The sequence below is a fragment of the Rhopilema esculentum genome, chromosome 7 (genome assembly GCF_057945365.1).
Source record: "Rhopilema esculentum isolate cy_ngs chromosome 7, ASM5794536v1, whole genome shotgun sequence".
Classification (NCBI taxonomy): Eukaryota; Metazoa; Cnidaria; class Scyphozoa; order Rhizostomeae; family Rhizostomatidae; genus Rhopilema; species Rhopilema esculentum.
Window position 1 is genome coordinate 9,260,154 of NC_142821.1, and position 110,628 is coordinate 9,370,781.

The window sequence follows — 110,628 nt, forward strand, 5'->3', positions numbered from 1 at the left end:
AAGGCAATCTTTCTTTAAAATCCTTGAGACCTGCTTTTTCGTCAGGTTTGTTGCATAAAGATTTGTAGGTAGCCACTTTGTTAAGCTGAACCAAACCACTCAATTAGATTCACCAATCAATTAGATACTTAATTTAAGGTTATGCCTTATGAGATAATGATAAACTACACCATGTATGACAATATTTGAAAGTTGCATAAGATGAAATAACTATTATAAGGTTTGAATAAAATTCCAATTGAAAAGCAGCATCAAATTAATCATTGAAAAACAGATCATGACAATTTATGAATAAACAGGGCAGCATACACAAATGAAGAATGTTCAATAAATTTCTTCAGTGTCCAGCTAGGTGGAAATACTGAGATCAGATGACTGGGGTCAAAAATTTAATACAGAATAATCATGAGCCTGAGAGCTATTGCAGACAACAGTGTTTCTTGAGCAAAAAATTAAGGGGGGTATGTGTAATAGCTTAAAGATTATTTCACCCTGCATATTTAAGACAAACTGACTAATTCATGGAGAAAGTTACCTATATTAAGGAAAATATATGCACACCCAAGGAAACTGCACACAACCAAATTACATGGAAAGCAAGGGAAAAAATCAGAAAATCACTAGGCTGAGCTTGAAAACATATCATTAGAAACATAAACAAAATCATCAACAGGTTGATCAATGCTATTTCATTTTGCCCTTTCACGTGTTTTAAGGAGGGTAACACTCCAGTAGAGCTAATTTGCAAAGAGGTTTTCTACTATAAATACTTTCAAAATTCAGAACTTTCTACTGGGAAGATTCTAGTCCAAAAATACATCAAACACCTCGTAACTTATGTAAAATGAATAGATATTTATGTACATTTTGCCCCAAATGTTCATAATACTTTCGTCTTGAACACCTAAGTATACTGTTGTCAAAATAATTATTGATTATTTTATTGATTGATTGATTGAGTCTATCCCGTTCAGTGTGCGTCTCTCTGGTACAAATCCGAGCGAAAAACTGCCATATTTTCCATTCTGATCACGTTAAAAACATCCAGATGATATTCAAATTATTGTCCATTTTCTAGATAGCATAGCATCTTGCACATTTGAAGATCTTGATTCTGTTTATGTGAATGAGAACTTGTTCGCCCGCCAAAGAGATCCATTGGATTGATTCCGTATAGGCTGAGTCAAAATAACTATGAAACAATCCCTCCACAGTCGTTAACCAGTTTCTTGATAAATTACAACGGTTTATTGGACTGGAACATTTACATGCACCATTTAAATCACCCTGATATCACACCAACATCCACAAACGCCTGCAGTATTGACAAGTAGGCCCCAACAGGGTGCAGATAGTCTTGCCTTCAGAAACGGGCACGACCTCGTGATTGATTTCCTCCAGCTTCAGCCAATCAAACGCTGGAAATCGTACCTCAACTATTATTATTATTATGACGAGGTCGTGCTCATTTCTGAGGGCACGACTAGCATTGTTTTTCTCTATTGTTGGGCACGACCAAACATAGGCTGTCCAATTGAAGCTTCTATTGTTGGGCACGACCAAATCACAAGGTACCAGATTTTGGGCACGACCAATATGAAACCCTGTGGATTTCTACTCCGCTCCTGAAATAATTCCAGGGGCCCTGGGCGATTCGAGTAGAATTCACTTATGTCTGCGCGATAAGCTTTGTCGATTTGTCGATTATACGACTAATTTTTGTCTATATTTCAAAACTTTTCGCGGAGCAAAATAAATTTTTGCCAATATGTGAAAACCTTACTTTTGGAAGTTTATGGTCGTGCCGGGCACGAAAGGCACGACCTTTGGCTTCGCCACTGCAGTTTTTGCAATGTGTTCTTGCTCCACAGCAGTTTTGTCATAGGAATTTATGATAAGGACTCAAGGACATTAACAAATAACAGGGGGAGTTTAGCATAAACTCGTTTTTTATAAGAAGCGTTGAGAATTTTTAGTACTGAAAGATTCTTAATCTTTTATTGAATTAACTACTCGTAGTTTCTAAAAAAATTCCCACTCTAATATTTTCTGATCAATGCGGGTATTATTATTCCAAACTGTAAGTTTCAAGTTTCTTATCCGTAAGTTCACCTTGCCTGATCGTAATTTGATTCAACTCACGTCAGAAAGAAAGAAAAAGAAAACGGGGCAAGTGTGCAATTTGGATCCAGTGGAGACGGGATTCACAATAGAAAACGATTGGATGGGTCAGCTTCAGCCTGTGAATTTTAATGTTTAGAATTTTTATATTTAAAATAAAAAAACTTCTTAAAATATAAAATTCACAAGTGTGGTCTTAAGAAAAAAATTCCAAGTCAACCGTTACGTTTTCCAACTGTAACTGGATTTTCCAAACTTTGGGGGGCGTTACGCCCCCCACGCCCCCCTATTATTTACGTGCCTGTATAGAAGTCTCAATTACACCCTATGTTTGATGCTGATAAGCATTTTACACCCGATTTGGTTGCTCATAGTATGAATTTATGTACGAGCGATAAATACTTTCAGACATGTCAGACAACTTTGAAATTTCTACAAATATCATGCGTACAGCAGAGACTTTATACACAAGAGGAGTTGATTTCAATAATTGGACTCCGGTTTTAATTTTCTGTAAAGGAATTCAGCACAGATTGGGCATACTTGTCGTGTGCTCCAATTTATGATTGACCTATTTCAATTCTTGTATAGGTATCTTTTCTTAAACTTCACATTTCGTGATGTATTTACTATCAGAATTGTCAGAAAAAGAAGAAATCAGTACACGAGGATTATTCCATCATCCTTGATATGATCAGCAATGTTAACGAATAATTAAGGAGACATGACGCATCGTTGCCTTAAGCTAAGATTTGCGTGTTTATGATACAGTTTTAACTAGAAAGAGTATCAGAAAGACGTTAACAGTCTAGAGGTGTTGAATGAACTGCTCTAAGATTTTAGTCTGCTCATTCCTGGGCCCTTCTTCCTGTGATATGGTTGAGAACCTGGTAAATTGTGTTATTCCATTCCGGAGTCAACCACTGTCGTTTTCTTACGGGCTTGGCTAACTTCCTTATGGTCTGAACAGGTATGGTTCGCGTTTTCCAAAGTTTTCGAATCTTCTTCAGCAATGAATAATGGTTCAGAAGTTTTTGTATTCAAAAGTGGTACCTTGGTAAAGCAAACTTCATTTACTTTTCCATTTGACGCAGAAAATTGCTCGTCTAGTCGCACAGCATCAAAAGAACTGGGTGTCTTTTTGTCACACTTTGGAACATCTTTTTTTTGCAGGTGATCCACATGCACCATTGTTATCTTCATCGAGCTCACTTTCATTATCAGCATCATATTCGTAAGTTAGGAAGTCTTTCTCATCTCTTAATAAATGCTCTTTTACTGCCGTGCCATTTTCAGATTTTTCGGTACTACGAGACTCTCTTGTATTTGTCTGGTCTACAACTACACCGCAAAACTCTTCCAGAAATATTTCCGGCACATCTTCTGACGTTTCACTTTCATCATCGGCATCATATTCTCTAGTTAGGTAGTCTTTCTCTTCTCTTGATAAATGCTCTAATGCTGCCTTGCCATTCTCAGCTTTTTCTGTACTACAAGACACGCTTGATGTTCTCTGGTCCACTTTTACACCATAAAACTCTTCCAAAAATATCTGTGGCACATCTCCTGGTATTTCTTCATGTATCAACGGTGGCACTTTTGTCCCATTTTCAGCTGATTCTTTTCCACTGTCATCTTTATAATTGCCACTTGCATCTTCATTTAAATTGCTGTCATTTCTCAACAAAAACTGTTGTGGTTTTATATCATTTCGAGTTGCTTTCTTTCCAATATCCTGATCATTTTCAGTATGGACAATTTCATCTTTGTCACGGAATGGTTTCGGCTCAGTAAGTGACGGATTGATTATTTCGAAAGATTTAAACCCTGAGGCTCTTTTTTCACTTCTTTGTTCTTCTGTTCTAATGAAACATCTGCTAAGATCTTGCTGAGGATTCGTGTTTTCGTGATTTTCAAGGTGTGTTTGTTGTGCAGTTAAGGATTCATGTCTATCTATAAATAAATATTGCGATATTCTTGTTTCATGCCCTTGTTCTTTTGCTCTAGCAGACTTTGACCGATCATCGCCAGCGTCTTTAAATACGTATGGTATACTTGCACCAATTCCTGTTATGTCGGGACTTCTGTTTTGAAAATTTGGCTTTTTCATTACTTTTGAAACAGTGGGATTACAATTGATTGATCTTAACGGACTAGAGGCATTTTCTATTTCCTGTGCAAAATGTTTTCCTTGTTTTGTGTCATTTCTATCAATATTTGTACTAATTCTCTGAGCATTTCGCTTTTTGGAATATTCAAGGTCAAAGTCATTGGAATATGTCTTATGTGTTGTTAAATTCATGTTGCTAGCTTGTATACTTAATTTTTTGTTTACACATAGCTCTGTACCAGCAGAATTATGTCCCACTTTTACGTAACGATATTTATCGCGAATTGATTTTCGTGCGGTTATTGGCACACCGTTTGATTCCGAAACAGATTGTGAAAATACCTTGAAGTGTGCTCTAAGTTCTTCTGCTTCAGCAGCAGGACCGTTTTCTGTTTGGAGTTTCGTTTCGTGGTTGCGTTTTCCATGGATCATATCACGTGCCACTCCTTGCGAAAAAGAAGGAGTACTTGTGTCAACTTTCTCCACCTCCATCCTAGGATTCTGTCCATTTTGAATTTGGGGTGCAACTGCCTTGCCAAATGTATTAAGAGCACGTTCACGTGCTATAGAAAAGCTATTTCCTTGATCGAAATACTTCCCAGTAATGATTTGATTCATGTTTAAAGGAACTGTTCGACCGTTAACTGTTCCAAACGTAGGTAGCAGTTTCCCAAAAGCTTGAGGCGTTCCTGTGTTATAAACATTTGATTGACTGTACTGACAAGAGTTTATAGATCCAGGCACAAATCCATTACTGACTATTGTTCCCGTTGATGGTAATGAAACTTTGACGAGATCAGGTGAAACCTGCGAGTCAGACACGAGGGATCTTTTGGCTAAGCTTTCTTGTTTTCTAAGCCTTTGCATGTTTTCTTGCATCTTCCAAAGCGGCACACTTTTACCTGTTTTTCTCGGTTTTCCAGTTTTTATAAATACATTTGGAGCTCTAGTAATACCATTTTCAAGCTTGTCTGTGTCTACAGATGGCTCATGTGTTGTACAGTTAGCATCATCATCTGGCTTTTTTGGCTCTCCCGTCCCTTTTGGTTGACAGTTGTCATCATCTTCGGCTTTGTCTGCCTGTGCTGAATCTACTGGCTGAGATTCATCTTCAGACAACGAATTATCGATCTGAACAGGAATACCATTAGCTAAATTCCTTAGATGAGTTTCTAAAGTGTCTTCCCCTTCTCTAAATATGCAACGTGATGCAAGTAAAAGAGCTATATCTTCATCAAAAGTTGGTAGTCCTCTTGCCTGTGACTTTTGCTCAAATAGGAAAAGTCTTTGGAGTTTGAAATAGCACTTTTCTTTAGGTAGTGGCTGTTTGGAACGTTTCACTACAGCGTTGTAAAATGGTAAAATAATTTGTAGATCGTCAATTTCTAGAGGTATTTCTGATACCTCTTTCTCTTGGAAGACAATCATCTTCTTTATCATGTCGCGAATTTTTGTGTCATAACGCTTTCTCTCATTTTTTAGAAAGCTTGAGCGGTTAGTAGCCAAAGCTTTTCTTTCTTTTCTAGCTCTGTTATGCATTCTTTGTTGCTCCCTTTTCCGTCTCGGATCAAATCTAATCCTAATCTTTCTTGGCATTTTGTATCCTCCCTTGCTCCAATTTACAATTGCTGCAATGGTAGTAATTTCCAAACCTACGAAGGTGACAGGATTCAATATATGAACAAATAATGATGCTCACAACAGCTACCTTGGATGCGAGAGTCTACATAAGTTAATCTTAGAAATATAGTTTAAATCTAGTTTCAGAAATATTTATACTTATACTCATTCTTTGCCACTGCAGGCCCATGGATACTCAAAATGGACCACTAGGCAGCTTATGCAAGACAGGTTCTATTTTAATTTGATGTTGTAAAATTATAATTAAAAAAAGAGTCCTTATTTCTATTTCAAATCCCACTAATAACAAAATATAAGGTATGTAAATTGTTTTATTCAAAGTAGATTTAGCCATGGTAAGTACATGGAAATTTTTTTTGTTCCAAAAAATTTGCATTCTGTTCTTTAAGAAAATTGTAGCCATAAGGTTATTAGTTGTGTTTTCCTGTTTCTAACTTTGCAAGTCTTTATTCTGAATTACTGAATGAAGAGAATTCCACCACGAGATAAACAAGTTGTGTAATTGATAAGAATTAGGAGAAACAAACATAAATTTAAGGTAAAGGTTTTCAGATGGGAAAACTTTTGGATATTAAACTTCTAAAAAATATTTTAAGACCTTCTGTATTTATTTTGAACAAGCAAAGTTTTGGTCAAAAACTCATCAGTTGTCTTGCCTCACATTACAGCCTTTAAAATTAAAATGATTTTCTGAGAGGGAACTGTGAGTATCTTGAACAAGTTCTTTGTGTACTTGGAGACATATCTAGATCTACTATAATTTTATCATAAACTCTCTTGAAATATTTTCTTCAAGAATGTATGTTATACTCTTAAAAATAGTGCTTTTCATTTCAACAGGGATTTTAGTGATGATACGGTAACACTCCCAAAGAAACATATGATGTTGGAAACATTTGAAATGACTTGTGTGATGTTTTGATAGGAAATCATACATGAGGATGATTGATGTCCCTTGACAATTGCTTAAGAGTGTTCTGTAATGCAATCAAAACAAAATTTATTTGAATTTAAGATGCTGCTTATGAACTTTTTGCACATTTTACTGTGGTTTAAAATCAAGGGTGGCTTATAAATGGGTTACATTGTTTTATCCCCATGGTAATTGAACCATAATAACACCTCAATTGAGGGAATATAAAGGCACCCAGCTTTTTATGGCAGATTCGGTAGGGGGAGGCTCAAGCATGGAGCAAGTACTAAAATGACAGGTGATCAAGTCATTCTGTTGCATAACTTAGGCAGAGGGTGATCATGCAGAAGATGAGGCAGAAATATTTAGAGTAGCTTTATACACAAGTTTTTTGACACAAGCTTCTTGAAAACCTCAATTGTCTTTATGAAGGCCGAGATCAAACACAAAGAGACACTGACAAAGTAACACTTCACCAAACAACATTTAAATTGATCTTTGTTAGTGACCAAAATTCTAATTTCAAGGGCCAGACCACAGCTTAAATGTTTTTCTAAAATGCACCTACCAGGGGTAAAGGGTGTGGCATCCTATCGCTTAGGGAAAATGAAGTAATAAACTTCCTCAAAATTGACACAATCTTGCACTGGTTTGCTAACAAAATAACTATAAATCATGCGCATTTTCTTATTTTCGTTCATTTTTGCTTCCTAATTGAGATCCTTTGGCTCTAGTATAATAATTGTACGCATGGCACTAAGGTGCACAATTGAATCGCACACTTATACCAAAGTGAACACTTGCACGCTGAAATTTTGCTCTCTCGTTGGAAACTGCCGGGAAGGGAGTAACCCATTCAACTCAAAAAGAAGAATAAGCAGTGTGATACACCATTGAGTGCATTAATCTTCAGTAAAAATTTGACAGAAATAACATTTTTGGTGACAGGAGAAATCCAAAATTTGATTCGATAGCAATTAGCAATTAACATAATGATTAACACAATACATACCGCTACATACAGTCTAGAAAATTAGTATTAGCTTGATGAAGGTGTTCGGAAACCCTGCCAATAATGTCAAATTCTACTACAGAAATCAGTTGACTGCTTCAAAGCAGGAAGATCTTTTCTCTTAGAAGCGGTTTTTGCTACTTTCCTGAATGTAAAGCCGTTACCCTTCAAATCTTCCTCTTTTCTCCCTCTCCAAAACAACGTCTTATTGTTATTGTTGTTGTAGAGTTGTTGTTGCTGCTGTTGCCGTAAACAAAGAAGAAAAATTAAATACAAAAACACACAAGAGAAAAATCTTCTTGATACAATGATATCCCTGCTATAGAAGTATAGGCTTCTTAAGTGTTTCGACCTTCTACATTAAGAGCAGGGGTACAGTCCTAAATAGTTCGGAAGGGGGGATGGCTGTGCACTAGGAAACTTCCAGAAGTCACACCCAAGAACACACCCATAATCACACCCTTAATGCTTAATTTGTGTTAGCGTTTCTCTCTTGTCTATTTAAATGATTAAAATCATTTACTGACTGTAAAAGGCAAATAAAAATTGCTCATTCATGAAAAATCTATAGCGGTTATAGCACGATAAAGGATTAATTCACGTTGCCAGGTAGGAAATTTGCCTAACCAAGCATGTACTGGCTTGTTAAGGCTAAAATCTACGTTGAATTTAGCAAGGAGGGCTGAGCCCCCATGGCACCACTGATTTACAATAGTTTTCTTATACAGTGTTTTTTGTAAAACACTTGTAACCTGTGTAAACAGTCAAATTCAAAAGCAATGGTTGAAATTCATAAGTCAAAATCATAAGAAGTTAATAAAAATCGTAATTTGTACAAGATACTCTGGCAAAGATAGATTTCATCAAGCCAATTTTAGACAAAACGACTAATCTTTACTATTATCAAACTTCTAAACTTGATCTTTTAATCAAAAACTTCTAAACTAAATTTTTTAGTTGATCAGTCGAAACTTTTGCTGACAAAATGCTGAGTCTCTTGCCCCAGTCCACTTTTTGGCGCGTAATTCAGTCTCTCGTCAGCTGTGCTAAGAACATCTTTTTTAGGCCAAAACAACTAAGAAGAAAATGATATCAAAAATTTTTGCGACACCGTCAGAGCCGATGTTTAATCATGAAGAATTTAGTTTATCCAGAGAAGTGCTTGAAGAATCTCTTAACATACTGGCGCAAGAAAACGATCACCTGATCGAGACGGCAACGGAATGTTCTGGTTTTTTTAAAGAAGGGAGTCCAGTTGGTAAAAAAGTTTAATAGATCTTCGCAAAGTCATGTTTACTGTCGCACAAAGAAAATGAATAAATTTCTTTGCTTTTAACCCTTAAATATCAAACAATTGCATAGTATGATATGAATTTCTGTTAAATATTTGAGGTGTGAAGCAATTTTTATAGTGATTTGATTTTTAACATCAAAAACTATATTTTCGTGCATGATAAGTCTTAATGAAAAAAAATAAAGCATCCTGAAAAATGGCTTAGGAGTGCTGTAGGTTAAGTTTTACTTTTGAGAAGAGCTTTCAGCCTCTCGGCGTCCTTTCAATGTTCTGTGAAGGTCATTTAGTAATTTGCTGTTTATAGAAAGTTAGTGCTCTGAGATGAAAAACTACTGCTCTTCATTATTATTATTATTATTATCCTGTTTATGCTGATTCCCAAGTAACTCATTATCAGAGTATCGTATATTTAATTTTGAAGTCACTGTATTTTGTAGTAAATGATCTAAGGACACATAAAATGTTTTGAAAATAGCAGGTAAGCGCAATAATTACAGGACCTAACAAGAACCTCCGACGAAGGGGGGCCGGAGCAGCATGGAGCTTTTTTCAAAATATTTTGTCATGGATGTTAAATTTTCCCTTATCTCACCATTTTCCAATGTTTTTCGGAGCCCATGATAATTGCAAAAGATTATGCAGTCGATTTTTTTAGTCTTGAGACTTGGCCTGGTACTCTGTAATGTAATTCTAACATTCTAACGTTCTATTCTTTCATAATAAATGACATTAAATTGCAGAATTCATACTTCGACTTTGTCAGCAGCTCCGATTTCCACCAGTAACAAGATTCGTGGCAGTTGAATTGTTTGACAGGTAAACGTGTGTTATATATTTTGCTACCAAAGCTATTTGGCTAGCTACTTTATTACTGAACTGAATCATGATTTCATTCAGTGCGCATTAAAACAACAGGGACGCCAGATCACATTTTAGAGTGGGGGGGGGGGGGGCTCTAGAAAAGTGGGGAGGGCTCCTTACATAGTTTGCCACCAGTATGTTTGATGCCACAATGCCACAACCTTGATATCATACTTTAACGAAAAGTAGGGGGGCTACAGCCTACCCAGCCACCCCCCGGATTTATTCTATAACTGAACCGCCTAGGAACAATAAGCGGGAAAGCTGCGTCAATAAACATACTCCAGCCTCCAGCTAAACCCGTATAAGTTCTTTTGGAAAATAATTAAATTGATGACTGCCACAAACCCAGATTTTGAATATGGTCACATTCTGCTTTCGATTATTTATTGTTAAAAAATGGCTTGATATTACCCTAGAATTCTTTCATTTGCCTAAAAGTGTGATTGATGGGTGCTGATTTTAGGTTCATGGGAAAGCATGTATCAGAATTATACGAGACTGTCAAAAACTCATCAGGCAAAGATAGACGAACTGACTGGAACAATGTGGAGCAACGAGTAAAGGAACAATTACCCCTGAGAGCTGTCACATGCATTCAAGTATCTAGCAAGTTGGCTTCACATTACAAGGTGTCGTTAAGATGTTTGATTTTTTTGTATTATAGCTGTAGATAGCATAGTCTTGTTTTCATTTAGCATATTCGTCGTATTTCTTGACTCAAGATTTAGTCAAGGTCTTATTGTAGCAACAAATCTTGTTTCATCTGAATGCATTGAATCCCGTCTTTGGAAACATCTTTTCATTTCCTATGATGAAGTGAGGATAAAATAAAGCGAAAGATGATGGAGTCCGACGAACTACAATATACGAAGGCCCTTCTTTAAGTTGATGCTTCTATACAGCAGCTGTCTATAAATTGGCTACGAAATCAGGCGGGGGGCTTATTATACCTTACACGTAACAACACCCCATGTTTGCTCAAAATCTCAACATGTGGCACTTGGATCTTATTGTATCTGTTTGCTATAGAAGATGTATTATAATATACATCTGTGCACGTATTCCAAGGAGATCTCTTTTCCAGCTTCTTTGCATGTGATTTTGCATTTTTAAGTAATTGTCTCTATTATTGTATTATACAAACTTGTTTTGGCGAATACCATAAATCCTCGAATTGGCCCCCCCCTCGAAAAAGCCCCCAGGGGGCTAATTCGAGGATTTACGGTAAATGTATATCATAGGGTCCATAATTATGGAATGTGTTCACTACACGCTTATTTTTTTCCATCATTCTGTGTTGCTTAAGGGTCACCTGAAAAGAATTCCAAAAAGCACATTAAACGAGACTCTCTTAGGAAACTATTCTTCCTCTCTTTTCTCGTGGGGATATAATATGCTCATTTTTAGACATCCAAAGCGTCTTTTCGCACAACTTTCACGCTTCTTCTCCCTGTCACAGGCTTTGAGCCCATCAAAGGCAAAGAGGATTTTGGCATCTCTTGGGTACCATTATACAACTGCAAGCGTTATCAAATCTGAAATAAGATTGCTGAAGACTCTTGAATTTCGCATATCTGTGCCAACACCGCTGGTTTTCCTCGAAACACTTTTAGAGGTGTTAGGTAAGTATGGGTCCTTTCCATAAAAGTAAAGTTGAAAATTAAAGAAAAATTTCTTCTTATTACCGGTCTGTCATAAAGTGCTCGATACTGTTTATGCAGAGCTGTACACGCTTTTAGTGTTTAGAACAGGACGGTTCTAAGTTGCTACTCCCAGTTTCATGCTTAATGCGATCATAAGGCACACATATTTTCCCTTTACGTTCCTAAACAGAATCTCGTAATATTAAGACTTCTTCACCAGGTAGTTGCCTGCATTAAGTGAGGCATATTTAGAAATGTTTACCAAAATTCAGTTTTGCAGGGCTGTAGCTACTATTGTTCTTGGGCTGAGGGAGGGGACACAAACCTATTTTAGCAGTGAACAATCTCTTTTGTGCCTATTGCTCTCGGGCGCCCCCGGTCATTCCATCCATCCTGCAGTACTGTACTGTATTAAAGCGCTAATCAAGCTGCTCTAAGGAACTGCAATAAAAATACATTCTCCAATTGCTCGTCGTTTTTTTTCTACATTACCTTCCAGTTCAAACGTAGTTTATCTAACGAACACCTTTTCTGCCTTTTCTCAAAAGCACACAATTCTGTACTCAAAAACACTTCATAGTGTATTATCATAACTTACTTTGAACATACCGTATTCTCACAGGTCTCAATGATGCAAACATAAAAGTCAAACTAATTCACGAGGTTGCCTTGAAATTACTGGACACATTCTACTTAAAGAGAAGGCAGATGCTGGAAAAGTTGTGCAAATTAACAGTGAATGAGGTCAGTGGGCATGATGTCTCGGTACTTGGTGCAGACTATCTGCTGCTTGCCACATCCATCATTCTTTCTGCCGCTGATATTTTGAATACGGACTGCTCTGGTGTGGTAAGATATTATATTTTGAATTCAATAAGATATCAAGCTCGAAGTGACAGTGAGATGGTAACCCCCTAATGGAAATAACCTTTTTGCCTCTGCAAGCGCAGAATGTTTTAGAATCTGTTTTCCATAGCTAGGTATTGAAAAGTAATTTTTTATAAATGGAGACATATTTTACAACAGAGTATTTTTAAACAGCTTAGGCTATTTTATATGCTTTGAAATACAGTCAGATCTGCTAAATAAAAGGATATTGTTTTGAACCATTCTTTTATTAATAACTTTTCGGAATTTGGCATTTCTTTCGTGCTGGAGCTGGCTCGCTTGTTACATACAAATTTTTGGATGTCAAAGCATTTTTTTCGTCAAATTTTCAGCATGCCTTCAAAGAGCTTTAAATAATTTTGAGAAATCATCAGTATGACAAAAATTATTTTCCAGGACGAACAAAGAATTATCTACCTATCCCAACCGGTTCCGTGATAATGTAACATTTATGATTAGATAAAACTTTTATGCAACAAGCTAAATATATAAATTTGAACTTGTACGTGAACTAGTCTCTGTTTTGAATGTATCTGGATAAAGGTTTATATTGATTTATTTTTTTCATGCAAGTAGAAGCGAAATTCAGTTTCATTTCTCATTTCTATCATTTTTATATTTTACGCCCATGGTTACCTTAGAAGGGAAAAACTGAAGAGAATAGAGTCAAAATCTCGAAAAACAAGTAAATTTGCCGACAACTGACAAAATGTACCGATCAAAGTGTTAAAAACTGTGTTTAAACTGCGAAAGCTAGGGGCTCTCTTCCCACACCCACGTAATTCCCGTCCCTGGGTTTAGCGCGGTTTAAACCCGATTTTAAGCAAGTTAAATCCATCATTCATAATTGTTGTAGGTTTTCTACGATAATTTTTCTTGTCAGTGGATAGATATTTTCTCGACTTATTTTTTGCATCGAATATATTTTATACAAGTAATGACATTCACCAATCTTCAAGCAATTATGATATCTATAATCTCAATAGGGTAACGAACAATTACGGAAATAATAGCAATGCTTACCCCTCTAGAATACCCTTATATATTTGCTTACCCCTCTAGAATACCCTTATATATTCGATCAAATTTTCTTTCACACATCACAAGACATTATCCAAAAAAGCACAAAATACGAAATAATAAGAGATGAAATTGTACAATCATCCTTAAAAACCAATACTAAAGAAAAAACTATAACATATTTGACTCCATGATTATTTTGTTTTTATGAAATGGCAATCCGTTGCTTTTTCTTTGAGGGGATAAAACAAGTATTTGTTGTTTGATTGAGCTATAGTATTATTTGGTTTTACTTTTGTCCACTTCACAAAAAGTTCCAAAATTAAGAACTATGTGAGTTGTTTAGACAGCACATTTTTTTTGAAGGTGGCAAATCAGTTATTCAACATTACTAAAATCCCAGAAAAAGACATTGCTGATTTCTCCAAAATTATTACAAGGGAAGCTCTGGAGGATGAAGATTAAAATGAACAGGAAATTACAAACAGAGGTAATTACTGACCTACAATTTCATGCATAAACTTATCATAGCCATTATGAAATTACGATGTTCTGGCAGACAGGGTACTGTCTCTTGTCATATGCAGTTCAATTTATTTCACAACAGATTTTTATCTTTTGTGGCATAGGTGGAGTCTAATATAACTTTTGATAGAGTAGCAGCAAGGGGGTTCTCCTGGGAATACCCAGGTGAGGTATAGATGAATACGAATAGAAAAAAGGGGCATTGATTTCAAGGAGACCACTTTGCTTTTCAAACAGTTCAGGAGAGCAATCTGCAGTATTTAAGAGGAGCCTTGAGGGGAGCAAGAGCTATGGCTCTCCCCAAATGGCCAGGCCGGATTATGCTAAAAAAGTATTGCAACACCTGCAAAAATTCGAAGACTTCATAGATATTGACAGTGGTGCTGCTGTATGTTCTTTTGCTGACTCAGAGAAACTGTATTCCAAGAAAATTGTTTGCACTTTAACTGTGGCTCTTGCACCTTGCCAAAAAGACAAAAATGTCGCCTGGTCATAAGACAACACACAAAAAGCTACTGATGCAATTTCTGTCACTACAACCTCCAAGATTTGATTAATTTATCATTAATGCTCAACAGAAATTGCCTGTACCCATGAAGAATATTTCCCAAAACTTTTCAATTTAAAGAGAAAAACAGCCCTTATTAAAGGTTCACTGCTAATGCACAGCACTGCTAATGCACAGCACTGCTAATAATGGTTTATTAAAGGTTCTTCTAAGGAAAAATATTTCTCATTAAGCTTAGCATCATTTCATTGTCAACGAGGATTTCAGGGTTGAAAAGAAAATTTCAAGATAAAAGACAAACACATGATGCCAATAAAACGATTTTTATGTTGCTATAACATGCAAAAATGGGCAAATGTAACTACAAAAGGTATTTAGATTAATCAGTTTACAGTTAAGTTTAAAATAATTATCCGTAACAATATTACAGCTTGTGACCAACCAATGACTGGAAACTGTCCTTGTTTCTGTATGCAATGTACCATAAAAGTTTCATCCCTACAAAGTAATTGAACTGTATTGTTTAAATGTTCAAATTTCATAACAAATTCTGCCAAATATCAATATTGTTCCATGGTAATTGTCTTCACAACAAGTTCAATATATTTTACTTTTGTAGCTTCAATTTTGCTTACATTTTTCTCTGTTCTATTGATGCTGTATTCTGAGACCTTTTTCAAATAGTTTTTCAAATAAAAACCCTCCTTTAAAAAATTCTATGCAAAAAAGAATGATAGACTATTTTCCATAAAGTTTTTCCTTTTTCAAGCTTTCTTCAAATTTTTTGGTACCAAAAACTTATTTGGTTAATTGCCATATGCAAAAAACTTATACATGGAAAATGTCATGCAAGTAAATCATATAAAACTGAACATACAGACGAAAAAGAGATTTCAAATGTAGCATATACTGATTTACAATCAAGAAAAAATCCACACCTTGCTGTAAACAGGTATCAATTTATTTGCCTGGTGCTGAAAGTGATTTATCCATGAACTTCCTTTTAATAAAACACATCCACCACTGCAAGAAAGAGATAAATCTTCATTTAGAAGTCCATATATCAGTATATCCATGCTTACATACATAAAAATCTTGAGCTAGATATGAAAAGAGCTTCAGTTAAATAAGAAAATAAGTAGTTTTCCTCAGCTATGAGTCACTAAAACTTACAAAGGTGCACTTACAAAACTTACAACGGTGAGCTGACTAACAAAAAGACAGAAAGATTTTAGTAAATTATTCTTGTCATTTTCACAATGATTTAATTACCTTGCTTGGCTTGTCTGTTTGGGGATCGAAAACTTTTTCGATGAGACGCTGCCCAAGTTCTTGTCTCAGCTGCACCAAGTATCCTCGACACATGTCTGCAGTATGAAAAAAATCAAAATTTCCATTATCTCTAGAGAATTTGATCCTGCCATTGTGATCAAAATAAGTATCAATGCATGGTAAAAATATTGTGATGTAGAAGTTTATTATATATATACTACTTGTGGACTGTGAGCTCTTCACAGATATCATATCTTTCCTTACCTTCTTCGTTTTTATTCTCTGGTTTTCCATACATTGCGTTTAAAGGAAATCCAGGACTTCCAGGTAGAGGGAAGTCAAGAATTGCAAATGTCTGCATTTCCTTCACAGCAACATTTTTAGACCCAATCTGCAAATATTTTACTGTATTACTTTATAGAAAACAAACTCAGTAACATCTATCAGAAGAAAACAGGTATCAAACACATTGAAAGAAACAAAACTAAAAAAACATCAAATACTTTGCTATGTTTAGGTATACTTTGCATATACCTGTTCAAAAAATATACACTTTAAAAATCTTACTCAAAAATTTACAATGATTTTATGTTGCAAAAATCTCCTTTGATTAGTGATTCCAAAATTTAATTATTTTTAATTTATGCAAAGCAACTTTCACAGCAAATTGAATGGCTGTGGAAACGAAAAACATCATTTGCATCCATTTTAGCCTTATTACATGCAGTCCTTGAAAAAGATGGCAATGATTTAATTAAATTAGAAGAAGTATTCCATTTCTTAAATTACATGCAATCACTATGCAGACTAGAATATGTTACAAAAAGAAAATACTTGATTCAAAGCTTCAACTTAGCTAAAAATTTAACTTTGGTCAATTACATAAAATTTTCAGCTTTGCTTTGCCAGTCATTGGTAGGTGTGAGAAGAACAAAAACTTCTAAAACTTGCTCTTTTAACTGCCAGAAAATGCCCTTTTACCAATAGCAACCAATATGTTATAAACAGGAAATGCCCATGACAAATTTTTTATTACATTTCAAAGCAAAGGAATAAAGCCATGAAAAGCTTAGCTTATTATCCTCCCCAAACATTTTTCTCTCAGATTCAATGTGACACCACCAGTAATAGGAGTAATTATACAGAAAATGTTGAAAATATTTGGTTATTATCATATCCATAAGTGGACAATTTTTGGTGTGCTACAGAATATCATTGCCAAAATGATATTTCCTTCCTTAGTTAAGATTAAATTTTGAAAAGAAAATGAAGCTTTCAAAAAAAGATTTTTGAATCATTTGAAAGATAGGGACAAAACGCAAGAAAATTTAAAACTGAATCACCTTTTGCAGCTTTTTTAAGCATTCAGTGACATAAAGAGTAAGATATATCAAAACTCTGTCAGCTTCACTCTACAACAAAGTTAATGAAAATTGATATAAATAATGAATTGTTAAATTTACAGTCTCATGCATAATTATTACTGATATATTTCACATTTATTGTTATTGCTAATTTCAATATTTCACATAGGGGCATCATATTTCACCCACCATCAGACAGAATGATAAAAAACAACTCATACAGGATATGAAAATTAATGTTTATCGATCTCTCATTGTCAGTTTGGCATAGCTGTACACACTTTTGGTGTATAAAACAGGATGGTTCTAAGTGGCTACTCTCAGTTCTACCCTTAATGCAATACTGCTAAGCCTAAAAGGTAATAATTTACCATTTCAAATTACTACACTGGTATTGCCTTGCAACAAAAAGTGTGCAATTTATATGGAACAAATAATAAAACATTATTTTACAAAGATTGGCAGGATATCACGAAAGAAAGAAAAGTTCAACACAACATAATTTTACCTTGATTTCATAATTCTTAAAAAAGACATTTGCTTTGAAGTAATTCAGAGTCTCATCTATGACGTCAAATGCCATGTCTAAAAAGAGAAACAAATATTTCAACACTTTTATTCTCATATTAAGTAGAGGCAAAATATTTCTTTAAAGTCCTTTTTCAATTTAGATATCAATAATGAAATAATAGTTTTACTGTCTGTCATAATTGCCTGAAATTAACAAATTTCTTATCACAGAAAGTAAACAACAAACAACAATCATAAAACCCTTCCTCAAAGCATTCCCATGATTCATAACACTTATGGTACTATATGCTTGCAAATTTTATTGCTAAACAGGATCATTGAGAATTGATATAAGGAATTGAAAACTAAAGTGCTAAATCCGTCAAACCCCCTAAATGATTTCCAGTTGGGACGCTACTGCAAAGCTTTGGTTTAATGACTGCAAAAAAGTTGCTTTGAGCAATGATGAAGAATTCAATATATGCTTCATGCTTTTTTCACGATTGAGATTCATGAAAAATATGCTTGATAATCTTATTCAATATACCAAACAATAAAAGCACATCTTGATCAGGGGTGTTCTGACTAGGTGGGACACCGGGAATTTCCCGTAGTGAGTTCATAAAACCCAGGACAAACAGGCCTCTGTGTAAGAGATGCATGGAATATGAATAGAGCTGCCAAGAGGGGGGCAAGGAAGGGGCAAACTGTCCCAGGGCCTCAAGGTCTAGGGGGCCTCTTAAAGCAAGGAATTCCAATTTAAGAACAGATTTTTAAAGAAATGCAGCAAAATATGCCTAGAAAAAGTCAAACTAGGTAAACGATTGCAAAAAAACACTCTGAAATGTACTTGATGTTAACTTAAAGGGGTTGGCCAAAAAAAATTTTCTGCTCACTTTGCTCGCAGTGCAGGGACCTACCATCCACAATTTTTGCAGTCTTAAAGAGACTAGGGTTGGAGAAAAGGGGATACACCCCAACAAATACAGCCAATGAACCTTTAAGATGATAAAAACTGGTATTTTTTTAAATTTTTCATAGGTGCAAAGTTTGCAGGTACGTACCATTTTTGGCGACCTGTGGTTTGTGATTGGAGATGTCATACAAATGAGCGGCCCCCTAATGATCACTTTCTCCAGGCCCTTTTCTGGGAGCCACAACTCCCTTGATATTGATATCATGCCATATGATACTCATTCTTTTATTTATGTTGAAACACCATTACCATCAGGTAACAAATTCCAAAAGAAATACATTTCTAGAAGTTACCTTTTGGGGCTGGTGGTGCTGGTCCTTTGAACTTTGTATTGATAGGTAACAAGGCCATCTTACATATAGAGGTAGTCCCAGACAGCGATGAATGATAGGCCTAAAATTCAACAGAAAATGGTCAACATACATTGATCTTCTGATACAGTACAGCTTAGCAATGAGTTAAAAAGAATCATTGTATAGATAGACAGCATCTTCTTTTGCATTTATTGACATTTACAACCTAGAGCTAGATCAAGCCCAATATTAACAGCATTGTGAATAATGAAAGAGGAATGGTTCACTTTTCTTTGGATGAAACAAAGAAATTGCTTGCCATTCCCTGGAAATATTGATACTAAATTTATGATATTAGAAACAAAAGCTGTAGGTACACAGATTTTTTTATAACTAAAACAGTGGTTAAAATATGCATTTGGCATGCTAAATGTAGTTGGCATAACAAAATCAACCAAGATATGCCAAGATTAGCATTCCAATATAGTTTTACATTTTTTAGTTTTACGTTTTGCATAAATTTACAAAGTTCATTGGAATATAATTTGCTGCTTCAATGATGGTGAGGAGGCAATTTGCCTTACCAAACTCTAGCCATATTATTCACCAAAAGCCAATAATTTTTTCTTGAAATTGTTTAATTGATGTCATGTTTAATGGCCAAAACAAAGAATCAACAAAATAGAATTGAACAGAAATACAATCTATTGAGTTTGGGACTTGCAACACACAGTAAAATTGAAGGAAACATGACATTTTTAAGAGAAATTTACAGATTAATGACTAAATTTCTGAAAAACTAATTATCAACAAGGCTTTTAGATGACAATATCTAGGCTTATATTATATAAAGAGTAAAATGCAGGGAATTGACAGCGATCACTTGTAATGTCAACAGAAAAAGTATTTCATAGTTCTAAAAGCTTTCCTATAACGAAACCTTCCTTGTACACTTGTTACAATTCCTAGAGAATGATTTATTTAATAAGAACTTATTCATTGGCAATTTACTGTTGACAGCATATAGCCCTGAATCGGGATCGAACGGAGCTCAATATTGTGTCACCCCAAAACACAGTGTTCATCAGGGAGTTTACGGAGCATTGTTTTGAAATTGGTTAGGCTGAAAATAGTTAAAAAAATAAAACTTAACTCACAGGCATTTTGTGGCTGTTTCGAAGTGCTATAGACCTTTCTTCCTTCGTTTGACCAAGCCCTGCCACCAAAATTGTACAGGAGGAAGTTGGAAGCAGCAAAGCAACAACAGCAACAAATTGGCGGCCAAGCTGAAGTCGAGGCTTCTGCGCAAGAGATAGCCTTAGCAGGGGTTTAAAAGGCTAAACTCCCCAAAAAAGTATCATGCAAGCCTGTTGGCCTGAGAAAAATCTCTTTTGTTTTACCAACGTAGGTTTGAACTGTTACCAAACTCTATGTACAAACCTTGCAGCCCTTTTAGCACCCCTTATTTAAAACTTTCAGCCCCTCTGTTCGAGAATGTTTAGTGTCACCCCTCTTTCAGAATTTCGTAATGAGTTTTGATATTATTTTGCCCACTTTTGCAAATCCAAACTTAAAATGCAAACTGTCATCGAGAACAAAACGGCCCAAATTCAAATGTACCGCATGCATGTCATCAGAGAAAATTTCATCGAATGTCGCTATATGAAAGTCAGAGAACCTCAGCAATGAGGGCACCATGAAATACACAAATTTTTCAATACCAAAAATTCTAACGATTTTGAAAAAGTACAAACAATGTTGAAACCTGAAATTTGCCAAAGAGTCTTTACAAAAGGCACAACATATTCTGAATTTAAGCCAGCCCCCATTTCTGAAGCCTTATATAGCGATTCTTGTTGTCTTGCCTAAAAACCTTTTGAAAATAGATTTTCACATTTGACAGCAACTTGGTTAGTAACTGATGTCTCGTTTATTTCTCGCTAAAACTCGTAAAAACTCGTTAAAACACGTAAAAACTCGTAAAACCCGTAAAAGTTCGTCAAATACTAACGATGATTAATCGAGTCAAGGACAATAAAAACAATCGAATCTGTTATTAATTTCATATCAAATAAAACATTTTAAAATTTTGTACTTTTTACAGTAATTAGCTATACTCTAATTCGTTGTTATAAAAATCCACTGCATTGTATGTTTCAACGTTTCGATCGGTAGGCTCACTTAATAGTTTCAACCAGCCATTTGTCAAACAACACATTTTATAGTAAAAGAAACGATACATTCTCAAAACATACAAAATTTGCATACACTGCGCTGAAACATAGAAATAAAAGAAAGGTAAAATAATTCAATTTCCTTTCTGCAGCTCTAGTAATGCTAGAGCACAAGAAAAGCGTTCGTGGAAATCAAACTCTCTGTCTGTTTCTTTCCTTTTTGCAAATGAGCCCTTGCTCTGCTCTTTATAATATTCTTCAATGTTGTAAATCCCATTGTGGTTCAGTCCATTTATTGAAAAAGTGGAATTCCAGTTTGAAGTCTCCAAATATTTACCTGGAAAGGCTGAAAAAATCTTTGAATTTTTTGAAATATCATACACAGCATTATCCTTTAGTCTCATCTGATTTTTGGCTTGCTCAAACTGAAGATCGTCCCGCATTTGACATATATGTCTTCCAGCACCTTTCAACCGTTTCGCATTCGAGTCGCATTGCACAAGAGAATGCTTTTTTGATCGCCAGTCTCTGATTTGTTTCTCATTGACGCCAAGATAGCGCGCTGTTGCTCTGTTACCATACATCTCAGCATAATGAACGGCTGCAAGCTTGAACATAACACTGTACGACAAACGATGCTTTTTCACGCCAATCTTTAAGCTAGCCATGTTTATATGTAGTGTCTTCGAAGCGATTGCGGTTACAGCTTGCGACTGACATAATATCTAGGCTAATCAATGATCATGAGCCCTGCAATTGAGCGTAACAATTTTTATTCCGTAATGCTATCAGATTCATTGAGCACTCACGGAAAACAACATCCCCGGTTCATCTATAATTCATAAACCCATGAAGATTGCAAGTGTATTCCGGTTTTTGAATTATAAAGCTGCGTTATAGATCTACAGATCATCAATACAGGCTTGATATCATGCCTTGCTCGTCTTGCCTAAGATTGTGCAATTCCTTGCATCAAAGATTTCATATCAAGTATCTTAGGCTTTTCGCATAATCAGCAAAACCTTACAAGTACAATCTTTATAATTATCTTTCATAAGCCGCTTTTATTCTCAAAACGATTTTAGATAGCAAATTTTTAGTTTTATCAAATTTTTAAAGCATATCAGCCTTTGAAGCTTTTAGTCAAGTCTCATGATTGATCTAAACAAATACTTTCTTCTCTATTTATTATATAGATCATACAATGGAATAATTAAGTTAAAAAACTGAAGAATTCTAGAACGATGCAAAATCTGAAGCTGCATTCTTTGAAATTAGTTCTTGATGTGGAGCGGACTAAAATTACCAGAGAGACCCCGAAAGGCTCTTTATATTTGAGCAATAAATTAAAATTCGAACGACGGTGTTCTTCCGTAGAGGGTAAAGCAATTTCAGTTGCAACTTGCAAAATATCTGGATAAGCTCTATGGCTTGAAGGCAGCAGCACAAAGGAGTAATAGTAGCCGCGAACTCAGTTGACCCGTTTGCGGCTTTGCGTAATCAAGCGTGCGGAACTCGCAAGTAATCAATGATGAAGCAACGAACAGGGCTAATTCAACATTCGGTTAAACAATGTCAGAAAATACCTATCTAGGTCATCCAAATGGACTCTTGGTACGATTTCAATTGTCTCAGGGCGAGTTTGTTTTATGATTAGCCGCGGAGGAGGAAAGGTGGCAGAAGCCAGTGCTAAAACATAATAATTGCAAAATTGATGCTACCATTGTTGCAAATTCGCATAAGGATTATTTTTTTCTATTTTATCTTCTATCTATTATATTAAAGAAAATCCCTTTGCTATGCTGTAAAAAGGCTCTAATAGCCCCGCTATTTGGTCTTCTCCAAGGAAGCTGGCGCTATGAAGTTTCTCTATACAAATAAGGTTCAAGGTTGAAGACGAATTGAAGAATCCAAATCAGAAGTCTTTATTTTCGAAAGAAAGAAACATCGATATGAGCATTGCCAAAATTTTGTATATGCTTTTCATTTCGCTTTGCAAAATGTGAAGTGTTTGAAAGGTTAGGCTATCGCTTAGTACTTGCAGCTTTAAGCTCATCCGCCTGGACTAGTTAAACGGTTGAAAATTGAATAATATCACTGTTAATTTGTTGATTCATGCAACTCAATACTTTAAATCAGAGGAAAATTTTATAGCCAATGGATCCATGCATCTAAAGAACATGGTGAATATATCGCCTCCAGAAAGCAGAATACTGAAAACTGGCGACAACGACCTTTATCAAAATGATACCTTGATAAGAACTTGACGCCAAATAGTATCTTTACTGGTGAGCTTATAGCTACAACTGTTGCGCGATTTTCTACGGAAATGGTGGCCTATTCAAAGAGTTTCCAACAATGAATCTATTTACTGTTATTTGTTCGATATATCAGTGCTATAGAGAGGTTTTGCATAATCTGTTGAAGGTAGCTATTCAGTGCTATCCCGGACCTTGGATGATTCCTGCAGACGAGATTTCTTAAACACCCACAGGCAATTACTGGAAATCACTGAGCATGCATTTAATGAGTAAACACGACTTGATGAATTGGGCAAGTTTGTCTAGGTTATTTTACCCAAAACTAATGTAATTATTCAAAATAGAATGAAATTTTGAGTATTTGGAAACTGATAAACGGAACGCAAGACTGGGGCAGTTATATATAAGACATATCAGAAGAGAAGAACGGCATGCTAACTTCACAGTCTTGCTTGCACCTGCTTATAAGCTTCTTACGTGTTGACTCACAACGATGAAGTAGCTCCTAGTTCCTTATAAATTTGCAAAAATGGTCTTATGGATTCTTCAACAATTAATCAAGTTCTGAGTGATAGAATGTTATGGCCACAAAGTCAGTTTTATTTTGGAAGCAATCTACTTTTTTGAAATCTTCTGTACACATGGGTGCTTGTTTGTTCCTAAGCAGTCATAACTCATTAATTGTAATTGGCCAGTGAGCGCCAAACCATTACAGAATCTTTGCTATCACGCTTTACTGCGCGGCTTATCATTACAGATCTAGCTGGGCATTATGTCAGTTGCAATTGCAGGCCAGTGCTGTTGAGGAGCGATGAGTACGGCAACTAGTCCCAAGAAAAAATGCCGGTTATCCTACAGCATAACATTTAAATTGGCTGCTGTAAGACACGCAGAGATAAATGGCAACAGAGCAACTGCAAGGTACTTGGGAATCAATGAAAAACAAATCAGGGACTGGAGGTCAAAGAAGCTCAGTCTGATGAACACAAATTGCAATGCAAAGCGGTTGAAAGGAGCTGGAAGGCAGTTAAATGAAGTGAACAGGATAAAAAATGTCAACAGTCCAGATGATATAGTGAAGAAAGAGGCTAATATTCAAACACATCATATGTCTTTATTTGAGAATCTTGAAAACATTGCCCGAGAAAAGACTTTCCATATGAGAAACGAGTGGATGCATGGATGGAAAATGTGTCAACCCATGATGATGCCTAGATCTGAGAAGTTTGATATAATTAGAGCATTTGGACACCAAGGCATGTTCATGCACGGCCCAAGGTATGATCAAGGAATAACTAAAAACATGGAGAAGGAGAGAGAGTTTCACGAGAAGATTAATTGTGCCCTTGCCCTCTTAGATCTAAAAACGAACTTCGTTATACATAAATATGCCAAAAAATAGATCCAATGATTTCAAATGATATTGCATCTTTAACAAGAAAGATATTGATGATATTGCATCTTAAACTGAATTTCGCCTTAACCGTTGAAAATTGAACTAACTACAAATGCATATACCTTTTTAATAGAGTGTGCAATCACAACTTTTGACATAGGTTGATTTTGTGAATGGAAATGCATTTTAAGTAACAGGCAGTACTTAGGTTTTCAAAATGCAAGTGATCAAAGGAAAAGATTTGTCCACTTTCATTGAATCTGAAAATTCGATGTCAATAAGAAAAGGCTATAGGCTCGTACTGTCAAAGGTTGCAACGACTTTTTGAAATATCATTGTTCTGAAAGTATTTTGAATTATCATCATCTCAACGAAACAGACGCTTTTAAAGTTGGAACTGCAGCCATCTTTTATGGGGAAAAGTACCAAAATATAATATATCGAGGGGCAAATCACTCTATGAAAACCTCGCTCATCTTTGATGGAAATCCATTTTCTAATCTGATAAGCCCTGGATATCGTGTCCGCTATTTGCAAGAATGAATTGCCCCTCGACACCCTAGTGATATGAGACACTGATGCAAGAATTGGCTATCACTTTTAGGGAAGTGGTTTTATTGTTCATTACGGTTATTTTGCGGAAGTGGCCCTAAGCAGAATCTCGATCTTGTATACAATAAAATAAGACAAGGGAAATATTAAATTCATCATTACCATTTGTCAAAGTAGAATATTTCTTCGTTTTCCTACTCTAAGTGGTAGTAGTATTGTCATGTAGTTTACTTAAATTGAAAAGAATCGTTGCAAACAGCGAAATAGTGAATTTTTTGCTTCTCCTGCAATATATCAACTACAGCTTATTAAGCATCGGGATACTTGATTGCTTTATCGATTTAAGGGTCTCTAAAATTGAATTCATTTCAATTAACTACAATAAACATCACTATTTGCTGGAACCATCTATCTCTCGAATCGCAGACGTACGCGTTTGCGGCTTCATGCACAAAGGTAAGGGCATTCGAAATACACTGATAAAATGGAAGCTACGTCAGCAAATCGAAAAATTCCTTTCCTCGTAACACAGTCCAATTGTCGAAATGCAGTTGTTTGTAACTGCAAATTGTACGAACTACTTAAAAATTGAAATCAGTATTCTACAAAGCATAAGATAAGCTACTAAAAGAGGATTGGGTGTATTGCCTGGCGTGACCCTAAGCAAATTTCTCATTTGCAAAATGTGTTTCAACGCTATAGAGGTAAATTGTAGCTAAGGTGGTAAAGCGCCAAAAAATGTGCAGAACTATAGGAAAATGAAAAACATTCCTAAATTTAAAGAGAGCAAGGAAGGCAATGGCCCTCAAGGGAGGCAGGCGTCTTTGAAAAGTGCGGTTTTTGTGTTATAAAAACCCGAATTTCTGATAATATGGCTTGCAATCTAAAGAAAAACCTATGTTTTTTCATTTTTCAAAATCATCTTCAAATTCAGTATAGGAGCGCTCTTGCAGCCATGAACGTTTAGCATACCCAAAATAAAGCTTTTTCGCTTAAACACTGGTGTTAAAATGATAAAAACTGACATGCAGAAAACAAGCAAGTTGCAGTGAAAGTAAATGTTGCGAAGATAATAAGCGGTATGGTTAATCATTTTAATGGGTTAAGCAATTTACAGAGTTTTAAAAAAAATTATCACACACGCATATACAATTGTTAATATTATAGGGTTCAATTAGTTCTTTAACAAAATAGTACATAATTGACAAAAAGCTCGGGATTTTTACAAGAGCATTGCTCGCACTATCAACATGTTTCGTATTGAGACGATTTTTTAATTAAATCGAACGGGCATTACCTAGCCCTGGACAATTGCTAAAATCATATTTACACTCATCTCAAAGCTATTAACCTCAGTTACCAAGAATATTGAATTACTGCTAAAAAAGGCTTACACCAATTTAATGAGAAGCTCAAGGGTAGAGAACACATTAGACTGCAGGACTAAACTAGGTTAATTTCGGCAATGGAAACTTTAGTCTCTGTCAAGATCATTGGCGCGATTAATCACGGTTATCAGGGTCAATATCATCAATCATCAGCCATCAACAACAATCACGATCACCATCACCAATCACAATCAACGACCACGATCACGGTTATCAGGGTCAATACCATCAATCATCAGCCATCAACAACAATCACCAATCACCATCACCAATCACGATCACAAATCACGATCACGGTTATCAGGGTCAATATAATTAATCATCAGCCATCAACAACAATCACGATCACCAATCATCATGACCTTCTTAATCATTATCAATTCATTCAGCATACAAACAAAGTGGCTAAAATTACAGTTACTACTGCCTATTTTATGCCTGTTGGTGAATAAATCTTAAAACAAAACGATCAACAAGATGATTCCTTAACCTGACGCATATTGTCAATTTTGGTGGAAAACGTCCGTAAAAAAGAAAGGTGTGTTCTTGAATTGAAAGTTAAACTACCTCAAAATAAAGGTTGTAGACATTGTAAGAAAATTAAAATTATACTCAATTAAAGAGTTTATTTAAATACAATATGAACTTTTAGATATAGCACAGATGGTATATTACAGTTGGTATAATACACTTCCTCTGCACTGGCGGTATGAAACTGCTGCTAAATGATCCAATAAATTCTACAGTGTGATAATGTTCTGAAGCGGTTGCATCTCTGTCTTTTTTATTTCAGACTAATGCTAATATAAATTTGTAATTTACAGGTTCTTTGGAATAAGAAAACGCATCGACTACTTGAAGGGCATATGTCGCATTAGCAGTTGGCTAATGAAATAAAAGCGTTTAGAGTGGAATTCCATTGTTTCATGACTTTTCATTTCTTTTTAAATTAATTTCTACTGCCGTAAAAATTCACCCTCGATTCCCTCCTTTGTACTAAACAGAAGAGATAATTGTATTGCATTAGGCAATCATGTTCACGACACATGCCCTTTAATGTTTTATGAAATAGGTCCAATTTGGTGGTGCTTGAAATGCAATGATTAAAAGCTAAAAAACCGGCACGTGTTACTAGATTAAAAAATTATAGCAATGTTTTCAAAGAATACAACGCTGTAGAATTCAAAATGGTAGCTTCAACTTCAAGGAGCTACCAGATTTAAAGATTTAAAGCCGTAACCTTTTAGATTATAAATGAAAAAGTACCTTAAGAAAATGCCCCAGCTTTCTTTACTGAAATATTCAAAGGATTATACCATTAACATCGAGGATTTTCAATCGAAAATACTTCCATCCTGTATTACAATTTGGACAGAATTCCAAACGCATTTAAAAGCGAAACGCTTAGGTATACAAAGTAAAAAATAATGAGAGATACACCAACTACTTTTGAGGTATTGAATTTTAAAATTGGCATCAGGACCAACGCAGCTATGAGACTGATACCAAGAAACGATGCGGACAGAATGTACTGTAAGTGGCCATGAATGAGCTGTATGTGAAGAAAAATGATACAAATGAATAAATAAATAAAAAAATAGAAAATAAATTACAAATTAAACAATTATATTCTAGCAGTTAGCGCATTAAGCGTGAAACTCGGAATAGCAACTTAGAACCATCAAAAGCGTGTTGCCCTGTTGTGATGGTAGTTTCTTAGAAAGTAGAAGTAGCTTTAAGTACTGTTCGTATGAAGTTTTGCTCAGAAATCAACTTTGGCAGATTTAGAGGACTGAGTTTTTCATGTTGAGGCAGAAAAGACCTAACTTATTGCCATTAGAAGCAAAGCATCAACTTTACTGCACATTTGAAAATTTCTAAAAAAATACCGTTACGTGTCCGTGATGAGTCAGCGATGAAAATGTGCACGATATACCAACGCCCAACACCATGTCTGTGAATGTCTTAAGGTACAATAGTAGAATAAGGAGGTACCCAAAATACTTTTAAAAAGACTGGATATGCCAGTTTGCACGTAAAAATAATATAAATGAATCCGAAACAGGGTGAAGTGGGTGTTAGCGGCAATTACGGTGAAAAAGTACCATGCATTAGAGGGAAACACTCTTTTGAGTATCTTTTTTCAACTTTTGAGCATAGCCTTATGGCCTAAAGGCTCTTGCGCAACCAGCATGCTTAGCGGCAGCTGACTTTTCACGCGAGGAAAAATTTGACTGTTTTGTATTTTCAGGCAGTACGATATTAGGCTGGTTTTGAATCAAAGTTGCAAAGCATGCCGGTTGCATAAGAGCATTTAACAACAGCTTGAGGCATAAGGATATGATATACCATGGTTGAATCATGTCATCAGAAAAAGCATATCAAATCAGAATGCGTTTTGTAATTGATAGAAAAGAGGTCACATCGGTATCCTTTTCCTTGACCAGAAAACAAAATACTACAATAAACAAACATCATTTATCTGGAGGAATGACAAGGAAAGGATTTATCAATAAAGATGGCGACTGGAATGGATAAATGAGGATAAGTTCAATTTTACGATGACAAAGGATACTGAGCAGTGGCCCACCATAACAAGCTGCTATCGCCATACGTGGAGCTCCATTCTTGGCCATTGCCATATTAGAAATAAAATCTGAAAATCGGGAAGCATAAACTTATTTAAAAAATCAAAAGATTTTTGTTTAGACTTCTAATTAGCAAAAAGCTTGCCCTCCAAACATGGAGTTGCCAGATATCATTCGTATAGTGACCGGGTTTTCCTAAATCAAATTGTGCTCTGTTTTGAAAAGGCTACTTCAAGGTACTCTACTAGCAAAATATGTGCTTTAATGTCAAATTGAATTTCATATACTAAAACGCTATCATCGTAAACAGCACCATTTTATTTCTGAGCTAACTTTATCATATCTAGTAGGTTGGGTCTGTTCTAGCATTCCTAAGTAGAGTAAGCGCCTAGAAGAAGGGATACTTGCAATATATCAAAGGCATGAAAATTTTGATGGGAGGTTTAATTGTGAATATGCTCCTGTTTATTGCTGAATCGAAGCGAGGCGGGGACATAAACGTGGGCAAAAGCGTCAGGTCGCGAAACAACTGAAAAAGTAGATGGTAACAACATACCTCCTATACTATTGCCCCATGCCAAAAGCGTCAGTCCCAAGACAGCATTGCTGATGCCCAGTGAAATACCTAGAGTCTATTTAGAGATTCAAGCAGCAAAAAATGAGACTTCTGAATAGGTAAATGGATTAAGAGGCCTTCAATACATGGTGTGAGACAACTGTAATTCAGATCACTCAATTAAAAGTTAATGAGGACGATTGCAAATTTAGAGTAGTAAAAAAAGCCATGCAAATTCTTGGTTAAACTGGAGCCTTGATCTGCCTCTGACAGCATTCACATTGGGACCAAGATGGGAGGGGGTATGTAGCCCACTGCCAAAGCCATATCTAGGGTGAACTCCCATCCCGGCATATCGGGTAATATTTATTTACAGGTTTTGCGTCTTATTATTGCATCCTCTCCTCGTCAGATAAACACTCTACATCAGATCAAACAAGGTTAACCAAAGTACCTTTTAGGCTAACATCAGTCTCTTCTTACAAATAAAGTACCGTTATAAATGAAATTGGGCTCGATGGTATGTGGGGGTCTTATAACAGACGAGACTTCAGTCTTTCCCAAGTATATCTAGGCCCTGTTCCACTGCGGCTTTTAAGCCTATTACACATGAAATCATGACCGGCAAAGAAAATCTCGGTTACCTTCAGCAGATTCACGATCTCTTGTGCTAATGCATAAATCCAAATAACGGACACAATAAATCCGGCCATCGCAAATATCTAGAACAGAAACAAATTAAAATTATTTTTGAAAATTGCTGATGAAAAGGTGGTTTGACATTGCAGCTGCAAAATAAACAAAAAGAATTAAAAGAAAAAGGGTAGAATCAACAGATTTTATCATGCCTATGGATCTGTATTCACTGGCCATTGGGCCATTTCGGTAAGAAACATATTTACATATTTACACTGCAAGGAAAATACTGAAAATAGGCATTTTAACATTATACTTAACTACAAGTATGCAAGCATTAAACATCTAAAGCTGATTTGTGCTCGAGGTAAAACAAAGTAAGCGAAGAGAGTAAGATACATGGTCCTTTTTATGTGAATTTTGTCCCTTCTAACAAAGTAAGGTATGAGCTCTGTTGTTGGCTCTGTTTATATGATAAAAATTTGAAGAAAAATGTTAAAATGAACAATTAGAGAAGGGATGCTTTCATAATATCGAGAGGAATATTGATTAAAACCTTACGAAGTGAAACCTTGGCGGTTTAAGGGCTGTTGTTGTCAGCATCACCAGGAGTGCTAAAACAGCTCCAATCATCAAAAGTACTTGCCATACAACGATCCCTTTAATAACATTCGTAAACGCCTCTACAAAATTAATGGGTCATAAAAATAAATAAAAAAGGAACATGAATAACACTGCAATCTGTGTGACACTGTATGAAAATAGGGTAAGATAAAAATGATGATTTGCTACTTATGATAGAGAAACAGCAACATAGGTTCCTAGTGGAGGGGTTGGGGTTAAATAGGAAAGGAATTCCAGTGAATCGCAAGAGGTGATTCACAAAAACCTTACTCGATGGGTTCCGGTTCGTTGAGAAAATGACAAAAATGTCTAAAAAAAATTCTATAAATGTGCTGATATAGAAATAGTTCAGGTATGAAAATTTTATTCAGAAAAACTGCTAATTAAACGAAGAATAAATACCTTCGGTAATAAAGGCGCAGGCAACCGGACTTATAAAGCATTGTAGCATGATCAAATATTTGTTCCATCTGTAGCCTTTAATGTCAATATCTATCACAGGGTTCGTGATATTGAGAACAATCTCCAACGGAATCTGTGAAAAAAGAAGATAACGCGACGATTTTTATCATATCACTAAAAATGCTTTTTGATTTTAGTGGCAAGCATTCGCGTAGTGGATGCTAAACTATTACGGGGTCTAAGTATGGATCTTCCCAGAACATTATTGCTCTATTGAGAAAGAACTGCCGGAAAAAGGACAAATGTGAAAATATCACTCAAGTCTGTGTTACAAAGTTGGGCAGAGTTCTGTCAAATTTCATAAGGCAATGTACCTTGATGATGTCAAAAAACTTCCAGAATAGTGCCTTTGCTTTCCATTCCTTATAAGCAAACCCTGTCAGTCTTTCCACAACACCCTCTTCTGGAATATCATCGTCATCAGTGTCTTGAAATTGATCTGCCAATGAAAATTGACACATGAAAACACAAATAAAGAACTAGAGTGAGTTCACCTTATACCGTAGATTTATGTGAGGCAGCAATGGAGAAAAATGCTTACTGGTCTGTAATTTAGTGCTAGATAAGGCATTGACGGAGCTGTACACACTGGAGTATGCAGAGCAGGCCAGCAAAAAGCGGCGTACGATCGAAGTAAGCGTTACATTCAGAGCTGAAACTTGGAGCTGTTTTGTACATCAAAGCATATCGACGGAGTATATGAGGAAATACTTAAATAAATTGGAGCAGAAAGTTTTTAATCAGGATGTATCTAACTAACTTTGAGAAATCCTTCCTAAAATAAATGCTGAAAACTGTTACCTAAGCAGAGGGTGAAACTCTATTTGGTGAAACCCTATTATGCTTGAATGTGAGCAGAATCACGTCCCTTGTTATACAGTGGTTCATCCTGTGGCCCTTTACATAACCGATGGCTCACCCTATTGCCTTCTGTATATCAAAATGGTCATCTATTGGCTTGTGCATATCTGATGCCTACCTGAACGTATTTAAGACAAAAACCTTTTGAGCACACAAAGTGATCAGAGAACTTGCTCAAGTTGCTACCAGCTGGCTTATGGGTACCATAAAGACACAACGTGGGTACCATAAAGGCTCTTGTGCAACCGGTATGCGCTTTGCGGCTATATTTTCAAAATCGGCCTAATATCGAACTGCATGAAAATACAAAACACAATCGATTTCTCAAGACAACTGCCGCTAAGCATGCCGGTTGCGCAAGAGCCTATAAATAGCACGAGTACTTACTTTCATTTTCTCCAGCCACTGAATCATTGTCGGCAGCTGATGGTAAATAGCGGTGATGCTGCGAGCCAATCACGAGTGCTCGGTCGTTAGGGTCAAAGTCAGTGAAATCTGCGCTAGCGTGAAGGTCCTCGATCCAAGCCCGTCTTTTTCGGAACCGTGTAGGTTTGTATATGTCTAGGGAGAGGAGCAATTGAAAATGCATTCAAAGAACAGATTTCTGAACAAAGTCTGCCATTTTTCACCATTTTATCAACCATATTTCTGTTTAATCCCTTTTATTCAGCATGATTCTGTAGCTACAGTCAATTGCCTCCTAGATAGGTAATAAAGAGCCGAAAGGGCTAAGCAACGTTTATCGAGGACCTCTCAAAAGCATTAGAGCCACGGAAGGTCTGGTTTGAAGTAGCTAGATCTTATAAGTTTCTGCAAATGTTTCTAAACTCCCAGCGCAAAGAAAACACGTTTTAAATATTCAATTGGCTTTTATCAACAAACATTCTGGCCAAATACTTACTTTCATTTCCTGGATTTATGATATGGTCGTTTGATATTGAGGAGGGCCGCCTCGCTCTCATGCTTCTATTGACAGCTTGGCCCGCAATAACGAGTGTCACGTAAATAACATAGAGAACAATGAAACCTTTGAACAAAAAAAGACCGAGATACAGTACAAAAAAGTTAAATTCCAGAGAATGATTTCTTTTACATCAGTAGACAACATGAAACTAAATATTATTCAATGTGAATCCAATAAAGTTAATGTTGGCAATAGATTTCTTAGGTGTGACATCAAAATTTGTTCCTAGAAATTTTGAATTTTGACCATATAACCTTTAAGAAAACCATAAAATACATCTGAATATGTAAAACCAATTAACTATGTCAAAAATCGGTTGAGATATGGCCATTGAAAGATTTAAATTCCGCTAACAGAAAGTTTGATGGGGAAAAGAGCCTCTCCCCTTGTGGCCAAATCTCAGCAAATTCGCAACATATTTAGCTGATTTTGCATATGTAGAGGTTTTTCATGATGCTTTTTCGGGTTATGCGATCCAAATTCAACAATTCTAGAAATAGATTTTGATGATGTCATCACATGAGAACTCTGCAACAAACTTGCACTAAAAATGTTAAATAAAGAATTAAATTTATTATCATCTATATATAATTTGAAGAACTAAATTTTCATACCAATGGCTTCTGCTGTTTGAATGCTTTTTCGATACATAACTGCAAATGTCCAGCTGATGGCACTGAGATAGAAGACCAGATCACGAATGAATGGTCTCCTTGCTAGTTTGAAGGAATTCCGCAATTGGATACTTCCAGCAACTACTGTAGTCACAAAGATACCTGCCCCTGAAAAAGAATTTTCAGTGTCAAAGTATTTGCTTGTTTTCTAATTTCTACATTATTTTCAGTGCAAAGGTTTTACTTCAATTTTTGGCACCTTAAAGGGTTTTAAATAGATTCTAAGAGGTTCTCAGAGGAATATTATTTGAACTGAAGGTTTTCGCCCCCTCAAAAGTTTGCAAAAATGAAGCATTATTTTGTTATAGAGACTACATCAGCACGGCAACTAGAGCATCCAATCTCTTGCTAAAATTTCACCTCGGTCATTGACTTATAACAGATCTGTTCGAAACAGTACAAAATGTATTCACCAAAGAGCTCCTGAAAAGCAAGAGGTGCAGTGTCTTGTCCTTCTGATGTCAGTGCAGCCAACACACTAAAAATATCTGGTGCTCCATTACCAAGGGCCAGAAGTGTAACTCCCTGACATTTGTCAAGTGAAAACATGGAATGTAAAACACAGGGCAGTGGCATGCTCCGACAGGACATGAATGGGGAATTAAGGCGTCCCTTCCCTCCATTAGCTTACAGGTCCAGCCTGACCAGCCTGACTGGTACCACCTGGCAGGATTCCCTAGCTCAGGGCTACGAGCGATGGCCAACGACTAACTCAACAGGAGAACGGCAAGGAGGGCTCCAGGGGTCAACAGCTTTGGGCGGAAGAACTCCTGGTAAGAGGGATGGTGTCTCTTTAAAAACACTGTAGAGGTGGTTCTGGGGGCCCATCTCTACTATTAGCCCCTTAGTTTTATCTATGACCATGACAACAAACCAAAACTCAGTTTTTGGGATAGTTGGAGGGTCATGGTAGCCAACCTTCTGATAGAAGATGGTACCTGCTGATGATGATGATGAAAACACAATGAGTAACGTAAATACAACCTAAGACAAACCTAAGATAAACCTAAGAAAAAGGATAACAATATAGGTAGAACTGACTGATAATGTTGATGCTTGATGATGATGATAACTGATTATAATTGGTGTCTGGACTAAAAGTATCTGGTACCATGAGCATAACAGAGGAAACCAATAGGGAATATTTGTTAAGACCCTACAGTTAGTTTTGATACATAGCTGCACATTAGAAAATTTGGACACTATGTGGTCAAAAGAAATGGACTGTGAAAAGGATACTGCAACACTGTCACTCATATGTAGAGCTTTAGAGAATGTTTTCAAGCAAGGACAGAAGCTGAAAATGAATGGAATAGTAAAGAAGTGTTGAAGCTAAATTTTAAGATTGTATGTATAATATACTGAGGGCACATGTCACATGATTAAAAATTTAAAAAAGAAATAAAATTTTAAAGGGAAGAAAATACTGATTAATTCTAATACTCCCTACACTGATGTTTATTAAAGTAAATTCTATTTTGTTAAAGCCGTTAGCAAAGACTAAAATGTGGCCAATACAAGATAGCATTGTATCAGTTATTTCCCTGTAAGTAAAGTTAACAACAAAATTAATATCTCTATTCATAATACAAGGCCAAGGAAAGAAACTTACAATTCTTCTGCAGTGATACCAAGAGCAACGAAAAGATAAATTAATAGAAGAAGCTAAAATAGAAGAATTTTCTTAGAATTTTAATTTCTACAGAATTGAACAAGACTTTGAAACAGCAATGTTTGTAGAAAACAAGGAAGAGTGAAAACAGCACAATTAAGTACTTTTTAAGTATAAAAATAACAAATAACAATCAAAGGTAATCATAAATCTATATACAGATTGTTTTAAAGTAATGTGGGAGCAAAAAAAACCTTTTTGACATGATAGGTAGAGAGCTAAATATAACAAATGTTTGAGAGGTTTTGAGAAAGTACTTTATCCAGGAAGATTTTGGAAAAAGCACTGAAGAAGTACTTTTAAATACATTATTTGATTTTTAACTGCAAATGAACACAGTGCAACTGGTTGTTATTAAGCAGCTGCATACAAAGAATAAATGGCTCAAAGAAATTCAAAATTTTTTTGCAGACCGTGCTAGCAATATTATAGATCATGTGATGATGTACTGAGCTGCTTTAGCCTTCTTGACATGCAATTTGTTGTAAAGCCTTTATTGACTAATGATCTATAATTTTGGCTAAATATATTTGTACACAAGAGTTACATGTTACCTGCAATTTCATCACTGGATGAATGAGTAAATATATCTCAACAATATTTAAAAATGTAAAAATAAACCTACCAGAACTACCAACCCCCATGATGAATTGCCTCTAAATTGACAGTAAACAAAACTGTTATATTGCAGGAATCCAGTGGAATATCTGCAGTCACCAGTGTCTTTCACAAAACTGCATTGGTAGGAGGAGTTCAAGCCTCTGACATCAGAACAGTCAGCCTTAACAAAAAGATTAGAAAAATTTTATTTTGGTTTGATTTAATAGTTTCATTTGGAGACATTTTTTGGGTCTCATGGAAATGGAAGGCCTGATCATACATATGTCAGTAAATATATCCTGACAGAAGCGTTTCTGGAGTTCTCCTTTGGTAACCTTAGGTCAGTTTCTAAAATCCCTACCCAGACTGGAAACTCTGTTGCAGGCCAAAATATATTGCCCGCACACATTTGTGCATGATTTAATATACTGGCCATGAAAAATCCCTTGATAATAACATTTAACATCAATAACTCTAAAAAATAACTGACAGTGTATGATTTCAGGCATGCAGTCTCAAATTTTTAAAGTAAACTTGTCCCTGCAAGAGGCAAATTTTCCAGTCTGGATCCCTACAAGTAGGACAAACATGTACCATCCAGTATTTATTCCTTGACAGTGGACTACTGAGAAAATTTTTGTAAATTGATGGGTGCACTCTTGCATACCCAAAAGATGGGCATGGTTTGGGCATGCTTTTGGATGTGGCTAAAATTAAAAAGTTTTTTCAAATATGGCAAAGTGACTTTCTAAATTTGTTCGCAACTGAGATTGGAAAAAGTCATTCTAAATTGAGTGATCCACTTGAGATCAGGGCTGCCTAAAAGTTTCAGAGAGGCCTGGGGCAAAACTGATAAAGAAAGCCCCTTGCAAGCAGAAAATGTTCTAAATAGTTTATACATCATTCATAGCATGATTTCTCCAGAAAACCATACTTCATCAACAGTTTTTGTGGAATCAAAAAATACTGAAACTTGCGAGCGAAGCAAGCAAAAAAATTTTGTGACCCTATTTTTTAGATTAGCTTAAAATACACTTCAAAATATTCTGCAGTCATTTTCTTGCAATTATTTCAATATCACCTCATTTCAATTGTTTTATTGTCACATTTTACTATTATTTCCATTCTATAAACCATACTATATATAAACTGATTACTATAATTTAACAATAAACGAATTAATTCTATTCTTAAAATGGAATTCTTTTCTTTATGGTGAGGTTCCCTAGACATTGAGGCCCTTAGGCAATTTGCCTCTTTGTTCCCCTCTCAGTGGCCCTGCTCGACATCACCCTTTAGATCTTAGCAGATCTTGTTTTTGTCCTTTCTAAACATTATTTTCAAATCGTCTCTTTACTTGCCAAATTTTTTGGAATTTGAATAACAGCCACTGATGGTAGTCGTTTGTAAGCATAGTTCAACTCTCAATCATGAAATTCCCTGAGATGTAAAATTGATGTAAACAGGAAAAGTGCCTTACAAGATATGCACACGTTCAAGAATCACTGAGAAATTTGATGCATACTCAAATGTGCACACTTATCACAAATGTACCCTTACACTCACTGATAATATCTTGTGCCCTCCCTGGATCCCATGGAAAACTGCCATGAAATTCAGACTGGTGTTTTAATTATGATGAGATTTGAAGCCCATGATATTTGAAACAGTAGTACTTAGCTCATCTATGCATCTCCTGCCAAGAAAAATGAAGTCCAACTTTTACTTTCAATAGAGAAATGATCTCATTGGCTTCAACAAACCTCCTGTTTTTCTTTTGAATTGTCATCAAATACTTTGATAGTGTTAGATTTTCCAATCGTTAATCTTGCCCCCACTGATAGACATCTGCTACCAACGATTACTAACAAAATTAAAAGTGTTGTTAGACAACAGCTTCTTGTCTTTTGTACTTTGAGCATGATCCCAATATAAGCCTAAACTTTGTCAACTTATATTCAGCTCATTGTCACTGAACATATTAATGTTCTATACAATAAAGACAGTAGCTTAATTAAATATGACAGCCTCAAAATTACGAAAAACAGGAAACAGAATCACGTGATATCTCCGATTCTACAATTGATTCATTGATTAAGCCTCAGTTTGAAAAAACTGTCTGCACTGAAACGAAACATAGCTGACCTATCCCACAATCCCTTAGCTATCCCAGAGTTCTCTAGTGCTATAAAAAGCTTCCCACCATGAGGTGATTTCTTTTCCTTCGGCCATGTGATGCATCTGGAACAGCAAAGGATGTAAAAGGATAAGTACGTGAAATTAACCACCTTTCTGTGTTTTATCGCTGTAGCCGGATTGGGTCCCTTCATCTAAAAGCTCATCTCTTTTATTTTCAATTTACCTAATTATCAATGAATTTTTGAAAGTATTTTCGTGTGTGAAAACCATGCGTGCTGAAACGTGGTCTAGGTTGGATGAGCTTAGATAGAAATTCCCACTTTTCTAAAAGTCAGACGATTGTAGTGGTATTATGTTTCGATGACCTTAGCTAGAGACGTGTCTTTGCATTAGCCCCTAAAAAGTTCAGGCTCTAGCCAAGATAGATCTCTAGAGTATTCCTTTAAATTACCTAGGCCTACTTGTCACCAGACCAGATTTTTTGAGTGCTATGATGATTAAACCATAGGGACATATGAGAGTTGCAAAGCTCTCTGATTTTAAACGAGGAATTTGATAGTTACAGAATCTGAGCACTCAGTTGACTTGACTTGATGTAGATGAAGCTTGGTCGGGCAATTTGGGACATCTTGGGGGCTAACAAGGGACAATTCAGGCGCCATTAGAAAGAAGTAGGACACTTCATCAACCTATGATCTTGGTTATACATTTAAACATTCATTTGTGTACATCTAAGTTTGCAGTGCTATTTTTGTTTTAATATTAGCTTTTTTCTACTTACATTTACAGCAAGAAGACTCAAGAATATGACGTTCCTGCAACCAGTCATGAAGAATATAAAATGCAATGACCCTGCCTTCACTCTCCTCATTTGGAACTCTGGTATTCCATGATGTTTGCAGGATCCATAGTTTAAGCAAAGGTAGCTATTCTAATAACAAAACTATTTTGTATAATATATGTTTGGAGAATGTGGATTTCATGTATTTTACAAGTGCTATGATGATTACTCATAGGGACATATGAGAGGAAACTCCTTGATTTTAAAAGAGGAATTGATAGTGGCAGAATCTGAGCACTTGAATTAAAAGATTCTGTAATCCATTTACTTTTTACTCTGATCACATCATAAAAGAGTTGTATAAGAGTTTGTTTGAATTATGTGAATATGAAAATAAAGTTAACATTGTCATTTATATATATGTCTTATATAAAAAACTTGGGTAAAATTTTTGTCTATATGTTCCCTGTGGTATACCTTTTGCAAGTTTAGAGGATAAAATATCAAAGGATTCTTCAAAATTTTCAGGTGGATATTTTTACTTGGTTATGCAGCTGCTGGTTGCTTAGACTAACTGAGGAAACATGCAAAAGCAATGAGCATTTAAATCAGGATTGTCAAGTATTGATCAGGTACAGTGGTTAGCAGTTATGAACATATTGCAACTTTCAACAAGACCAGTTCCTCTAAATATTCTCAGTTATTTCAACACTCAAAGCATGAGAGTGGCATATATTTTTTGTAGCTGTTTGTAAAAGAACAAGTTTCAGTATTTTTTGATTCCATAAAGACTGTTGATGAAGTACGGTTTTCTGGAGAAATCAAACTTATGATTGCTGTATAAATTGTTTAGATCTAGAAAATAGTTTCTGCAGGCTCCTTAGAGTCTCATCAGTGCACGAAAGATCACCACTGTTGCTACCATGTCAATGCTGCCAATGATGAAACTATTTGCTACTACTGATACCCTGTGATTAGACTGACCACCAAGATCTCTGAGGCAGCTTGAAAAGAAAACAAAAATTATGGTATTAATTAATGCAGTATCAAATTTATGATGGGTTGTGTTTTTTGCAGATTGAAAATAGTGTGATCAAATTTTCTCAGGTAAGTCTTTCCTTATTGAAATGTTTTATATTTTAGTGTTATATTTGTTTGGGATCCCAAAAACTTATTAACAAGGCTTCACTGTCCATTATGTTATCTATAGTTTATCTTTCTTTTGTATATATATGTTTAGTTGTGAATTCTTTTATGTCTCTATTTTAGACAAGTTTGATTATTTGATCTCTTTAGCTCTGACCATACTTGTTTCTCAAGTGAAATGGTTTTCTAAATTTATTGTGAAGTAGTTTGATGGCATCAGATGATGAGTTCATAGTTCAGCTGATTTCATGATTTATACATAAATATTCTTTCGCTCCTAACTGATGATGCCAAATGAATTTCCCATACAAAATCTTTTGCAACTTGACAATAAGTTGTTCAGAATATTTAAAATTTTCATTCAATCCTTGTATTCTATATATATAATCTTTTTTTGATATTTGCAATTAAGAAGATTTATTTTCTTCTTCAACCTGTGAATATTCATTTCTATTCTTTACTTGGCAGATACCAAGCCCAGGTGGTTATGCAAAAAATTTTGATCTGGCAAAGTTTACCTTCTAGCTATGGGTATGTTTGTCCAATCTTCTTTACAAAATCTTAATAATGGCATCAGATGATGAGTTCATAGTTCAGCTGATTTCATGATTTTATGTATATTCTTTCGCTCCTAACTGATGATGCCTCATGAATTTTCATATATATTCTTTTGCTCCACACAAATGCTTTCTACCTTGACAATAGCTGATCGTTATGAATATCTATGAAATTCTTTATTTGACAGATATCAAGCTTAACTGAGCGTCCTCTCTGGCTTGAACTGGCAAAGTCTACTTCCTAACTGTTGGTATGTTCAGTCAATGTTACTTCACATCTCTATGGTGGCATCAGATGATGAGTTCATAGTTCAGCTGATTTCATGATTTATACATAAATATTCTTTCGCTCCTAACTGATGATGCCTAATGAATTTTTACACAAATTCTTTATACTAAAAAAAGTTTTGCTTCAAAACTCCAAACAATTTTGACAGTTTGAAATTTTCAATAGATTGGTGGTTCTGCAACTAGTGATAAATGAGACCTAAAGCCCAGTTGGAGAAGGTTGGAGCTGGCCAGGGTGATTCATGGTATGTTAGCTTGATTTTACTGCAGGTCTTTTATGATAGTAGCAAGACTGTTGGTATGATGACAGTTTTATCTTGACTCCACCATGGAGGAATATTTGACTACAATTCTCTGAGCAACAGTCTATTATGTACAAGTTTGTAGTTTAGGTTTATAAAATGGTGCCGAGTAATTAAACCCTCCATTAATAACATGCAGACCTGTAAAGACATCCTTAAGTTGATTTATCAATTACTTTAGACACAAAGTATATACCTAAAATAAGGCAGATTGCTGTCTTTGTTTTATATGAGACATTGGGCTACAATTGATATTTTGTATTAGATATGTAATTGAACTGTATGTGAAACTTACTTTTTTAAATGTTATCAAATTTTTTAATATTTTGCTAATTTACTCCTTAGTTACGACAAAATCCACTAGATTGAACTATTCCCTTACAAAAGCAATCCCTTGTCTCCATATTTTCAGGTAATGTCCCTGTAATGTTACATTCTTTACCTGCTTCTATTACCTTGCAAATTTTTGTTTCATTCCCCAGGCCTTGCAGAGAAATTCACTGCTGTGCTGTCAATAAAAACAAAAAGAACATGAGATGCAAGACAGAGGATTAACTAGAATTTTTATCATGTAGTTTTACAAGCAAAATTTCTACAATAACTACATTTGTCTGTCTTTTTTTGGATCTCTATTCTTTAGTGCAGCCAAAGTTCATTCTGAGTTGAAGAAAGAGCATTATTATTTGCTGAATACTCTTGTAGTCTTTTCTTTGGTGCAGTGGAACTTATTTTCCAGAAACAGGGTGGTGTTTCAGCCATTCTTTGTCCAGCTGAAGCAACCTGCTTCTAAATTTTGTATGCAAAATTGAAGTAATTGCCTGTTATTTATTCGACAAATTAAATTCTTTTAGACCTGGGGCAATATGTGGGAGCCTATAAAAATTATCTACTAGCTTTGTTAACTCTCATATACAATCTAGGAATACATCAAACCTGAAAGTATTTTTTACTTTATAATGGTTTATCTTTCTGTAGTATATCAGTCAAGCCCCCAAAAATTTGTGTGTTAGTGTTAAGACTTTCAGGATTATTTGACAGTATCCCAAAAGAAGACCCAGATGCAATGTAATTATAGTTCTATCATTGCAATTGACAGAAACAGATTTGTGAAAATTGTTGAAGTTATAGAGTATAAGAGTTCAAAATCAATCGATGGAGGAATGCCGTAAATCCTTGAATAAATCCCCGCTGCTACGGTAAATTCCCGAATTGGCATATGTCACACGATGCAGGTCACGAAAGCACCTCTCCCCATAGAATCACGCTGGTCACCAATGTTTAAGGGGCATTAAATAAGTCTGATCGGTTTTATTAGCAGTAGATATTTATTATAAGCCTTTTTTATACCACTTGCAATGAAGCTATCGATTACCACCAAGCAGTATCTAGACAGGATTGTTCTCGGTTCAAGTAGTATTCTTGGTTCAATTAAAAGAACCTCAATAAAGGGTTGTGTTCACAACTGAAGTTTCAAGCCTGGTTCCCATAAAATTGTGAGAGGGTCAGCGACAGTCTGCGTTGGTCTCTCGATTTTATGGGAACACTTTCTTCCGATCGTTACGACTGCGCCGACTGTGAATCGTAAAGGTCGGGAGACAAATTTAAAAGGGAGCACGGGTCGCCGATCAACTATTGTTAAGAAACAATCACCTGATGTAACTAACCAATCAAAGGAAAATGATTTGGCGCCTTTATAGGAAATATTGGACGTTACGGGGGTGCATCCGGGACTTTTAGAGACACGAGGAGGATGTGGAAGAGGAAAACTGAACCACGGACGAACTTTTGGTACTTTGTAAATTAAATATGATATGTTTTGTTTTCTTCAACGAAAATTCGAAAAACATCAGACGAAGAGTTTGATTTATGGTAGATTCTTCACACGGCCAGGAAAGAATTTACTATACCTTATTGCTTGCAGTTGTTTTGTTGTCATGGGAACACTTTATCTTTGATCGTTATGGACGATGGAAGAAGGGATCGGTGATACGTTCCCGACTCTTACGATTTTATGGGAACTTGGCTTTAAAGTACTAAAATATTGATTTAGCAAGCCGTAACAGGCCGTCAGTGGCATTGATGGCATGGCAAAAATCTTTTTTTTTAAATTTATAAATTTTGATAACATAAGCACAAAGAATACATTGAAATACGACTTAATATACAAAATCAGTTAATTATACTAAGATTTCTTGAGATATAGCTATGAAATTTGCTAACGGATTGTGTTGGTCGGATTCATAAGGCGCAATAACTGTCGTTTAATTAGAAAAAAGCTTATATTAGTGTGGCCATGGCAATTTGTATCGGATCTGCCTGTTTCTGCACATCAAGAGCTCTTTTATGGTGCTCTTTTAGACAATATGTCCAAATACATACAATTTAAGAATATATTCTTATGACGTCATCTCTTTGGCACACTATATTGGCAGGGCAAAATGAGTCTTCTGCTTTGTTATATGACTGATAACATTTTTTCCTTTTCATAGCTTGAATTTCATCGAGGGAGCGTTTTCATTTTCGTCTCTCATCAACATTAGCCAAACAATGAAGATATCTGGCATGTGATAGACTATATCTCAATTGTTTTGAATCATCCCGAAAGCTTATCACTGGAAAACAGGTATGAAACTGAACTTGTAGAGTGCATTTTGTTCAAATATTCACAGAGTGGCTGGAAGGGAATGGAACTAGCCGCTAGTTCCATTCCAGCCATTCTGTGAATATTACTCCTTTTCTAAACAGAATCTTCAACAGAATCAGATGAGCAAGAGCTAGATAAATTCAGACATATAGCAAGAATGCTTGATTTATAGAAAACTCAATGATGTACAGGATTTTCTATCTAATCTGTGTATCGTGTAAATTGAATCGTGTAAGCCTTGGCTTATTAGACAGAAATTTTCTAATGTATCGAGCAATATTGTGGTTTGTTTAAAGCCGTCTTTCAACGCCAGACTGTGAATGTTGTTGTTTTTCCGATTCTTATTCCTTTGGCAGCAGTTCTACTTTCAATTCCATATGTCATTGCTTTTCTTCACCACGTCCTCATTCTGCTTGAGTTTGAGACAGACAAGACAATATTTAAAAAACATTCAGAAAAAGAGCATTTCAATTTACAAATAATGGAAACAACGCAGCAGAATGTAGGGTCTAGACATTTAGTCATACCATCAAAACATGTTTTCTATTTACGAATAGTCTTGTGATTTATTTATTGAATTTCTCTCAATCCTTGCAAAACAATAAACAACCATATTACCGAATAGAAATAAAATCACGCAAGGAATTTTAAATTGAATCCTCGTTGCTAACAGAAAACGTTTGCTCCTGTCTTTCGCGAAGAAATGCAACGTGTCATTTCAAAACCTTTTCAATGCTCGTTTCTAGAACCTCTTTCCAACGAGAGGAAGGGACAGCTACAATGAGATCGGTTTTATGACGATGGAAAGCAGCAAGGAATGCGATTACCACGCAACTTTCTTATGAAATTATCTCAAGTTACCATGCCGCCTATTTTTGCTTTGTATGAGAGTAACTCTGACGAACAATATATGGGAAGCACTCTTCAAGGCTATTGCTATGTAGCAGTTTATTAAGCAAAAATGGTTTCATATAGAATTGTTGCTAACTGTGTCATAATCTGCATTTTTTTCTCAATGCTGCGTTTATTAGTCTGAGATAAAGTGAAACTGTTTTATATTGTTACACTTGGCGAGAGAAACCTGCTGCCATAGAACTCTTTTTCTATTTTCTATCACCTTTCTCTCCAACTATTCTTTTATTTTTGGGTAAAGAGTGAACAGTGTTTGAGCAAACTGTGACACTTGAACAAAACTTTTACTAAAGCCTGGTTCCCATAAAATCGTAAGAGTCGGGAACGTGTCGCCGATCCCTTCTTCCATCTTCCATAACGATCAAAGAAAAAGTGTTCCCATGACAACAAAACAACAGCAAGCAAAATGCGACAAATCACTTTCATTTGATTGGTTAATTACATACATGTGATTGTTTGTCAACAAAAGTGAATCGGCGACGTCGGCGACCCGTGTTCCCATTAAAATTTTCTTCGATCGTAAGAGTCGGGAAAGTAAAACTCACATCAACTCTCCCGACCTTTACGATTCACAGTCGTAACGATCGGAAGAAAGTGTTCCCATAAAATCGGGTGACTGACGCAGACTGTCGCAGACCGTCGCCTACCTGCTGACGATTTATTGGGAACCGGACTTAAGTGTTAAGCTGTTGTTGGTCTTCAAGTCAGATCAACGATGTCATTCATGGCTGTTACTTTTCAAAGGCCATTAACTGGAAACGAGTACGTAGAAATTACCACAGAACAGAAAGTGCGCAGACCTTTTATTGAAAAATGATAACTCGTGTATTGCATTATAAATTGATTAATATACATGTAATATATTCTGTAATAACATTTGGTGCATTCTCAGTTCTCGTATAAGTCTTAAAAAGATATAATTTATGCGCAAATATAGTTTGGCAACATTCATGAAAATATAAAAATAGCATTTTCGAAAAATGAGAAGTTCACAACGTTTTACTGAACGGGCCTATCGGGCAGATATTCTAATGAAAGTTGGCTTCTGAAAATTGGTTGGTTGAGGATTGGGTTCAACGCCTATAGCCTTGAAGTGTCTTCCTAGGACTTTGGTTGCCAAAAGAATTCTTGAAATTGTTATTATAAGAAAAGTGTTGAAAATGTTTGATAGTAATGTACGCATTATCTCCAAAAAATATTAGGTTGAAATTTAGTTGAAATTCTTCTTTTTAGTTGAAATTTTGTGTTCAAATTTTACATTCAATAATTTTATTTAATATTTAAACTTATGAGTCCAACTGTATGTATTAGGCTTTTTAAAGAGAATGTGTCGTGAACATGATTGGCTAATGCAATACAATTATATTTTTTGTTTAGTACACAGCATAGAATCGAGGGTGAATTTTTACAGCAGTAAAAATTCAAGAAGAAGAAATGAAAAGTCACGAAACAATGGAATTCCACGATTTTGTTTTATTAGCTAACTGTTAATGCGACACATGCCCTTTAAAAAAGCAAGACTTTAATCAAAGCAAGAAGAATATTACTTCAGCTCGATCTGGAGAACTTTCTGCGCCAAAAGGCCCGTTTTGGACAATTCTTTAATTATTCTTCTCAAAAGTTTAACTATTTCTTTAACTTATTTTATATCTTTATCAAGTTTCACTCTTTGTTATTATAAACCGAATAAAATGCTTGAGCTATCGATTTGATAATATCTGAAGCTAAAATTTTTTCGATCCGTCCCACGTGCCAATGGTCGAATGATATATGTGATAAAACCCAGGCAGTCTTGGGTGCACTATTTCGAGTCTGCCCATCACAACTCGGTCAACAAACTCCCAGTCTTCTCCTCCCCATTTATATTTGAAAAATGTTTCATTCATTCCTGAAATTAAAGAAATAAGTTGTAAAACAGATTTTCTTTGAATTCATTTTGGATCAAAATCTTTCACAATAAAGTTTTAATATCATTCTGTGGTTTCTAATGAGTAGGGGGGGGGCGGGGGAGGGGGGTTCGGCGTATCAAATTCAACTTTAAGGAAATCTCTACAACTTATTTCACTATTTTATGATCCTTTAATGCCCTCTTGGTTTCTGCAATCGAGTGTTTGCTCAAAACTACCCTTACAAGTTTTGTCCCCCTTGTGCAAATACCCTTGTTATAGCAACTCTTCACAGGTACCAGAGAGTAGGGTAAAAGTTCCATTTTGCTGACAATAAATATTATGTTGCTTAGTCATAGTTCGTGTACGGAGTGGTACTCAACAAGTCTGTCTTTCGTATGTCAAATGTTTCTGTAAAGACCAAAATTTAACAAATGTCATGGACCTGAAGTAGTTAATAAAAATCAACCTACCTCCGACTCTGAGCCAATCACTTTTGTAGATTGACATCATTCCGTAGCCTATCTCCATCCATATAGAATTTTGCTTCACATCGGTATATTCAGGATGCTCGTTACTGTATAGGCGTATTAAGATTGGACAGTAGGTCATCTTTCCCTCTATCGTATGCTGAAGGAAAACGATTTTATCTTAGCCTATTCTGCTAAAATTATTGAGATGCAAAATTAGAAAACATAACTAATGCATCAGTGCCGTCGGAACGAAATTCATATTGGGGGGGGGGGGGGATGGGGCTGCCCATTGTTTTCCTTTTCATTCAGTACACTGTTATAAAGGAAACATATTACAGTTTGACAATTATTGGAAAGCTCCAGCCCCCCCCCCCCCAGCCCCGGTTCCGACGGGCCTGATGCATCCTACGAACTACGTATATCGGCTAGTTTGCGCTCTTTTTGTATGTTGGATGGAGTGTTCCAAGAATAATGAAGAGTAACCCATCGCAATAATTACAGTAACTAATTTTGAAACATTAACTGTCTCTATGTTGAAGAGAGTTCCTTTAATAGCAGTGACACCTTCTTTTATTTCTTTACTTGGCAAAATTATTTAAACATTTGTTTTCAGAATGAATTATGTAATATTTTGCTCCATTTAAATGCATCATAATACGCGCATGCTGCATTGGATTGGGTGTCATTACTTTTAAATGACAACTTTCAGCTAAACTGGGCATCGCATTAACGTAATAATTCAATTTTCCAGACGGTATTTTCTACAAGATATTTGGTAATCCTTAGGAAAAATTACTGATTGGTCGCTCGCTCAAAACTGCTTTTTCATGTGTTTTTAACTAATGTAATTTCTTATGAAATCACCAGTGTTAGTCACGTACCAATACACTAAGTAGTTTCTGTAACATAGCTGACTCAGATTCAAATAAATAGCGCTTACCTTTCTAGCTTGATCAAATATGTGGTCTGGAATCTGCAACTGTAAATCCATAACAAAAACAATGCTGTCATTGCGAGGAATATGCCTGACTCCTTCATTCAATCCCACAACTTTCGAAAATTTCCCGGTCAACTGCAGAAAAGTAAAGTTCAGTTTGCTGTTCTTTAAAAGGCTTTGTAAGTCACCGTCAGTGCTATAAAAATCGACTGTCACCAAATGAAGGTTCCTATCTCCTGTCCTTTTGATCAAATCTTCAAGTGATTGTATGAGATACTGAAACCATTGTCGCTGATTTTTCACGACGCAAATCAAGTAGATTTTAGCTTGATGATTCCATTGTGAATATCCTTCAGGAAGGCAAAGTCTCCTGCTGTTATCTGGTCTCAGAAAGTAATCACTGAAACGATAAATTTTTCCATCGACTTTGCTTTTCAAATCCAGCTCTACTAAGTAGCGTTTCTTGTCGTGATTCTCTTCTACATGAACGATATTCTGAAGTTCAAATATTCTGAAACAGAAATGAAATTTCATTATAAGAACATTAGTGATTCCGGCGAATAACGAAAATGTTCTCAAAGTTATTTTTCCCTATGTATCTGGGGATTCAAAGAGCCATGGGTTTATGTTGTGAAATACCTACGATCAGCCTGCTCAAATGTAGCGATGACAAGCTGCACGGATAGCAGTGTACATGAACTACCATTTAGACCATTTCCAAAGAAGTTTCTAGATTTCCCTTGCTGCCTGTATTTCGGTTAATCTGTATGGGGGCATAATGCATTATGGATTACTTATAAATATTTGGTTCTAGATTAATTATTTCCCAATATAGAGGAGATTCAGAGAAGATTCCTTCAAGGGATTCCTTCAAGCTAGATCTAAAAGGATTCCGACAATCAGAGGAGATTCCTTCAAGCTAGATCTAAAATATCTAAAATCTAAAAAATCAGAGGAGATTCCTTCAATTCTTCTTCCGGATACTTCTATTTCCGCACCCCTTTCCCCTCAAAACAAAGTTGATAATTTAGAAAAATATCATGGAAGTCGCAGAAAAAAGCGTTCTTCCTAATCCCCCACGTCGTTTTGTAGTGAACCAACATTGTTCAAAGGAGGGAAGGGGAATGGCTTAATTTGCAAATGGAAACTGACGTTAGTGTACCAAGACTTTTGGCAATGATTGCAGATAGATATCTTACACTCACCCACTATTTGCATTGTTGACAGCAGCAAAAACATCGTTTGCAACTGCCTTCGCTGTATCCTCGCCGAGAAATCGATCCATTTTAACATCATCAGCCTTGTAATTAGCATGGTCGTTGGGGTAAATCTTTTCCTTTCTTAACTGCATCTGGCCATAGTACAAAAGCAATTTATTTCCAAGAAACAGATAACTCGGCTTGTAAGCACATCCTTCAAGCCCTGTTTTGCTTGATTTGCTGGTTAACTGAATTTTGCTACCAAAATGAATTCTACTGTCGTTCTGGAATTTTCTACGAAGCTCTGGAACACCACCAGTGTAAGCGTAACTATCTGGTTGCGAACTAAAAACGGAAGTGTTGCTATGTAGAGAAGAAAGATGGCGGAAACCTATAGCAGCAAATATTGGCCAGTTTCTTTCCTTCCATCGTAGTGAGAAACGTCCATTTCCAAAGCAAGAGTGAATTAAATCTATAGGGTACGCTTTGCCCTGCTCCAACCAAACCTCTTTTGAAACTCCTCGAAAAACATTCGATTTTCGGATACCTGTACTTAATTGGCCTAGTCGAAGTAAAATTTTATCCTTGCTAAAACTTTCATTGAACAAAAGGATATCCAAAGGAGATGTAGAATCAAATTTGAAAGTGTAATATCCAGTTTTATTAGCGTGAAGGTAGCCAAGAAATCTCCTTGAAAGAATTTCTTGTATCAAGACATCGTCCTCCAGCTTTGTGGCAAAATAGCCTCGCCGTGGAATATGGGGAAACAGTGGATTCCAATGCAAGTTAAGATTATCGTGGTCCGTAAATACGTCACGATATGTATACACATTAACTTTTCCATTTGGAATGATGGTTGAAGGGTTAATTGTATTTGCTATGGTTTTCATTTGAAAGCTAACTTTTTGATGGCTGTGATGAATATTTGTTTCCTGTAATTTATTCGCAGTAGTGTGTTGCAAATTTTTTTTATTAGTTATGGTGCTGGTGTGTTTTCTTTTGGTAATAACAGAAGTTTTCTTTTCTGTTATTTTGTTCCTAAGTCTATCTTTAGCATCAACAGACGCTGTCAAAGCAGCTCTGCCTTCTCTAATTCTTTCATTTGTCGCAAAAGTCTTTTTCTGAACCACAAATTCTAAAACTTTTCTATCTAACTGAGACATCTGATCATCAGAACTTTGGGCATCAATTAAATTTGATAGATACGGGTGAATTTGAACTGAATTGAACTCTTTTATCTCTGCCCCTTTTCGATGCTCATCATTTGAGAACCAGAGGATAGTAATTCTCATGCATAGTGTTATCAATATGAAGGTGGTAATGAGTTTTTGAATTGTTTGTCTCTTCATCACTGTTTTTCTTCATCAAACCTAAAAGATTAATAAGAGTTCAGTTTGTTTTTCTTTTATAGGTTGAAAGCATATCTACATAATGATACATATAGTCTGATCAACATGGAAATTTATCTAGTCTTCTTTGCTTTAATGAGAGATGTAAAGTTTTTAATGCAAATTGATTGGAGGGGGGTGGGGGTGTTGGGGGGTGGGGGTGTTGGAAACTAATTAGATTTTGGTTAGAAACCATACTCTTTAGATCACTGGAAATTGATGGAAACGCCCATTTTCAAAACTTGGTTTTTAACTTTAATGTAAGGAAAATAAGAAGATAAATTATGTAAAATTTTGGAGTTATTTTGTTACTATCGATTGCCAAAAAATGGTTTTTACCGAATGAAAGCAAAACTTACCGAAAGACACAGAGATATTGCGAAGTGTCGCATCCGCACCAATTTATTTTCAAAGGGTTTTGTTTTGATAATCCTGCATCCCTGATGAAAGATAACAAGGAACTTTGAATTCAATACAAGTCGATTGCTATCTGTTGCATAGCTACTTTAGTTTCTTACAATTTTTCTTTAAAGTGAACTTGTAACTTTACAATGACAAAAACAATCGTTATTTCTACTTGAGAGGTTAAGAATATCAAAAAAGACATGCACTCAAGTAAGATAAATAGCGCCAAACTTTGTTGTGTTTGTAAATATACTCACGATAAAGTTATCTACATCGGCTTAAGTATGCTCCTTTTGATTCAAAGGTAAATAATGATTGATAACCTGCTAATATAATTTTAATATGAAATCAAAGGCTTCAGCGTTGAAATTTAACAAAAATTAAGAAATTCCTATCACGACATCAGAGGCTTCAGCGTTGCTTGGAAACAGCATTCGGCACCTGGGATACGGGACAAGAATCGAATCGAAAAACAACGAGGAAGAGGTTGAATGGGGATGTGAAGCAAAATTTAGTATATTTTTTGCGGATAAATCAACTTTCAACGGGAAAGAGTCTGTTATCAAACAATGTTTACAATGCCGTTATTCAAAATGTGAGTTCAAAGGACATTGGCCTCGCCATGACTTCTGTAAATTGACTTTAAAAAATTGAAGATCTGTTAAAGTTTTATTGATGAACGTCCATTTTTCGATTTCTTCACATTCTACAAGCCGAACTTTCAAGGCACACAATTATACCATGTTTGAAACTAACAGAAATTTTGAAAATAAATGAAAACCCCATGTAAACGAAGGTTATTATAATTTCTTTATCAAATGTTCTAGTTAAGGTCTGACAATCTCTTGTTCTGTCAAGCCGATTATCGTTGCCTTGCGGTTGTGGTCGCTTGACTCATTCAAGGCCGGTTTACACGATCATATTCAGGGAAAATTTCCATCACATTATTTATGTGATCACAGAATGCGATCGTGTAAACGACCTAAAAAGTTGCTTGAGGTGCACGAAGCAGCAAGATTTAATCCCTATTAATTGCCTGTTAATTCACCGTCACAGATTTTTCATTTGACCAACGAGCAAATGAAAATGTCTGTGATGCTGATCGGAAAGAAAATTTGTAGTATTAATGTTCAATAGTTGAAAACCTATTGGATTTCCATGAAATTCTTAACAGTAATTCAGTATCCCTTTGTAAATATGCAAACAAAGTTTATTTTTTTGTTGATTATAAAGATCTGAATTTAGGCTTTTTTCCAAGGTATAATACCTGACCATGCTGCCTGATTTTCTTCTTTCTCTTTCCTTTTACCTACCTGCCTGAAACAAAGTTGCCTGAATCTACAGGCCTAGTGACAAATTAAACTATTCGACCCAAGAGAAGCCAAAACAAATGGACTATTTGTGTACATAGTCACAGAAGCTATTTTGCAGGTTGCAGTATGAAACATTAGTGAATTTCCTTTTTGATAGTTTATTAATAACTACAAAATTTTATTAGATAAAGAGGTTTAATGTCAATGTATTATACTTACCGAGCGCCGAACGAAATGATACATTCAGAGACTAAGTTTTATGTAGATGATCTTCTACCTGCATCGATCGTAGCATTAACAACATCCACAGTGCGCTTGTTTTAACGTATCATGGTTTAAACGATATCCGATGCGCAGATAATTATGGCATCACTTCGCAATACTTGAAACGTGGCATCAAAAGTAGCGCGTTCATTGTTCACTGCTGCTAATTCGTTATTAATCACCAGATGTCAATCAAGTTATCTGAAATTAATCAAGTGATGCTTAAATGTAGGTAGGTAGCCGTGGCAGGTGGTTGTAAACTAGCAATTTCTTCAAGAATCCTACAACCCTGCCAAAAATCTTGGAACATCAAGGGCCCATCTACACGAGAGTTTAAAAGTGGTCTTATCAAATTCTTTAGAAAGTTAGGCCGATTCTCACCGTTCGTTGACATATAGAGGGTCTTTTTAACTGTTTGCCCAAGATGAAATTGAGCAAGGATGAAAGACGCCGCTTGAACAAGCTGGGCATCAGTCAAAGGTGCTTTTTGAGCCCATCTACACGAGAGCCTTAAAGTTGCCCAAAGCAGCAGATTAAAAATTCCAAACACTTATGGAAATACAGTCAACTCCCTCCTCCAACAAAGTAAAATTCTAGTTTTTTAAATAGAATTCTCAATTTTGGTATGTGAATCTACGATGACAAGAGAAGCTCGGGGTAATGAACATTTGAAATTTAGTTTGCTTATTAAATTAATATCTCTCAGATATATACTTTAGTTGTAAGTTACTTAAACCTGCCGTGCTAAGGAGGTGGCGAAGAAAAATTTTAGAATTTGATATGTACATACATATATAAATATATAGAAATTTTCTACTCATAGATGTAGGCATCAGAAAGACCCACTAAACATTAATACTGACAGAAAGAGATGAATAAAGAGTCAAGAGAAATCAATACATTTGTAGGGACTGAATGCCTACATGTGTAAAGAGAATTGCCTAGTCTAGATATTTATAAACTTAAGCATCCTATAACTGCTTTAGACAATTGAATCAGTCAAACACATTCAGAATAAACAAATAACATGTTTTGCATCCCTTTTTGGAGATTATGTCGAAATCGTAAAACATTCTATTCCTGCGGACTAAAAAGGCATTTTAAAAAGTAGATCCTTCAAATATGGTTGTTGCAAGAAAACGTATTTTTGCGTATCCATTTTTAATCAGAAAAATGCCATATGGTAGCAATGCTCCCCTCCCCTACTTCAATGTACAACAGAACAACTTAATCATAGGATCTTTCGTAATGATTTGTAATTTGCCGCTTAATCCCCACCTTTAAACATGCTTCTGATTACCTGCTATTATAGACAATTCGACGTATGCAAAATCCTCAATTTTGTCTTATAAAGTTGGTATAAAGCTTAATTTTTTCCTGTTTTCAAATCGTAAAATTATCCTTTGCTTCTACGATGCTGTTTGTGTGGATCATCCTTGTTACAGAGTTCTTTTTCAAAGCCAAAAGGTAGCAAAAAGAGCAGACTTTTTACAGCAAATTTCTTTCAATGAGAATGTATAGAAGTGTAAGCGTAGAACTGTATTCAAATGAGGCTTGTAAGCACATTACAAATTAATGCATAGGAATTAACTACTGCACTACCAGTCTTTCACACATTTCTTCGTCATTCAAATTCTTCAGACCAAAGTCTTCATCACATCTAAACTTCTCAAATCAAGTGAAAGGACGTTTTCTGGTCATTCGAGTTTTCTTCTGCATGCAAACAATGCTCATTCCTCATTCGCTTTGCTGAGATGCTCATTCAATGTCAAAAATCTTTTTTTCTTCTGCACTAATTTTGCAATACTTTATATTCTCAATAGTATCTTTTTCTCTGAAAAGATTGTTTTATTTCATGTTGAGATTAAAAGTACTGTGCAGTTTATCACTACCAGATGTTGATTTGGGGGAGAAGGACCATGAAAAGTTTTGCTCACTACTAACCTTTTAAAACAGTAAAACAGCAACAGAAGGTTCAAAGACTTTTGACAGGAATTGAAGATCAGCATGAAGCCTTGGCATACAAAAAATCTATTCTTACTTGACTCAACTGTCTTTTTGAAAAAATATCATACAAGAATGTTTAAAAAACAGGGATCCTTTTGCAATAGATAGAGTCCTTTTCAAAGAATTCGTAAAAATCGCCACAGGAGCGATATACTCCTTTTTGACCTAATAATCTTGGATGAATAATCACGATGTCAAGTTACCCCTATTTCCGATAGAGTTGCAAAGAAGTAACTTCTAAAACATGTTTTTTGATACTATACTTCATCGGATCACATAACCTCAAAAAGCCTGATGATCACATTAAGCTTGAAACTCAGAGTAGCAACTTAGAACCGTCATGTTCTATACAACAAATAGCATAACCTCATGAAGCATTATAAAAAAGTGTGCCACAAATTGGATGAGATGTATAGCTACAAAAGGGAGCTTCTTCCTCATAAATTACTGTCGTTCTCTCTTGGTCCTCAAATCTTTGAAACAGGTCAAAACAGCCAAAGTGCAATAGTCCCATAGTCCCATACTCGCAGTTCTTTCGTTTTCCACGTTCGAAGTATTTCATGGTGTTCTTTACGTCATGAGGTCAGACGTAAACAATTTTGAAATATTGTGTTGCTTGTTGATGTCATATTTTGAGTTCTCTGTAACAACCTTGGAACTAGAACGTCTTCGATCCGTCCCACGTGCCAATGGTCGAATGATATATGTGATAAAACCCAGGCAGTCTTGGGTGCACTATTTCGAGTCTGCTCATCACAACTCGGTCAACAAACTCCCAGTCTTCTCCTCCCCATTTATATTTGAAAAATGTTTCATTCATTCCTGAAATTGAAGAAAGAAGTTGTAAAGCAGATTTTTTTTAAATTCATATTGGATGAGCAAGCCTCACAAACGGACGAAGATCAAGCTCCCGTTCCGTTGGCCCTGTGCATTTTTAGCCATGACTTGATTAAATAACATTTAAAAATTACGGCGATGGTGTTGGAGGGTTACTAATGGAGTCTACGAAAGCCTGTGTCTCGCCCAGATTTGGTGGAAAAAAGAGAATTTTCTTGCAAATTGAATATATTTACTCGATCTGAATATAAAATGCATTGACTGCATCTGCTTGCGGTTCTTACTTATGTAATATACGATGTGCTCAAAATATACTCATGCTAGTACTAATGCCATTGCAATGTTTACTTAAAGCAGCCTACCTCCAACCCTAAGCCAATCACTTTTGTAAATTGACATCATTCCGTAGCCGATCTCCATCCATGCGGAATCTTCCACCTTAGTGTATTCGGGATGTTCTGTCCCTGGCATTCGTAACAAGACTGGGCAGTAGGTCATCAGTCCTTCTATCGTATGCTGAAAGGATATCAGTTTGTGTTAACTGCTTGAATTTGCTTTTAACTGAAAAGAAGTTTTACTGATATATTTAGAATAGGTAGTAATGCGTTTTTCTGATAAATGTGTTTTCATGTATGTGCTTCAAAACATACACAATCTTTTTATCAAAATTTCCTAACTTCAATAGCCATTACCCGGCATGCAGCACTTCCCGATACGACGATACTTCCCGATACGACGAACCACATTTTACCTTTTCATTATACCTTGCATTCCCTTGAATCATTTTAAGACTGAAGCAACACATGGTACTGTCTCTAAAAGTCAATTGAAGACTGCAGCTGGAAAATCTCATTAATAAGATTCATAAAATATGCGCTTACCTTTCTAGCTTGATCAAATATATGATCAGGGATCTGTAAATTTAAATCCATTATAAACACTATACTGTCATTGCGATGAATATGCCTGACTCCTTCATTCAATCCCACAACTTTCGAAAATTTCCCAGTCAACTGCAGAAAAGTATAGTTCAATTTGCTGTTCTTTAAAAGGCTTTGTAAGTCTCCGTCAGTGCTATGAAAATCGACTGTCACCAAATGAAGGTTCCTATCTCCTGTCCTTTTGATCAAATCTTCAAGTGATTTTATGAGATACTGGAACCATTGTCGCTGATTTTTAACGACGCAAATCAAGTAGATTTTAGCTTGATGATTCCATTGTGAATATCCTTCAGGAAGGCAAAGTCTCCTGCTGTTATCTGGTCTCAGAAAGTAATCACTGAAACGATAAATTTTCCCGTCGATTTTGCTTTTCAAATCCAGCTCAACTAAGTAGCGTTTCTTGTCGTGATTCTCTTCTACATGAACGATATTCTGAAGTTCAAATATTCTGAAATAAAAAATATTTACTAAGCATCTGTTGGATTAGAAGTAATTAAGTGATATGTTTCCTTTCTTTAAAATTGCATTCTTGTAGTTTTATTGCTGACATTGATCGATTTCTCTAACATACAACTACTTAGATAATGTAAGCAAATCATTCTTTTCTTGGTAATAATGTGCTATGTTGCTATTCCTTGACGCGATTTGTATAATTTTTCTCGATGATGCTGTCCGTACAACCCTAGAGATTTTACCATTCACCACAGTGCTTTGATTCAACGTTGAATAGACAATATATAGCCTACATTGCAAAAAGAAACATATCAATTAAGGCATCTTTTCCTTGAACCACTGTACGACATAACCTAGGTCTTAATTGCACAAATCAGTCACGAATGCGCTTCAATGAAAACGTAATCATTATTTTATGTCCGCTCGCTTTTGTGACTGAAGGTGCAAACACTTGAAATTTCGTTGAGAGAGGCACTTTCTTACATCGCAATAAATTGATAACGCATTGATTTTTTCCAAGAAAACACAACATTTTGAGAACGCGGCCTTGCATACGTTGCCATAAACTGTATGCCCAACGAAAAGAAATGGCGATAAAGCATACTAGGGATTTGTTCACAAATCTACCTGGAACTATTATAACGTTTTAATATCATATTGCAAAACTAGTTAAAATCTGCACTCATAATCATAATTACTCTTTTTTTCCAAGAAACGTGATGATAAATCGGTGCAAACTTTATGGCTGACACGTCAAGTAATACATTTTTAAAATTCACTTTCTATTGCTTAACATGAAGCATATCAAGCTCAAAACTACACATAGTTAAAGCAAAAAAGAAATAGCTGATTTCCAACACTCACCCATTATTTGCTTTGTTGACAGCAGCAAAAACATCGTTTGCAACTGCCTTTGCTGTATCCTCGCCTAGAAATCGATCCATTTTAACATCATTAGCCTTGTAATTAGCATTATCGTTTGGGTAAATCTTTTCCTTTCTTAACTGCAGCTGGCCATAGTACAAAATCAATTCATTTCCAAGAAACAGATAACTCGGCTTGTAAGCACATGCTTCAAGCCCTGTTTTGCTTGATTTGCTGGTTAACTGAATTTTGCTACCAAAATGCATTCTACTGTCGTTCTGGAATTTTCTACGAAGCTCTGGAACACCACCAGTGTAAACGTAACTATCTGGTTGCGAGCTAAACACGGAAGTGTTGCTATGGAGAGACGAAAGATGGCGGAAACCTATAGCAGCAAATATTGGCCAGTTTCTTTCCTTCCATCGTAGTAAGAAACGTCCCCTTCCAATGCAAGAATGAATTAAATCTATAGGGTACGCTTTGCCCTGTTCCAACCAAATCTCTTTTGAAACTCCTCGAAAAACATTCGATTTTCGGATACCTGTACTTAATTGGCTTAGTCGAAGTAAAATCTTATCCTTGTTAAAACTTTCATCGAACAAAAGAAAATCCAAAGGAGATGTAGAATAAAATTTGAAAGTGTAATATCCAGTTTTATTAGCGTGAAGGTAGCCAAGAAATCTCCGTGAAATAGTTTCATGTACCCAGTCATCGTCCTCCAACTTTGTGGCAAAAAAGCCTCGTCGTGGAATATGGGGAAACAATGGATTCCAATGCAAGTTAAGGTTGTCGAAATCTGTAAATACGTCATGATATGTATATACATTAACTTTTCCATTTGGGATGCCTAACGTGCTAATTGTCTTCGCTATATCATTGAGGCTTTTCAAATTCTCGCTATATCTAAGACGATCAGAAGTATATTTTTCTTGTAAATTTTTTTTAGTTGAATGCAGTGCATCTTGTATGATTGTTTCAATGCTTGAGTGTTTCATTTCCCTTCCATATGAGAGTCGCTTATCGGAGTTTGTGTGAAATGTTTCTTTGGTATTAACAGACACTATCCCGGTAGCAATGTCTCCACTGTTGTCGTCTTTGTCATGCAAAGGCTTTGGCTGATCTACAGACGGGAAACCCTCGTGATTTCTTCCATCACTAGAATCCATCAAATTTGCTAGAAAAGGATTTTTTCCATCAAAGCTGAGGTGAAAAACTTTGCCCTTTTTAAGATGCTTATGGTCATAGAAAGAAAAAGGAGCTAATCGCAGGCACAGTGGAGCCAGAATGAGGATGATAAACGCTTTTTGGTATCTCCGTCTTCCTGTCCAAGCCATTGTCCTCAATCTCCTTAGCCCTAGTTTGATTCTTCTCATCACTTAGCCTAGAAAATGTGAAGAATTAACATGAAACTGTTTGTTGCATATACTAAGACCTAGGCGGCAAGCCATTTAAAACCTTCGGTAATGATATCATCTATAATGAGCACACTGTCGTATTTGCTAAAAGATTCGATAATGTACGAAGTTCGAAAGTCAATGCTGGCAATCGACAAAATATAAGCAACATTCTGAGGTAAAGCTAGACTTACTCCATGAGCCTCTGTTTCGCTACTGCCTCACTTGACGGACGCTACAACAGAGACTCATAATCCGTATTTTAGAAAGCTGCTCTGTGATTGGTAGGACAAAAAGTTATCCTGAGCGCCAGTTTTTGAATACTTTGGATTATGAGTCTTTGTTGTAGCGTCCGTCAAATGAGGCAGTAGCGAAACAGAGGCTCATGGAGTAAGTCTAAGGTACAGCCTTCGATATTCAAAAAGCGGTATTCAATTATGCCTCTGCTGAAAACAATACTCCTTAAGCCATGATCAAATGCTATATACTCTGGGAAGAAAATATTTTTCACAATATATACTATGTTGCCTGGATATATTTGAAATGCTAGTTAATTAAATGTATAACGTGATGTGATATAATTTTTCGGTTAATTTTATGTCACTAAAAGGTAAGTAAAACACGAAACTGTTTGCACGTTTATGCAAGTGAAGCGTAACAAGTGTAAGCTGAGCTGCCAAAAGATCGGTCGTGGCTCTCAGTATGCTAGCATCTGCGTACCCAATATGTTAGAATTAAATAAAAAAATCGACACAACAACTACAACAACAAGTACAACCTTGGACCTGTTGCCATCGCAACAGGCACAAAAAGCAGATTACAATCTCTGGAATGGCAGTCAAAAGTTTTCAATCGCAGGTACTGAATTTCCAACCCTTTTGATTTTGTTAAAAAATTTAACATGTAAATTGAAAATTAGAAAATTAAATAAATTAAAATAAAAAATTAAAACATTCGAAATAACCGTTACGCCTTGATCTATGTTTACTTTAACGAATCTAAACGGACATAAGTTCAGCTTGATTGTATGTAGAAATACAGGATTATGTAACCAAGCAGCCTTGCCAAACATACGTTAATTTTTACCATAACTACACATACGAGTAAGACCTGTAAATATTCTATTGAACGCAGATCTCACCCAAAAGCGTCAGAAAGCACGTTTAGAAGTCTTGCGCTACTGATGTAAGCCACACTTCAGGCTTTTATCGTTACGAGAAATTACCCTAAAGTTACGATGAATTTATTGTGTTGTGGCAATTTACCTTCCATCAGGTATTGTAATCTGAATACGATACAGACTTTTTGGAATATTTTCACTCACTATTTTCATTGCTAGGCGAGACAGTTTATTTTTAAGTAAACATGGATGAACCATGTAGTTTAGCTCAAATTTGTTCACAATCAAGATAAGATTTTAAGATCGATGAGCAGAGATTACCCGTCGCTTTAGAAGACTATTATTACAACTATAATGAAATTCAGCTTCAGAAGTGAGCGAAAGATAATACACAAGGTGCTCCCCAACTCTGTAACGGCGCCACGGGAAGGGGAGGGGGCACTGAGAGAACACGTACCCCCAATATTGTGGCAATGTATTTTTTGTGATGAAATCCTATGATTTTGAAACTACCTTTACTCAATCAATAGTTGGTCATGGGCTTTTCTCATTGGTAAAATTTGCGTTCATTGTTGGTAAACGGGCCTTTTCTGACAGAAAAAAGGCATCGCCTAATTTTTTTCTTTTGCTTCAATCTCAACCAATTTCTTTGATACAAGCACGATGATATCTACTGCCTACCTAGCTCCACGGCCGTCTGAAAATACACAGCACTCGTTCCCAACTTCTTGCAGAATATCTGTTCTATAAAAATGTAGCAGAGGGATGCAAAGAAAATGGTCCTTTTGATTTCACAGCATTTGCTTGGGCAAAATCATAAAAAATTTTCAAGAAAAAGTGAATCACTAAAATGACAGAATTTTGCAACTGCTTCATAACATTTTGTGTGATTTATGCAAATGTGATTTTTTCATGGAAACGGTAATAGAATGGAAGTTTGTCAACACACTGCTTGGTTAATTTGCTCTAGACATGGTTGTTGAAAGTCACCTAAACGAGTATAATCATTTACCATAATCAAAAAACAGATCCTGTACAGAGCTACTGAATAAAAAGTCAATTCATTGGAAAACTCTAGTATAAATTCAAAAGGTAGGGATGATCAAATTTAATGATTATCGGTGGGTGTTTTCGAGTCAGCTCTGATAACTGAAATTTCAGTTTAGTCCGAAAGTCTATGCAAAAAAGCATTTTGACAAATTCTAACGAGTTCTAGCCCAGTGCCGCAAAGAAGGTAGCCAGGGCCCCTAGCATTTTTTCAGTCCCCCCCCCCGAATTACAAGCATTAGTAAAACAATATAGAAAGAGCATACTTAAGCAGGCTTTGAAAAAGCAAACATTTTAGAGCATACTTGAGCTTTTCGAACATTTGATAACATCATTCGCGGAATCAAAATTAAGAAACTCTTAAGAAACAATAAGTACTGAAATTTTCAGAACATTAAGAAACTGGAATACTCAACATCGACCATTGTTTCTTATAAAAAATGAGTGTATGTAAGTGCTCACTCTTCCACATAATAATCTTTTGAAGCATTCGTAAGGGCCCCTCCACGGCTTATTTATTTTGCTGATAAATTTTATAATATGGATGAGTTTATTCTGGATATGCTTCCTTTCGGAGACATCCTAAATTCACAGTTGCGCGATTGGATTTGAGTTCTGCCTCCACCCTGCTGAGCCTCCTCCCATCTGAGCCTCCTACCTGCTAGCCTGTGTTCCAAATCCCTAACTTGAAAGTGGAGGGTCTGGAGCACATGCCATAAAAACTTAGCTAACTTTGCGGTAATGATTTTAAGATTTGTTTTCAAGAATTAAAATCAGTGTCTCCTTAGGTAAAAGAGTGCCTTTTGTTCAATTTCCAATGTCCAATGCCAAGTCTCTACTTTCAAGTTAGGGGTCTGGAACACAGGCTACCTACCTGCGTGATTGTTATATTCACTTGTCACCTTGCCGCGATAAGGGAAACGTGAATGTCATATCAAAAGATAAGAAGCGTACGACGCGACGACTTGGGATTGCCCGCGGGACTGCCAATGTTTGCCGTCGAAAATTTCATCCATGAGCAAACGAAGATTGTTTTAACCAAAACCAGATTTAAATTTACCGACAAAATCTCAGATTTACCCAGAAATTCTCACCCGGGGGGGGGGGGATGGGGGGGGGGTTGGGCGCTCGCCCATATCCCCACGATTTCCGCTACGAGTTTGGATAAAACTTTATTAAAACTATGTTACGTGTTATATCAGACTTATTTTTACAAAGATTCGCCGCCTTAGTTATTACAGCAGATATTTTCTCACCACTCGTAACGAAATCTCTCATTTCATATCAGGGTTTGACGGTTATGGCATCTGATACAAGCTCATTGCAATGGCATAATTTAGGTACACATTTTCTTATAAGAATACCTTTAATTTGTTGAGCCTCAATAATCTAAGTTTTTTTCAACTTGAGCTTTTGATTATTCTTGAATTATTATGCGACAAAAGGTGTAACTTAGTCACATTATAATGTTTATGAGCAAAAGGCCGGATACGTTTATTTCACATATAGGATGAATCTCGCATTTGTTTTGTTTTAAAAAAACTTAAAAAATAAATAAAATAACAACTTCTCTATGAAGCTTGAACCTTGCACTGTTCTCGAATTATACTTAAATCTTAGCGATTCTGAGCTATTTTTATTGGCTATATTCTTATAAAAAGAAAAGTGTGTAATCATTAAGTTACTCTCCTACTGTGGCTTGGTTTAACACATAATTGCAACTGTGTGAAATATTTGACAGTATCTCTGCAGTATTTACAAAGTTAAGGCATACACTCTTACCTTTAAGTTTCGCATCAGCACATGATTTTACCACGTCCCTAATGCCGTATCCAGTACTTCCTTTACGTGTTTCTTTAAGCCTGTAACGTGTTTCTTGTGATTACTAAAAGCATAACAAACATGACAGGTTGTGCATTGTTATAAATTGCCACTATCAAGACAAGTAATCGCTTCTTTTCAAGGTTTGAAACCGATTTGAGGGACGTGATTTAATTTAAGTGTTATCTCTTTGTCCTGTCGATGGAGTTTTGAACACTTAACTGCGATATTATAACTGAATTATATACAAAACAGAACAAGAATAATATAACAAGTTTGTCTATGTTTTATTTAATAAATTCCTTTTTCTCATTGATTTTGTCAGCCAGGGAAGGAAACAAAGTGCTTAGCTACTGATCTATTGCTTGACAAGGTTTAGTATTCAAACAAGCTTCGCCTGTGCGACAGTCCTGAAGAAGTTACCTGTTACATAAGAGCAAGAATTGTTACCTGAAAAAGGTTTTTGAAATTCAGGTAAATTCGAAAATGTAAAGCAATCAAATTGACTAGTAAATTTTCAATCGCTGCTGCGAAAATTGAATTCTACCAATATCATATCTGTTGTCATGTCAACACACTCATGTTATGTAAAAGAGGTGCTTAGCACACGTGTGCTTTAAAAGTAATGTGTCCAGCTAAAGCAAGCAACTCTGCTTTCAGAAACATGTAAAAGAGGTGCTTAGCACACGTGTGCTTTAAAAGGAATGTGTCCAGCTAAAGCAAGCAACTATGCGGGGGTTTTCAGAAGCATGTGATTTTACATTTCATAGCTTTTCATGTGAGCAGTTTTGCATCGCAAGAATACTGACCAATCGCAAGCCGTTTTTTAGATAGATAGCTTGACAAGTTGGGTTTTGTTGAACATCGCAAAATTAAGTTTAAAAACAAACAAATCAATGATGTTCTTGATGATGTTGACTTTTTGCAGGTTGAAATGCAATTTTTTGTAACAAAGATGTTTAGGAAATATTTTCGAAATGAGATTTAGTTTCTTGGTAATATTAAAAATAATATGCAATCTATTTTTCAGTATGAAGAAGAGGTGCTGAATAATAATTTAAAAAGCAAGAATAAATTAGTGTCTTATTTTTTGGAGAAACGGAGCATGGTATAGAAGTTCATGATACCGCAACGCATTTAAAAAATCTTGCTGATGCCAAAACCTGATAACCCATTACCACTGACATTTAGTGAGTGACAAATGTATAGAATAATAATGAATAATAATTGTATCAATAATATTTGGGTGGTAGAAAAAAGGATCTGGGATTACTGGGCGTGTCACTTTTTACTTTGGCACGAGCTAGTATATCCCGGTGATTTTTAGGTTTGCGGTAGCTTAGTATGTGTACGTCAGGGGAGACATTTTTGTATGTTTTGGAGTTCTGTAACTTATACGAAGTTTGTACGTTTCGTCTTCGGAGCAGATTCGTCATAGTCGTAGGGCAAGGCTGTATGGGATTGACTGTTTGATGTGTTTGGGGTGTGCGAAGGTGCTGAGGGGATACTAGAGGCTATTATTTTTAATAATAGAAATTGTGACGTCGAGGAAATGTATGGATTGTGTGTTCAACTTGTAAATTTGATGGAGGGGTGGGCCCTTATGAGTGTATGAATAAAGTCAGTGAGTTTGCCTTGTCCGTGTGTTCAAATCATAAATATATTGTCGATGAAACGAGGCTTAGACAAGAGGTTTGTACAAGAGTTTATAGGGAGATACAGCAGGTTTGTACAAGACTTTCTCTAGTGCATCAGATTCAAAGGTACCAATATAAAAAATGAAAAGGGTGGTACTATCCTTGTGCCAATTGCTGTCCTACGTTTCTGTAGAAAATGATGTCCGCTAAAATCAAAATTGTTGTTTGTCAAAATTGTGTCAATAAAGTCACAAAAATTTTCTGTCGTGGGAGATTTTGATGTCCGTTTGTTGAGTTGTACCCTGGCAGCTATGATACCCTCTGAGTGGGGATAATGTTGGTATATAGGGATGACACATCGAGAGTGACGAAAAGGGAATCACTGGAAAGTGTAGAAATGGACGGAGTTTGTTGAGGAAGTGGGTGGTGTCTTGATGTAGAGAAAACATTGTCTATCAATTTACATCGTTAATTTTTCGGTCGTCCTTAAAGTATGGTTATGCATTTTGTGTATGCAGCATAGAGTGTATTGAAAATTAAGCTGTGTAAACGTTAAAATTGTATTTGCTAATATGTTTGTTGTTTATTTCCCCTTTGCATTATAAACCGCGAAAATCAGCATTGTAGATTAGTGGTAGAAGTAAATTATTGGCTTACAGCCGCTAGTTTTACCGGTTCTCTGTCCATGCCGTCGTATTGCTTATGGTCGATCTGTACAAACACCAATCTCAAGAAATGAATAAGAAATAAAAAAAAAGTAATTAATACTTTTTTTCTTCTGAAGTGCCGTTTCTACTGTTACGTTTCTGCTAATTTTTCACCATATGCACAGGCCTGTCACTTGGTCTATCTATTATAAAAATGGCCTTACTAAAATGTTTTTCCTCCTTTTCCCCTCTTCTTTAATTCTACAGAAAAGGTGCTGGCTTCAAAATTTTTCTTTGCTGATTCAAAAAGTTATTATCAAACCCCAATTGCTTTAACAGACAAGGAAGGTTATAGTGACAAGCTTACTTAACAATAATAATGAGGCCTCATGATGATTATGATGATGATTACAATTATAAATTTCCTTAAAGCTTTGTAATCAGTAGGACAGATGTATAAATATTACATAACTGGAATATTCCTGTGAAATCTCGTAGCACAGCCGTTGAATAATATGCAGACGAAAAATAATATCTGCATCGATGCAGTTGTGCAAACATAGGTTGTAATATAAGTCGATGCATAATCGGTTGTTGCCTGTCTGGCATCACAAGACTGGCACTCTGGCACAAGGTGAGTTTTATTCATATTTCTAATTTCTTCCTTTTTGATAAGATTGGTTGATAAAATGCAGTCTAGAGGATTTTGAATGATAATTTGCCAATGCTGTAACTATTAAAGCAAAATCTATCAATCTTTTTCCTGAATACAGCTTAGAAATCTGCACGCAAAAAGGCAATATGGTAAATTCTCAAAACGACCCTGCATACACCAGCTCTAAAGAGCATTGCTTTTCTCAAAGCAGCTCATTTTGTCACTCTTTGCATTGAAAAGGCATGTACATGATAACGACGAATTTTAATGTTTAACAAATGGAAACGTTGGCAAAACATACAATCAGCTTTCAACAGAGTTTGTCTGGATAAATCTGAAATCTATGGAACCCGATCTGGTGAAAGACACACACAAATTTGAAATTTATTATAGACTTGTTTTTATTGATATTTTAACATTAAAGTTGTCTCCATTATGCTTTCACTGACGTGGTTTTTTCATTAATCAAGGCCTATGTTGTGTCTTCACATGTTCTTTTGTCGTTGATTTTTCATTGCAGAGGTCTTTGAAACATCGAAAAAACCTGTACGGGTTGGTTATTCTGTTTTTCCTCTCCTAGATGAATATTGAGGAAATTCAACCGAATGCCCTAAATTTTGACTTTGAATACCATTGCATTCGATCTTGGTGTCTAAATACCTTGAAAGATGAGTGCAGTTAAAATGTTTTCCTTACAACATACCATACATGAGTATAACTAGTGATACGCCCTTGCAAAGGTTTTTAAGGGAAGGCTTTGTTCCATATTCTAATGTGGATATAAGCCAATATTTCTTCTAACTTGATCTTGCCAGACTAAAACAGGATTTCTCTGCTGGCCAGCAGTTTTGCAAAGATTCTGGTTCTTTCGTTAACAAGAAAGCCAATTTTCTGCCAGAATCGTGTGTTATTCACACTGATTTTACAATAAAAATGCATTTGGACGTGAGAAAAAAAACAATACTTTATCCAATTATGGTGGTTGCTTTATGATTTAATTTGTATTTTAGGGTATTGAAAGACAAAAGATGTCTCCGATGTATTCAAAGTCAAATATGATGATTATAATTCTCGCAGCTATTTCGTTATCAAACCTGTTCTTACTTGGATCCGCCCAGGTCCTCTGCACAAATCCCTTGGTAATTGGAGAGCTGTGGAATTTAAAGTCGAAGAGATGCGTTGACATAGGCGGGACCGATGGAGAAGGGACTGTGCAGACCCACAAGTGCGATGGGCGTGAAGACCAGCAGATCATTCTCTGTGGTGACGGCACGATCCGCAATGAGAGGTTGAATTTCTGCTTTACTCCAAACGGAAAGGGCGATGGCAAAGTCAAGTCAAAAAGATGCAACCTTTACCCACAGATCCCCAAGAATCAGAGATGGAGGCTGGGAAGAAAGAAAACATTTAATGACAATGGTGGGATCAAACAAGAAGCAAGAGAGATCATCAATTTGAAATCAGGCAAGTGCCTTGACGTGAAAGGATCAGATGGGACTGGCAAGATTCAGATGTATAAATGCGAAAACAAGAACGATCAGTACTATTACTTCCGTTCCCGAGGGAAGCAAATCGCCTTTGGAAGACTCATAAACGAAAAGTCCCGAAGATGCCTTGACGTAAGTGGTAGCGACGGTAAAGGAAACGTTAATGTAAAAGAATGTGAAGACAAGCAAGACCAATGGTTCCGGTTCTACGAAAATGGGGAAATTGTCAATGAGAAGTCCAAACGATGTTTAGATGTCAAAGGAGATGATGGTACAGGCAATATTCAGATGTATTACTGTCAAGACAAACGAGATCAAATGTGGTCTCAACCAAAAAAGCTGTGTAATGATGGTTACTGCTCATTTGTAAACAAGAGATCCAATAAATGTTTGGATGTTTCAGGAAAAGATGGTAAAGGAAGTGTTAAAACTCATGATTGCGAAGGTTTGTCTGATCAGCGATTTAAATGGGAAGCCGGGAAGTGGACACCTCCAACTGCAAAATGGTTTTTGGTTGGCTGCAATGAAAATGGACAGGTTTCTCATTCAATTGAAAATTCAGTCACATATGAATCCACAGTGACAAAGACTGTCACAATAGAGGTAGCCTCTTCCATTGAATCAGACCTGAAGTTTGGTTCAGCCTCAGTGTCTACCACAGTTTCAACTTCCTTGTCAACTGCTTGGACAAAGAGCCATTCTGAGACAAGTAGCATCAACTTTGCTTGTGAGTTCTACGACAGTGGAGCCCAGTTCAAGGGAGGATGTATGTGGCAACTGCAAGTTGACACTAAACAAGTAAGCACAGGAAAGTGGCTTACTTGGAAACCTCAGATCGTCAGGTGTACGAGTTCTGACAAGGAACCTTCTTGTCCACCTTTCACAAAGTGTAGCAACAAAGGCTGTACGCGATGCAAGTAGATGTAGCTAAACTATGATCAAACTGTAGTGTTTTGCAATTTTTCTGCATTAAACTTTATATAATTGATCAGTTCAGTCAAGCTGCTATATGCTTGTAAACTTGCTTATTAATTCTCATTCGCATAAATAGCTGCATATAGTAATTTTCTTGTCCCTTTCTCTGTCATATTCTCTTACAGGGGTGGTTCAGTTGCCTTACAAAGTACATTGAAAATGTGACACAAATAAAATCTCGAGCCCAAAATGTTCACTAGCCCAGAGCTATCTACTCAAGTTTAACAGCACATATCTGATGCTGACGGGCAAAGGTGGCCATTTTCTAAATTCATTTTTCCAAATGGGATGAATTTACTACGCTGTTGTGTTGTTCTACCATAATTAAAAAAATATTGGGCAGAGAGGTAAACAAAGATTGAACTTTCTGAGGGTATTGTGGGTCATCAAAGAACACTAGTTTAAAAAGACTTCCTATACCCTCGGAATAAGCGACGTTGGAAGCAGAGATGCTCTAGGGGCATATGCCCTTCAACCCAAACCTCTTCGAAAAGTGCCCCTTTTTCTACGACTTCTTCCCTTCCCACCTGTGCCTCTTCAACTTCGAAATCTTCAACTGTCCCTGCCTGGAATATTGCGCAATTAAGATAACAGGTTCATCAGCCTTTACGGCACCCTTTTCACAGTGGCGTGGTGGCAGGGGATAAGGGGTGCCAAAATTGCATGCTTGTAGTATTTGACTAGGAACATCAAAATTGATCGTACACGGGTAGAACACTTCGCAGTAACTTGCTGTGAACAATCTAATAAAACATGCGATTCTACAATCGAAGCACGTTGCGTTGCCATGATCTAATCAATATTTGTATCATGAATTGCTCTGCTACGCCACCAATTTATGAAAGCTTTGCCATCGGATTGTCAACTTCAGCTTTTGGAATCAGATCCCACGCCCAGCCTTGATACCATGCTGAAATTCGCCCAACGCAGCATGAGCTTTAAGTCTTTGATTGGTTAATACGGCAGACACACCCCCGAGTTCTGACCAATCAGATAACAAGAAGCGGTAAACAAACGCAAGGAAGGCCACTTTTATTCATTTAAGCACTACCCACTAGTATTGCCCGGTGTAAAATCTGTTACGATAGATTTAAAAATTTTAACTGAATCGTGCCCACAAAACGTAGGTGCAAATTTTTGTCGCGAACTTTCTTTATATTTTGAATACCCCCTAAAAATGGGGGAGGGGTGGGGGGGGGGGGTGAAGGGCTCAAAATTTCCGAATGGCAAATGTCAATTCTAATTTTGTACGAGGGCGTAAACTTTAATAGTTTTTTAGCAACAAACCCTTTTACCAATAAATTGTCTCGTAAATAATTATTCAGCTGTATCATAAAGTTTCTAGATTTCGTAAATTTGGAAGATCGAGCATAAAAACTGTTAGTTTAATTAGTGCATCAAAACATACGTAGTCCAAAAATCAGGTGTTAATTTTTCTCCTTCCACGACTTGTCCATTGCTCCACTATCTGATCTAAATTTACGTTGTCCTTAATGTTATTCTCGCAAGTAAGAATCATGAGGTCGTTTAGTCTTTCACAGGGGCGGCGCCAAGAAATTCAAAGTGGGTGGGGGGGGGGGGCTCGAGTTGATAGAATTATTAGACTAAAGAACCATCTTTTGAAAAACGCACTGAAACGCTTCACGATATTTTACGCCTATTATTTTATGGGGCACTCATTATGCTAGCGATATGTTTGAAGGGGCCGCGGAAGGTTGGCGGAGGCCTTATAGACCAGGCGAGGAAGGGGGGGGGGGGGGGGTATCGTCACCCATCGAGGGAATTTGCAAGACCAACTCTATTTGGTCAATTTCGATACGCTGATTACGAAAATCGATGTTATACGGAGAAATTCGGTACCAGGAAGCCTCTATTTCACGTTCAAACCTCGTTTTCGTCCAAATTTGAACGTTGAACGAAAGTCTGTAAATGAATCAATTTTTATCAATTTCGATGTGCTGATTTCAAAAAATTATTTTATAAATGTAAATTCAGTACCAGAAAGCCTCTATTTCACGTCCAAACCTCGTTTTCATCAAAATTTGAACGTTGAAAAAAAGTTTGTAAATATTTTATTCTCATCAATTTCAATATACTGATTTCAAAGGTTGATCTCATACGGCGGAATTCTGAATGCATTGGTCCCTTTTTCATGCTGAAATCGTGTATTTATCGTTTTCAATATTTTTAGAGTAAAATCTGCTGCACACATAGATTTGCTTTAAAAGCTTGAAAAAGATTATGTCAAAAGGCAATATAATACGGCTAATAAACATTTAAAGTTGTTTTGAATAAACATTCTAGTATCCGTTGTCATCAGAGTCATTGCTATACTCATCCCCAAAGCAATTGTCATTCATTGGGTCAATATTGTCTTCTTCAGCATCTTGATTGATATTTAGAAGCAGCTCGGCATTATTATCTAGGTATATGTCTTTACTCCACGATGCGTTACCGGCTGCATCCCAACCATGATCAACTGGGCTGCCAATGCTTAACTCCAACTGGTCTGCATTTCTGTAAATGTTTGCAACATAAGCTAATGTAGCTTTGTGCAAATGAGATTGGCAAAACACGGTGGCATTAAACGAAGTTAAAAAAAATCTTCCAGAAACTCTTTGAGCGGGCGTCATTGGCCTTGGTGACAGTTGTTGAAAAACCGTAAAGAAAGCATGTAAACTTCTCCAGGACCTCGATAGCATTTGGATGGGCTGGACATCTGTTCCAAGCCTTACAAAAGTGCTTACGAATTCGTTGCGCTTTAACATTGCTTTTCAGAATGACTTTTTCCCTTTTTTTGGAAATCATGGACACATAATCGTTGCCGGAGAATGCGTGAAGACCAACTATTGCTCGCCTTTTCATTGAAGACAATGTTGATATGATAGACAGCATGAAGCAAGACCACTGAATAAATTTTCTGTATGACAATTTAAGTAGCGCAGTGAAAAATCTAACTGAGATCTTTCTGGAGAACGGCTATCCAGAGGATGCTATTTCAGTTTACATTAAGGAGAAGATAGGAAATTTGTCGGCTGACGTAAAATTTGGTCCTCAAAAGTGCCCGGTCTATCTAAAACTACCATGGATCGGTGACAGTTCCCTACGTTTTGAAAGCCAAATAAAAGAGGCCATTGCAAATTGTTTCTTTACAGTCAACCCACGTGTTGTTTATAGTACGAAAAAGGCCCTTCCGTCCATTCAAAAGGACTGCGTTCCTGCCACACAAAAAGGTTCCGTTGTATATGAATTTACGTGCCATTGTGATTCTGGCTACGTAGGACGCACTACCCAAAGATTGGAGGATAGAATAAAACAACATGTTCCGTCTAATATTAGAAACAAAACCCATCCCCAAAGAGAACAGCCACCTCGGTCTTGCAAATCTAAAATTACAACTAAAACCTGCGATTCTGCTATCAGGCAGCATATACTAGAAAACCCAGATTGTGCAAAAACTATAATGGCGACATGTTTCGGATTATTGGTAAAGCCCGATCGTCGTTCTACCTAGCAGTTTTGGAATCTATCTATATATGCACGAAAAAACCGCTTCTGTGTAGAGAAAAGGAGTTCGTTTTCACCTTAGGACTCCATTGGTAACATTCTCAATCGGCAAGCGGCACTGATTGGTCAACCTATACAGTCATGTGCTCCTGTTTCTGATTGGCCTATTTCGATCCACAACTGGGTATATATATTTCCTAGCGTAGAGTTTTCGATCTATGTTCTGAAGTTTTAAAGTCTGAAGAGTGTCAGATGAAAAGCTTTAGTTTACTAAATGTTTGCTTTTTTCAAGTTTTGTACCACCAAAAGATTGTTTACAACTTTAAATGTTTATTAGCCGTATTATATTGCCTTTTGACATAATCTTTTTCAAGCTTTTAAAGCAAATCTATGTGCGCAGCAGATTTTACTCTAGAAATATTGAAAACGATAAATAAAAGATTTCAGCATGAAAAAGGGACCAGTGCATTCAGAATTCCGCCGTATGATATCAACCTTCGAAATCAGTCTATCGAAATTGATGAGAATAAAAAATTTACAAACTTTTTTTCAACGTTCAAATTTTGATGAAAATGAGGTTTGAACATGAAATAGAGGCTTCCTGGTACTGAATTTACATTTATAAAATAATTTTTTGAGATCAGCACATCGAAATTGATAAAAATCGATTCATTTACAAACTTTCGTTCAACGTTCAAATTTGGACGAAAACGAGGTTTAAACGTGAAATAGAGGCTTTCTGGTACCGAATTTCTCCGTATAACATCGATTTTCGTAATCAGCGTATCGAAATTGACCAAATAGAGTTGGTCTTGCAAATTCCCTCGATAAACTCCCTCGATACACCCCCTTCCTCGCCTGGTCTATTAGGAATAATCGAAAGAAGTGGCTTCCCTGCGAGCGAAGCGAGCAGAAAATTTTCACGACCACGCTTTTTAGATTAGCTTAAAATACTTTTCAGAATACTTCTTGCAGGTATTTTCTTGCTATCGTTTAAAACATTTTGTTATTTTTAAGGCATGCTCTTATTACGTTTGATTAATTCCAGTCTTCAAGTTGAATTCATTACTTTATGAGGCCCCATAGACCTCGGCGTATTCCTTGGAAATTAAGCATTTTTCGGATTATTCTTTTCTTTATACTTTTTCTTTTGCTCTTTTTATTTGCTTAAAAATAAATTTTTGCAAGGAAAAATGGGGGGGGGGCTGAAGCCCCCAGCTCTCCACCTTGCGCCGCCTATGTTTCATGGGTCGATCTCGAACGGAGAAAGTTCTTGACAAATCATGGGAAATGTACTGCGCTTCTTTAAGCATTAGACTGATAAATATTATTTAAAAAATTCTATTTCGTATCCCGTTTTTAGAAGCAATTTGATGGAATGATTATCACACCATCCCCATTACGACGAATTTAGTTGAAAATACTCGCATTTTCATACAAAACTTCGTTTTTTCGGTATTGCCTTTCATTCTTTTCAGGACTGCTTTTTACCAAACAACTATTTTCTTTTGAACTTATACCTTTCTTATGCTTCTCTTTGAGCCACAGTTCACAAGTTTCACAAATGATTCAAATTTTTTCCGATTAACCTAGCTTTCTACCAACAGCTTTAAATTTCCGACTGGATGAAAGATTGCGGGGGGGGGTTGTCACACCCCCACTTTTTGAGTTTTTTTCTTTGTATCCTTCAGCCAACAAGTTTACGATATATCGTCTTTAAAAGTTTTCTTTTTTTGTAATGATACCCAATATTTTTCCTTTTTATATTTCAGTATAATGTGATTTATCTGCTGATGCTGTTAAAAGATTTCATGTTTGAGTTTGAGGTTTGTCCGCGCACATAAACACAACACCAGCATCAAAATTTGTTTGTGGACTCGTTTTGATCATTTGATCACAGAATTGAGATTACCTGTAATCTCTATTCTGTCTTCAAGTCGGCGCGCGAAAACGCGGAACAAAAAGACAAAACAAAGGACTTCCAGAAATTCAAGGACAAAACAATGGACGTCCAGAACAACAACAACAAAAGCAGAGAGTCCCTCTTGCCTAGGACTGCAATTTATTGCATAGGAAGATGGTGAAAATCGCCGTAATAGGTGCTGGCATTATCGGCCTTTCTTCAGCTCACGTTTTAAAAACGTTTGATGATCATTTAGACATAACACTGTTTGCAGAGAAATTCAGCCCAAACACGACAAGTGATGGAGCTGCCGGTATTTTCAAAGTCAACGAGAGAGACGAGGGATTGACAAATACATCGGAAGAAAAAATCAGGTCAGTCCATACTGCTAGGGATATAAGCATTTTGTCTCCCGATCGGGAGAACTTGTCCTTTAGATGGCTATTTTATAAGCAAAAGGCTTAGAGGGCTGGCATCCGCGTACGTTGCGCCATAGATCTGTGGCGCACAGCAATCTCCAAATGGGACGCTGGCGTACTTTGGCTGTAAGACTGACGTTTGGAGCACTCTTGTCGCAAAAAACTGACGTAATTTGGCGTACATTTAATAGGTTTGCGTACAGGGACACACCTCTCGCTGTGCAGCCTGTATGTATGGTAGTAGAGCAAGAGTGCATTTTCCAGTGAACTGGAATCACTCATATACGAAAACTTTCTTACCCTTCTACGGCAACCATGGGTAGTAAGAATATCGAGACTTTTTTATGATAAATGACGCATATTTATTAAGCATAAAATGTTAGGCAAATATATTCCATTTTTTCGTACACGGTAAAAATGTATTTGTTTGACTCATTGATCAATTTTTTAAAGTCCAAGAGGCAAAGCTTATGTCTCATAACAATATCTGTTTGCGTAAAGTCAACAATTGGCGGAGTGGATGGAGTGGAGTACTGGCGCTACTTGGCGCATGATGGATTATCTATGGCGGTCATTTGTGGCGTACCAGGCTCATACTTTCCAGTATGGTTAGAGGCCCTTCACAGGTGAAATTTCATGAGTTCAATTCGGGTGTGCTAATTTCCTTCTCGTTCACATGGACATTTCAAATCGGTTGGAATAAATTTATGAATGAGGCCCTATAAGGGAGGATGACGTTATTTCATATTTCATGATTAAACAAAAGTGTAAAGTGAAATGCAATGTGTTTCAAATCATGTGATTACATCGTAGTGCGATATTATGACATGTTATAATTAACAAATTGAACACAATGCTTTTTGAGTTTAAAATTTTACACTTTTCGATCCAAAAACATTTGGAGTCGCCATTAATGTTGTAATTTTTGCATAAACCTAACAAGGGAAATCACAGCACCGCTTCTTGTTAGTCACAGCACTGCTTCTTGTTAGTACCCCCTTGTTAGAGATGGTTCGATTGTTCTTTACATTTTGAACAATATGAATTAGAACAGTTATGTTCCCAGACTGGTTCGCACGCTAAATTCCGGCATACTGGAAAAACCAGACCCTATGACCCTAGGACCCCTATGACCATAAAGATTGGAGGGGCAAAGAGGAGACATTTTTTGCAGACCACACCCTTAAAAATTTAGGAAAACACCCCATTTTGCAAAAGCGTTTGGAAAAGCTATGGCTTTTTTACTTGGAAATTTTGCTTTATACAACGTCATATCTGGCTTTTTGTAGCTGACCCCATTCTACAACTGCCTATTTCCTTGACAATTCATCTAACGCTTACATTATGAATTGTGTAAGGCGAGGAAGCACTACTTGTAAAAACTGATTCTCCACAGTTTTAATCAAATATATAAAAATAACAAACAGGATTCAAATATTTTAAACTAATTTCGTTCTCCTTGGAGCAAAATCCCCGACAAACATTTCAGAATCCAATTTTTTTAAGAATTGAAGCGCTTTAGCATTTTAGTTTCTATTTTATCGGGATTGTCTAAAGAACGTGCAAGACTTTCTATTTAAATCCTATAATGTGGGATAAATTGTTGAACACTTTGCAGAGTTATAAAGGAGGGTTCCTGTGCGAGCGGAGCGAGCAGAAAATTTTTGCGACGACGCCCTTCAGATTATCTTGAAATACATTTCAGAATATTTCTTACAGTCGTTTGCAGTCTTTAAAAAGGTTTCAATATTGTCTGAAATATAAAGTCCCTCTTCAAGGTACTAATTCTATTGCAGATTTGTACTTTTCTCAGACATCGCTTGCAGACGCACATCGCTTGCAGACGCACATCGCTTGCAGGCGCACATCGCTTGCAGGCGCACGAAAAAACCCCAGGAGCCAATCATTGAAACAATCTCATTTACGTGGCAGAAAAATCTGTAAAAATCTTCAGAAAAATCCAAAAACATCTTAAAAAATCTGAGAAATCTAAAAAATCATCAAAAAAAACTACAATTACGTACAACAATCTTCGAAATATCTTTACTGCAAAAATCCCAAGTCTTCAAAAAATCTCAAAATCTTTGCAAAAATATCAAAAACAATCCTTCACTCTCCGATATTTATATGTTTGGATCATTCCTTTCATTCATTCATTCATTCATTCATTCATTCATTCATTCACTCATTCCTTCATTAATTCATTCATTCATTCATTCATTCATTCATTCATTCATTCATTCATTCATTCATTCATTCATTCATTCATTCATTCATTCATACATTCATACATTCATACATTCATACATTCATACATTCATTTTTGATTATTTGAGCATGGGAGCCCCATCAGTTCCTGAGAACTGCTTTTCACAAGGGGCATGGCAAGGCTACTATTCTATAATTGAAAGATGGTACATTTGATTAGATACGGATAACAAATTAAGAGGGGCCCTTTGTATATATTCGTCTTTTTCAGGGTGGACAAAAATTTTATTAATGTCTACCCCTTTACTTGTTTCTTATGACCTTTTTTGTATTCTTCTTTTATCAATTATCTTTATTTTTCTGTTATGTTCTATTCATACTAAAATCTATACAAAATGTTATTAATTGCATCAAACAGACCACCTGACTCAATAGCTCATTGTTAGTTTTTTTCATTTGCCCTTCAGCATTTGCCCTTTTTCATTTGCCCTTCAAAAACAAATCGATTTTTTAATCTTACTTTTTGTTCTATTTCTAAAATTTCAAGAAATTGTATTTTAAATTAGTATATTGTAATTAATTTGTTTGCTGGCTGAAAAAGATTTGGAGTTTGATTTTGAGTTTGCCTAGGGTGTCAAATCAATGATTTACCATGATTAGTTATGTACAAAGAATGATTTTAGAGGATATGGTTAAAGAGACACAATATTGGCACAAATTTTTTGATGTCTTAACAAATTTCATGTACCAAATAGAGGATCATTACGAAGACCTGGAGTAGATACAATTCAAATTTTCTTTGAGGATGGAATTTCAACAGGCCATCCAGTGGTGGTGGAAAGGAGTATGTGAGGCCCAGGGACTCAGTCCTAGAATTTTTGAAAACAGAATAACTAAGAAACAAAGTATTTTGTTTTGAACTGGTTATTAGCATTGCCCCCATTGTTCACTGAAATCTTAATTGATAAGTGAATTCCTTATATGTGAAAGATATCTCTTTGTCTGTCTAGGAAATGGGCAGCAGACACATACAAATGGTACAAAGAAATTCTAAGGACAGATTCAGCCCCAAAACTTGGCATATGCAACATATCTGGCTACCTATTAAGCGACAAGGACACCTTAGAGGTATATTGTTGTTAATGTTCACAAGCTGTATTTACACTTTAAAAACTAACCCATATTTGTTCCATGTTGGTATAAACATTCACCTGCAAACTAAAGTTTTCATATACTAGCCCAGGGCAAAACCATCTTTTTAAAGTTAATTAGTTTAACCTGGGAGGAGCTGAGGACACAAAACACCTAAACAGAGATAGTTTTAACCCATAGTTTGCAATAAACATAACTACAGAGTACAGGTTCACCTACCTTGTTGCTTTTGTATTTTGCAACTTTAAAAATGAGCTGATCATTCAATAATGATCTTTATTTTCTAGTATGCACTGTTCTCCAAAAGAATACTAATATTTCAGATCCCAAGACTGAACAGTGCTGTATCATTCAAACCTTCCTCATCCATGGAATTTCAATCTTTTCATAATTCTTCCTGTCTGGCATTTAAATTGTATATGATTGTATATAAATGGCATTATGTATTAGATTGTATATATAATAGATTGATGGAAATGAAAATGAAAAAAAATTTAAAGAATCCCCCACATGAGGTTTTCAGAGGTGTCCAAAATTATTAAAAATCAAGAATGATGCATTTTTTGGTTATTTAGAATATTAAAGACTCTAGTATCAAGAAATTTTGTGTGAATAGGGTTTGAATGAATTACTAGAAAAGTGTGGTTAGGTTATGCCACTGAAAATAAGAATTGTTTGCTTCATATCAAGTATATCATAAATTGTTTGTTTATACCTGGTACCTTAAGATTTCAAGAATTTTAAACTTTTTGTTTAGTATTTAATATATTTTTCTTAGTGTGGCAAGTAGAACATGGAAACTTAAAGATCTTTTAGAAATGTTGGGAAAAGTATGCAATATCTGTATTACATGCAAAACAACTCTTACTCTTATCACCACAGCCTTTAAGTACATGCTTAAATGGAATTGAACTTCCAATTATTTTAAGCAATGGCTTTTTAGCTCAGATAATTTACTTTAAACTCAAGACATTTGTAAAATCTTTAGATTTTTCAGTGAACAATGTCATTTTAAGTCTGAGGGGTAAGAAAGTCTGATATCAAATTTCTACTTTTTCCCCTCATTCAAAATACTGAGATAAACTTTCCCAACCAATTTTTTCCCCTAACTTTGAAAGTGTTTGTTTTTAGGTAAACATTTATTCAATTGTTGCGTACCACCGTAGGTTGGCTCATGGTCAAAAGTTCTTGATAATCTTGTCAAATTGTCAAAGGAGCAGCTGGCTAGTTTTGGTGAAGAAATAAGGTAGTTCTGAAACTTTTGCTAGAAAACAGCTGATTCTCTGGCACAATTTTTGGTCCAACTGTAATCAGTTTTATCGATAAATGTAATCAGTTTTGATGCTATCTTTCCTTTTAGCTTTGTCATTTTCTTGCATTCCTTAGATGAGCATACCTGAATCTTGGGACTTGAAAATATCTTACAAAATGTTACAAAATCTCTTGAATTTGATGGAATTTTGCAAATAGTACTTTTTAAATTTGATGGAATTTTGATAATTGTTTTCAGTGTGAAAGTGTTTGAATATTTTCATTTCTTAGTAGAAACTTTAAAGTTGATCCTTGACCCTTTTTTGTTTTTTAGATCTGGCTATTTTCTGACAAGTGTAATCTGTGAAAGCAGTAAATACCTTCCGTGGCTCCTTGAAAGGTAATTGTCCCCTTTATAGCAGGGGAAATGGAAATTTCGGAAGTTTATTGGCTCAATTTTGCCTGTTTGTCTGTATTTCTGTGAAAATTCTGTTGCCATGATTTTAGTTTTGAATTTGTTTGTTTTGGATAATGATTTTCATTATCAGTTTTCAGAAATGATTTTCAGGATGAGAACGTTTATGTTTATTTTGAAACGCAGATTGTAATTGGTAACCTATGTATTTGCTTGATATTATTTAGAAACTATCAAGCAGCTAGGGATTCCGGAAGTGTGACAGGGCAAAGGGGGACAGACTTTTACATCAGCCATGAATACTATTGGGGGTTAGGGAAGCAAGCTGAGGAAATGGGGATATTGCCTCAGAATTTTTTTGCTACCTACAATTTGGCTGAAAACATCAAATCAGATTTTGTTGTACATAACTTCACAAATTATCGAAATTTGATGGCATTTTTCTCTGCTTTGACTGTTTATTCTTTAAAAAGTATGGTCTTTTTCAGTGTCACCGTGAAAGTTTTGTAGCTATTAAGACTGACAAGGATGAAAAATGTTTTGAGCCAATCAGACTGTTTGTTTACAATTTCAACCAGCCAATGATATAGCGTCAAAGACAATAGAAATCTGAAGAGAAAATAGTACCGAATCAGCCGCAACAGTAACGCTCGCACCTCCTATCCAAAGCTGTGGGGAAAAACAGGCGCAACAAAAAGTTAACGCTGAGCGCGAAAATTGTCATTATTGAAGTGCTTCATACAATTATGCATAGCAAAGGAGTATATCTAAAACTTTGTCGTCCCCATTTTAAAAATTCGGTCGTTAACCAGAGATAAGCGATGAAACGTTTAGCCTATTATTGCCCTGATTGAATCTGCTTACGTTGGTTATGGTTGGTTGTACTCCAAGAAAACGGCATCATGTCATCTTATTGAAAAACAGGTCATTTTCCACTTACAAAGTAGGTAAATCGTATATTTTAAAGTAAGACGGAGAGATAATTATCAACCACCAAGCCAAGCTTCATTGATTTTCGTAGATTTTCTGAAAAAAAATTGATCATAACTTCAATTCCCTCAGCAAATCTGCACTGCCATTGTAATTTTGCCATCTTTGCATCTTCAAAGCTTGCAGATAGGCCTAGCCACAATTTTTTTATCATGTTTGAAACTGCAAATAAACATCAATTTGATTCAAAACCAAATTCTCAGTTTACATCACGAGAATAAATTTCATAGCTAACAAACACTACAATGCCCGAATCCATGGAAGATTTTAGGGCAATTCTATTGATATTTTTAGGGCAAAGTATTTTTATTTAATTTGTTAGAAACTGTAACTTTTTATTATAATTTACTTTTATAGACGAATTGAATGGATATCGTGGATGAATATGATCAAATGAATGGAATGAATATGATTAAATGAAATGAAATAGAAAATGGTCATCGTAATCAACATAAAGAAATGAAATTCAAAAATGTTGTTAACAATCCCTCCCAAGCGACATGGGCGATTGCTCGTGCCCGGCTCAACACACATGTAAATGATTTTACACGGGCAATAAATATCATTTTAACTTGTCCAATCGCCCGTAGTCGTATTTCAAATGTTTTTCAGGACATTTGTTTTCAGTTTTTTTTAAGATGTTGGTAAAAACATATTACCACGAAGTACCAGGTTCGGAACACAAGAGCTGTCCACGTGCCAGCTCGTGAGATATTTTGATGAAACATGCCTCAGTGTGTCAGTTTGCTAGTAAACCATTAAATTCTGTTACACGAGGGAAACGTCGCCTGTGAACCAAAACGTTCCGGCATTCTGGTTCCGTAACGTTCCGGTTATGGTTTGTTAATACACCATTAAACTTTAACACCAGTTTCTTCCTTCTACCAATTTTTCAGAGATCTCAGAAAATTCTTGTTTTTAGGTACATATTTCCTATCTTTGAATTGTGCGTCCTACAGCAAACATTGCTTAGTATTTTGTCTTATAAAGACTATTTTTCTCATAGATTTAAGGAGAAAAATGGAAAAATTGTGAGAAAAAGGATAAATTCCTTCAGCGAGGTACCTGTAACACATTATTTCAAAGTAATTTTATTTTTAATTTATTTTTCTAATAAAGGAAACAGGTTCAAAAAAGTAATTTGTCTTTTTGATTAGCTGGCAACTACTGTTTATGTTATGAAGTTGTTTGCAAAAAGTTTTATGAAAGTCCTTGGATGAGCAGATTAACGTTCTTTGAAATATTTACTCATGGGAATTGTACACGTGTAGCAAACGATGGATCAAGATGTTATTCTTAGTTACGTGCAGAATGCTACAATCTTCTCAACCAAAAGTATCCATTTTTCTCATTAGCTGTCTGATTATGACGTCATAGTTAATTGCACTGGAATCGGAGCACGGGACCTTTGCAAAGACAGCGACGTTGTACCATTAAGGAGCCAGGTTGCACGAGTAAGTTTTTTTGTATATCAATCAGCCAAATTTTTCATCCTTTAAGCATATAAATAGGATGGTATTGATTGGTATTTGGATACCAATCAGGAACCAAGGAAGGATAGGGATTCTAACTGAAACATGAAACAAAATGTTCGAGATAGAGAACTAGATTGTTGAGTTTGTAGCATAACATACAATTTCAATGAACTTCTTTTGATAAAGAAGTAGACATTATATCAAGGTTCACAATCGATCAAGTCGCTCATCTATGGCACAAATAATTTATCATAGCAGAAAGTGTGTTGACAGAAGGAGTTCGTTTCCACCTTACTCCATCGGTAACATTTTCAATAGGCAAGCGACACTGATTGGGCAACCTCTAGAGTCGTATGCTCACGTTTCTGATTGGCGTATTTCGATCGACAACTGGGTATTTATATTTCCTAGCGTAGAATTTTCGATCTATTTTCTCTCATTTCCTACTCTGAAGAGTGTCAGATGAAAAAGTGACATTTTTAAATTCTTTACGAGAAAAAGATTGTTGACTAACTTTTTCTAACTTTGTTGACTAACTTTTTCTTTATTTATAAAAAAGATTCAATTTCCTGACCCTTAAAACCCGAACCTATCCTACACATGATAAATATTATTTTTTAATGGTACATTGTAGTGCCTTTTGTCTGAAGATGAAAAGGAAATTCTAGTAAAATGTTTATTCTTTATTAGAGAGGTCAGTTTTTTGGAGAAGTCCGTCAATAGACATTAGCTTGTACTTTTTTCCCTTTTTCGGTGTCCTTAAGCGTCCAAAATTATGTCAATGACATTTTTGTTATGCCAAAGAAAGTCAGTTTTTGAAAGAGAATCGTTTTTGATTTATACTTTACATTTAAATTTGGTTTTGAGGGAAAATAACAGCAAGCTATACTGAAATATCGGAAACCTGATGACATATCGGAAACTTTACACATTTTCATGGTACATCTTTTAGCAGACCATTTTACTAATTATTCTTGGTATGTTTTCAGGTAAAGGCACCATGGATGCGACATTTCTATTATGTTTCCTACTCTAGCGGAAGTCAGTCACGAGCTACATACCTATACCCAAAGTGAGCAAGTTTGCATCTTTGATAAAATAAGTTAAAGCTCAAACCTAAGCCTATTGAAGCGTAGCTTGAGCCCCAGGACCCTTACCTGACAGAACAGTTCTGAAGCACAGGCTAATGGAAACGAAATATTTTTTAACGAAAAATTTGATTTTTTCCTCGTGATTTTTTTGTGGGACTTTTTGAAATGCTCCATATTGTGTATATCTCAAAGATTTGTTATTTTTTTATCGCCTCTTTTACTGTCGCAAAACACTTTATAGGCAACATTTTGACTAAAGGTTGGAGAACAGTATTTGATCGGTAATGTCGTCGTTTCTGATTGCTTTATTTAGATCTGCATCCGTTATGGTATTCCCCATTGAGCAATAGATTTTCTTGACGGAAACATACTGTAAATCCTCGAATTAGCCCCCCCTTGAAAAAGCCCCCCCTCGAAAACGCCACCACCCTAGAACTAGAAATTTTCAATAAGCCTCCCTCCTCGAATAAGCCCTCACTGCTACCGTAAATTCTAGAATTGGACCCCACCAATTGATGATTTTTGACATCTGAGGTTGCCTATGGCGTTTTATTGCATTACCACAACAAATTCATACTTTTGGTAGTAATCAATTTAATGCTCATAAAGAAATTCCTACTAAAATAAGCGAAGTCTTTTAATATTGTCTTCTTAATGTCTACAATAATTTTATAAGCCCCCTTCTCATATAAGCCCCCCCTTGAATAAGCCCCCATCCAAAGGTATCAAAAATAAATAAGCCCCCAGAGGGCTCATTCGAAGATTTACGTTATATATAGAAAATTGTTTTTCCTTTCTGTAGTACCCTGACGTTTTGCGATTACAAGAGGTATTCACCTTAAACAAGAGGTATAACTGCTACAAACTTTTATCGGAGAAAAAATAGGTAGATTTGTGTTTTTCATACTAGAATGCTTTCCAAGATCGCAAAGAATTTTTTTTCCGTTGCTTTCGACATGTTTTTAGTAACTGTATTGTTTTCGAAGCATCGACAATGTTGTAGTGGGAGGCGTATTGCAGTCATCTTGGAAGACCGACCTTTCTGAAGAAGACCACAAAAGAATCATGGATGGAGCTTACGCTTTCATGCCATCTCTCAAGGTAAAGTGTCTTTTCGTATAGAATAAAGGAACCAGAAATACAGTGCATCCTGTATGCGCATAGCTTAGAGATCCTGCTAGTCTTGATTATGCAAAATAAGGTTTCTCTAGCAACGATTGGATATATGGCGTAGATGGCGCGGATTTGATATAAGTTTACTGGAGCGTATTGATACCTCAAGTATTGGGAATTTCTTGAAAATTTAATTGATAAGGATTTCAATGAAAAATATCAATTAGTTGATTTGATATATTTTATCTTAATTAATTATGAATAAATAAAGTAATTATCTATGTTTATGTTATTCACATATGTTCTTAAGTAACACCAAGATATACTGAAATATTGGAAGAAATATAGAAATAAAAAGTAAAATGTATATTAAGAAGTTAGAAAAACTTCCCCATGCCTGATTTTTTTTCCCGAGTATTTGCCCGAATGTTGCCACTGTTTGGAAATATTTGGGGAGGGGGTGTGACACCCACACACCCCCTAGTAGGTACGTGCGCCCCTGGAAGTGAATACATAGCTAGATATGAAAATGACGCCTGCGCTAGCATCTGCTTAGTTATCAAAATGTGGAGTAAAGATTTTTCATCAATTTTTGTTTAATCGACAGAGAGCAGAAATAATTACGAAATGGGTAGGCCTCAGACCATCACGGCTGACGTCAGTCCGGTTAGAGAAGGAGGACATGTTGTTGAAAACAGCTGATGGAATGACAACCAAGAAAGTCAGAGTATGTACCTTCAGCCCAAAAATATAGAATAAAGCTGCGTCTAAAGATTTAGAATAAGTTATTAATTCAAAATTCAAGAATTTAAAGTTGCTAGCTCTTGTGTTCACGTGGTGTGTCCTGATTCCATTTGCTGATTAGGTAGGTATACCATCCTTCTTAGCTGACAACTTGAAAATTAGCCAACAAGCCCCGTATGCCGGGGCGAAATATTAACTTTCACTAATTTACGTGTATTTATTGTTGTTTATTCTCGTCGCTTTGCAATGTTTCCGCAATAACTCCTTGAAGCCCGTCGAGCACACTGCTACCATGACCTTTTCTTTATTCGCGCAAAGCACCCCTAGATTGCAAAAAACCCCTTGTTTTTTAAATGTAATGTTTTTAAGGGGGTGTCGGAACCACTCTCTCCCTTCGCTACGGCTTTGCTCCTCCGAGAACGATAGTTCACATCGACGAACCTGGCTGTTATTGTCGAACCGGGTCAAATTGTTACTTTATTGTATGTCCATATTTGGCATGGTCTTTCAGATAGTCTTCAGTAAATTGGCGAGAGAGGCCACGTGATTTAGTTGAAGCCCTCAGCCTATCAAGATTTTAGCCTTATGCTGTATTTAGTTTTAATTTTTTGCCCAGGTTGTTCATAACTATGGACATGGTCCGTGTGGCATCACATTGCATTGGGGATGCGCACAGAATGCATTGGAATTGGTAAAGCAAAGCTTGGAAGAGATTAATGGCCTAAGTTCAAAATCGAAACTATGATTAGGAAGTACACACTTTTTTATAACCATACCTAATATTTGCCGAGCCTCAATATTCTCTGATGAAACTTGAGCATTGCATTATTTTCAAATTATTCTTAAATTTCAGTGATTCTACGCATTAATTATCCTATAGACTATATTCTTATTGATAAAGCGTATAGGCCGAGTCATTTGGTCTGTAGCTTATATTTTGTGTTTGCAGTGTATATAAATATAATTGTATTGTGTAAGGTGGTGATAGATTGTGATAATGTAAAACATTTATAATATTTTATATTAATTATGATGGTCGTTTATCTCGATCGCGCTTTTGTGCGGAGAAGAAGCTGTTGTTAAAGATGGTTTCTAATTAGGCGACAAACGCAATACAAATTAATTAATACATTACAAAGGGGGAAAATTAATACAGATCCTTAACAGAGGAAGTATTATGCCTATACAACACGCCAGGCGTTTTTGTATTACCACCTTGTGTTCACGAGACACTACTCTCGGTGGGGCCTGCGCATTATGGGCCTGCTATGCTGCAAGTCACGTGGACGACGTGAAGGCCGATCAGAGGTTCTTATTTCGAAATATTTTCGAAACATACGAAAATCCAAATCCTAGCACTTCAATTTATTTCCTACCTTTCTATGATAAAAAGGTAACAAATTGTCAAGGAGAAATGGAAAATATTAATGTTTTAGCTTCAATACCGAAAACACAAAAAGGACCAGAAATAGAACGAAAAGCAATAAAAATTTGGGTCTAGCGTTTTATTTTTTTGCTGAAACTGCAAGAAAGTTTGGTTGCAGTAAGTCTACAACTCCTGTTTTTTACAAGGACAATGCTGATTAAAATTCAAAGAATGATAGGCCTTTGCAGGCAGACTATTGGTTGGGCCTAATGGCGGCGACAAGCTGGTGTTGTAGGCGAAGTCAATCAAAGCTGAAAATTTTGTCCAATTTTTTGTGGAAAGCCCCCATGCAAGTACAGAAACAACTAATGATTCTTTGCAAAGACCTCTTTTCAAGCAAGACATTAAACCTAGTAGACATTAAACAATAACATAATGGTCTTTCAATAAGCCTGTCAAAGTACAAGCCTTGAAGTAATTGAACACAACTGGTTTTCATTAAAAAATACAAGAAATGGAATCTTCTAAGACAAAAAATAATAACATCTTTCAAAATTTTGTTGAGATTTCCTATCCGAAGATATTTCGTTGGAAAATTATTTCGTTGAGTTTCAATGCAAATGGCGGCTGCCTAGATTCTTGGAGGTCATCTGACAAAATGTAAAATAAAGCAAAAATTACTTGTCTAAAAAGTTTACCTTTTTACAATTTATTAAATTCATGTTTATTTTTACAATTGGGTAAAATTGCAATCGAAAATCTCAACCAGCAATCTCGTTATGTTCCACTGATTTTCTATGTTGTTCTTTGAGCATAGGATTGACCACATTTGCTTTGAGGCGATCGCCCTAATAATTTTGTCACGTAAGTGCATGGGCAATGCTTCAAATTGAGATATCACACTTTTCCCCTCCCCGAAGATGCAAAAGTTGCAGAACCAGAACCTTCGATAGTAGAGACTTTCGACTGAGCTACCACTGACAAAGAAAATGCAACAGAATACTGAGAACAAAGCTCTGGCCTACTAGTAACATTTCTAATGTTTTTCATCCGAACATTCCATCTGCGAGATCGAGAAAACAATGTTGCAAGTAGGGATTGAATCATTGTCCTCACTTCACTACTAGGCCTACTACATCAGGCTACACAAGTGGCCTCATATTGATTGGGCTTTTTGTTTAAACGAGGTTTTAGTTGGGTAGATGAGTACAAAAATTAGGGATGTTTCATTCCTGGTTGTTCCGCTTGTTACTAGATTGTTCCACTTGTTACTAAGTTGTTCCGCTTGTTACTAGGTTGTTCCGCTTGTTACTAGATTGTTCCACTTGTTACTAAGTTGTTCCGCTTGTTACTAGGTTGTTCCGCTTGTTACTAGGTTGTTCCGCTTGTTACTAGGTTGTTCCGCTTGTTACTAGGTTGTTCCGCTTGTTCCTCGTTTTAGCAACGTCGTTACTGTAATAGAGAGTTTCCGATCACCGACGCAGCAACGACGGGGACGTTTGCGAGGCCTGGAAATAATACAGTACAAAGACGATACCCCGGGGAGCGAGCTTTGTGGTCACGCGTCGATAACTGCATCTAAATCTACAGCAGGAGCTTTTTAGGCTCGAAAAATATTAAATGTTTACAATCATTCAAAGTCTGCGGGTCGGAATGTGTCCATGCTGTGTCACGACTTTGTTTTGATCACCTGTGTAGGCCCACAAAGCTATGGCTTCCTGTTCCAGCTCTTCCCTGGCGTATAATTAATCGAAATTGATACTCATGTTGTTCTCCAGAAACGATGAACGTCTAAAGGCTTCAGAATTGGTGTCTGAAATGCTCAAACTAAAAGCCGGTGGAACAGAACTGAGAGTACCATCACTATCAGTGTTCAGTTTGCGAATCGCTGACGCTCGATTCGGTTTGGACGAGACTAACGAAATACACTGTGACGTCAAAATTGCGTCACAGTGTCACCAAACCGAAAAATTTTTGTCGATTAATTCAATTCAATTATCGAAATGCAAGAGCTTATATCTCACAAACTATAAAAAATATCGAAAAACAAATAACGAATTCGTGATCAGCATGTTCAGCTCCTTTAGATTAGCCTATAAATTGCAAGTGCAAAATTTGGCTGGAGAGGCCCTTTAATGTCATCTTAGTTTAGTCTACCGCAAATACTTTTGGCTTATATTATCTCAACGAAACAGACGAGAACATCAAATAACATCATAAATATGTTTCTATCTACAATGCTTGTTCCATACCAGGAATTCTTCCTAAGACCACTGAACCACTGTTTTATAAGCCATTTAAGATGCAGGATTGATTTGCTTATAATAATATTCAGAAAGATATTGTTCGTTCTTCAATTTTCGTAAGAGTTCATTTCACTTAGCTTTAGCTTCGCATTAACATTATTTTAGCATTATTTCTTTCCTTTGAATGCACCTAAGACTGTAAGTGACTAGAAATAACAGTATGACTGTAGTATGAAAAATCCATTAAACAACTGAATTTACTAGTTGTTAGGGCTCTTGGTGGCTAGTAGAGCCAAAGAAGATGTCCTAAAATTCAAAATTCAAAAATCCTCCAAGTTCATTGCCTCTTCCAGGCATGTGTAGAAAGCTGCTTCTTCCAACTTCAGGTTGTACCCTCCACACAAAAGACTTAAGACTTTCAGCTTTGGTAGATGTATGTTTTTCGAGTTTCTTTTTTAGTTGTTCCCAAAAAATAAGTTGAGCAAAACAAAGATAAATATTTCATCCAGTGTCCTTAGATTTCCCTTTTAAGTACCAAATGATTCCACATTTCTAAGAGAATGAATTCTATATTTTTACCCAAGTATGGAATTCGTTTGATTCTTTATTCATCTATTCTTTAAACACTTTCATTATTTGTAGCTGCAAAGATTGGTTTTGAAATCTCGGTCAATTTTGTGTGTTAGTCGGTCCAATTTTCTTGACACCTGAACATTCGACAATTTCGAAATACTTTACCTAATTTTTTTCCTTTTTATATTTCAGTATGATGTGATTAACCTGCTGATGCTGTTAAAAGATTTTGAGTTTGAGTTTGAGGTTTGTCCGCGCACATAAACACCAGCATCAAAATTTGTTTGTGGACTCGTTTTGATCATGTGATCACAGAATAGAAATTGCAATAGATTGTTTTTTTAATATTTTTTTTATTAAAAAGGTATCTAGGCCAAGATGGCCTCCAACCCTTTTTACAACATAAAAATAACAATAAAAGTTAATAGAATTACCTCTACAACAACTTGTCAAACGTTAATATCAATCGGAGCGCGAAAACGCGAAACAAAAGGACAAAACAAAGGACTCCATACCAGAGTTTTCACAGGTGCAACAACAACAACAAAAGCAGAGAGGCACGTAAGGTGCTTGCCTCTTGCCGCTTGCCTAGGACTGCAATTTCTTGCATAGGAAGATGGTGAAAATCGCCGTAATTGGTGCTGGCATTATCGGCCTTTCTTCAGCATACGTCCTAAAAACGTTTGATGATCATTTAGACATAACACTGTTTGCAGAGAAATTCAGCCCAAACACGACAAGTGATGGAGCTGCCGGTATTTTCAAAGTCAACGAGGTTGACAAGGGATTGACAAATACATCGGAAGAAAAAATCAGGTCAGTCCATACTGCTAGCATTTTGTCTCCCGAACGGGATAGGTTTCTCCCGTTTGGGAGAATTCAAATCTTCGGCAGCTTAAATTTTTTCTCCCGATTGGGAGAACTTGTCCTTTAGATGGCTATTTTATAAGCAAAAGGCTTAGAGGGCTGGCATCCGCGTACGTTGCGCCACAGATCTGATTCAGAGTTATATCAAGGGCCTCCGACAACCTCATATACCCTGGAATCACTCATATACGAAAACTTTCTTACCCTTCTACGGCAACCATGGGTAGTATAAATATCGAGACCTTTTTTATGATAAAGGACGCATATTTATTAAGCATAAAATGTCAAGCAAATAAATTCTTATTTTTCGTACACACGGTAAAAATGTATTTGTTCGACTCATTGATTAATTTTTTAAAGTCCAAGAGGCAAAGCTTATGCCTCATAACAATATCTGTTTGCGTAAAGTCAACAATTGGCGGAGTGGATGGAGTGGAGTACTGGCGCTACTTGGCGCATGATGGATTATCTATGTGGCGTACCAGGTCAGTGCCGTCGGAACGATATTAACATGGGGGGGGGGGGGCTGCCCATTGTTTTCCTTCTCATTCAGTACACTGTTCTAGAGGAAACATACCACAGTTTGATAATTATTGGGGGGGGGGGGGGGCTCCAGCCCCCCCGGTTCCGACGGTTCTGCAGGTTCATACTATCCAGTATGGTTAGAGGCCCTTCACAGGTGAAATTTCATGAGTTCAATTCGGGTGTGCCAATTTCCTTCGCGTTCACATGGATATTTCGAATTGATTGGAATAAATTTACGAATACTGCGTTTTCACACATTCAAAGATCAGGCGCTGTAACAGGAAGTTGCTCAAGCAATTTAAGGTAAAAAAAAGGTATAGGCAACTCAGGATTAGGGTTATAAAGAAGTGACGACATTTGAAGAACACTGGAAAACAATAAATGATAGACATATACACATACACACACATGTGGGATCGAGGGGCAATTCACTCTTGCAAATAGCGTACGAGATTTTCCCTAAAACAAAAGGATTTCTAGGGATTAAAGTGTACGAGATTTTCTTGCAGTGATTTGCCCTCGTGTGGGATGGTGTAATGATGGCGAACTTTAGTATGTCAATGGAAGACTTCGTGGGGTTCGTGAGCCTAGCACAAATCTTGATACCGTATAGTTTTGATTATGCAAGTTCAGTTTCCCCCAATTTGAAAAATCGTGTTCGCATGAATTTTTCACGCTGGTGTAATATGCGTTTTGGTATCCTATGCAAAAGTGTAACGTGAAATGCAATGTGTTTCAAATCATGTGATTACATCGTAGTGCGATATTATGACACGTTATAATTAACAAATTGGGAACAATGCCTTTTGAGTTTAAAATTTCACACTTTTCAATCCAGACAAATTTGGAGTCGCCATTAATGTTGTACTTTTTGCATATAAACTTAACAAGGGAAATCACAGCACCGCTTCGTGTTAGGGATAGTTCGATTGTTCTTTACATTTTGAATTTGAACTAGAAAATTTGTGTTCCCAGACCGGTTCGCATGCTAAATTCCACCATTCGTTTCGGTTCCCTGTTTTTTTAAAGCTTGGGTACGTTTTTGTATAAGCGAAATTGTCACGCGTTTGTGTACCCAGACCGTTTTGCATGCTAAATTCCACCATTAGTTTTGGTACTCTATTGTTTAAGTGCTTGGGTACGTTTTTGTATTAACAAAATTGCCATGCGTTTGTGTACCCGGACCGTTTTGCATGCTAAATTCCACCATTAGTTTTGGTACTCTATTGTTTAAGTGCTTGGGTACGTTTTTGTATAAACAAAATTGTCATGCGTTTGTGTACCCTGACCGTTTTGCATGCTAAATTCCACCATTCGTTTCGGTTCCCTGTTTTTTTAAAGCTTGGGTACGTTTTTGTATAAACAAAATTGCCATGCGTTTGTGTACCCGGACCGTTTTGCATGCTGAATTCCACCATTAGTTTTGGTACTCTATTGTTTAAGTGCTTGGGTACGTTTTTGTATAAACAAAATTGTCATGCGTTTGTGTACCCTGACCGTTTTGCATGCTAAATTCCACCATTAGTTTTGGTACTCTATTGTTTAAGTGCTTGGGTACGTTTTTGTATAAACAAAATTGTCATGCGTTTGTGTACCCTGACCGTTTTGCATGCTAAATTCCACCATTAGTTTTGGTACTCTATTGTTTAAGTGCTTGGGTACGTTTTTGTATAAACAAAATTGTCATGCGTTTGTGTACCCTGACCGTTTTGCATGCTAAATTCCACCATTAGTTTTGGTACTCTATTGTTTAAGTGCTTGGGTACGTTTTTGTATTAACAAAATTGCCATGCGTTTGTGTACCCGGACCGTTTTGCATGCTAAATTCCACCATTAGTTTTGGTACTCTATTGTTTAAGTGCTTGGGTACGTTTTTGTATAAACAAAATTGTCATGCGTTTGTGTACCCGGACCGTTTTGCATGCTAAATTCCACCATTAGTTTTGGTACTCTATTGTTTAAGTGCTTGGGTACGTTTTTGTATAAACAAAATTGCCATGCGTTTGTGTACCCGGACCGTTTTGCATGCTAAATTCCACCATTAGTTTTGGTACTCTATTGTTTAAGTGCTTGGGTACGTTTTTGTATAAACAAAATTGTCATGCGTTTGTGTACCCGGACCGTTTTGCATGCTAAATTCCACCATTAGTTTTGGTACTCTATTGTTTAAGTGCTTGGGTACGTTTTTGTATAAACAAAATTGCCATGCGTTTGTGTACCCGGACCGTTTTGCATGCTAAATTCCACCATTAGTTTTGGTACTCTATTGTTTAAGTGCTTGGGTACGTTTTTGTATTAACAAAATTGCCATGCGTTTGTGTACCCGGACCGTTTTGCATGCTAAATTCCACCATTAGTTTTGGTACTCTATTGTTTAAGTGCTTGGGTACGTTTTTGTATAAACAAAATTGTCATGCGTTTGTGTACCCGGACCGTTTTGCATGCTAAATTCCACCATTAGTTTTGGTACTCTATTGTTTAAGTGCTTGGGTACGTTTTTGTATAAACAAAATTGCCATGCGTTTGTGTACCCGGACCGTTTTGCATGCTAAATTCCACCATTAGTTTTGGTACTCTATTGTTTAAGTGCTTGGGTACGTTTTTGTATAAACAAAATTGTCATGCGTTTGTGTACCCGGACCGTTTTGCATGCTAAATTCCACCATTAGTTTTGGTACTCTATTGTTTAAGTGCTTGGGTACGTTTTTGTATTAACAAAATTGCCATGCGTTTGTGTACCCGGACCGTTTTGCATGCTAAATTCCACCATTAGTTTTGGTACTCTATTGTTTAAGTGCTTGGGTACGATTTTGCATAACCAAAATTTTCATGCCTTTGAGTACCCGGACCAAAATGCATAAGGTTACCGAAACGCATATGACACCGGCTTGAAAATTCAAACAGGCCTGAAAAACCGAAATTAATCTCCGGTTGGCCCGAGTTTCAATTCGCCCTACTCATGTGAATACTCAAAGGGGTTCGACCAAACATCCAACTGAACTGAGGCTGGTGTGAGTTTCAAACCGGACTGAAATTTCTCATGTTTTTCTGATCAAATATTTGAATTCTGCATGTCAAAAAACGAGGGTTTGTCAAAAATATATGTACAGTATGTCACCGTCGAAAATCGCAAGTAATTTGGGAGTTAAATGTTTGATGACGTCATTCATGAGATGTAGTTATTGTTCATGCCCTCTCTTTGGTGGCCGTACGACTAAGTCAGAGAAAACTATTGACTTTACTATTTAACATAAGTGTATTTGTATATGTATGCAGCGCCAGGTTCTCTTTGACCAGCTCTCAGGTATCGATGGATTCAATGTTGCCGATGTAAATATGAAAGACCTTTGTCATTTACTCCCATTTACTCTTGTTTGGAGATCAGAGTTTAGGTACATAAAAATGGCTTTGAAAAAAAGCAAACATTTTACGACATACTAAAAGCTTTTTCGTCTGACACTCCTCAGAGCAAAAACGTCAGAATAAGGTTCCGAAAAAACACGATGGAAAATATATACCCAGTTGTGGATCGAAATAGGCCAATCAGAAAAACGCAAGCACAAGACCGGTATAGTTGACCAATCAGTGCCGCGAGCCTAAAGAACAATTACCAATGGAGTCCAAGAGAGAAAACGAACTCCTTTTGTCTACACAATGGCAGCTTTTTCGTTTTTATGTAGATTGACTCCAAAACTGCTAGATGGAAGGACGACCGGGCTCTGCCAATTATCCGAAACATGTCGTCATTATAGAGTTTTGCACAATCTGGAACCTGGTTCTTTCGGAACCTTATTCTGACGTTTTTGCTCTGAGGAGTGTCAGACGAAAAAGCTTTTAGTATGTCCTAAAATGTTTGCTTTCTTCAAAGCCATTTTCAAATTCTGTACCGCAAAAAAATTGTTCAATTTTGGGTACAGTTGCAAACAGAATTATATTAGAAGCAACAATTTCCTGCGTTAAGGCCTCGGCAAATTTAAGTTAATGCTGAAATACAGCAGCAGCACCCCTTTCTTTTCTTTCTCTAACTTTTATTTTTTCTTATTTTCTCTTTCTTTTTTTCTTAGATGATGTAACATGTTGTAGAATTGTATGTGGCATTTATGGTGAGGACTCGATGACCTTGTGTCTTTCCTCGCCATGAATGTCACAGCTTAATGTAATTGTCGTTCTAGTAGCTTTAGTTGATGTATAAAAAATATTTATGCATGTAGAATACTCTTGAATGTTTCTTGATTTTTTCTGACTGTCCAGTTTCTTATAAAAAAAGAATGTATTTACAGTTGTGTAGTTATCATGAACGACTTGTCAATGTAGTGTAATCGGTCAACCTCATGTATCATTAATCGTCTTAGATAAGATATCGACCGTGATATCAAAAATCATTAATGGTTGCTCTTCTAGCCACTTTATAAAAGGGCGTGGTAAGCAAAGGGTCCCGCCCAATAATCGTCTATTTTCAACAAAATGTGCAGTAACAAGTTTCCTTTAGAATTAGACATGATCCAAGATGTTATCTTGTCGGAAAATCCTGGGCCTGAGCCCCCCCTCTCAAATGGAAGCCTGATTTTCCGTCTGGAGATTAGAGCCTGGATTTTAGTGAAAGAGATATGACAATGACATTTTCGTATTGCGGTGTGCCACGGTGTCTTTATTTCTGTGTGTTAGTCATTCTAGCAAGGATTGCCTGAATGACAAAATCTTTTTGGAATTAAAGCAAGGCAGAAATCTTCAAATCACTCGAAGTTCAATCAACGCAAGTTCAAGTATCCACACTCACTTTCAGATATCATCCTTGGCGCCTGTAGGATATTTCCAAAGTATACTCCTCGCAACTTGAAGGTGACAACTCGATATTTAGCATGTGACATATTTTAGACATCTAGACATTTGTGAGACATTCAGGGTTGAGTTACTTACTTTTATGAAAAAAATCGACAGTAGCATAGCCAAGATGGTAATGGAAGGATTGGGGGGGGGGGGGGGCAAAGACAAGTTGAACCAAACTTAGAAATGTTTATACACACACATATATGTATCTATATTTTATAAATGCAATTTTGTCATAACACGAGCTTTAGAATTGGCCAAAAGTTGAGAACAAATTAAGAACAAGCTGAGGCTGAGTTACTGTAATATGCAATTTTGAATAACATTTTACCCTAAAAACACAGGAATTTTTGCCATGTGTGGGTGCTTTTTCGGTGAATAAACAAACCTGTCAGCAAATGAAGGGTGTTTCACTCACTTTGTTGGCAAATGAGACCTGAATACATCCCTAGATCGAAAAAGCTAACAATCCTACTGCTTACAACCTATTAATTTAAGAACAAATTGAGAACAATCCAGGCTCACATTAAAAACCTAGTTCCAACGGGCATATCACTCCACAGTTATCTCGTATGGCTTTCGCACAAATTCATTAATATTCGAGAAAAAACCCTAGAAATCCAGGGGGAATTGGGGCACTTGGGGCTTTAGCCAAAAACAAATAGAATATGGAAAGGACCACTCTTAATCCTCTTTTAATTCAGTTTTAGCTCCACGTTGCCTGTGACAGTAAATCTTGTTGAGCTGTCTGGCTGTAAATATACAGCAAAACTTCTTGAACAATCTGTTCATGCTCTTGACATTGCTTTCGACAATGAATAAAAAAGCAAGTATTATACCCCAAAAAAATGTGAAATTTTAAGATGAATGGGCGTTTTTGAAAGAGTAGACAGGAGATGTTTTTGTTACAAAGTTTTTATACTCTGCTATATGGAAACAAATCCCATCGCTTGCAGACGCACATGTGCTCATTCATTCATTCATTCATTCATTCATTCATTCATTCATTCATTCATTCATTCATTCATTCATTCATTCATTCATTCATTCATTCATTCATTCATTCATTCATTCATTCATTCATTCATTCATTCATTAATTCATTCTTTCATTCATACATTCATACATTCATACATTCATACATTCATTTTTAATTTTTAATTTTTTGAGCATGGTAGCCCCACCAGTTCCCGAGAACTGCTTTTCACAAGGGGCATGGCAAGGCTCCTATTCTATAATTGAAAGATGGTACATTTGATTAGATACGGATAACAAATTAAGAGAGGCCCTCTATATATATTCGTCTTTTTCAGGGTGGACAAAAATTTTATTAATGTCTACCCCTTTACTTGTTTCTTATGACCTTTTTTGTATTCTTCTTTTATCAATTATCTTTACTTTTCTGTTATGTTCAATTCATACTGAAATCTATACAAAATGTTATTAAGTGCATCAAACAGAGCACATGATTCAATAGCTCGTCGTTATTTTTTTCATTTGCCCTTCAGCAACATAAAAAACCAATCAATTTTCTGATTTTACTTCTCTTCTAATTCTAAAAATTCTAGAAATTGTATTTTAAATCAGTATATTGTAATTAATTTGTTTGCTGGCTGAAAAAGATTTTGAGTTTAATTTTGAGTTTGCCTAAGGTGTCAAATCAATGATTTACCACAATTAGTTGTGGACAAAGAATGATTTTAGAGGATATGATTAAAGAGACACAATATGGGCACAAATTTTTTGATGTCTTAACAAATTTCATGTACCAAAAAGAGGATCATTACGAAGACCAGGAGTAGATACAATTCAGATTTTCTTTCAGGATGGAATTTCAACAGGCCATCCAATGGTCATGAAAGGGAGTATGTGAGAGCCAGGGACTTAGTCCTAGAATTTTTGAAAACATAATAACTTAGAAACAAAATATTTTGTTTTGAACTGGTTGTTAGCATTGCCCCCATTGTTCACTGAAATCTTAATTAATAAGTAAATTCCTTATATGTGAAAGATATATCTTTGTCTGTCTAGGAAATGGGCAGCAGACACATACAAATGGTACAAAGAAATTCTAAGGTCAGATTCAGCCCCAAAACTTGGCATATGCAACATATCCGGCTACCTATTAAGCGACAAGGACACCTTAGAGGTATATTATTGTTAATGTTCACGTTTTGTACTATTGATGTGATGATATCAGAGTAGTTTTTAATCAAGCTGTATTGACACTTTAAAAACTAAGCCATATTTGTTCCATGTTTGTTTTAGGCATTCACCTGCAAACTAAAGTTTTCACATACTAGCCCAGGGCAAACCATCTTTTTAAAGTTAATTAGTTTGACACTAAACACCTAAACAGAGATAATTTAACTCATAGTTTGCAATAAACATTACTACAGAGTACAGGTTTACCGTTGCTTTTGTGTTTTGCAACTTTAAAAATGAGATGATCACTCAAAAGTTTGATACCATAAAATTTCAATTTCTGTGATGTGAAAATCTTGATAGTGGAAGAAGTGGCATCACTTGACCTTCCAGACTAGGGGGTGAAGGGTCATCAATAGAAAAACTAACCAATGAAGACATAGCTGAAAAAGAATTTAGGTGCTATTTCACCTGCTGATAGACTATTTTACTGACAAGCTAAAGATTTTGTAGACAAACTAAAGATTTAAGACTAATTTGTGAAGTATTGGGGGGGAGGGGTTACACCCCCTACACCCCACAGCTAGCTACACCCCTGAATGGAAAGTTGGAAATTGCTAGTGACACAAGTTAGTGTCTCATATCAGCCCTGTGCAAAAGAGTATCCTTTATTTTCTAGTATGCACAGTTTTCCAAAAGAATACAATTGATCACTTAATTGCCCTATCATTTTTTAGGTTAAGTAAAACCATCTAAGACATAATATTACAGATCTGTAGACTGATCAGTGCTGTATCATTTAAGCCCTGGCATTTAAGTATCATGTAATATTTTGCCCTGGCATACGGGACTTCTTTGGGCTTAATATGAATCCCTGTATGCTGGGGGCAAAATATTAGCCATCACTGATTTGTGTGTTTGTTGTTGTCCATTCTCGTCGTATTGGGGTGTTCCTTATACACTTCTATTTTATCAATTTTTTACTGCAAGATTTCCCCCGGAGTCCATCAAGCAGCCTGCTATCATGGATTCTCCTTTATTCGCACATATCATAAATTGTTTGTTTATACCTGGTACCTTTGAAAGTGTTTGTTTTTAGTTAGATATTTATTCAATTGTTGCGTACCACTGTAGGTTGGCCCATGGTCAAAAGTTCTTGATAATCTTGTCAAATTGTCAAAGGAGCAGCTGGCTAGTTTTGGTGAAGAAATAAGGTAGTTCTGAAACTTTTGCTAGAAAACAGCTGATTCTCTGGCACAATTTTTGGTCCAACTTTTGGTATGTAATGTGATGATAGTAAAAAGCTGGAGAAGTAAAATAGGTAGCAATCACTTGGCAACAAAAGTTGCCTTGGTGGTTTCAATTTGTTGTTTTGGAATAAGATAATAACAAGCAAAATGCCTTTTCTTCAATCATGTTGTGGTATGGTGGATCCTTTTTGGTGAAAATAAAGAGTCAATGAGACAAATGTCATGTCTCCTATGCAATTAGTTTTGATGCTATCTTTCCTTTTAGCTTTGTCATTTTCTCGCATTCCTTGGATGAGCATACCTGAATCTTTGGACTTGAAAATATCTTACAAAATGGTACAAAATCTCTTGAATTTGATAGAATTTTGCAAATAGTACTTTTTAAATTTGATGGAATTTTGATAATTGTTTTTAGTGTGTAAGTGTTTTAATATTTTCATTTTTTAGTAGAAACTTTTAAGTTGATTCTTGACTCTTATTTTGTTTTTTAGATCTGGCTATTTTATGACAAGTGTAATCTGTGAAAGCAGTAAATACCTCCCATGGCTCCTTGAAAGGTAATTGTCCTCTTTATGGCAGGGGAAATTTAGATTTCAGAAGTTTATTGGCTCAATTTTGCCTGTTTGTCTGTATTTTTGTGAAAATTCTGTTGCCATGATTTTAGTTTTGAATTTGTCTGTTTGGGTAATGATTTATTGTAATGATGTAAGCCTAAGTTTATTTTGTAAGGCAGATCGTAATTGGTAACCTTGTTTTATGTTTTCAACAACACACATAATGCATCCATAAAGAATTTTCACAAGTATTTGCAATATTATGACACGTTATAATTAAAAAATTGAACACAATGCTTTTTGAGTTTAAATTTCACACTTTTCAATCCAGAAAAATGTGGAGTCCCCATTAATGTTCAAATATATTGGGGGTTAGGGAAGCAACCCAAGGAAATGGGGATATTGCCTCAGAAATTTTTTGCTACCTACCATTTGGTTGAAAACATCAAATTAGATTTTGTTGTACTTAACTTCACAAATTATTGAATTTTCATAACATTTTTCTCTGCTTTCATAGCATTTTACCTGCATATCTTGTTTTAATGTGCTAAGGGTGAAGTTTTGTCTCCCTTGTTTGGATACAGACCTTAAATGTTGTTATTACCTTGAACCAGGCCCAGTTCCAGTAGCAAATTTAGTCTTGTTGTGAGAAAGATTGTTCGCCCAGTAATAATATCATGCATAGGCGTAAACTTAGGGGGGGTTCTGGGGCTTCAGCCCCTCCTGACGAAAACCGAGGGGGGGCTGAGCCCCCCCTGGAAAATAAGGAAGTGCGTTACCAATTTTGAGATAAATTTGTTATATTATTGGTCTCACGCATAAGATTTGTTGCATTAGATAATTGCGTTTACAGCAAAGTAAAGGATGAAATTATTGTGAACATAAGGTCAGATTGTGTGTTTCTTCTTCCTCGATAATGAAAAATGCACGGAAAAATCACCTTTATGCCTTTAGCTAATCCACTTTTTATCCTGTGACATCACAGAGTGACATCACACATCACAGAGTTGTACTAGTCACAGAGTGTGGATGCCGTAAGCAATAAAAAAGCTTCCTGGGGACTTATTTATTTTTGATATTTTTGGATTAGTGGCTATTCAGGGGGGGGGGGGTTGAAAAAGGGGGGCTTATAGAATTATCTGAAATATGCTACATAAGAAGTCATTTCTTTCTTTTCTTAATAAGAAAGAAGAATCTAAGTATAAAAGTTAGTATGAATGGACGATTGAATTTGTAGTAATTCTTTCGTATTATGTATGAATTTTTGTATGAATCCAAAAGTATTAATTTTTGTGGTAATGCAATAAAACGCCAAATGCAACCTCGGATGGCAAAAATCAACTAATCGAGGAAGGGCGATTCGCGGATTTATGGTAAGATACATTGAAAATTCAGTAACACTTCTTGGGGGTAAACAAAAGCTAACAAGCTAACGAGGTTGCATTTAACATACAAGCTAAAAGCAGCTTTACAGATTTTTGGATATATGATAAATTTAAAAGATTCTAATTATACAGCATATAAAATTCATTAAATTATAAAATTTAGGTTCCAATTATACAGCAGAATTAACTTGATCGCTGCAGGATAACGCAATAAGGAAAAGTCATCATAAATCAAACGATGTTAGATCATTGTTGTTATGCAGTTTTTAATTATGGATTTAGACTAATATTATGAATCAGGCAAAGAAATATAGTCAATAAATGATGCCATTTAATTGTAATGGTCGATCATGGTCTTTTTCAGTGTCACCGTGAAAGTTTTGTAGCTACTAAGACTGACAAGGATGAAAAATGTTTTGAGCCAATCAGACTGTTTGTTTACATTTTCAACAAGCCAATGGTATAGCGTCAAAGACAATAGAAATCTGAAGAGAAAATAGTACCGAATCAGCAATAATTATCAATCTAAAGTAAGACAGATAGATAATTATCAACCACCAAGCCAAGCTTCATCGATTCTCGTTGATTTTCTGAAAAAGTGATCATAACTTCAATCCCCTCAGCAAATCTGCACTGCCATTGTAATTTTTATTGATATTCTTAGGGTATTTTTATTTTATCAGTTAGAAACTGTAACTTTTTATCATAATTTACTTTTATAGAGGAACTGAATGGATATCGTGGATGCATATGATTAAATGAATGGAATGAAATATGATTAAATGAAATGAAATAGAAAATGGTCATCGTCATCAACATAAAGAAATGAAATTCAAAAATGTTGTTAAAAATCCCTCCCAAGCGACAAGCGATTGCTCGTGCCCGGCTCAACACACATGCAAATGGTTTTACACTTGTCCAATCGCCCGTAGTCGTATTTCAAATGTTTTTCAGGACATTTCTTTTCAGTTTTTTTATTGAAGATGGTGGTAAAAACATGTTACCACGAAGTACCAGGTTCGGAACACAAGAGCTATCCACGTGCCAGCTCGTGAGATATTTTGATAAAACATGCCTCAGTGTGTCAGTTTGCTAGTAAACCATTGAATTCTGTTACACGAGGGAAACGTTGCCTGTGAACCAAAACGTTCTGGCATTCTGGTTCCGTAACGTTCCAGTTATGGTTTGTTGATACATCATGAAACTTTAACTCCAGTTTCTTCCTTCTACCCATTTTTAAGAGATCTCAGAAAATTCTTGTTTTTAGGTACATATTTCCTATCTTTGAATTGTGCGTCCTACAGCAAACATTGCTTAGTATTTTGTCTTATAAAGGCTATTTTTCTCATAGATTTAAGGAGAAAAATGGAAAAATTGTGAGAAAAAGGATAAATTCTTTCAGCGAGGTACCTGTAACACATTATTTCAAAGTAATTTTATTTTTAATTTATTTTTCTAATAAAGAAAACAGGTTAAAAAAGTAATTTGTCTTTTTGAATAGTTGGCAACTACTGATTATGTTATGAAGTTGTTTGCAAAAAGTTTTATAAAAGGCCTTGGATGAGCAGATTAACGTTCTTTGAAATATTTACTCATGGGAATTGTACACGTGTAGCAAACGATGGATCAAGATGTTTCTCTTAGTTACGTGCAGAATGCTACAATCTTCTCAACCAAAAGTATTCATTTTTCTCATTAGCTGTCTGATTATGACGTCATAGTTAATTGCACTGGAATCGGAGCACGGGACCTTTGCAAAGACAGCGACGTTGTACCATTAAGAGGCCAGGTTGCACGAGTAAGTTTTTTGTGTACCAATCAGCCAAATTTTTCATCCTTTAAGCATATAAATAGGATGGTATTGATTGGTATTTGGATACCAATCAGGAACCAAGGAAGGATAGGGATTCTAACTGAAACATGAAACAAAATGTTCGAGATAGAGAACTAGATTGTTGAGTTTGTAGCATAACATACAATTTCAATTAACTTCTTTTGATAAAGAAGTAGACATTATATCAAGGTTCACAATCGACCAAGTCCCTCATCTATGGCACAAATAATTTATCATAGCAGAAAGTGTGTTGACAGAAGGAGTTCGTTTCCACCTTACTCCATCGGTAACATTTTCAATAGGCAAGCGACACTGATTAGGCAACCTCAAGAGTCATCTGCTCACATTTCTGATTGGCGTATTTCGATCGACAACTGGGTATATATATTTCCTAGCATAGAATTTTCGATCTACTTTCTCTCATTTCTTACTCTGAAGAGTGTCAGATGAAAAAGTGACATTTTCAAATTCTGTACGAGAAGATTCAATTTCCTGACCCTTAAAACCCGAACCTATCCTTCACATGATGAATATTATGTTTTAATGGTACATTGTAGTGCCTTTTGTCTGAAGATGAAAAGAAAATTCTAGTAAAATGTTTATTCTTTATTTAGAGAGGTCAGTTTTTGGGAGAAGTCCGTCAATAGACATTAGCTTGTACTTTTTTCACGTTTTCGGTGTCCTTAAGCGTCCAAAATTATGTCAATGACATTTTTGTTATGCCAAAGAAAGTCAGTTTTTGAAAGAGAAACGTTTTTGATTTATACTTTACATTTCAATTTGGTTTTGAGGGAAAATAACATCAAGCTATACTGAAATATCGGAAACCTGATGACATATTGGAAACTTTACACATTTTCATGGTACATCTTTTAGCAGACCATTTTACTAATTATTCTTGGTATGTTTCCAGGTAAAGGCACCATGGATGCGACATTTCTATTACGTTTCCTACTCTAGCGGAAGTCAGTCACGAGCTACATACCTATACCCAAAGTGAGCAAGTTTGCATCTTTGATAAAATAAGTTAAAGCTCAAACCTAAGCCTATTGAAGCGTAGCTTGTGCCCCAGGACCCTTACCTGACAGAACAGTTCTGGAGCACAGGCTAATGGAAACGAAATATTTTTTAACAAAAAATTTTTTTATCGCCTCTTTTACCGTCGCAAAACACTTTATAGGCAACATTTTGACTAAAGGTTAGAGAACAGTATTTGATCGGTAATGTCGTCGTTTTCTGATTGCTTTATTTACATCTGCATCCGTTATCATATTCCCCATTGAGCATTAGATGTATAAAAAATAAATAAGCCTCCAGAGGGCTCATTCGAAGATTTACGTTATATATAGAAAATTGTTTTTCCTTTCTGTAGTGCCCTGACGTTTTGCAATTACAAGAGTTGTTTTGTTAACTGCTACAAACTTTTATCGGAGAAAAAATAGGTTGATTTGTGTTTTGCATACTAGAATGCTTTCTAAGATCGCAAAGAATTTTTTTTCCGTTGCTTTCGACATGTTTTTAGTAACTGTATTGTTTTCGAAGCATCGACAATGTTGTAGTGGGAGGCGTATTGCAGTCATCTTGGAAGACCGACCTTTCTGAAGAAGACCACAAAAGAATCATGGATGGAGCTTACGCTTTCATGCCATCTCTCAAGGTAAAGTGTCTTTTCGTATAGAATAAAGGAACCAGAAATACAGTGCATCCTGTATGCGCATAGCTTAGAGATCCTACTAGTCTTGATTATGCAAAATAAGGTTTCTCTAGCAACGATTTGATATATGGCGCAGATGGCGCGGATTTGATATAAGTTTACTGGAGCGTATTGATACCTCAAGTATTGGGAATTTCTTGAAAATTTAATTGTCAAGGATTTCAATGAAAAATATCAATTAGTTGATTTGATATATTTTATCTTAATTAATTATGAATAAATAAAGTAATTATCTATTTTTATGTTCTTCACATATGTTCTTAAGTAACACCAAGATATACTGAAATATTGGAAGAAATAGAGAAATAAAAAGTTAAATGTATATTAGGCAGGGCATTCCTCTCAACCATCGACCGCATTGCCTAACCTTTGTTTTCTCGGCTGATTATGGAACACTATGGTATAACGAATAACTTAAGCCCTTACAACATTTTCAAAAATTCATCAAAGTCACGTTACCGATGACGTCAAAAAGGTTATGTTTCCTAGACTCAAAACCATTGTAACTTCTTAAGTATACGTCTGACTTCAATATAAATGCTAGATTCGGGCTCGCCTGAAGAAGAGCTTTCTAATGATATATACATATTGTATTTTAACGATGTCAGCAATTTTCAATGATGACGTCATCACTTTCAAAATGGCCGTCGACCAGCGAGCTGACTCTGATTTTGCTAGGCACAATTTGGCATTATCGCAATTTGACATTATGCATGATTTTGCTTAACACTTTCTTATAACGGAGAAGAAGCTCCTCCTTCGCCATCCAAAGTTTTTCATTATTATTCTTTTAATTTTATTAATTAAACCTAAAATAATTGTTTCCGAAGACCGGACCTGAAGCCGTCCGTACGAAACCGAGCTTTGCACAAAGGCCAAGGGCTTATATCATTGGCATTGCCAGGAGGCAGGAGAAAACAGTTATTATATGGTCTATTACTTTAAAGCGTTTGTTTAATACCCCTGACAGAGCTAGATAACTTGCCAATCACTCGTAAGGTGCCTGTCTATCCAGTATGCAGGCAATATACCTTGATTCTTTCTTAGATATGATCTTGACATATTTAATGTTTTTGTTCATGCGGATGAAATGGGAAAGATAAACCAAAATATGTGAACGAATGCTGACTTGTATAGCCAGGTCAAGGTGCTGATGGGTTGCTTTTATCAACTCATGGGTTCACCAACGTCTTTTCCAAAAAACGCACACAGTCAATGCCCATATGCAATGGCAGATTGATGCAAAAAAATGTTGATTCTTGAAATTCGTCAAAAAAACTGAAAAGTGTCTTGAAATCGCTAAACTGGACAAGTTGTCTGCTTTGTTGAGCATGGTAGTAGCTGTGCAGAAAAGCAACACTAAGATACTTTTGCAAGCAGTGCAAAATATGATTCTGCTTACATTTGCATTGAATCACATCAACTATGCTACTGTGCATACCAGCATCTGCTTCTCCATTGCACTTCAATCATTAGAGGGTGAGGGTGAACAAACTACAGCATTCCAAGATTGGAACAAATAAGGATTTTGCGGAAATTTCAAAACAAATTCGCTGCAATTCATTGTGATTTACATACAGAGCTATTTAATCAAGAAGCTTAAGGGACTGCAGGTCCATACAGGTCTGGCTTCAGCAAACGTTAATGCGGTTAACACATGGATTGCTACGTCCCACATTCATAGCAAGTTTAGAGAGGCTCTGAAGCAATACTTTTTCGTAAAGTCATCATCAATTCACAAGTATAGCATTCCAGGTGGGACAAAGCTCCTTCAGAAGCATAATGATAGCCTTAGAGAACTCTTCAAAGCTATGGAACCAATCGGTTTTCTGTTGCTCCTGCAAAATCGACTTTAACTGGTGAAGAATTAGATCAATAAAGTTCTAATGACCTCCTTGCAGCGTCGATCATGGGAGAAGAGAATATGCATCGCTTCACAAATGATCGCCTGATTAATGGCAGCGTTTAATTCTTCACGCCGATCAAGAAAAACAAAGCTGAAGACAGATCTGGAAAAGGTCAAGGGTACACCTGCAGCAATTACCGTGGTCAAGGAACACAAAAACAGGCCTTTAACTACTCATTTTGAAGGCAGGAAGTCTGCAAGAGGCATTTACTCATCCCATGACAACCGTTCCTCTTTCAATTACTATCGCTACAGCTGGTTTAACTTTGTGTCAGTCAGACAAAGTAACTTTGCAACGACTCTTGCTCGAAGAGTGGCAATGGATCAAAGACATGCCTCCGAAGTCTGCCGTTTGGATAGTAGACGGAGTGGCAGCAGTTCGCTCCATCAAACCGATGCCAACGTACCGAGTGCGGATGCACAGCCTTTTCGAATTTGTTGCTCCTGAAGCTGGGTATAAGTTGGTGAGCCTGGGCCAAGAGGTCATTTAGAAGTGTATTACCAAAACATGTTGCAAGGATTTAAATGCCACGATCTCCTGTATCGAAATCAGAAGCAAATTGATTTTATAAGACTGATTTCTAAAGGAAGACACATTGGGCTTTTGCTTTTCTCCATGTAAAACGCAAATGGTTCCCATTTCGGAAGAGATGTTTGCCTTAATCTACAGGCTTTATATGCTTTATCTGGGTGTTAATCCTATTTCCGCAACGTAGGAAAGGTAAGGTTGCTGAAGACAGTCATCAAGAGCCCGCGATACCTTGAACTGCTTGACAGCCTTGGAGAAGAAAAAGTGGTTAGTGATAGCGATATGGAAGATTTTCAGAAGTTTGTTCAAATTGTAATGTATTCTGGCAAGGTCAAGAGAAGCTATGTGGAAACAAGACTAAAAATGTACAACAAAATGAAACTAACATTGAAAAACTTCCTGATTCACATTCCAAGAACATAGCCTACTGCTGGTTGCGTTGCGTAGAACCATCCGTCAAGACTTTTTACGAAAGTTGTTGCTGGAAGGGTCTTCTGAAGAGTCTTCCTTGAAATCTTTTTGCTTCACGTGCCCCCTGCTGCCTCCTTCTTTAAAGTCAAGACGGAAAAACAAGAACCGACTTTTAGAAAGCGTTGGGGCAGATGTCGAAAGTGGCAGTGAAAATCTCCCTGCTCTGAAAGTACCGAAATAGGCCCGTAGTGTCGACGAAATCAGTGCTAGTAACGAATACAAGGTAACAACAGACCAGGTAGACTCTGACCTAAGTAGCACTGAACATTCTGATAAACTAGAGAATGAACGGGAAGTTTATGACTTTAGTTCGTCGGAGGATTCGGGCGGTAAATGGATTTGAGGCGAATATATACCGTAAATCCTCGAATTAGTCCCCTGGGGGCTTATTCATTTCTTATATTTTTGGATGGGGGCTTATTCCGGGGGGGGGGGTTATACGAGAGGGAGTTATAAAATTATTGTAGACATTAAGAAGACATTAGTAAACGATCCAGAAGTGCGTTTGATTAGATCAGAGCTTTTGTCTTAAAATGTACTGTTCGACGGCCATTTTGAAAGTGATGACGTCATCATTGAAAATTGCTGACATCGTTAAAATACTGATATGTATATATCATTGGAAAGCTCTTCTTCAGGCGAGCCCGAATCTAGCATTTATATTGAAGTCAGACGTATACTTAAGAAGTTACAATGGTTTTGAGTCTAGGAAACATAACCTTTTTGACGTCATCGGTAACGTGACTTTGATGAATTTTTGAAAATGTTGCAAGGGCTTAAATTATTCGTTATACCATAGTGTTCCATAATCAGCCGAGAAAACAAAGGTTAGGCAATGCGGTCGATGGTTGAGAGGAATGCCCTGCCTATATTATTATTAAGAAATTAAAAAAACTTCCCCATGCCTGAATTTTTTGTTCCCGAGTATTTGCCCGAATGTTGCCACTGTTTGGAAATATTTGGGGAGGGGGTGTGACACCCACACACCCCCTAGAAGGTACGTACGCCCCTGGAAGTTCGAATACATAGCTAGTTATGAAAATGACGCCTGCGCTAGCATCTGCTTAGTTATCAAAATGTGGAGTAAAGATTCTTCATCAATTTTTGTTTAATCGACAGAGAGCAGAAATAATTACGAAATGGGTAGGCCTGAGACCATCACGGTTGACGTCAGTCCGGTTAGAGAAGGAGGACATGTGGTTAAAAACAGCTGATGGAATGACAACCAAGAAAGTCAGGGTATGTACATTCTCGTCGCTTTGCGGTGTTTCTTATTCGCTACGTTTGTATCTATTTTTCGCCGCAAGAACTCCTTGAAGCCCGTCGAGCACACTGCTACCGTGACCTTTTCTTTATTCATGCAAAGCACCCCTAGATTGCAAAAAGCTCCTCGTTTTTTAAATGTAATGTTTTTTAAGGGGGTGTCGGAACCACTCCCTCCCTTCGCTACGGCTTTGTTCCTCCGAGAACGATAGTTCACATCGACAAACCTGGTTGTTATTGTCGAACCGGGTCAAATTGTTACTTTATTGTATGTCCATATTTGGCATGGTTTTTCAAAAAGTCTTCAGTAAATTGGCGAGAGAGGCCACATGATTTAGTTGAAGCCTTCAGCCTATCAAGATTTTAGCCTTGTGCTGTATTTAGTTTTAATTTTTTGCCCAGGTTGTTCATAACTATGGACATGGTCCGTGTGGCATCACATTGCATTGGGGATGCGCACAGAATGCATTGGAATTGGTAAAGCAAAGCTTGGAAGAGATTTATGGCCTAAGTTCAAAATCAAAACTATGATTAGGAAGTACACACTTTTTTATAACCATACCTAATATTTGCCGAGCCTCAATTTTCTCTGATGAAACTTGAGCATTTCATTATTTTCAAATTATTCTTAAATTTCAGTGATTCTACGCATTAATTTTCCTATAGACTATATTCTTATTGATAAAGCGTATAGACCGAGTCATTTGGTCTGTAGCTTATATTTTGTGTTTGCAGTGTATATAAATATAATTGTATTGTGTATGGTGGTGATAGATTGTGATAATGTAAAACATTTATAATATTTTATATTAATTATGATGGTCGTTTATCTCGATCGCTCTTTTGTGCGTAGAAGAAGCTGATGTTAAATATGGTTTCAAATTAGGCGACAAACGCAATACAAATTAATTAATACATTACAAAGGGGGAAAATTAATACAGATCCTTAACAGAGGAAGTATTATGCCTATACAACAGTTGGAAATCAAAAGGCAAGTTTTTATCCTTTTGGTAAAAGTTACTTCCTATGAGGCAAATAATACTTTTGCCAGGCGTTTTTGTATTACCACCTTGTGTTCACGAGACACTACTCTCGGTGGGGCCTGCGCATTATGGGCCTGCTTTGCTGCAAGTCACGTGGACGACGTGAAGGCCGATCAGAGGTTCTTATTTCGAAATATTTTCGAAACATACGAAAATCCAAATCCTAGCACTTCAATTTATTTCCTACCTTTCTATAATAAAAAGGTAACAAATTGTCAAGGAGAAATGGAAAATATTAATGTTTTAGCTTCAATACCGAAAACACAAAAAAGGACCAGAAAGAGAACGAAAAGCAATAAAATATTTGGGTCTAGCGTTTCATTTGTTTGCTGACACTGCAAGAAAGTTTGGTTGCAGTAAGTCTACAACGCAACGCATTTACAAGGACAATAAGTTAACAATGCTGATTAAAATTCAAAGAATGGTAGGCCTGGGCAGGCAGACTATTAGTTGGGCCTAATGATGGCGGCGGGCTGGTGTTGTAGGGGAAGTCAATCAAAGCTGAAAATTTTGTCCAATTTTTTGTGGAAAGCCCCCACGCAAGTACAGAAACAACTAATGATTCTTTGCAAAAACCTTTTTTCAAGCAAGACATTAAACCTAGTAGACATTAAACAATAACATAATGGTCTTTCAATAAGCCTGTCAAAGTACAAGCCTTGAAGTAATTGAAAACAACTTGTTTTCATTAAAAAAACACAAGAAATGGAATCTTCTAAGACCAAAAATAATAACCTCTTTCAAAATTTTGTTGAGATTTCCTATCCGAAGATATTTCGTTGGAAAATTATTTCGGTGAGTTTCAATGCAAATGGCGGTTGCCTAGATTCTTGGAGGTCATCTGACAAAATATATAATAAAGCAAAAATTACTTGTCTAAATAGTTTTCCTTTTTTACCTTATTAAATTCATGTTTATTTTTACAATTGGGTAAAATTGCAATCGAAAATCTCAACCAGCAATCTCGTTATGTTCCACTG

General features: G+C 36.1%; 9 protein-coding genes, 1 long non-coding RNA gene and 4 other non-coding genes across 21 annotated transcripts; 9 read left to right on the forward strand and 5 right to left on the reverse strand.

The window, feature by feature from the left end:
* Positions 1–2,433: 2,433 nt before the first annotated feature.
* On the reverse strand, positions 2,434–8,090 carry LOC135683493 (uncharacterized). Its single transcript, XM_065198754.2, has 2 exons — positions 7,798–8,090; positions 2,434–5,883 (listed from the first exon to the last, which is right to left on the reverse strand). Exon 2 carries the CDS (start codon positions 5,825–5,827, stop codon positions 3,266–3,268), a length of 2,562 nt encoding a protein of 853 aa, XP_065054826.2. The 5' UTR covers positions 5,828–5,883; positions 7,798–8,090; the 3' UTR covers positions 2,434–3,265.
* Positions 8,091–8,661: 571 nt separating this feature from the next.
* Positions 8,662–24,279, forward strand: LOC135683209 (cyclin N-terminal domain-containing protein 1). Of its 4 annotated transcripts, none has more exons than XM_089109214.1 (7): positions 8,662–9,055; positions 9,832–9,907; positions 10,419–10,584; positions 11,415–11,577; positions 12,221–12,447; positions 13,910–13,996; positions 24,147–24,279. In XM_089109214.1, the coding sequence occupies exons 1-7, from the start codon at positions 8,884–8,886 to the stop codon at positions 24,150–24,152; spliced, it is 897 nt and encodes a 298-aa protein (XP_088965340.1). In that variant the 5' UTR covers positions 8,662–8,883; the 3' UTR covers positions 24,153–24,279. The 4 variants fall into 4 exon arrangements, with proteins under 4 accessions (XP_088965340.1, XP_065054479.2, XP_088965339.1 ...); XM_089109213.1 differs by having other exon boundaries at positions 8,679–9,055; positions 13,873–13,996; XM_065198407.2 differs by lacking the exon at positions 24,147–24,279 and having other exon boundaries at positions 8,665–9,055; positions 13,910–14,451.
* Positions 14,844–20,263, reverse strand: LOC135683212 (actin-related protein 2/3 complex subunit 3-A). Its single transcript, XM_065198413.2, has 8 exons — positions 20,112–20,263; positions 18,955–19,054; positions 17,684–17,760; positions 17,155–17,223; positions 16,076–16,202; positions 15,812–15,906; positions 15,478–15,562; positions 14,844–15,037 (listed from the first exon to the last, which is right to left on the reverse strand). The coding sequence occupies exons 1-7, from the start codon at positions 20,115–20,117 to the stop codon at positions 15,500–15,502; spliced, it is 537 nt and encodes a 178-aa protein (XP_065054485.2). The 5' UTR covers positions 20,118–20,263; the 3' UTR covers positions 14,844–15,037; positions 15,478–15,499.
* Positions 24,280–26,945: 2,666 nt separating the features above from the next.
* On the reverse strand, positions 26,946–38,474 carry LOC135683208 (mitochondrial sodium/calcium exchanger protein). 2 transcript variants are annotated; one of them, XM_065198406.2, is made up of 16 exons: positions 38,126–38,474; positions 36,388–36,543; positions 35,703–35,755; positions 35,330–35,387; positions 34,504–34,615; positions 34,031–34,198; positions 33,354–33,479; positions 32,840–33,013; positions 31,906–32,030; positions 31,532–31,664; positions 31,067–31,188; positions 30,514–30,591; positions 29,870–29,945; positions 29,301–29,381; positions 28,615–28,679; positions 26,946–28,277 (listed from the first exon to the last, which is right to left on the reverse strand). In XM_065198406.2, exons 1-16 carry the CDS (start codon positions 38,282–38,284, stop codon positions 28,086–28,088), a joined length of 1,878 nt encoding a protein of 625 aa, XP_065054478.2. In that variant the 5' UTR covers positions 38,285–38,474; the 3' UTR covers positions 26,946–28,085. The 2 variants fall into 2 exon arrangements, with proteins under 2 accessions (XP_065054478.2, XP_088965335.1); XM_089109209.1 differs by lacking the exons at positions 35,703–35,755; positions 38,126–38,474 and having other exon boundaries at positions 36,388–36,512.
* A 61-nt stretch (positions 38,475–38,535) lies between these two features.
* LOC135683213 (uncharacterized) lies at positions 38,536–46,648 on the forward strand. Of its 2 annotated transcripts, XR_016143867.1 has the most exons (9): positions 38,536–38,632; positions 39,291–39,423; positions 39,811–39,914; positions 40,360–40,389; positions 40,897–40,959; positions 41,174–41,236; positions 41,440–41,518; positions 42,058–45,893; positions 46,509–46,648. It is a non-coding gene; the product is annotated as an uncharacterized LOC135683213 (long non-coding RNA). The 2 variants fall into 2 exon arrangements; XR_016143868.1 differs by lacking the exon at positions 46,509–46,648 and having other exon boundaries at positions 38,537–38,632; positions 39,811–39,922; positions 42,058–42,181.
* LOC135684060 (small nucleolar RNA SNORD24) lies at positions 40,216–40,285 on the forward strand. Its single transcript, XR_010515848.1, has one exon. It is a non-coding gene; the product is annotated as a small nucleolar RNA SNORD24 (small nucleolar RNA).
* LOC135684065 (small nucleolar RNA snR60/Z15/Z230/Z193/J17) lies at positions 40,640–40,721 on the forward strand. Its single transcript, XR_010515852.1, has one exon. It is a non-coding gene; the product is annotated as a small nucleolar RNA snR60/Z15/Z230/Z193/J17 (small nucleolar RNA).
* On the forward strand, positions 40,997–41,075 carry LOC135684066 (small nucleolar RNA snR60/Z15/Z230/Z193/J17). Its single transcript, XR_010515853.2, has one exon. It is a non-coding gene; the product is annotated as a small nucleolar RNA snR60/Z15/Z230/Z193/J17 (small nucleolar RNA).
* On the forward strand, positions 41,272–41,353 carry LOC135684063 (small nucleolar RNA snR60/Z15/Z230/Z193/J17). The gene has a single exon (XR_010515850.2). It is a non-coding gene; the product is annotated as a small nucleolar RNA snR60/Z15/Z230/Z193/J17 (small nucleolar RNA).
* Positions 46,649–46,855: 207 nt separating the features above from the next.
* On the reverse strand, positions 46,856–53,653 carry LOC135683343 (uncharacterized). 2 transcript variants are annotated; one of them, XM_065198575.2, is made up of 6 exons: positions 52,952–53,653; positions 51,374–51,454; positions 49,633–50,996; positions 48,431–48,938; positions 47,491–47,647; positions 46,856–47,019 (listed from the first exon to the last, which is right to left on the reverse strand). In XM_065198575.2, exons 3-6 carry the CDS (start codon positions 50,973–50,975, stop codon positions 46,856–46,858), a joined length of 2,172 nt encoding a protein of 723 aa, XP_065054647.2. In that variant the 5' UTR covers positions 50,976–50,996; positions 51,374–51,454; positions 52,952–53,653. The 2 variants fall into 2 exon arrangements, with proteins under 2 accessions (XP_065054647.2, XP_065054648.2); XM_065198576.2 differs by lacking the exon at positions 52,952–53,653 and adding an exon at positions 52,687–52,923.
* Positions 53,654–53,797: 144 nt separating this feature from the next.
* On the reverse strand, positions 53,798–64,112 carry LOC135683341 (uncharacterized). The gene is made up of 5 exons (XM_065198573.2): positions 63,442–64,112; positions 58,099–59,479; positions 56,722–57,229; positions 56,203–56,356; positions 53,798–55,825 (listed from the first exon to the last, which is right to left on the reverse strand). Exons 2-5 carry the CDS (start codon positions 59,469–59,471, stop codon positions 55,662–55,664), a joined length of 2,199 nt encoding a protein of 732 aa, XP_065054645.2. The 5' UTR covers positions 59,472–59,479; positions 63,442–64,112; the 3' UTR covers positions 53,798–55,661.
* A 2,134-nt stretch (positions 64,113–66,246) lies between these two features.
* On the forward strand, positions 66,247–68,970 carry LOC135683344 (galactose/N-acetylgalactosamine-binding lectin CEL-III). Its single transcript, XM_065198577.2, has 2 exons — positions 66,247–66,398; positions 67,430–68,970. The coding sequence occupies exon 2, from the start codon at positions 67,448–67,450 to the stop codon at positions 68,825–68,827; it is 1,380 nt and encodes a 459-aa protein (XP_065054649.2). The 5' UTR covers positions 66,247–66,398; positions 67,430–67,447; the 3' UTR covers positions 68,828–68,970.
* A 5,054-nt stretch (positions 68,971–74,024) lies between these two features.
* On the forward strand, positions 74,025–87,958 carry LOC148959956 (D-aspartate oxidase-like). Of its 2 annotated transcripts, XM_089109210.1 has the most exons (11): positions 74,025–74,665; positions 77,929–78,046; positions 79,237–79,316; positions 79,656–79,721; positions 81,733–81,787; positions 82,082–82,180; positions 83,191–83,273; positions 84,095–84,121; positions 84,279–84,393; positions 85,013–85,132; positions 85,766–87,958. In XM_089109210.1, exons 1-11 carry the CDS (start codon positions 74,466–74,468, stop codon positions 85,892–85,894), a joined length of 1,092 nt encoding a protein of 363 aa, XP_088965336.1. In that variant the 5' UTR covers positions 74,025–74,465; the 3' UTR covers positions 85,895–87,958. The 2 variants fall into 2 exon arrangements, with proteins under 2 accessions (XP_088965336.1, XP_088965337.1); XM_089109211.1 differs by lacking the exon at positions 84,095–84,121 and having other exon boundaries at positions 74,030–74,665; positions 85,766–87,956.
* Positions 87,959–89,853: 1,895 nt separating this feature from the next.
* LOC148959957 (D-aspartate oxidase-like) lies at positions 89,854–109,420 on the forward strand. Its single transcript, XM_089109212.1, has 10 exons — positions 89,854–90,150; positions 97,585–97,702; positions 98,833–98,912; positions 99,440–99,505; positions 102,239–102,293; positions 102,587–102,685; positions 103,635–103,717; positions 104,264–104,378; positions 108,461–108,580; positions 109,007–109,420. Exons 1-10 carry the CDS (start codon positions 89,951–89,953, stop codon positions 109,133–109,135), a joined length of 1,065 nt encoding a protein of 354 aa, XP_088965338.1. The 5' UTR covers positions 89,854–89,950; the 3' UTR covers positions 109,136–109,420.
* The last annotated feature ends 1,208 nt before the right edge of the window (positions 109,421–110,628 follow it).

Excerpts from the sequence above, each read along its gene's own strand:
- LOC135683209 (XM_065198407.2), top strand. The coding sequence starts at position 8,884 with ATGATATCAAAAATTTTTGCGACACCGTCAGAGCCGATGTTTAATCAT. Across the intron at positions 9,908-10,418 it reads GCAGTTGAATTGTTTGACAG|GTTCATGGGAAAGCATGTAT; the intron begins GTAAACGTGTGT and ends TGCTGATTTTAG. Across the intron at positions 12,448-13,909 it reads ATACGGACTGCTCTGGTGTG|AAAAAGACATTGCTGATTTC; the intron begins GTAAGATATTAT and ends CTAAAATCCCAG.
- LOC148959956 (XM_089109210.1), top strand. The coding sequence starts at position 74,466 with ATGGTGAAAATCGCCGTAATAGGTGCTGGCATTATCGGCCTTTCTTCA. Across the intron at positions 79,722-81,732 it reads CTTCCGTGGCTCCTTGAAAG|ATTTAAGGAGAAAAATGGAA; the intron begins GTAATTGTCCCC and ends TTTTTCTCATAG. Across the intron at positions 84,122-84,278 it reads ACGTTTTGCGATTACAAGAG|CATCGACAATGTTGTAGTGG; the intron begins GTATTCACCTTA and ends TTGTTTTCGAAG.
- LOC148959957 (XM_089109212.1), top strand. The coding sequence starts at position 89,951 with ATGGTGAAAATCGCCGTAATTGGTGCTGGCATTATCGGCCTTTCTTCA. Across the intron at positions 90,151-97,584 it reads ACATCGGAAGAAAAAATCAG|GAAATGGGCAGCAGACACAT; the intron begins GTCAGTCCATAC and ends TTGTCTGTCTAG. Across the intron at positions 103,718-104,263 it reads GCTACATACCTATACCCAAA|CATCGACAATGTTGTAGTGG; the intron begins GTGAGCAAGTTT and ends TTGTTTTCGAAG.
- LOC135683343 (XM_065198575.2), bottom strand. The coding sequence starts at position 50,975 with ATGAAGAGACAAACAATTCAAAAACTCATTACCACCTTCATATTGATA. Across the intron at positions 48,939-49,632 it reads GTCAACAATGCAAATAGTGG|AATATTTGAACTTCAGAATA; the intron begins GTGAGTGTAAGA and ends TTTCTGTTTCAG. Across the intron at positions 47,648-48,430 it reads TATTTGATCAAGCTAGAAAG|CATACGATAGAGGGAAAGAT; the intron begins GTAAGCGCTATT and ends GTTTTCCTTCAG.
- LOC135683344 (XM_065198577.2), top strand. The coding sequence starts at position 67,448 with ATGTCTCCGATGTATTCAAAGTCAAATATGATGATTATAATTCTCGCA.
- LOC135683208 (XM_065198406.2), bottom strand. The coding sequence starts at position 38,284 with ATGCTCAAAGTACAAAAGACAAGAAGCTGTTGTCTAACAACACTTTTA. Across the intron at positions 35,388-35,702 it reads GGTATCACTGCAGAAGAATT|CTTCTGTCCTTGCTTGAAAA; the intron begins GTAAGTTTCTTT and ends ATTCATTTTCAG. Across the intron at positions 31,189-31,531 it reads CTGCGCCTTTATTACCGAAG|AGGCGTTTACGAATGTTATT; the intron begins GTATTTATTCTT and ends TTAATTTTGTAG.
- LOC135683341 (XM_065198573.2), bottom strand. The coding sequence starts at position 59,471 with ATGAGAAGAATCAAACTAGGGCTAAGGAGATTGAGGACAATGGCTTGG. Across the intron at positions 56,357-56,721 it reads TATTTGATCAAGCTAGAAAG|CATACGATAGAAGGACTGAT; the intron begins GTAAGCGCATAT and ends ATATCCTTTCAG. Across the intron at positions 55,826-56,202 it reads TGATTGGCTTAGGGTTGGAG|GAATGAATGAAACATTTTTC; the intron begins GTAGGCTGCTTT and ends CTTCAATTTCAG.
- LOC135683212 (XM_065198413.2), bottom strand. Across the intron at positions 17,224-17,683 it reads TTAAGAATTATGAAATCAAG|AGTGAAGCTGACAGAGTTTT; the intron begins GTAAAATTATGT and ends ACTTTGTTGTAG. Across the intron at positions 15,907-16,075 it reads AGAGAATAAAAACGAAGAAG|ACATGTGTCGAGGATACTTG; the intron begins GTAAGGAAAGAT and ends TTCATACTGCAG.
- LOC135683493 (XM_065198754.2), bottom strand. The coding sequence starts at position 5,827 with ATGCCAAGAAAGATTAGGATTAGATTTGATCCGAGACGGAAAAGGGAG.